Source organism: Ptychodera flava, chromosome 22, assembly GCF_041260155.1.
Source record: "Ptychodera flava strain L36383 chromosome 22, AS_Pfla_20210202, whole genome shotgun sequence".
Taxonomy (NCBI): Eukaryota; Metazoa; Hemichordata; class Enteropneusta; family Ptychoderidae; genus Ptychodera; species Ptychodera flava.
Genome location: NC_091949.1, coordinates 7,643,201 through 7,787,379, shown reverse-complemented (window position 1 = coordinate 7,787,379; position 144,179 = coordinate 7,643,201). Strand labels below are relative to the sequence as shown.

General features: G+C 37.5%; 6 protein-coding genes and 1 long non-coding RNA gene across 9 annotated transcripts in view; 2 read left to right on the top strand and 5 right to left on the bottom strand.

Moving 5' to 3' along the window:
- Positions 1-1,122: 1,122 nt before the first annotated feature.
- On the bottom strand, positions 1,123-15,975 carry LOC139123331 (cadherin-9-like). The gene is made up of 7 exons (XM_070689486.1): positions 15,894-15,975; positions 5,393-5,479; positions 4,332-4,445; positions 3,806-4,004; positions 2,631-2,764; positions 1,832-1,975; positions 1,123-1,203 (listed from the first exon to the last, which is right to left on the bottom strand). The coding sequence occupies exons 1-7, from the start codon at positions 15,969-15,971 to the stop codon at positions 1,123-1,125; spliced, it is 837 nt and encodes a 278-aa protein (XP_070545587.1). The 5' UTR covers positions 15,972-15,975.
- A 3,483-nt stretch (positions 15,976-19,458) lies between these two features.
- LOC139122587 (uncharacterized) lies at positions 19,459-21,965 on the bottom strand. Its single transcript, XR_011549502.1, has 4 exons — positions 21,900-21,965; positions 21,384-21,437; positions 20,299-20,352; positions 19,459-19,598 (listed from the first exon to the last, which is right to left on the bottom strand). It is a non-coding gene; the product is annotated as an uncharacterized lncRNA (long non-coding RNA).
- Positions 21,966-28,215: 6,250 nt separating this feature from the next.
- LOC139122586 (protocadherin-23-like) lies at positions 28,216-59,965 on the bottom strand. Of its 2 annotated transcripts, none has more exons than XM_070688137.1 (28): positions 59,902-59,965; positions 53,182-53,244; positions 52,649-52,698; positions 51,212-51,265; positions 50,545-50,690; positions 49,099-49,161; positions 48,320-48,406; positions 47,112-47,198; positions 44,403-44,516; positions 43,851-44,049; positions 42,691-42,824; positions 41,883-42,026; positions 40,851-40,959; positions 40,303-40,592; positions 39,544-39,705; positions 38,890-39,011; positions 38,504-38,625; positions 35,790-35,936; positions 35,234-35,376; positions 34,186-34,419; positions 33,765-33,853; positions 33,107-33,190; positions 32,274-32,342; positions 31,839-32,069; positions 31,153-31,209; positions 30,714-30,755; positions 29,865-29,982; positions 28,216-29,398 (listed from the first exon to the last, which is right to left on the bottom strand). In XM_070688137.1, exons 4-28 carry the CDS (start codon positions 51,228-51,230, stop codon positions 28,781-28,783), a joined length of 3,630 nt encoding a protein of 1,209 aa, XP_070544238.1. In that variant the 5' UTR covers positions 51,231-51,265; positions 52,649-52,698; positions 53,182-53,244; positions 59,902-59,965; the 3' UTR covers positions 28,216-28,780. The 2 variants fall into 2 exon arrangements, with proteins under 2 accessions (XP_070544238.1, XP_070544237.1); XM_070688136.1 differs by lacking the exon at positions 59,902-59,965 and adding an exon at positions 58,278-58,470.
- An 8,990-nt stretch (positions 59,966-68,955) lies between these two features.
- On the bottom strand, positions 68,956-80,148 carry LOC139122583 (solute carrier family 15 member 4-like). The gene is made up of 9 exons (XM_070688133.1): positions 80,012-80,148; positions 77,716-78,168; positions 75,093-75,303; positions 74,406-74,575; positions 73,360-73,577; positions 72,465-72,651; positions 71,345-71,545; positions 70,355-70,486; positions 68,956-69,639 (listed from the first exon to the last, which is right to left on the bottom strand). Exons 2-9 carry the CDS (start codon positions 78,155-78,157, stop codon positions 69,392-69,394), a joined length of 1,809 nt encoding a protein of 602 aa, XP_070544234.1. The 5' UTR covers positions 78,158-78,168; positions 80,012-80,148; the 3' UTR covers positions 68,956-69,391.
- Positions 80,149-80,204: 56 nt separating this feature from the next.
- Positions 80,205-123,595, top strand: LOC139122582 (2-oxoglutarate dehydrogenase complex component E1-like). 2 transcript variants are annotated; one of them, XM_070688131.1, is made up of 19 exons: positions 80,205-81,466; positions 96,905-97,096; positions 98,261-98,363; positions 104,006-104,038; positions 109,467-109,567; positions 110,737-110,891; positions 111,374-111,520; positions 111,961-112,231; positions 112,943-113,071; positions 113,607-113,939; positions 114,392-114,608; positions 116,211-116,361; positions 116,982-117,109; positions 117,941-118,119; positions 118,637-118,837; positions 119,698-119,770; positions 120,264-120,427; positions 121,054-121,208; positions 121,518-123,595. In XM_070688131.1, exons 1-19 carry the CDS (start codon positions 81,263-81,265, stop codon positions 121,615-121,617), a joined length of 3,036 nt encoding a protein of 1,011 aa, XP_070544232.1. In that variant the 5' UTR covers positions 80,205-81,262; the 3' UTR covers positions 121,618-123,595. The 2 variants fall into 2 exon arrangements, with proteins under 2 accessions (XP_070544232.1, XP_070544231.1); XM_070688130.1 differs by lacking the exon at positions 104,006-104,038 and having other exon boundaries at positions 80,759-81,466.
- A 567-nt stretch (positions 123,596-124,162) lies between these two features.
- LOC139122585 (UPF0728 protein C10orf53 homolog) lies at positions 124,163-126,734 on the bottom strand. Its single transcript, XM_070688135.1, has 3 exons — positions 126,178-126,734; positions 124,678-124,797; positions 124,163-124,437 (listed from the first exon to the last, which is right to left on the bottom strand). Exons 1-3 carry the CDS (start codon positions 126,269-126,271, stop codon positions 124,373-124,375), a joined length of 279 nt encoding a protein of 92 aa, XP_070544236.1. The 5' UTR covers positions 126,272-126,734; the 3' UTR covers positions 124,163-124,372.
- A 47-nt stretch (positions 126,735-126,781) lies between these two features.
- LOC139122584 (NFU1 iron-sulfur cluster scaffold homolog, mitochondrial-like) overlaps positions 126,782-144,179 on the top strand; it is an 18,120-nt gene continuing 722 nt past the window's right edge. Inside the window, exons 1-7 of the mRNA XM_070688134.1 lie at positions 126,782-126,888; positions 136,122-136,246; positions 139,709-139,844; positions 140,251-140,432; positions 140,823-140,926; positions 141,520-141,654; positions 142,507-144,179. The exon at positions 142,507-144,179 is cut by the window's right edge and continues 722 nt beyond it. Coding sequence (XP_070544235.1) covers positions 126,824-126,888; positions 136,122-136,246; positions 139,709-139,844; positions 140,251-140,432; positions 140,823-140,926; positions 141,520-141,654; positions 142,507-142,578 — 819 coding nt within the window. The 5' untranslated portion in view covers positions 126,782-126,823 and the 3' untranslated portion in view covers positions 142,579-144,179. The remainder of the gene's footprint in view (positions 126,889-136,121; positions 136,247-139,708; positions 139,845-140,250; positions 140,433-140,822; positions 140,927-141,519; positions 141,655-142,506) is intronic.

Sequence of the window (144,179 nt, the reverse complement as noted above, 5' to 3'; positions counted from 1 at the left end):
CTTTGAATAATATTGGTGCAAATCAGTCTGAGTTATGGCTCTGTACATGAAAAAAAGTATCAAAATGACCACCAGGCAGCCATTTTGCATTGGATTGTGAAACCAATAGACATGCATACTTAAAGTCAATGTCCTTATACCAACTTTGAATAAAATTGGTTGATAATGTCTGAGTTATGAGTAAATCATAGGGGACTTACAAGTCAGAAGTTATAGCAGACGGAGCTTTAGTGTTCTTACCTCGTCCTCGTCTGTTGTTTCAACCGTCAGAATTGAGAAACCAACATGCGACTGACTGGAGATTGTCTCTGTATAAGGTGCATTTGTGAACTGTGGGGCGTGGTTATTGACATCTGTGACCTTGACTGTGACGTCGATGAAAGTTTTGACGTCACTGTTGATGTCAGCATAGATGTTGGCAGCCGATATCGTCAAGGTGTGTTCTTTCTTCTCAGAGTAATCCAGAGTCGCATCGGTGAATATGCGGCCACTGGTGGCGTCAATTTTGAAAAGCCCATCCTCGTTGCCAGCTTGAGAGAGAGAGAGAGAGAGAGAGAGAGAGAGAGAGAGAGAGAGAGAGAGAGAGAGAGAGGAGTTTATCGTAATATGCACTAATCATGAAATAAATGCATAAACTTACTCTCCACAACTTTAGTGACATTTCTACTGTCAAAAACAAAAAAACGGAGCATATCGGTTTAGCAACACAAGTTCAATTTTCAGCTTTTCAAAATGACCAATCAAACAATATCAATTTATTGGATGACAGAATCAACAAGCACACAGGTTTGGGCGGATTTTATATTTACCTTTAATTGCATAGGTCACATTGGCATTGATTCCAATGTCTTCATCTGTAGTGAACACTCTCCCAACGAATGTCGAATTTTCACGCATCTCTTCCGCGTAAAATATCGGCTGTTGTCGGGGGAGAAGGACAGATAGACATGCAAATATGAATGGTCACACAGTAGTATAGTTATTGACGGGAATGCAACACTAGGCCAGAGCCAACGTGTATATTTCACATGGAATCCGACATATCAATTACCGGGTCGTCTGTCGACGCGCTAAAGTCAAATCTTTCATTGTGTGATTTGTATTACCCCGGTATGTAATAATTTACCCAACATTTAACACATCATTCACCCAGTAATCGTGTCTGACAAGCATTCCAGCATCAACTGGATTCTCTACTGCGCACTTCATATTATATTGGTGAAATATTATATTGGTGTACACGTGTAGGTGTGTTGATACGGCATGAGTGGAATATTATATAAATGTTCATTATGCATGCAACTTTCGTTCTCTATCATACTTTCATCACAAATTCATCACGCATGCGCACTATCTTTAAAGCATTCGAATTCGCCATCTATTCTTTTGTGTATTGTGGTATCGCCGCTCTGCGTGGTCTTATATCGTGGCAATTTGGGAGGGGGGGGGGGGGGTAATGCGTGCAGTATTCACAGGTCTACCAACTCCATGAGAAAAATGGAAAGTTTCTTTGTTTCATATCCGACATTTTCAATTTCGAAAACAATATCGTGCAAACATGTGGCTGTTACAAAGTATTCAAACTTGTTGCTCATCACCGAAACTACCGTTGAGGAAGGTCATTCAGGGTATTGAAATGATATGTTACTGATATGTATGCAATGATTTCCGTACCGTCATACGCGATTCTTGTATGCAATTTAATTCTTACAAAAATATTATGATTATTTAATATCAAAATTAAAAACAATAAGAATCTCAGCAATATATTTGGACTGATTTGGTGAACGATCTTGAGCGACCAAATTTCGATTTTGGATGGTATCCTTACCTCTCCATCCATAGTCGTCTCTTCGAACATGAATGTTTCAAACTTTGGCGGATGGTCGTTGACATCTAGAATGGTGACAGTCAGCAATGCCTGTGTGTCTCGATATGCGTACAATTCGTATCCTTTGGTGTTGTTCTGCGCAGCCTGGAATAGGTTGAAGTTCAGAAATCTGTAAAGACAACCCCCTCAGAAGTACAACCTAACGCATGTTCTCAAATTGATCATCTTGATGGTGTAATAATTTCGTCTATGATGTAGCTTTCTCTTACGAGGGAAATTATATAATAATATAAAAAAACTTGCTTACCTATGTTTTCTAATTTCCTCACTGCTAACTTGCCCTTAGATTGTTACATCAATTACAAATACTGTAGGCACAAGACATTTGAACAACTTCAGCCTGCTAACATCCTAATCTCCGATTCTAAATTCGAATATTCGATTCATATATTGGACAACACTTATAAAATTATTTGTTCAGAGGCCACTAACATTTTTTAACAGGTAGGCGGTACGGAAAATTCTACACAATATGCAAGTTTTACATGTATAATTTCTTGGTTGTTATCACTACAAAAATCAAAGCAGACGCTTGTCTGTCACGTCAATAATTCACATAAGGCAACAATGTGACATTCTGCAAACACAGAGACATTTTCTCGAGTTTACATATAAAATATTATATTGCAGAAAAACGTAACAAAAACCCACCAAATGCTTGTTACTTTGCACAAATAATTGTGTAGCAGCAGAGACAGTAGTTTTGCTCCTCTCCTAATAATATTTCATTTCGTCTTACCCTCAGTGTGAAGGACATCTGGCCACCCGGCGAAGCTTCCCTGTCGAATGCCTCGATGACTGTGATGGTCGCATTGCTACTTTCAATGGCAAGATGTCCATTTTCTAACATGAAATCATTGGTCCTATTTTGGTCTGTAAACAAATTGTGTGATTTGAATAAATACGAGTAGAGCGGAAAACCAATGAACCTGTGTTTGCGTTGCAGTTCTGAAATTTACCAATTCAATGTTCTTTCATAGATAAGCTTATATTGATTTTCACAAACAAATGCTGTCCGTCGAATTCTGCGCACACGATGTGGAGCACTATATTGTCTCGAAGGTTGAATGTTTTGAAGCTGGCTTCCAAGTTGTATTAAATGAATATGATACGGACGAAGCCATTGATCAAGACCCTGGTTGGACCAACATTAATGCAACTAACTAAAGCCACAAGCAGCGTTACTGGGGCCCAAGCGCGATGGTAGTTTGCAACCAAAAGAATTTATACACTTTGTATGCACTGAGAATGTTTGATCCTTACCCCTCCATATGATATGCTATAATCGAAAGTAAGTTCAAAAAATTCACACAATGCTCGTTTCTGGAGAATGAAAACTTCATCAATTTTTTTTATTCTGTTTCATTACCCCATACTCTACAGCAATAGTCAAGAGCCCTCTGGAACAGTCCAAAATATAATACCATACATACTCATTCGGAGGAAACATTTTGTCTCATAATGGTTATTATCCAACAAAACCAGCTCTCTAGCCCTTATAGTTGCTGAGATATATGAAGCAAGTCAAAGGTCATCTGAGATCATCCCATTGGGAATTATTCCAGAGCAAAGGATTATGGGCATGAAAGTACACATTCAAACAGCCGACTGGCAACGAGAATGCGGAAAATTGCCTTAGTGAATTTTCGCCAAGATTTGGCGTATATTAGTCAAATGCAGTTACCAGTACAATCGACATTTTAAGGCATTTTTGATCGGCTGATGTTAATTTTTTTTAGGGTGGAGGTTTTATTATGTTAGTTTTGGACTTCTCGCCGATTTGCAGTGTCAATCATTCCATTCTTATAAAGCCAGACTGCATGGCTGATACCGAGGGCCGAGGGAAAAACATATACGTACACGTTCTAAAACGAGTTTGATGACACTGTTTGATGATACAACGATATTCCTTACCGTCGAAGCTATAATACACGTTCTCGTTTATAGCAAGATCTTGATCATAGGCCAATAGGTTATTGATATCTATAGTCACCCCAACCTCGTTCTCGTATACTTCGGTGACGTATGTCACTTGGTTGAATATCGGCGTCATGTCATCTTCATCTAAAAGAGTTACGTCTAGTATGGTTGTTGAATTACGGCCTCTTTTATCCTGAAACAACACGAAGATATTCTTTACTCAACATATGGGATCTTGTCGATCAAGTGCAAATTAAGGAGAGTGTGTGCAGCACAAATCACCCAATATCAACCGAAACTTGAAATTCAAAATGGCCGTAAACCCTGTTAACTCGATGAGGGGAAAATTAAATTTTCGATTTTCACAAAAATAAGCCAGTAAAATCTTCAGTTACTCCGAGAGCTTCAAAATGAACCCCCACATGCGGTAGAACCGGAAATTGTTGTAAAATTTTGAGTGTCCATAAATTATTCTGCCTTAATTGAAATGCAATATCACCTGAAACTTTGCGATACTCACATCGGTATACAACGTCACGTTGATCTGTGGTTCTGTTTCGTAGTCAAGTGGTGCTGTTGTAATAATTTCAGGTGTATTCACTGTCCTGAAAGAAAAACTGCTAGGACCGTCATCCTGGAAAAAATTAGCATCAGTATTAAGGTATTATGATTGTATCTTAATAACAATTACTTAAAACGTATAATGACGATGGTGGTGGTGGTGGTGGTGTACAGGGGCAGCCAATCAACAAATTTTGAGACACTGTAACAATAGGTATTTTCATTTACTACATAGTTACACTCTTCTAACGTATTTGGAACAAAATCAAAACTGTGGAAGGGAAAATACTAGGCTTTAATGAGTGCCCTCCCGCCACGATTTGAAGCTTTCCCTATCTCCCCCTGATGATGATGATGATGATGATGATGATGATGATGATGATGATGGGGACTTATACTATTCTGATGAGTACCCAGACTCCCACACACATCCTCGTTCTCTACGAACTTCTGCTCTCTCTGTTACGCCTTGACTAATTATCTTCAACAGTCGTACCGGGCGAAGCCTACACTGCTATTGCGAATAAACAACGCCAGCTCGCTCAGCTTGTTTTTGCTATAAAAGTTTGTAGTTATCGAGAACAAGGGTGGGTCGCATTCCGTTGCCAACGACGGCCTGTTTGACAATCAAACGATGATCACGATAACAATTAAACCACAAACAGGAACAAATTCTTCGTGTGAATACGGTAACGGTTTATCACTACTGAAATTTGATGAAAATCATAAACAGCTGTACATTCGCATTGTTACCGCATACAAAAGATGTTTATAGGTACCTTATGAATATCAAATTGGAGACAATTCTTTGTGCCCCGAATATCAAAATAAATTCTGAACAAATTCATTCAAGAATTACTAAGAATGTCGATAAGACAACGTAAAACGTCCATAAAAACAATCGACACTCATGCATCGCATTCTAAGATTGCAATAAGGGTCGATTGTTTTGGGATGTTTTATAAGTTGACATCATTCACGTATTAAATATGCCTGCTGCCTTGCTTGGTAAATACTTACATCGATCACTATGTAATCGAACGTTGAGTCGGTACAGTCTTCGTCATCGACGGAGACACGGTATACTGATTGGCCGGTATGTGTCAACTGGAAGATAAAACATGATTTTTTATGAAGCCAGTCAGACGTGTATGAAGCGTGTACAACCCCGCGATCGCGCTCTCCTGGAATTTGGAAGACGGGTACATGTACCATCCGTTACATTCACACAAGAGGGATTTTTCAAATTAAGCCTCAATAGTTCGTGAATCAAGACAAGCGGCAGCCGATATAGCTCCGCTGTGAATTTTGATGATTTTTTGCTAAATGTACTCATTGACCCAGTCACCCTACAGGGTCTAGAATATACCTTACATTACATTCCAGCTTTGGGAGCCTTCAGTAATTACAGGGGGGTGGGCCGGGGGAATTGGGGGGAGGGTCACTTTTTAGAAAACAGTTCAAGGGGGAGGGTCACTTTTTATAAACCTATCTTGGGGGGAGGGTCACTTTTGACAGAAGCTGATATTATGGCCAAAACTTTGATTGTCCGTGTGATATTTCCTGAATAGGAAATCACCAACAAAATACGCACACACTTATAGACCGCCATGCATAGTGAATTGACATTTTGGTAAGATTCCAAAATCAAATTTCTTACACAACCATAGACTTGTAACCACTCTAGTCTAATCAAGAACAATAATCTTAATAATCAAGCATACATAAATGCACAGATTTATCTAATTTTGTATTGAAAAAAAATTATTCATAGTTTCATCATAGACCCCAATGCATAGTGAATCGACATTTTGGTGAAATTCCAAAATCAAATTTCTTGCACAACCATGGACTTGTAACCACTCTAGTCTTATCAAGAACAATAATGTGAATAATCAAGCATACATAAATGCACAGATTTATCTAATTTTGTACTGAAAAAAAAAATATTCATAGTTTCATCATAGACCCCAATGCATAGTGAATCGACATTTTGGTGAAATTCCAAAATCAAATTTCTTGAACAACCATGGACTTGTAACCACTCTAGTCTTATCAAGAACAATAATGTGAATAATCAAGCATACATAAATGCACAGATTTATCTAATTTTGTATTGAAAAAAAATTATTCATAGTTTCATCATAGACCCCAATGCATAGTGAATCGACATTTTGGTGAAATTCCAAAATCAAATTTCTTGAACAACCATGGACTTGTAACCACTCTAGTCTTATCAAGAACAATAATGTGAATAATCAAGCATACATAAATGCACAGATTTATCTAATTTTGTACTGAAAAAAAATATTCATAGTTTCATCATAGACCCCAATGCATAGTGTATGGACATTTTGGTGAAATTCCGAAATCATATTTCTTGCACAACCATAGACTTGTAACCACTGTAGTCTAATCAAGAACAATAATCTAAATAATCAAGCATACATAAATGCACAGATTTATCTAATTTTGTACTGAAAAAAAATTATTCATAGTTTCATCATAGACCCCAATGCATAGTGTATTGAATGACATTTTGGTGAAATTCCAAAATCAAATTTCTTACGCAACCATAGACTTGTAACCACTCTAGTCTAATTAAGAAAATTAATATCAATAATCAAGAGTACACAAATGTGAAGATTTACCTATTTTTGAATTAGGAAAAAAACTATTCATAATTTCATCATAAACACCATGGATAGTGAACCAACTTTTTAGATGAAATTCAGAAATCAATTTCTTGTACACAAATACACATTTTACTTCCCTATTCAAGCAAAGTACATTTAAATACATTATCAAACATACATAAAATACAGATATAGCATTTTTGTGGGGGTAAATTGTCAATAATTTGCCTGATAGACTCCATGTATTATGATTTGATATTTTTGGATGAAGCACTAAATCAGCTACATCTTGCCTTCTTATATTTGCACAAAATATGGTGACCCTTCCTAAACTGTATGAAATATCATATCTCTTCAAAAATTCTTGCGTGATAAATTGTGACTGTCCCTCCAAAAACACCAGCCCTCCCCTCTGTAATTTGTCCCTAACATAACAATTGAACCAATTGTTATGTAAATTAGCTGATACTGTTTTAGTTATTCCCGGGGAGAATACCGCAGTGGTTGGGGGGGGGAGGGTCAAGTTTTAGAATGTCGGACAAGGGGAGGGTCACATTTTAGACAGGAGGATAGGGGGAGGGTCACATTTTACGGTACAGGTGTTCGCGAAATTCCCCCGGCCCACCCCCCTGTAATTACTGAAGGCTCCCTTATCAATACCAGTGAATTTGTGACGTCATCGCCCAGATTATCACTGATAATGTATCCGATTATCCAGCATTGTGGCCCTTGATGTTTTCTACATCTACAAATTCACTGCCATAGCCAAAACTATAAAATAATAGCAATTATGTACCTCCGCCCAGCCAATAATGGACTCAGGCAAACTTAACACTCCACAATCTACTCGGCTTCGCCTCGTAAATTATGTTGTGCAAAGTTTGCTTTCATCCATCATTGGCCTGGAGAAGTTCATTATTGCTGAAATATTGGAATCACTGACAGGCTGAGAGGAATTGTCTATAGATATGCATTCGATTATGTAATAAATATACTTCAAACCGGGTGTGAATATAACAAGTTGCATAAACTTTGTACCGAGAAAATGCATAAATTTATATTTTCTTTCATGCAAAATACTAAAGTAGTAATAATCAATGACGGTATCCCTAACAAGTTACATATTCAACTTTATCAGGGAAAACAATGTTTTGACAAAAAAATAAAAAAATTAGTCTAAAAATTTCCATATGCAAATTAAACCGTCATTTGAACGAAACTGAATAACGTCATCGCTTTGACCTTACAAACCAAATTTAATTGCTATAAGACGGACTGTTTAAGAGAAAAATACTGATTGTAATTATGAGAAAAGTGCGAAAAAATCATCAAAATTTGAAATATGCAAATTTTATTCGTTTTTGGCCCACGCGGTGGGCGTAGCCCACCTAAGTGGGCCTCTGTCATAGGGTGGCGTGTGTTAGTCTGTATGTGTGTCTGTAATATGTCTGTGTGTGTGTGTGTTATGGATTTGTGTCGTCGATATCTCTCAAACTTCTGCATCAAATGCCACGTAATTAGGTACACAGAATCTTTAGGATAGAAACTAGATCTGATTAGGTTTTGGAGGATGTGGGTTGCATAGTTAAGCTAAAATTAATTTTTGAAGTAATATTTTGACTTATTTTTGCTCATTTTTGCTCATTTACATAGCAAGGGAGGATGCACTAAATTATGAGGAGTGGGGCACACAGGACTTTGATAGATAGAATTAACATGACTAGGATTTTTAGCTTGTGTTTTCATTCGAATTAGCTATTGTGGTACTGATGTTTTTAATTCTCTGTGTATGTCTGTATATGTGTTTGTCTTTTTGTTTGTCTGTTTAAGAATTATGACAATGATACTGTTTGTTTGTATATGTAATTAACTTTCTTCATTACAAATACAGGACGGGTGCCACATGTGGGGCAGGATACGCTTAGTATTTTCGAAACACCTGACATCACTTCTTGGTCTTCTGGCCAGAGGTCCATATATCTTTCTTTCATGAATTTGACTTTGTTTGTGTACCGTCTATTTACTGTCTGTTCTGTGCTGTTTTGTGTTACAACTACTGTCCTACGAATTCTGACCTAGTGTTATTGGATTATGGATTGGTATGATTGCGATTATTATACATCTGGATTGACCGGACCAAAGTTGACAAAACTTGCTATTGAAAATACTCTGCTATAACATAAGTGAAAGTCATTTAGCATTTTTACAAAACTAATACTAATAAGTAACTAACGTATTTAAGAGACTTTCCTAATTAGGAATATATATCTGTATAGACGACCAAAGTCGACAAAATGCCATGTACATTGACGATTCTATGATACGACACTAATATGGTCATGTAGCAGTTTTAAATCTGCATTTTGGTAGTTTGCACATTAAATGCTTTTACCAATTAGGGACAAGAAGGAATGAAGGAAGAATATGACAACAGTTTAAGAATTTTGCTATTTTGATGATATGATTACGTACCGCAGTGAAAGACATTTAGCATTTTGATGTCACCTATATATGCTGATTTGCACATTTAACTACCTTACCTGGAAGGACCGTTATGGTAGAAATGAAGGAAATTTTGCAATTTCACATCTAATTTGTACTTCGCATATTTTCCGACCTTTCACAATTTAGATATTAAATTGAAGCTATACACAATGGATATTGCTAGTGATGTTAAATATAAGCATTTCAATCAAGTTAAGATGTAATGGCATAACCTTGGAGAAAAGTGTCAAATTACAGACAACAGCAACATATACAATAACACAGGAGCACTTTCATTTCATATCTAGTGTAAATACCATAAATACAATACTGTGAATATGTCAGGCAAAATTACCCATGGTCAAAACCTTCACAAAATTTAGCAATCTTTCTAATGTACGTGTCTTATATTGCTCATAATAGCGTGTTCATGTCTATTTTGTGACAGCAAACCTAAATCATAAAAAGGGTAATCGCCTAAAAGAGGCCGTGGATAATTAAAGCTTGTGCACGGTAAACAAAACTAATTGTGTTGCCCTCAACCCCTCCTAAACGAAAGTTAGGAAGTGTGAAAATCTAAACTCTGTATCAGCATACCTACAATCAGTAATAATTTATTACGTCGCTATGAAATCAAACATACACTCCCATCACCCTGGCGTATCCCGATTAAATTCAATCTTTGTTCAGCGCAAACTTGAGATGACGCAACCAATAGAATGAAATGAATTGAAACAGTGTTTCCAAATGATTGGTACGTTATTTTAAACGTGCACTGAACCACAAGTATGTCAAAGAATGGTGTAGTGCCAGTGCATGTCATGCCTGGTACATGCAAAATAATAAAGCGATATTTTGTAATACATAAAAAGGTGTAGCAAGATGTTGCGATAAAAAAAACATGTAGTGCAATTTTTGCACACGATAATCGAAATATAGCCAAACCCTCTCCGCTAAATGTGGAAGTTGCGTTTGCCATGCCATTGTTTTAATTATCCATAGCCCCCAATTAAACAGCCAATAATGGCGTAGAACACTTTTATTTATTATTGAATTCAGGTTGAAGACTTCCCAATTCCAAAAATATCGTCATTTTTTCTTGAAATCACATATGTTTTAGCTGGGAGGGTGAGAATTATATTATGACCAGAAAAATTGGTGTTGTCATTCTGCTTTTTGAAATAATTTACATTAAATCACAAATTACCCCATGATTTTGAGTACCAAACACTATACACGACTATATTGCAAATTTGACCCTTATAAAGAAAACACGATCGAAGTAATTTGAGATAATTGAATGATGAAGTAATGTCGATTCAATCTTCAAATGTAATCTCATCTACTTTTCTTTTTTAGTTACACACTTGTTTTTTATGAGTATTTTGTAATATCGCAACATTCAGCTATAGGGCACCTAACACTTTTGAGAAATTTGAAAATATGAAAATCCAATTATCCCAAATTAGTTCCAATCGTGTTAGAAAACAATAGCCATGGTGGATAAAATATTGTTATTTAATCAGTACATGTATAGTCTTTCCGATGTAAACATCAGATATGAAGTTACTGATCCAATAACAAAGATGCCACCTATTTAATATATTGAAACTTGTGGAAAAAAGTGCTAAGTCAGGATTTTTGCATCAGCGGCTTTTCATAGCAAAACCTAAATCATCACATTCTCTAAAAATAAAGCATGATATGGGATGGTATTTGTTTCAATGAAGCATCTTTCAATGAATCATTTGTGGACGTTTCAGGAAATTGACTGTATTCCAAGTTAAGTATGTTTTCTGACATTTCTACATGTAATCCTATGCCATGGCTACTTTTGAATAGTCCCTTTGTTGTCTACTACCTCGGTGACAATGTCCTATAGACAAAAATGTTATACACCACCTTAAAGTACAAAACGGTCGAGCTCTAGATCGAGTGCAACATCAAGTGCGCAAGCGCATGCAGTCAGCGTCGTCGTGACAAAACAGGTGAAGAGAGTTGATCCAACGGCTGACAACGTGCTAGCCGTGATCGGTATGACTATGACAGTGTATTACGTAGCTTTCTTTGAGGGCAATACAGTGATATGTTTTGAACATACAGCAGGTAAGTAATTTTATGGCTCTTTCAGAGTGTGAGGTGTCGCATCTGATCACAGGACTGCAAATAAAGTAACCATAGATAGCGCCGATAACTTCAAATGCGATATTTATTCCGTTGCCGTTTCCAAGTTGATGTTTTCGCTAGAACGAAAATAGCTCTACACCCCTTTCCTCAATACAGATTTTGCTTTATACAGCTTTATAGATTGCCCCAGGCTCCAAAAATAAAATTGAGTTTGTGTTATTTCGTTTGAATGTTTGCGTTTCAGTGTTCAGTGGAAAAGGTCGATCGGCTTTTTATGGTATCTTTGTAGTAGGTATATCAACGTGAGAAAGATACGATAGAGTTACCAGTTCATCTCTCTCTCTCTCTCTCTCTCTCTCTCTCTCTCTCTCTCTCTCTCTCTCTCTCTCCAGCTTACCACTTTAAATGTTATTTTATGTTATTTTACAAGGAGCTGTGTGCTCGGTTCGCGTTCACAGCTCGATCTTTGACTGTTATCGTTTTTGTAATTCGATGTTTTTATTCTTGCCATGTTTTATATCAGACCCGCAGAATTTGAGTCGCTAAATCTCCGCGGACATTTAAAACAGTGAATTGAATGAATAAAACGTTATATGGTTGCATTGGTGAAGTGATTGTAAAATTGATGCAATATACTTCGGCAGTTTGTCCTGTACAGGGCGTGTAATGAACGTGAAACAAACATTTTGGCAAACCAGCTACATGTAGCAGCAACCGCGTACGCCAAAACAAATTCCTTTAAAAGCTGTGTAGTCGAAATCAAAACGCAGACAACGGTGAAAATATTGCACCTTATATGAAACCGCTAGCAGCAAAAACATTGATACTGGCATTTAAGTGAAAGTAGAGGCTTAGAGAAACTCTTGTATTAACCGTGATCGCGTTTTCAGACGAAACTTACAAGCAAGCTAAAAACCTCTTGCGTAAAATAAAATAAACAGCAGCTAAACCATCCATTGAGCCTTAATCATAAACGTAGAAAAGACGTCCATGCTGCAAATGAAATCACGATTGCAACGTTAGACACGACGACAGTAAAACACGATCGAGCGATGGTGTCGAATGCGGAAAATCAACACACACGGTGATTTTTGTTATTGCTTGCGTAGGGAGACAAAGTTCAATTCATAATCTCTGTCTCTCCGAAGACCGCGGATTGGAATACTGAGCACGTCAAGGCCGAAATTTGCATTGTAACTATAGAGACTAGTGGTCTTTTTCTGAGTAAAGCAGACTGAATTCCGAGAACCCGGCCAAACTTTTCGCTCTGCAAATATCTTACCTGTTATCGTTATTATCTAAAATCTGCCGATCACAGCAATATGTCAGCTTCATGCATTTGACTTTTGATACACTTATTTGACATCTGTCAAACATCACAGTCATGGATAGCGGCCCGGGGTCATGAACATTCACGAATATACCGCGTCTCTCTAGCGGATCGATATTTTTTGGACACCATGCAGGCCATGGGCTGGTCACCGGAGGCCTGAACGATGTCGGATATCGCCACTGTGTTCAGATATATGTCTTGTTCGTGCAAGATTGTGAAATTGTCGATAGTTGTTCGTAACAATTTTTATTTCGTATTTTGCATGTAATAGGTTGTATGACGTCACCGTGTGAACATCATCGAAAACAGACTTTGTTAATAACGCATGGCTTTGGAAGACTTTGTAGCCAGTAGGCTTTATCATTATTCTCACTTTGAACGTAGACTCTCGAGAAAAACGAGGGTCTATGCTTTGAATAAATAATTCTGTTCCCGCAGTTACGGGAATGAAAGCGAGGTTTTACCGCGTTTTGTTATTCCTTGTGATGCACTTATCAATGTTTTCCACCTGGAGGGGAATGCGAGGTAACAGTGAAAATTGATCCAACGTCGTCGTATCCGTTTGGCTACACTTTACATTAAGCTTATGCTTCCAATTTTTGTTCAGTTCAGCTTCGGCATCTGAATGGATCCGATTTTGGCGCAACAATTTGATATAATATTACAATGATACTCCTCTAGTGAGTGTTCTCCTGGTAATTTAGCGTAACGGTGTCGGGCCAGACAATAAAAACACGCCATGGCAATGACTTCACTAGTTCTAAACTTAACCCGATTCGGATTTTACATGTACACAAATGTAAATTGTGTAGCCCTTCATTCTCCCTTTTCCTGGGCTTTCATTTTCATTTGTAGCATTCAACACATAAATGGTTCACGGACAGTGAGATTCTTGATTCAAGGTCATTTTCATGTTAATTAATTTTTGTAATGAGGCTATTTATCAATATTCAGTGCAACAATTTAAATGGGTCCCTTGCTATTTGTTGATCATATGTATAGTGTTGGTTGCAGTAATCTATGACATTTTAATCAATAGATTATTTGCATATGTAATGAAACTTTTTAACAAGGAAGTGTATCAAAAGGCATTTGATTAAACTTCTAGTTATACTTAGATTTATTCATAGTAAAAATGTGATGACCAAGTACTACTGATTACAAACATATAATAAATTCTGTGCTTCGTGAATATGACGAAAGTGAATCTGATATTATTTGTAACTTAAGATGTGATAGGACTTCTAACCTTCAGCAGCTGTAATTTTATTCATGCTTGAATTTTATGAGTGTCTCATATTATCATTAGCTCATTTACACATTTCATGCCTTTTAGTGATAAGGCCAAGAACAAAACTTAGCGGAGTGGATTTGATCCAAGTTGCATTTAACATACTTTTGCATAATGAACATGCTATGTTTACACCATACTCACATTTTGTAATATTTATTGAATACATTTTTTGAAGTTTGATGAGTTTCACATATCATAATTAGTTAATATTTTAATATATATCTCTTTTTCTATCCACAGATTTCTGAAGGGCCGACCATAATTAATAACCAATTATAGCTTGTGGCATTCAGCTCCAGGGAGCATAGAAACAACAGTGAAAGATGCTTTTTCAGACAAAACAACTGGAAAATTTGACACACAGGCATAGAATTGACAAACCTTTGCTGTCAATCATACCAAATTCACTTACTTTGACCTGATCATGTCATTACCCCTACACAATTCATGATGCATAACAGTCCAACAAAACAACCCATCTGGAACCATTCCTGTCACAACAACACAAAATTCCAAACTTACACTTCACAAGTTTAGATTTCTCTAACTTTATTTTTGTTGTTGTGTAACTTCCTGAATTTGTTCTTTCTATAGCATTGTATGGTGTTACTTGAATATGCATATTATTTGTCCATTCTAAGAATAATGTCTTGCTTTGTCTACTCTAATAAAAGACTGATTAATATTCATGTGTCATGTAATATTAAAGAAATATTTTGGTCTTCCTTTGAGCCCATGAAACTTCTGAGATCCCATGCCTGTTTTTATATCATACATGTAGGTACACAAATCCTTTTCGTTTGGTAAAATTTGTATGGTGACAAATTCTGTTCTACAATTAATCTTGCATTTTTCAACTATTACCGCGTGGGCAACTTAAGTTTTACTTTGATTATAATACTTAGCAAAGGCATACTTAGCACGCTACGTATTTCATTTCAAAGGTGCAAGACAAGTGGCATTATAGGATACAACTTGAATCTTTTGACCACAAATGAGGACATTATTTATGCTTTGTTTACAATTACTTGCATTTCCTTCACAAAAATGTGTCAAAATGTCGACGCAGCATGTAAGCTTGTGTGTGCAGTTTCAAATGTCATTGTCAATGACAAATTTGAAGCATAGACTAAGTTAAAGGGACAAAGTCAGCCATTTTTCATTAATTTTGTTTGATGCAAGATACTACTTATATTGTTTGACATGTTGAAAGATACTGAATGAATGGGTGACCATGCATATATTCGAACCTGGTTTTAAGCAAATTAAATGAAACCATGGCTATGAATTAATGGTCATGACCATTAATTCATTTTAGCCATGGTTTCATGTATCGTGTCTGGAACCGGGGTCGAATATATGCATGGTCACCCATTCATTCAGTATCTTTCAACATGTCAAACAATATAAGAAGTATCTTGCATCAAACAAAATTCATGAAAAATGGCCGACTTTGTCCCTTTAATGTATCATTAAGAACATTACAATTGAGCAAAGCATCTTGTTAATGTTAGGAAGCTTACACTCTGTAAAGAATACAACATTCTTTAGGGAGAAGAAAACGGTCTCTTTTTTGAAAGAAAAATAATGAAAAGATAATTAAACGTTACAGCTATTGTTGCTTTACGTTCGAGAAAACCAACTTACTTCTGGTACTTCAACTTTATATGGAGTTCCCTGAAATTCTGGATCGAATTCGTTCAGGTCTTGTACATACACGAACATTTCAAATGTCTAATACATGGGTGATAAAAGTTGATAATATTGTAAATGACAACGAGCCCCTCTTATGATCAGGTCAATTAATCACACTGATCTAATCGTTTATATTTGCAGAGATGGTCGGGCCATTGTTTGAAGCGGGTCATTCCGTGACCCCGCAATGACCCGCCTCAAATAGTAGCCCAACATCAGAACGCTGCATATTCAAAGCGTTTCAAATTATTGGTATAACACTGCTCGAGTTCCAACAGAATTCTGATCTCTGCTCACCAGCTTTTCAATTCTGAGTGCACATAACATTTGAGTAGAGTAACACAACCTTCCAAAACGCCATCAGTGAAAACGTAGTTTTTGAGATATCCCACAGAAATGATGCCAAAATATCCTACAACTATAGTGTGCCTGATTTCGTTATATTCGGCATTGTTGGACTTAGCGGGTGTTTAATCTTGGCCATCATGTAAACATGTTTTCCAGGATATATGCACAGGCGCTTGTTAGCCGGGTAGTCTGCTAAATCGATCGATTTTCGCCTCGATCTATTGATCCTGTAGTCGATATGCTCACCACTGCAACCTAAATACTCACAAGGTGTGCAACGGAATCACTCAAAAAATATACCATCCGAATTTTTCAAATGGCCGTGCGCTCAATCAAAACATTCAGAACTACACTCCCATATACCCACAGAGAAACATAGACAGAGTGGCAACTCTTGCATGCCTTTTGTTCCATGCTCGTCTCGGTAGACTATTGGCTTTTCATATTAAAATGAGCTTCAAAGGTGTTAAACTTTTGAAGGCTTTGTTTGTGGTTGATAATTACACGAGATTATGCAAAAAATACGACGAGATGGCATCGTACTGCCAGTCGCGTAGCAACCATAGTTACTTTGTGAGCTCTCAGGCCAGAAACACTGCTTCACGCCAATCAAAACATAACACGCCAGCAGTTTCATAAACATGTCCTTCCTTGACGCACGTGTAAAAGACGGTATGACTGACCGTAAACCATTGAGTAAAACCAGACAGTATCGATAAAAGACTTTCAAATTTGGTTCAAACACACTCATTATATATTCAAAAACTATGAGAGGAATTTTTAAAACGGTAAAACTCATTTCCTGAAGCTCTAAAAACTCCCGTTTTCGCCAGCACGTCAATTCTGCTCAGCACCACACGACAACAACAGCACAAACTTTGCCGAACATACTTTCGCTTAACAATTGGCGAAAATCCGAAAATTACTGAAGGATTCATGGTCGGCACTCTTCGGAAAAGAGAAGCGAGAGCAACCTGAGGCGAGGCGAACATGGATGGGTTACGTAACCGCTTCACGCCTTAAACAATACCCGTTGCCACTCTATCTATCTTTCTCTATGCATATACCTAATTGGATCACAAACTTAACCATCTCCTCGAAAATCACACTGAGTATTTAGGTTCCAGTGGCGGGCATATCGACAACAGGTCGATAGATCGAGCCGAAAATCGATCTATTTAGCAGACTACCCGCTAACAAGCGCCTGTGGGAATATGTTATCTGACTTAATGTTTTCAAAAATTCATGGTCCATATACAAGGAGCTAGTACGTGAATGGAATAATTAGGAACGGAAGTTACATCTTCAGAGACTCTTGCATATTTAAAAACAGATTTCCTTATTTAGAAGCACTTTACGTGTCTTTTTGTTGTTTTAAATTTTGTATTTATCCTTTTAACAGTGATTGTTGTAATTTGGATTTGTCACCGACAAACAGAAAGACTTCTTCTATTCTTTCGATTTGTCTGTGGATTTGTGTAATCTTGAGGGCCTCGAATGAGATAAACTGTATTTAGAGTTCTACAGGGTACCCTCGTAAAACAAGACCACATCAATAAATTAATTCATTCATTAATAAATAAATAACTAAATACAGACAGACAGACAGACAAACAAACAAACAAACAAACAGACATAATACTGATGGAATAATAGCAGTGACTGTATACGTACACCAAAACCACTGCCAGTGTGAGTGCAATCAATTATCATCCGAAAATTTGTTTCGTCACAATCATCCTATAAAGAGATACAAAATACATGCATTATAACTTTATCTACTTATGGTATGATCGGGGACAGATATTCAAACTCTAGAACTTTTACAATATTCATATGGCCTAGCATTTTTGGGGGCTTATTTTGAAACTTGCAGAGTAAATAAAGTTTTCAATGGCTTAGTTTTGTGAAAATCGGAAATTTTGCTTTCCCCATAGAGATATGATACAGGAATGGCGACCATTTTGAATTTCAAATATCGGTAAATATTGGGTAATTTGTTTCTCTGGTATAAAAATGTTCACCATGACCCCCTATTTTTATTCCGTATTTGAAAGAGAATGGTTGAAAGGTTACTTGGGAAAGTTAGAGCAAAAGTTTAAGGCGTTCATTTTCGAGGCACGAACTACCTTAAATGAAAGGAAATATTACTGTGTAGATTATCAGTCCGAGAATACAGAGAACCTAAAAGGAAGCATCATTGCGTCCAAGTGAGCTTTTATACAATTTATTATACGAATTTACTATAGCAGTGTTACTTATAGACGAGCGAAAACATTTGAAAAAGAGAAAATTGGAAGTCATTTTCCATGAAAATGAACATGATTGGAACTGTTTAGGGATAAATGTCGGGGAGCATTGGTTTAAAGGGCAGTCCTTAATCCCTGGTTCTCGCATCAGCTGTTGCTGACATTGAGTATAGTTGCATGTTGTTAGCCCATTGTTTTCCGTATAATTTTTACTCATATTGGCCAATGTGCATGTAGATAACGTTGACAAATGATCTGCCCCTTTAAAAATTGATAGATGAACTACTGCGGGTTGTATCATTTCCTTGGCAAAAAAGGTAGTTCCAAAGTTTTTTAGATGGATGCTTTTACATAATTACGCGTACGTCTGCTGCACGCAATGGGGTACACATATCATTGCTTACGTATGATTGGGGGGGGGGGGGGTTAGTTGTGCGTTCCCGATGATTTTGCTGTATTTTCCATAGAAATTTACATTAACTTTTTTACGTTACGGCCTCGTTCTACCCCCGAATAACATCGGTCTTTTCTCTGATACAGTTATTTATAAGGTGTAAAGAAATCTTGTCGAGGTGCCTGATAGTGTAATGAGATTTCAACATTTCGTTCATGTCGGGAAATCATAACAAGTATATCTTACTTGTGCTGACTCTAGGAAATATTCTCATAGCACGGGTGTTTGCTAATTTACAATATTTTCCGATGGTGCTTACCTAAATTTACAGAAACACCCAGAAAATCTAAAAATTACTATACGCAGTTATGATTCCGTACGTGTAAAAGTATTGTATGCCGTTCCTTGCCTCTGTTCTACATACAGGTACGTCCAGTTATCACGTGAAAAAGACGCTACGCGTATGAAACGTAATTATGTAACTAAACATCTCTATAATTCTGGCACTCACCTCTAAGTCATACTTAATCTTCCAGGTGAGATTTTTACCCTCAAAATCGAACAATTGGTCACATTTGTCATCATCGACAGCATCAATACAGTCTTCGATGGACAGCGTGATGTCATTCTCATCCCCTGTCACATCAAATGTGTGTATCCATGTCCCTTAGAAGAGAAAGCGATGCGATTACATCAAAAATATTTTAAAAACAAAAATGAAACAAACAAACGAGGGATAATTTACTTAGAAAATTACTTTCGGAAAACTTCTTTGGCGATAAAACTACATCGAGTCACCATTATGATAATCGATTAAAATTCAAAGAGTAATGAACAACTCGATTTTCCAATTGTTTGACCAGCTTTTGTGTGTATATGATCTCAAGGATTCAGTTTTAATTTATGACTTTGTTCGGTGAGGAGGATAGTGGACACCCTTTGAGTGCTGTATTTTTTGCCACCAAAATGTTAGTGTAACATTTTACAAACTTTTATGAACTTTTCTGTAATTTTGGACGAAATGAACATAACATTTCATTAGCCACAGTTTTTTTTATCAAAATTTTGGCAAAAAGCTGACAAAAATTGACTGAAGTATATTTTATAAGGGCAACAAAAATTGACTTTGGCGCTCAAAGGGTAAGAGTCAAGACCACATATCTTAGATATTTAATCCGCAACGACAATTCTTTTCCACTTGGGGTATTAATGTGTCTCGTCACTACATCGTAATGTGCTTCGTCTTCAAGGTTGTCCTTGCCGCAATCATCCGAACAGCAAAGATTTGTCAGAATGCTGTGTGTTAAAGTGGTTTATATACGATCAGAAAATTTGGGCTTAGCTTGCAAATATGGTCGGTACTCACCTGGAGGGGATTCCTCATCAGGATAAGCTTCGCTGGCGCCATTAAAGACACAGTCTGCTTAACATGATTGTCAAAAAAGCAACCAAATAAAGAAAACATGTATCAGTGTTTTGCTCTAAAATGGTCACTACATTGAAGAATGTTGCTATGTACGTCAACCAACGCACTTTTTCGAGACATCTATAGAGAATTCTAACTTCTAGGGGCCTATACTTTTTTTTCTTGGGCGCGGTAGCGAGTTTTCTCCAACTGACTAAATGAAACCCTGGAACCGTACACATGACTCTTTCGTCAACCAAATACCGTTACTTGTAGACCGTCGACCGTTTGGATAACTCGGTCCCTCTATCATAGGAGGCACTGGTATAGAGATTACCAATAGAAGAGGTGGTGTGTGGCATTACGCCGAACGTTTTCATTGTTTCATCTTCCTGTCAAACGCGAACTTCCCTATTATGGTGCACACTGATAGCGTGATGTGAGTTGCGGACCTGCATGTATTTCTTGAAAGTACGTTCACGGCTCATTTGAAATTGTGCAAACTAAAAGGAATTCGTATCCTGCAATCTATCGTATTCATTACATAAAATACTGCAACTCGACACACACCACACACACACACACACACACACACACACACACACACACACACACATGAAGCAATAAATCGTGCAGGATTTCATTCCCCCAGTCTTTTCATTTGATATAAAACTACTCGTTTAGAATTTGGTCGCTGCCTCTCAATCTGACACATGGGAAAGGTCATGGATGGTTGCCATTTTTGACAATTTTAACCCTACCTAACTATGATCAGAAATAATTGTGAAAATAACGTTATTCTGTCACGGCAATGTGGAAAAGTGTAAATGGTCGAGTGCTGTTATTAGCCAACCATAGAAGAAACACAGTTGATGGACTGAATGACAGTTACGTGTGGTTGGATACATAGCGGTCGCCGCGTGGTATGAATACCTATTATTCTATGCATACCAAGCGACGGCCTCTATGTATCCAACCACACGTAACCGTGGACTGAATGACAAGGGAATGTCACGCAATAGATTTAAGGAAAATGTAGTACTTACTAGCCTTTGCTGGTGTCGCTCGCAGAAAAAGACAAGTACAGATAAGGACACTGACTAATGAGAGAGAGAGAGAGAGAGAGAGAGAGAGAGAGAGAGAGAGAGAGAGAGAGAGAGAGAGAATTTATTTTAACTGACGATGTGATAAATTTCTCGTCTAAATCGTCATCGTCGATCGTCACTCTATAGTGCAATATCCCGATGCTGTTTTACTAAACCTTTCGCTAGTGAACATCGACGGTGACAGACAACGCTAATCATCAACGGCTGGTAACTTAGGCAGTCGTTACAGCTAGGGATTGAGTATATAGACCCCAAAGAAAACCATTTCAATTTGTATCCAAGGGTACGTGTCTACAAATCTTCACCATGCCAAATAAGTTAAGCTTATTCATAATATTTACTGGGGGATCATTTATCATTGACAAGAAGACATCAACTTGCTCGGTCACTTGCCACGGTGATGTCGCCTGAAATAATATCATTATTCTCTATCCAGGATGCAATTAACCTACATACCGAAAGTCAGGTCTCTGCCGCTCTTAAGCCGTAGCATATCGTTGAAACATCTACCCATTACAGCTAGAATGAAAGCAAGTCAAAAAGGTTATCAAATCCGCAAAAAAAGTAAAAAAACATCATAATTGACCAACAATTACAATACCCAGACTGGCCCAACGGTCGCTCTTTCGTTTAGTTACTGAATGAGGGTTTCGCGTTCACTCCAACTTCAACGCGACAGCCTACAAAGTACTGTCATATTGCGTCAATTTCGCGATCACCTCACCATCAATCTAAACTATATCGAAGCTTATTCCTTCTCTTTAATTTGTTATGATATTTATAAACCTAGACGCTTTGGGTACGTATTACACATACCGTACAAAGTTTTAATATATATATATAGAGAGAGAGAGAGAGAGAGAGAGAGAGAGAGAGAGAGAGAGAGAGAGAGAGAGAGAGAGAGAGAGAGAGAGAGAGAGAGAGAGAGAGAGATATTAAAAGCTCTGAACTATTGGTGGCCACTTTTTTGCAACAATCAGTGGACGACCAACCTACCTAGCTACCTAGTCACCTTATTACAACCTACCCACCCACCTACCTACCTACATCATACATACATACATACATACATACATACATACACACATACACACATACACACACACACACACACACACACACACATACATACATACATACATACATACATACATACATACATACATACATACATACATACATACATACATACATACATACATACATACATACATACATACATACATACATACATACATACATACATACGCCACCGACTTCAGCTTATAAGATAACCTCACATTGGTATACCAAATATGAGCTAAAAATAGAATCGTTTTTGGATTCTTCCCCCCCCCCTTCCAGTAGTGTTTGTATGTGCAGTTTTACTCAGGCAAGGGGAGGGGTCATGAATTTTTTGTCATCTTAAAAGGGGGGTCATCAATTTTTGATGCAATGGATAGGGGGTTCACTTATTTTGAATGATGCGCAGGAAGAATTTGCCGGCCCACCCCGGCCATAAAAATTGAATGCTCCTTAAGCATGGCGTATTCGCTCCAAGATGCCTAAGAAAAGGCAATAAATTTTAAGTGTGGCCTTTCCCTAAAGCGTACAAAGTTCCGTGTGCTTTGCTCCCATTAAATCTTGTTGACCTTTTCTTTTGCAAACATTCTTAATTTTTGAGAGTCCGAATATCGCCCCCGAGGCTAATTCTGTGGTAAGAGATAACGTCCATTGTCTTAATATTCCGCAATATTTAAAAACCATATGTTCAGTCGGAATGTGTATTTTTTACAATCAATTTTGTATTCACAATTTTGAAAACCATGTGCTGGGTTTTCATTCATTTTTTAAAATTGACATTCCTTTAAATACATTTCCGAGGAATGCGTGTGTAGATGGTCTGCTAGTCGACAAAGGGAGTCAACAGATAAGAAGCTTCGCAATCCAACAAAATATTTCCACTTTGATCTTGACTGCTCGATTACATCACATGACATCTTTACGGGGTAATTTTGTGTCTATTGTTCTTTTTCTGCATTTCCGGTTCATTCCAACATGCTTTTGTTTCCATGAATTCCCGAAGAGTAAATGTTCCCAATTTTATTTCATTCCAGAATATATCAGTTTCGTGTTTCACATAGCGTGGAGCACATTTCGCGCCAATATTGTACAAAGAATTCTGAAGTAAAAACTCAATTTTCCTTCTATTAGACTCGATTTGCAATTTTCGAGTATTTTTTCGCTCAATATCACAAAGCAATAAAATCGCTGATACGGTATTTTAATTCTCTTGTGTGGAGCACACGATACTTGAGTTTCATGGATTTACATAATATATCAAACTCTAAGTACTGGGACATCAAACTGTTTCTAAATAGTTTTTCATAGTTACATGTAATCAAACCTTAGAGTCAATGCAGTAAAACGTTGACGAGAACGAAGTGGAAACTCCGATCTCTTTGACCGCACAAGTTATATGTGTAAAATTAGCCATTTTGAGTTTGTGTTGTTGCGATTGGTGTCTTGAAACTTGTTCACAGAGCTATGCAATCGCAAATTTAAGTCTTGAGTAAACACAGCCCGATTTTTTAAAATTAAATTCGAGCTATAGACTAATACCGATGTATCCGCACACATGTTATCACCAAATATAAAGATTGGATTTCTCTCAGGTGTGCGAGTCATTATAGTTGTGTCACCAAAATCTTAAAGAATACCTGAGGCCACTGTCCGTCCAGCGACTGCAAAGTGAACGAATTTGATTATCCGGCGACATGGAACTAATAAGTACAAAGGTCATTTCTCGGTGGTAATGACTCTACCTGTTCAAAGAAATGCCGTCGTGTGGAAATTTAAAAACAGCGGCGATTTGGATACTGTAGATGCATATCTTGCGAAATGTGTCTGGCCGTGTATAATATGCCCGTGTTCTAATCATTATAAATTGAATTTTATGATGACTATGCCCGGAGAAGTCTGCAAGTTTGATAAATGTTCGTGCTCTACTCACCGGCACTGTTACGCAATTCGGGTTAGCGAGCTTTAATACTGTTACCGCATCACAGTTTTCTAGCCACCGCTGAGCAGACAACTGTTGATTTTGCTCCTACTTGACAAATATTCCTCGTAAATCGTACACATTACTGTTATTAGCTGACGTGTCCTCAGAAATGTTTGTGAGGGAAGGAAATGGGGGCAGGTCTATAGATTTTCAGCGTTCACACGAAAACCATGGAGGAAAACATCGTTCATGTGTCCCTTACAGCAATGTTTTACCGCACCATAAGACAATATGCGAACTTCTGAGTTTTTGAAATTCATGTAAACGACACTGTCTCTGATATAGGAAAAAGACCTTATATCGTCATATCGTAACAAAATAGAGTACGATAAAACTTGAAAGATTTAAGCGTCCGACAGTGAACTTCGACTGTGGACATTACGCTATAACCATAATAAACACCTAATGCCTGGTCATGAGGGCTGTAGCGCCCGTCTATTACCCCGAGGGGCCGTGTGTTACCAGAAACACATCGATATTCCCCGAGGCCGTAGGCCGAGGGCTATAGCGATGTGTTTCTGGTAACACACGGCCATGAGGGGTAATAGACGGGCGCTATAGCCCGAATAAAGACCAGGCTATGGGTGTTTTATAACACACCACATGCTCATGTTGTATTGTTATATAGTTTTTAATGTGCTTTGATATTTTGCACCGCAACAATCTATTGTGACAAGTTTACTGGGCGATGTTTCCACAGCGGTTTCAGTTGTACGTGGTACCACTTTCTTTCAAAAAATATTCTAAGCATACCTAGCGACATCCTTAGTTGCACTTCAATCTTTTCCGTCGACGAGCTGTTCAAGTTCCTCCGCTGTTGGAATGTTGGAAAATGTTGGAAAATCTGTTTTAGAGAATGTGTCGTTACCTATCCCGAGCGCACATCACGTTCCAGTCACCTGCCATTGTTGCAAAGCTGCAGACGACACTACGGTCACGTGATTTTTCCAAATTTGGTCAGAACTATTTCCCTAGGGAAATAGCTTTTCAAAAATACCCTCTGACGTCACTTTTGTCGATCCGGTGGGGACTAGACGTATATATTTTCTCGGTATGTGATGTATTCTGGCGAATCGCGACACGGAATGAGCATGTGGCGTGTTATAAAATAAGTTACAGTCAGCAAACCGTGGACTAATTATAATTCAGAGAACAATATTTTTCGTTGTACTTGTTCGTGTCGATATTATCTGCCGATGTCACTTTTTTCGAGATCAGTGATAAAGGCAGTAAGCTAGATAATCGTATCTACTACCCGCACATGAATTGTAGCTTTTTTGGAAACGCTTTATGCAGGATCTATTTTAACTATTCGATATTTCTCGATCATTCTCCAAGAAATAAAAAATGATAAACCACGATACATCCTACTGCGAAGTTTCCGTGTCCTAACACAGTCATCTGTGGTCTTTTCCGCTCTGCGCCTATGCGCCGCATAGACGTGTGTGTGCCCGAGAAGAAGAAAGTCAAGAAATCAAATGGCTATAAGGACTACGCCATGTCCTCTTTGGCGTTCGATTTAACTGTGAAAATTAGCAAATGCATCTATCATGTAACCGTCGATGGTTCACCATCATTCTCAAAAATTCATACCAGATACTTAATCTGCTTCAAAAACCGCTTGTTTCGTGTGATTTTCGACAGAGTTCGACAGACACATCGCCAAAACATAAGTGTGAGCAATGTTCTTCTCAGACTTATGTACACATGTGTATGGGGCGCATAGCCATAGAGCGGAATTTTAGAACACAGGTGGCTGTGGTCCTAACGACGTGGAGGCAGACCGCCTCGAGACACCACACAATCAACATACCTTATGGGTGGCGCTGAATCCCGCGGCTATAGTGCGGGAAGGGGGCTTCCAAGGAGACCGATGGAAATTTCGTATGCAGCCTACTGTGCGACTCACACGGACACACCAACTCCTTGTAGAGACAAAATGACAATACGTTGGAACGTTCAGTGGTGTCCGATTGCGATCACTGAAACTTCGAAAATGTTGATATATGATATCGAGCAAACAAACATCATATGCGCATGCGTGTCTGTTGAGTGTTGGGCTTTCTAAATTTGTATAAAGATTATGGTTTTATGTCGGCTTCAAAAGTTCCTTTTCTCAAGCCGCTCTCATTTCAAAGTTAATAAAAATGTGTCGCCATACGAAAACTGAATAAAAGAGGTACGAAACGCAGTATAAAGGGTCCTGTTTTTCGAGATATGCCTACAGGATGTCGCGTTTTATGAAATTTCTCAATCTCGAAGATATGTTGCTTCATATACTGGTATGTCCACTTTCAGTGTTTTGGAATTTTTTTTCAGATAAAGTAATTTGTCAGTCAGTTTATCAGTATATGAAGGTGTAATCTTTCCCATTAAAACAACCAAATGGGATACGACTTGGCATTTTCATGACAAGGTCAGAATAAATATTTTATAACTTTGAACATGTACAGTGTGTTCCAACATTTGTCTGGCAATCGACCTGAACCTTAGGTTATTAGTATATAGAAATGCATAGTGCAGTGTGCACCTGGGTATTTCGAGCCCTGGTTACGAGTCCTGTGCGAGTGCAGTATGATTCGTTCATGTCACTGCCAGTGTCAGCGAATGATTATGTTAAGGTGGGCATTTCAGATAACATGACACTTGATGATAAAGTGTAGAGCATGGAAAGTTTTACACAATATTACGATAGGCAAAAGGTTTTGTAAATCTTGTTTTATTTTTACAACACGACTTTGCAGAATTTCTTGGAATATAACTATCCTTTTCGAATATTAATCGTTCGTAAATGAACCGAACAGTGCGTGCATTTCTGGTGATATTCGAAAGCAAAAAATACCAATGTTGTTCTTACAGAGGTTCGAACCTTGATCTAAACACCCGTTAGGAAATGAGTAAATAATGTTTATATATGCAATGACTAAGGCATCCCTGGATAGAAAATAAGCTGACCAAAATCACACTCACACCAAAATGACACTCACACAAAGCAGGTAACACGTCAAATTTCGACCCCCAGGTTGATCAACAGTTGAAAATGTCGCTTGGTTTCGTTCTATAGGTATGAATGCAGTGTGTGTAACAACATGTATGGACTGGACAAACATGTAAGTGTCACGGTCAAGTGTTTAACAGTGAAAGCATCTGGTCTAGTGACGGTCCGGAAGCCCTGCAACAAACTAACTCCGACCAACGAGTCTTATATCACTGTAATGGGTGATTGCAAAGGGCCGGTAGCTGTCCGTAACTTTTGATGATCCCCCCCCCCCCCCACTATTTTTGTTTTTCATATAGACTACAGTTTCTTCTTTTACTCCCCAAAGAATGTTTATATACATGGTATCAAGCTCGTCAACTCAGTCAGTCTGTACATGTATCGACCGCATTGCACTGTTATTGTTTACATTTGAACTCTAGTCCGGACCAAAATTCACTTGTCAAGAAAACAACGTACATTTTAAATGTGTAGACGCTACGTTGACATAGTGAATAGCGGGTGTTTCAACATTATTTGGAGGATTAAGAATTTAAAATATGCATACAAAATAAAAATAGTGAAACCATTACAAAAAGTTACAGCTACTGGCCCTATAGTGACAAAATAATCTCAGAGAAGTACAGTGGCCGACAATATTTGTGCAAAAAATGACAGATACACCAAGTCACGACCAGTGCTTTTACACGCTTGTTTTGATTTTGGATACTTGTCAAGAATAGCCATCATGTCCGTTAATTGTCATACCTTCTTTAATTTGTTTTCCGAAATTGCCGCACATTGATTCACCACATTATTGCCGTGGTGTAAGTTTCCTTAGATCGCAGCGTTTGCAGAGGGTGCGGCTTGAAGAGCCGAATAAAATCGGTGTAAAATAACTGTTTTGTAGTGCAAATTCAAACAGAGAAGGTTTAATTCGAGACATTACATTCCTTCTTATGCTCACCCCATTACCAGTAACATATTCCTTGAATAAAACATGAAAACTATGGTGATTTATGAGCCTATATGTAACTCAAACCGATTAAATGTAAATGAAAATTTCTGATGTTTCGACAGAGAGAGAAAGTAAATGGGAAAATTTATGACGTTTCATTGATAAAAAGGTAATATATTGCGTCGTATGATGATTGCGCTTGCTTGATATTCAAAGTTTGAAACTTTGATCTGACGTTCATCGCACTAGATGCCTTCATAATCATCACTTTATAGAGATTGAAGGGAATTTCAAATCGTCATTATTATGATTAAGGCTATTTTTGGGGTCAAGACTCTGACAAACTTCAAAGTTTGAATTTAAAAGGTGACGATTGTGACTTGGTTGTCTCCATCTTCATCATAGTGTTCAACAACCACTTCATCATTGAATGTCACGGTGCGCTCAACCTCAACCTCGCCGTCTACATCGTCTCCCTCAGGCTTAAAGGGGCCTTGGCCTGTGGTTTGTGTGACGTCATCTTGTAACGGTGGCGGCGGTGTCGGCCATGTTTCAGGAGCGTCGTCTTGCTGTTCGAGTTCGGGGGTTGGATACGTCTCGACCTTTATGAAGTGCGTTTCTTCCCCGGATGTATCGATTACATCTTGAACAACCTGAGCGGGCGCTGGAACCGGCTGTGTTGACGGTGCTATCGACTGTCCTTCATCACCTTCCTGGGATCCGACACTCTGCCAACCGTCCTGCTTGGAAGGGGTTTGGTATGGTGGGGTCTCTCGGGGTTCCAATTTGCGGTACCCGTCGTCATCCTGTTTGTCAATGTCTATGCTGTTGGCATTCACTAAGTTCCCTTCGTGATCAACGAATGCCGGATTGTCGATAGCGACCGGTTCTATCTTTTCGAGGGCATCGAGAGTTTCCTTGTAGGACCAGTCATCGCCATGGTCAGACGTCTCATGGAGAAGTTCCATCGACATTTCCTGTAAAAGTTTGCAAAATCAAAGATAAAATTTAGCACACTCTGAGAAAAACTTTTCACACAGATGCAAATAAATATACTGTTGAACGTAGATTATTTTAACTGAAGCAGTAATGCCATTCGTTTAACATCGATGTTTTGTCCGGAAATTCCGCTCCCCAGTATTTTATCAAACTTTCTGGCATAAGGTCAAACAAACGAAATATATGTGTTTCTGGTGAGCCGACCTACCCAAGAAAAAACCCGCCGACCCTTGACATTTTTGTGCATTTTCAAAAAATTCAACTAAATTCTTTAACTTTTACCCTACTTTTACCCTATTACATTGATATCAGCCAACGAAAAGCAAAAATTCCGACATACCTACCCTAACCATCGGAGGAATGTTACTACAGAAAAATTGCGAAAGAAATTCTCTTTTTGTGCGATCGTTGATTTAAAATCGTGTTTTACATTGTTACACGTACCTGTTCTTCGTGAATGACTGTGCGCGAGATGACGATCGGCTTCTCGGCGGTGGCGGGAGCTGACTCCGGCCAGTTTTCATCCATTTCCGTAGCTGCGTCAAGCAACACCCTTTCGTCGCTGAAAATGCAATACAAGGGTAAATTTACTTAGGTGCACACTCTTCGAATACTTATTAGCAGTCTGAAAACCATGGCATCAAACCAGAAAACTGGTCAATTGACACTGTAACGCACACATCGCAACTGCCAGAACAATAATTTCAAAACATCCTCTGACCGAAGGCTCAATAAATGATAATCACCCGTGATGAGAGAGAGAGAGAGAGAGAGAGAGAGAGAGAGAGAGAGAGAGAGAGAGAGAGAGAGAGAGAGAGAGAGAGAGAGAAGAGCGCCCTCCAGTGTTGCCGTCTGAGTGGCTTTCGCTTTGTGACATAGAATTAGAAAACAATAGTAAACAGCCCCCTTGGGCTTTTTCAAATCCTTTCAGACTTGGGTGACGCGTACGGTAGTCAAACTTATCCGAAACCTCAAGTGAAAATGTCGGAAACAAAGCCAAATCTGCCTTCACAGTATCGCTTAGTTTGAACCTTTGCACATGTCAGCTTGAGAGCTGAATATTTCTAAAGGTCTGAAAATGTCTGAAAATTGCAGAGCACGGAAAATTCAAAATGTATGAGGTGTGCAGCCCCTAGCTAGGTGAATGAAATAAAGGAAAACAGGACTAACACTAGATTAAACATACTCTACAGTGAGTACAGATCAAAAGCGATATTGACATGTGCATTAATTTCACCAGAGGGTGACGTACACGACCATATAAAATATTGGAAGGAGGATTTCGTCTACTACCTTGTCTCGCCCGTTCCGCCTCCAAATGTCCAAGGTTCTCGTCTGCAATGAAAAAGTATACAAATAAACAACATTTCTAGCCTTCAAATATCTGTACATATCGTAGCTTATATACTCTACTTGTATTCAAAATTTTAAAATAGCTATCCCACACCTGTGGACATGTTTAGTTCTGTTATCCCAGTTCGATATTCAGGCGTTGTAGATCAGCGCACGCGCGCGCACACACACACACAAACAAACACACACACACACGCATATATATATATATATATATATATATATATATATATATATATATATATATATATATATATATATATATGTCTGTGTGTGTGTATGTTTGTGTGAGTTTGCATCAATGTCCTTTGCAAAATATGATATGGCATACAAGAGCTGTGTATTCAGAGAATTGATGAAGAGTTAGAATGATACGTACAGTGCTGCCATTCTTTCCAAGAACTCCTTCTGTTGGAGAAGTTTATTCTGGCTGTACCTGGAATTTGACAGTGACGTCATGAGTAAATGCAATTTAAAAAGGGAGGGAAAAAGCTGAAAGTGTAAAACTGCGTCATTATCCAGGAATGGTGGTACAAAATCGCTCCTCTTATCTTCAGTTATCGACCTATCCGACTATACTTGTCCTATCAGGGACATACTCATACACATAATGGGTCTTCAATACGTAAACATACATACATACATACATACATACATACATACATACATACATACATACATACATACATACATACATACATACATACATACATACATACATCCATACGTACGTACGTACGTACGTACGTACATACATACATACATACATACATACATACATACATACATACATACATACATACATACATACATACATACATACATACATATGTACATACGTACATACGTACATACTTACATACATACATACATACATACATACATACATACATACATACATACATACGTACACATACATACATACATACATACATACATACATACATACATACATACATACATACATACATACATACATACATACATACATACATACATACATACATACATACATACATACATACATATGCACACACATGCACGCACGCAGACATACATGCATACCTTTCCTCAATTAATAGGTAGATAATCAGTATGGCTCCAAAGCAAAAAACAGTCACGGCAAGTATAATGAAGACAACGGGGCCCGCTGTGATCTGTCCCGTTGTCTTTGACATCTGCCCTCTAGATGAAAGCTCGTCGAATCCTTTGAAATCCCAATCACTCGTGAAGTTTCCAGGGGTTGTAGTGTATTCCTGAACTCCGACCTTTGATAGCGCCAGAATGTCTGATATCCTACAATATGAGCGACAGGAGAACCATGTAAAAACTGTCAAAATAATGTGCTTTGTAAGCTTAAATTTAACTCATTTCTGTCCCGTGGTATAGTTAGATTTGGATTCATAGTTCGATGAATTTACACTGATTTCGCTCGATGTTGACTCTGTACACTAATAGTGAATGAATAACATCAAATTTAGATTTCAAAACACTACTTACGCCATGAATTCTTGACATGTCAAAACTGTATGATCTTCCAACCGTACGACGTAAAACCACATGTCAGTCCTTTCAGTGAATGAGAAAATACAACAAATAGAGATGAAATGCTGCATTTTAGACAATCTAAAACTGATCAAGTTAGTCTACGTTTGAAAACCGAATTTTTTTCCCTGGCATTGTCCAAAATCCATGACCTCTTCGGATCGTTCTTTAAGTAGTTACCATATATGTTGCATAATGAACTGGTGCTCGTGAATTCTATGCCCATATATAACAAGCTCTGACGCTGTGTCCACATTAGGTTTGAAAATACAACAGCAAGACTTTGAGCAAATTAGGAATTAGGACAGAAACGAAAATCAATAATGCGCAGACAAATCCTCAAATCATATATATATATATTATATATATTATATATATATATATATATATATATATATATATATATATATATATATATATATATATATATATATATATATATCTGTACTCTCTGTGCCCAGTTCAGAGGTTGCCATAAAGCCATTATGGTGATAACCGGGAGGGCACATTGTATACATTTTGTGGTGTGTGTGTATATATATATATAATATATATATATATATATATATATATATATATATATATATATATATATATATATATATATATATATATATATTATATATATATATATATATAATATATATATATATTATGTATGTTCGTGTGTGCGTGTATTTATATATATTTATACTAGAGTCTTTAGATCCAAGAGCGAAGTTACGACTAGCCCAATTTAGCAGACTTTACGAAAACCATAAAACAAGGACAACATGTATATGACTCACTGAACATCAGCTTTTCCCGAATCACTTAGCGATACTCTCACAGAATCGAACATGTACGTGTATCCATACAGGTACTCCAATTCTCTGCGATGAGAAACATTAACAATCTTTAATTTTTAGAACAGACTTAATGTTCGTGTAATGCGTGATGTAGGCTGCGTTCCTTTGCAGCAGAATTGGTCGGAATTGGTCGGTTGTTTTAGGGGAGGGAGTCGTCCCGTCTGCGGCTGCGCATATGGTACCCATACGACGGGTCTGTTGCGGACATGCACAACACATCCCTTGTTCATGTCCGCAATTTTACAATGGTGGCTGTGCCGTGACTGCGGCCGAAACAGTTGTTAAAACGAAGGGACGAAACCAAAACTCAAAATTCATCACAAATTTCTGGTATAAAGAGGAAATGTTTATCAACAAGATGGTCGCGCAGCCCGGCGCAGACGGGACGATCATCTCCCTTAAAACTTTAAACCACAAAGTTTGGCTTTGCATCGGACATTGACGATTCTCAACTTGACAACTTATAAATGAGAAATGGAAAACGACGCGTGCTATAATAAATTAATTAGCTGGATGGCTATATTGTGTCTGGGGAAACTGACAAGGCAACTGACCTAATAAAGGAACTGTATTGGAAAGATGAACGATGAAAACCTACCCGATTATTTGCTGTACGTTGCTTGAGATATAGGTCGGATTTCGTCCGGATTCCATGATACAGTATTCAGTTAGTTGTAAAACGTGTATCTAATTACCGTTGAGAGAAAAAGAGGAAATTGATGATTTTCATGAGGGCGTTTCAAGTTGATTTCTTTATGTCGGTGGAAATGTTCCACAGGTATGAAAAACTGGCGACAATAAGATGACAGTCAGCAAGGACATATGAAAATGCTTGGAACATCTGCGACCATATTTGGTTTGTACTTGCTTGTCAATTTCTTTACTTTAAAATTTAATATTGCTTCAATATGTAAATGATTATGTAAATTATCCTGCATATAATTAATTATCGCCGATATTTTTCGAAAACTGCATATCAATTGTGATTTTTGCGTTTTCTTGAAATGGACAGGCTGTACCTTGACTTCAGCCGTGTTGTTTGAGTCAAGTCCATCATCGTCTCCATCGGGTCCTGCCCTGTCCGTGGCGTACACAAAGAAAGTCAACTGTCTACCGCCAGCGTAACTGATGAAGTTTGTCTCTGCCGCATAGACATCACCAGAGTTGCACACCACGTCAAATTTCTCATGGTCATTGCTTTCTTCTTGGTGATAGCAAAGCGTTCCGTTGATACCTTCGTCGTCGTCCACGGCCTGACAAGAGAAGTGAAAGAATGGTTATCCATCAACAGCATTTATTGACATGAATTACGTATCGATGGCTAGACACCTTGTGAAGGGGGTTGCTGTGGCAGTACGAGGGCGCTGTCCATCATACGGTGCATTGCTCACACCCAGCAGTGCAGAGGTAAATGGTGCAGCCACAGTCACCTGTGCTCTATTCCGCTCTCGCCTATCTGCCCATAGGCGTTCTGTTGTGTGGGTAGTTTGTAAAAGTGTAGTTTATGCTACGTTCCGACGTTCTGTTCCTTAGCCTTATCTTAAAGCTACGGAACAGAACGTCGGAACGTAGCATAAACTACACTTTTACAAACTACCCAGTCAACAGAACGCCTGTGTATCCGCCCCATAGGCGTGTGTACTTATGCCTTGGAAGAAGAAAGTTTCTTTTCCCCAGGCATATGTACACACGTCTATGGGGCGGATAGGCGCAGAGCGAAATTTTAGAATACACGTGACTGTGGTATAACCCCTCGCCCTTGGAGCGTGCCCTCGTGGCGTACCCTCTGCGATAGGATAATGGGTACACTGACCACAGATATGTCAGATACAGAATTCCTCTACTGTAAACTTTACGCAAAACGATCGGTCACTATGGCTTTCACTTCAACGTTTAGAAAGCAGCCGAAGGCAAGTCAGCCAACGACTGTTCAGTTCGAACACTTCATTTTCGACTTGGATGAAAACACAGGATGAGATAAAGCTTGCAAATACGGCACGTGACTGCAAATCCTAAGGTCTGTGACTCTACAAACGAACGTGAAACTGATGAACAATACCTGCTTACCTCAACTTGCAATAGCGAGGTACCATACGGCGTATTGTCGTGTATTCCTTTGAAAAACACAGTTTGTTCGAAGACGGGCGGTTCGTTGATATCCAGGACGTGTATGTAGAGTTTCAGCTGGTTTCGATCCAGGTGATTCAAGTCTGGAGCACAATATATACTTTATATTGCATCTAATGTACAGTTTGTCATTGTGTCTCGACTTTAAGACTATAGAGGGATATATTAGCTGTAGTTGTTTAATGTATGTTTCTGGATATATCAACAAGAGGACTCTGTACTTATTCCTCGTTCAGTTTGAGTGTTCATATAGCGTGTCTATACTGTTGAAGGTTCGCATATTTGCATGGTAATGGTGACAATGCACTTTTCGGAGGTTTAGCAGGAGGAAACAAGCCAAATCAGACCATTTATTAAATAACCGGCTCTGGAGGCGATGAGGCCTTTTGTTTGCTTTGGTGTATGATGCCAATGAGGCGTGTCTACATCAGTTCCGTTTAATCAGTATAACAAAACTTCTGTGGAAATTAAGTCGATTTCGACAAAAAAAACTTACTTAGATTTGGGTCGCAGGATGGGACGTCAGATACATTCACTGTTGCCGTGACCACGAAAGTGTAAGAGCTGACCGTCTCTCTGTCCAGCCTCATAGCGTTGCAGATTTCACAAGTTCTGCCATCAATTTTTCTCAGGACAAAATGATCTGGAGAAAATTGATCGAAAGAATGTTTAAACCGCAGTTGAGATTGGAGTCTGATCGGTGTTAGTCCAATCAAGTGACAATTTTCAAACATTACTCATAAATCCATTGAAACGTTTCACTTGAATAGTCGATTAAATTACTGAGCTCTGACTTTCTCTTTAGCTGAGGAAAAGTTAAAACTTTCCATCTTCGGAGCAGGGAGTCCCCACATGCAGTTTCAGTATGTAAGCTTATAGGACTTGCGTTTGGAACTCACACGAGTATACTGTTCGATGATCGACCATCTCTACCGTCGTTTAAACGAAATGCGCAGATTCAATACTGAGGAAGTAAAATTTCGCGTACTATAATGCTAAACTATTCTCTTTCGCAGTCGAGTGTGAAAATAGGAGCAAATGTGCAGATATGTTTTAATGTTAGAAGCAATCGCTTATAAAATATTCCGATATGTGAAACCCAATAGGCCATGATGATCATTTAATTTATTTGTGTCTACTGGATGAAATTACTTTATTAATTTGAAAAACAACAACAAAACAACAAACCAGATATGAACTGAATATGCTCACGTGTTTTACAACAGGTTCATCAATAGTAGTACGCTTCACAGAACAATGAGATATACGTTATCACTATATGTAGCAGGTTTTTTTCAACTTCGCACAGTACTCTCAGAGTGTAATCACTAATTATAAAACTTTATTTAATATGCAAATGAGCTGTTAATTAACTTGACACTGCTCAATGCTTTATGGGACAATTAGATATCCATCAGATCAACATTTGTAGCACGTTTTATTTAATTTAATGCTGTAATTTTAGAGTAATGTCACCAATTACAAAGTTCATTAAATATGCAAATAAACCTAAAATTAACTTGACACTGTTCAATGATTCATAACACAATTAAATATTTATCAAATCAATATCTGTAGCACGTTTCACAAAATTTTGATGCCGAAATTTCAGAGTTGGATTTCTAATTACAAAGTTTATTAAATATGCAAATGAACCCTTAATTAACTTTACACTACTAAATGCTTTACAACACAGTTAGATATCTGTCGTATCAGTATGTGCAGCAGTTTTCATCACATTTGATGCAGTTATTTCGGAGTTATATGACTAATTATAAGACTTCATGAAATATGCAAATGAGCTAATTATTAACTTGACACTGCTCAATGCTTCTCAGTACAATTGGATATTTATCAGATCAACATCTGTAGCAAGTTTCATGAAATTTAACTCTGTAATTTTGGAGTAATATCACTAATTACAAAGTTCATTGAATATGCAAATGAACCCTTAATTAACTTCACACAACTAAATGCTCTACACCACAATTAGCTATCTGTCGGATCAGTCTCTGCAGCAGATTTCATCACATTTGGTGCAGTTATTTTGGAGTTATATCACTAATTACAAAACTTCATAAAATATGCAAATTACCTATTTGTTAAATTGACACTGCCAAATGCTTCTCAGTACAATTAGATATTTATCAAATCAATATCTGTACCTAATTTCACTGACTTGGGTGCCGTAATTTCAAAGTAATATACATAATTACAAAGTTCATCAAATATGCAAATGAACCCTTAATTAATTTCACACTACTAAATGCTTTACACTACAGTTAGATATTAGACTGAAAGATTCAGTCGCGTGCGGGCGCTCCGGCGCACTGCGACCTACGCAGACCTAGGTCGCAGTGCGCCGGAGCGCCCGCACGCGACTGAATCTTTCAGTCTAAGTTAGATATCAGTCGGATCAGTATCTGCAGCAGATTTCATCACATTTGGTGAAGTTATAACGGAGTTATATGACTAATTACAGACCTTCATAAAATATGCAAATGAGCTATTTATTAACTTGACACTGCCTAATGCTTCTGGGTATAATTAGATATATATCAGATCAATATTTGTTGCAAGTATCATCAAGTTTAATGCAGGAAATTCAGAGTTATCTAACTAATAACAAAAGTTCATTAAATATGCAAATGAGAAGATAATTGACATGACACTCACAGTATCATCATAATGTTCTTAGATTGTCATCTGTGAAACGTTTCATGAAATTTTGTGCAGTATTTCTTGATATATGTCTACACTGTAATTACCGTCTCCATAGGGAAACCATTGTACGGAAAAAAACGATATTGCATAACTTCATTAATATGCAAGCCACACTAACCAAAATCTAATCAGTTCTTGCAAGTAGCATATGGTACCTGTGTACCAAATCTGACTTGAATCCGTTCAGGCATTTTTGAGTTATCGTGTAAACAGACAGACAGACAGACAGACACACACACACACACACACAGACAGACACACACACACACACACACACACACACACACTAACACACACACACACACACGGACAGACAGACAGACATCGCTATGACAATAGCCCACGTGTTTACACACGTGAGCTAAAAACCAAGACACTGACAATTTAATTTTCAGGTCAACTTATAAAATGACTAAATAAAAATTTGGACGATTTGGAATTTTGTATCCGAAGGGTATTCGGCCTTTCAGAATGGTTTTTACAGACCTTCGTATTCACAATCGCCTCCCGTTATTTCGTAGTCGATGTCATCGTCTTCTGACTCGGTTTCGGGCACTGGTAGAGATTCACACGTTGTAAATGGTGGCTCCTCTTCGGTTATATTGAATCTGAAATCAAGAATGGCTTAACTTCAATCTGAATCTGAATAAGCCTCTGACATGAAAATGCCCATTGGATGAAGCCATAAGGGTTTTGCAAGACAGGCCTAATAGAGATATGCAATAAGGTTATGTATTTTGCCCTTTACGTGAACAATATGAGATTGGCATTTTTGTGTACAAAGCAGAAAAATTGTTAAAAGGAAGAAAAACGTGGACAAGATTTCTCGGAGAAGGTTACAGGTCGTATGAGTTTAATATTAACTGGCTTACCTGTGATCGCTTACTAGGAATATAGGTTGACCGGATCCGGAAGTCGTGTTCTGTACTCGAATAGTTGCTATACTTCTACTTGACAGACTCGGAGAACCGTTGTCGATGGCAACGATATAAAACTGCAAGGACAGACATGGAGGTGAGGGCTGTTATTTTACACAGGAGATGCCTCATATACTCGGCAGTTACTGTGTGTTGTCTTCAGCCCAGTTACACCATTGTCATCTAAACATCGCGCAAGAACTGATGATATCAGCAATGAAATCGACGTTGGTCAAGCTAATATTTTGTTGCACTGATTGAAACTAATTTGGGATAACTGGATGGTGAGTAATGTCGATTTAATCTACAAATGTAAGCTCATCTGCTTTTCTTTTTACGTTACACACTTATTTATTATGAGTAATTTGCAATATTGCAATATCCAGCTATACCGCACCTAACACTTTTGAGAAATTTGAAAAATATGAAAATCCAATTATCCCAAATTAGTTCCGATCGTGTTTCACCAAGTTTATCAAAGTAAGTCATCATATGCTGTGAGCCCATCGAATCGATAGAACCCTATTATCTGCTTCGCGGGGCGCATTCTGACACGAACGTAAAAGTGGTAGAAATAAGGTAAAGTGAGGTAAAAAATCAAAAGTTTACCTCGAACTGGATGTGAGTATCTGCTATCGATGGAAGTGGTGCCGCAACAGTCAATATTCCATCGTCTTTGCCAATGGCGAAGTACATGAGAGCTTCTGTTTTACAGACTCCAGTGTCGTTGCAGTACGCCTCCAACGTGTAGAACACTTCACTGTTAAGTCCCTGGAAGAGACACAGGTTTTCATGGAAATCAAAGGCATTGGTGTTGTACGCTAAGGTCAACACCACCTAGGACACAATATAATGGTACGTCCCGACGTATGAATGAGAGTGTAAAGCTACGGATATTTTAGTTCTGTCTGTCTGTCTGTCTGAAGATTGCAGGATGCTTGATATTATTACTTCGCACTAGAAGTAATTTGTAGTATACATGTATATGTATAAAAGATTATACATAAATTGTTGGAATAATAATTTTAAATAGCTGATCCTATTTGCTAAATTGACAGAATCACGCTTTGTTTCATTTCTTATTACTTTACGACTATTATTTGTCGTGTACGCTTACACGTTATTTTTTATGTTTTCACTATTTTTGTACTAAAAGCACGTTTGTTTTATTCGTGTAATGTATGCATTGGTCTTGTTGACAAATGAACGTTACATCTGATATTCAATATGAAAACGTGGTGCTGATAAGTTGAAACTCGGCATTTGGACACGATTTACGGAGTATAGAAAAAGAAATGTATGCAAAACGCAATAAAAACATTTGTAAAAATTCAGACATTATGGCGGACGGAGCTGTGATGTTCTTACCTCGTCCTCGTCGCTTGTTTCAACCGTCAGAATTGAGAAACCAACATGCGACCGACTGGAGATTGTCTCTGTATAAGGTGTATTTGTAAACTCTGGGGCGTGGTTATTGACATCTATGACCTTGACTGTGACTTCGATGAAAGTTTTAACGTCACTGTTGATGTCAGCATAGATGTTGGCAGCCGATATCGTCAAGGTGTGTTCTTTCTTCTCAGAATAATCCAGAGTCGCATCGGTAAATATGCGGCCACTGGTGGCGTCAATTTTGAAAAGCCCATCCTCGTTGCCAGCTTGAGAGAGAGGGGAGGGAGAGAGAGAGAGAGAGAGAGGGGAGTTTATTGTATTAGGCACCAATCATGAAATAAATACATACAGCTTACTCACCACAACTTTAACGACATTTCTATTGCCAAACACAAAAACAGGACAGTCGGTTTTGCAATACAAGTTCAGTTTTCAGCTTTTCAACATGATAAATCAAACAATGTCAATTTCTCAGATTACAGAATCGACAAGCAGACAGATTTGAGGGCAGGTTTAGTATTTACCTTCAATTGCATAGGTCACATTGGCATTGATTCCAATGTCTTCATCTGTAGTGAACACTCTCCCAACGAATGTCGAATTTTCACGCATCTCTTCCGCGTAAAATATCGGCTGTTGTCGGGGGAGAAGGACAGATAGACATGCAAGTGTGAATGGTCACATAGTAGTATAGTTATTGACGGGAATGTAACACCAGGCCCGTGCCAACATGTCTATTTCACATGGAAACCGACATATCAAGTACGCGCCAAAGTCGAATATTTCGTCGTATAATTTGTATTACCCCGGTATGTAATAATTGACCCAACATTTAACTCATCATTTACCCAGTATACGCTGATTATGTCTGACAAGCATTCCAGTATCAACTGGATTCTCTACTGCGCACTTCATATTATATTAGTGAACGATTATATTGGTGAACACGACGTTGATACCGATAGATAAGGCTAAATATGTTCAGGCTAATCAGTTGAATATTATATAAATGTTCATGATGCATGCAGGTTTCAATCTCACTCATGCTTATGCATCACAAATTTATCAAGCATGCGCACTATCTTTGAAGCGTTTGAATTCGCCATCTGTACTACGGTTGCTTATTGTGGTATCCCCGCTCTGCGTGGTCTTATATCGTGGCAATTTTTGGGGATAATGCGTGCAGTATTCACAGGTTTACCAACTCCATGAGAAAAATGGAAAGTTTCGGTGTTTGCATTTCGGAATTTTTCAATTTTGAAAACAATATCGTGCATACAATTGGCTGTCACTGAATATTCAAACTTGTGGCTCCTTATCGCAGAAACTACCAGTGAGAAAGGTCATGCAAGGGGTATTGAAATGATATGGTACTGATATATATGCAGTGATTTCCGTACCGTGATACGCGATCATTATATCACGGTCCCTCCACAAAACGTGATTATATACAACTTACATGTAGGCCTAATTCTAATAAAAATGTGACGATTCATTTGGACTGATTTGGGAACAATCGTAAGCGGCTAAATTTTGAATTTGGATGGTATCCTTACCTCTCCGTCCATTGTCGTTTCTTCGTACATGAATGTTTCAAACTTTGGCGGATGGTCGTTGACATCTAGAATGGTGACAGTGAGCAATGCCTGTGTGTCTCGATATGCGTACAACTCGTATCCTTTAGTGTTGACCTGCGCAGCCTAGAATAAGTTGAAGTTCAGAAATCTATAAAGACAACCCTCAAAAGTACAATATAAGGTAGGTTCTGAAATTGACCATCTTGACGATATAATAATTTCGTCAATGATATAGCTTTCCCTTACGAGCTTACGAGGGAAATTATTGAATAATAAAAAAAAACTTGCTGACCTATGTTTCCTATTCACATCTCTGCTAAATTTGCATCAATTTACAAATATTGTATGCACAAGACATTTGCACAACTAAAACCTGCTAACATCCTCATCTCCGAACTTGTTCAAAATTCGAATATTCGATTCATATATATGACAAAAGTTTTAAAATTATTTGTTTAGAGTCCACTCAAATTTTTTTTAAAAAGGTAGGCGGTACGGAAAATTCTACACAATATGCAAGTTTTACATGTATAATTTCTTGGTTGTTATCACTACAAGAATCAAAGCAGACGCTTCTTTGTCTCGTCAATAATTCACATAAGGCAACAATGTGACATTCTGCAAGCAGACAGACATTTTCTCGAGTTTACATATAGAATATTATATTGCAGAAAACGGAAAAACGTAACAAAACCAACCAAATGCTTGTTACTTTTGCACAAATAATTGTGTAGCAGCAGAGACAGTAGTTTTGCTCCTCTCCTAATAATATTTCATTTCGTCTTACCCTCAGTGTGAAGGACATCTGGCCACCCGGCGAAGCTTCCCTGTCGAATGCCTCGATGACTGTGATGGTCGCATTGCTACTTTCAATGGCAAGATGTTCATTTTCTAACATGAAATCATTGGTCCTATTTTGGTCTGTAAACGAATTGTGTGATTAGAATTAAATACGAGTAGAGCGGAAAACCAATGAACCTGTATTTGCGTGACAGTTCTGAAATTTACCAAGATTCTTTGATATTACAAACAAATGCTGTCCGTCGAAATTCTACGCACACGAAATGGAAAGCTATATTGTCACTAAGGTTGAATGTTTTGAAGCTGGCTTCCCAGTTGTATTAAATTAATAAGTTTGTGTTACGGAAGAAGCCATAAATATTGATCAAGACCAACGCCAATGCAACTAATTAAAGCCACAAGCAGCGTTACTGGGGCCCAAGCGTGATGGCAGTTTGCAACAAAATAATTGTACGCACTTTGTATGCACTGAGAATATTTGATCCTTACCGCTCAATATGATACGATAATCGAATGGAAGTTCAAAAAGTACACACAATGCTCGTTTCTGAAGAATGAAACTTTATGAATGTTTTTTTTCTGTTGCATTACCCCATACTCTACAGCAATAGTCAAGAGCCCTCTGGAACAGTCCAAAATATAATACCATACATACTCATTTGGAGGAAACATTTTGTCTCATAATGGTTATTATCCAACAAAAACCAGCTCTCTAGCCTTGCTTATAGTTGCTGAGATATATGAAGCAAGTCAAAGATCATCTGAGATCATCCCATTGGGAATTATTCCAGAGCAAAGGATTATGGGCATGAAAGTACACATTCAAACAGCCGACTGGCAACGAGAATGCGGAAAATTGCCTTCGTGAATTTTCGCCAAGATTTGGCGTATATTAGTCAAATGCAGTCAACATTACAATCGACATTTTAAGGCATTTTTGATCGGCTGATGTTAATTTTTTTTAGGGTGGAGGTTTTATTATGTTAGTTTTGGACTTCTCGCCGAATTTCCATGTCAATCATTCCATTCTTATGAGGCCAGACTGCATGGCTGATACCGCGGCTAATACCGAGAAAAAACATACACGTACACGTTCTAAAACGAGTTTGATGATACTGTTTGATGATATATAGCGATATTCCTTACCGTCGAAGCTGTAATACACGTTCTCGTTTATAGCAAGATCTTGATCATAGGCCAATAGGTTATTGATATCTATAGTCACCCCAACCTCGTTCTCGTATACTTCGGTGACGTATGTCACTTGGTTGAATATCGGCGTCATGTCATCTTCATCTAAAAGAGTTACGTCTAGTATGGTTGTTGAATTACGGCCTTTTTTATCCTGAAACAACACGAAGATATTCTTTACTCAACATATGGGATCTTGTCGATCAAGTCAAAATTAGGAACAGTGTGTGCAGCACAAATCACTCAATATCAACCGAAACTTGGAATTCAAAATGGCCGGTATCCCTGTGTATATACGTGTTACGTCTTTGAGGGATATATCAAATTTTCGATTTTCACAAAAATAAGCCTGTAAAATCTTTAGTTACTCCGAGAGCTTCAAATTAAACCCCCCAAAACTGTAGACCAGGAAAGTATTGTAAAATTTTTGGAGTCCGAATATCTGTACCCGAAGCGTATTCTACCTTAATTGAAATGTAATATCACTTGAAACTTTGCGATACTCACATCGGTATACAACGTCACGTTGATCTGTGGTTCTGTTTCGTAGTCAAGTGGTGCTGTTGTAATAATTTCAGGTGTATTCACTGTCCTAAAAGAAAAACTGCTAGGACCGTCATCCTGGAAAAAATTAGCATCAGTATTAAGGTAATATGTATCTTAATAACAATTACTTAAAACATACGTTAATGATATGATTCATAACCATAATGACGATGGTGATGATGTTGACGACGACGACGACGACGACGACAACGACGACGACGACGATGATGATGGTGATGATGATGATGATGATGATGATGATGATGATGGCGGTGGTGGTGGTGGTGGTGGTGGTGGTGGTGATGATGTTGGGACTTATACTGTGCTGATGAGTATAGACTGCCACACACACCCTCATTGGCTACAAACTTCTGATATCTCTCTTACGCCTTGTTCAGAACATGATTGGAACTATTTTGGATAATTGGATGGTGAAGTAATGTTGATTTAATCTACAATTGTTATCTCATCTGCGTTTCTTTTATATTACACACTTGTTTTTTTATGAGTAATATGCGATATTGCAACATTCACCTTCATGGCACCCAACACTTTTGAGAAATTTGCAAAATCTGAAAATCCAATTATCCAATCATGTTTTAGTTATTCTTCAACAGACTAACCAGGCGAAGCCTACACTACCATTGCGAAAAGACGACGCTCAGCGTGGTTTCACTATAAGAGTCTTAGTAGGCAAGGAAAGGTCACCCTCCGTTGCCAATGAAGGCCTTTTTGAGATTCAAACGATGATCACGATAGTAATTAAACCACAAACAGAAAACCCAGAAAACGGTTCAACGCTACTGAAATTGGTGAAAACAATTTATGCTCCAACCAGCTATGTTTTCACATTGTTACTGCATACAATATATTTTATAGGTAAATACCTTTGGATTTCAAATTTGAGATGATTCTTACCGTCTTGAACGTCACAATATAATTAAAATTCGAAACAAACTCATTCAAAAATTACTGAAGAATGCCAGTAAGATAACTTAGAATGTCCATGAAAACTATCGTCCCTCTAAAACTGCAATGAGGGTCGATTGTTGTCATGGACTTTTTACGTTGAAGTCATTCGTGTATTAAGGCTGCGTTCATATATAATGGTTTGAGGGCTGGAGGAATCTTGATCGAAATCTTATTTTGTTGAGACCCCCCTCAGTATCCTCAAAAGAATTTCTAAACCTCCCTCTATACGTTCAAAATATTTCAAAATGCCCCCTAATCTCGTACAGCCGCATATTCATGAGGGGATGTACGCACAGAAAAAATAAACATTTATTGCCCAATTCAGCTCGCAGATGTTCGACAATACCTATTTTGACGCAAACATAAATATTCTGTAGTGGTTATAGAAATGTTGTCAGCAGTACGTAGAGCCATATTTCACACACCCTTAAGCAAACAATATTACAAACATAAAATTTTGATACTTTTCAGTAATTTTGCTTAATGTATTAAACTCAAATCTCTTGGTTTACATCTTATTATGTTACGTATCTAGTATTCAGCCTATTATTACAATACATGTATTATCTACACTTATATTGCAATTAGTTGTATTTCATACAAATCGAAATTTCATATATTATAAGACAGCTGTATATCAATAATCAGGCTGTGTGAATGACTTTAAAGTATTTCAACATGATTAAAACATTAACCACAAAAATGAACTTTAACATACTTACTGGTCATTTACATCATTGTTGTACTCTATGGACAGTGTATGAATTGTCAAATGACAAATACAGGTAGCCATATTGGAATAGAAGTAAACCGTACCATTATATTCAAGGAGAGGCACTCTTTTTGTGTACCATAGTCAACTTTTTTTGTGAATAGTGATACACCTATTGTCCGATTGGCAATTGTCTATTGATAAATGTCAATTTTACTGGTCTCCCATGTGTTGCTCACCGGCCTGATTATGTGTACAAGTATGTTTCATTGTCGTGAGCGTCAAATAAACCAAACCCTTCTTCAACTACATCAGCGCCAGAGCTATCTCTGTCACTGTCGCTATACAGTGACAGTGATATTGCCCGTAGGCAGTATTAACTTTGATGATTTTGAGAATATTTTTGCTCAGTTTACAACTGCGTTCTTGTTCAACTCCCTACAGCATGTTGAACTGTCCATTATTCAGCTTGCCAACACAGCCTGTGTATGTATACTGTGCATTTGTATCATTGCCAAATGACACAGAGTCCATACTCTAATTCAATTATCACCAATGGTGTTTACATATACTGGCTTTGCGTGATTCAGCATTACAGCAAGAAACTGTATTTGATACTTTGCATAGAAATATTGAAAAATATTGTCAACAATGGCAGCTTCTGTCTCGTTACAAGGTCTAGTTGTTGTTTTTCTTATGAAAATACAATGGCAATCGTAGAATTTTAGAACATTAGAACCATCGGATGACACAAAATGTCACTCACTTTTCATTGAATTACCTACCAAACCATGGAATCTGAAAAAATAATAGGGAACGAAACTACTTTCAGGTTCCCCCTTATAAGCAGGGCAAAACTTTCAAATCCCTTCTACTACCAACGGAATTTTCAAAAACCCCTGATTTCCTCCACCCCTCTCACAAGTATTTTTGAATGCAGCCTAAATATGCCTGCTGCACATGCCTTGCTTCTTTTAAATACTCACATCGATCACTATATAATTGAACTTGTCGTCGGTACAGTCATCGTCTTCGACGGAGACACTGTAAATTGATTGGCCGGTGTATGTCAACTGCATGGAAGAGACAAAACAAAGCCGATATAAATGTAGCTCCGATGTGAATTTTCAGGAAAATTTACTAAATGAACCCGTAGACCCGGTCACTCTACAGGGTCTAAAAATTAACTTACAGCTTTGTCAATACCAGTGAATTTTGTGATGCCACTCCCCAGATTATTACTGATAATGTATCCGATTATCAAGCATTATGGCCCCAGATGTTTTCTACATCTCCAAAATTCACTGGCATCGCTAAAACTATAAACAATAGAAGGAAGGTACCCCCTCCCGGCCCATAATGGACTCAAGCAAACTTTCACTTCATGACTTCGTCTCCTACAGACTTTTGACAAGGTGTGAATAGAATAATGTGAATGAACTTTGCACTGAGAAAATGCACAAATTTATTATTTATCCCATGCAAAATACTAAAGTAGGAATTGCGAAAATGGATGAGGGTATCCCTAACAAGGTGCATATTAAATTTTAAAGGCATAACACAAATTTTATCAAAAGAGATAATGTCTTGACAAAAAATGAGAAAATTAGACTAAAAATTTCAATATGTAAATTTACCCGTCATTTCAACGCAACCAAATGAGGACATCATTTGGAGCTTACAAAGCAAATTTGATTGCTAAAGGACCCAATGTTTAACAGTAAGATCTCCTAATTACAATTATTAGCAAAAATGGGATAAACATTATGAAAAATTAAAATATGCAAATTCTATTTTCGTTTTAATAAAACTAAACATAGAGATACCCAGCAAACTACGTATTTCATTTTAAAGGTGCAAGACATGACAAGTGGCATCCTAGGACACAATTTTTGACTACAAATCAGAAAATCATTTTTCCATTGTTTACAGTTACCTGCGTTTCCTTCACAAAAATGTGTCAAAATGTCGACGCAGCAATGTCATTGTCAACGGCAAATTTGAAGCATGGACTAAGAATTAATGTATCATTAAGAACATTACAATTGAGCAAAAGTGTAGTGTTAGTGTTAACACGCAATTAAAACATCCTTCAGGCAGAAGATAAATGTACTTGCTGTAAGAAAGAAAAATACTGAAAATATTACCCAAAGTTGCAACTATTGTTGCTTTACGTTCGAGTAAACCAACTTACTTCTGGTATTACGACTTTATATGGAGTTCCCTGAAATTCTGGATCGAATTCGTTCAGGTCTTGTACAAACACGAACATTTGATATGTCTAATACATGGGTGATAGAAGTTGTGAAAAAATTGTCAACGAGCTCCTTTATGACCAGGACTAATGCATGCACGTGTGGCACAGATTCACATAGATTTTATACATGCAGCGATGGACGGGACACAGTTCGAAGCCCTGCGGTGACCAAACCTCAAGTAGTAGCCCACCATCATAGCGCTATATATTCAAAGCTATTCAAGGTATTTGGTCTAATACTGTTCGGGTTCCAACGGAACTGTGAGCTCTACTCACCAACTTTTCAATTCGACGTGCACATGACATAAAGTAGACTAAAGTGACCTTCCGAAACGTCATCAGAAAAAAACATGTTGTTTCTGAATTTTCCTACAGAAATGATACTAAAACATCTTAAAACTTATTATATAAGCTTATAGAGTTATTTCGTTATACTTTGCATTTATGGACTTACCGGATGTTTTGCCTTGGCCATTGTGTAACATTATCGACAAGTTTGGCAAATCTATAGCCCTAGGAATATGTTATCTGACGTACTTTTTATTAATTCATGGTAGATACAAGGGACTAGTGAGTTGAATAAGCCACATACAGAATTTATCTTTGGAGACACTTGCCTCTTTTTTAAACAGTTATTTAAAACCTTATGGGAAGAATTTAAACGTGTTAAACGTTTTGTTGGAGTAATAGATGCGTTCTTACGAATGTATACGTACCCCAGTTGGACCACTAGAGTGAGTGCAACCTATGTCCATCCGAAAATTTCCTTCACAATTACCCTATAAACAGATCAAAGATATCACGATTTTATCTACTTACGATAGAGGACAGATACTCAGACTCTCAAACTTTTACAACTTCTACAATATTTGTTTGGCCTACCACTTGTGACGGCTTATTTTGAAGCTCATAGATTAAATAAAACTTTCACCGGCTTAGTTTTGTAAAATCGGACATTTTATTTTACCTTTATTTAAGTCTCAAATATCGGAGAATATCAGGTCATTTGTTTCTCTTGTGCCAAATTTGCACTGTGACCCAAAATATTTATTCTTGATTTTAAAAAGCGAAAGAGTTTAAGGCTTTCATTTACGAGGCGCCAACTACCTTCATGAAAGGAAATATCATTGTGTAAATTATCAGTCATAGAATACAGAAAACCTAAAAAGAACCATTACAGCATCGAAGCGAGCTTCTCGAGCAACTTACTACAGCTGTGTTACCAGCAGTCGAGCGTATGTCTGACGGCGCGCAGTGGCGTAAGCGTAGTACGGTGGTCCAGAGACCTCTTCAAAATTCAAATTCAAAAAATCAATGATTAAAAACGAGGCTAAACAAGCGCCATCTTGTTTTGATAAGCTTATTTATGATGGCTGGTTTTTAGTGACTGTTTTGAGTTCTTCGTCAAAGATGGCTTTCTCATTACAGCGGCACGGTTGTTTTGATATTATGATAACCAAAAGCACAAGGGTTCCTTTGATTGCCTTGAATGGGTAAAATACTTCCTTTTAGTCAATATTTGGTCCTCTTGGAATAAAAGAGCTAGGGATATGAAAAGCCATCGTAACCCTAACGGAAAAACAGTGGCTACGTTTCCACTTGACCATTTTGACCTAATGTTGTATGTCTAGACTTTATATCCAGGAAATTAAGGTTTTGTAGAGCTTGTTATTAAACAATTAAATATTATAACAAGTAATTTGTACTGCCTGCATTCTTCTAATCTCTGCTAATAGGTGAGTGTTCGACAATTGAACGTTAATTCCAATTACGAATACGGTAAAATTCATTAAGACGACGGACGTCGCCACACATCCACCTATAGGTAAGGTTCACGTTGTTGACAGCAAAGTTAAAAAGTGGAATGAGACTTCAACATTCCGGTTGTACATGTTAGTGCTTCTTGTACCGGTGCAAACTCAACGAAATATTCTGATATCACAGATGTTTGTAAATTTACAATGGTAACCTCCCGATGGTGCGTAACCAAATCGAAAACACCAATAAAATCTAAACATTTCCACACGTAGAAGTGTCGTTTGCCTTTTCGAACGTCTGCTCTGCATGTACGCGACGTCCGGTTATCAAGTGACAAATATGCTACGCATTCTGATGGTACGTAATTACGTGTAACTAAACATCTCTATAATTTTCGAACTCACCTCTAAGTCATACTTCACCTTCCAGGTAAGATTTTTACCTTCAAAATCAAATAATTGCGTACAGTTTTCACCATCGATACATTTTTCGATGAACAGTGTGATGTCATCCTCATCCCCTGTGACATCAAATGTGTGTATCCATGTCCCTTAGGAGAGGAAGCAATTCCATCAAAAATATTTCAAAAACAAAAATGAAACAAACATACAAACGAGAGATAATAATTTACTTTGAAAATTACTTTCCATAGACTTCTTTGGCGGCAAAAATACACTGGGTCACCATAGTCGATTAAAATTCAAAGAGGAATGAACAATTCCTTTTTCCAATTGTTTGACCAGGCTTTTGTGTATACGATCTCGAGAATTTAGATTAAGTTGCGACTAAGTCTTTGTCCGATGCTGTCCTGACGATGTACCGGTATGTAACCGGAAGATAGTAGAGTGGTATTGTTTAATGAACTTGATCTTAAAGACTACAGATCTGTATATAATCTGCAACGACAATGCCTTCGTTCCATTTTTAGATTGAGGTGTTCGCTAATGTCTCTGTACTACATGATAATGTGCTTCTCATCACAATTATCCGAACAGCATAGATTTGTCAGTTTAAAGTAATTTATACGATCAGGAAATTTTGGCTCGGCTTGCAAAGATGGTTCGGACTCACCTGGAGGGGATTCCTCCATAGTATACGCATCGCTGTCAGGTGTAAAGTCACAGTCTGGTTAAGATGTCAAAAGCGAACAAAAATCAAGAAAACGCGTATCAGTGTTTTGCTCGAAATACATGATAACTACATCGAAGAATGTTGTTATATGTTCGTCAAACAACGCACTCTTGCGTGACATCTAGAGATTACGAATTCCTAGGGGTCTATACTTTTTTTTCTTGGGCGCGGTAGCGAGTTTTCTCCAACTGACTAAATGAAACCCTGGAACCGTACACAAGACTCTTTCGTCAACCAAATACCGTTACTTGTAGACCGTCGACCGTTTGGATAATACCACTAAAATATTTTTGTCAGTCCCAGATGGAAGCACCGCTATACAGGTTACCAATAGAAGCGGTGGTGTGTGGTATGCACAAACATCGTTTACCTTCCTGTCATGACCTGAACTTCCTAATTATATTATGGTGAACATTGATAGCTTGATGTATTGAGTTGTGGATTTGCATGTATTTCGTAAAAGTACACTCACGGCTAAATTGAAATTGTACATATTAAAGACAATTCATATGCTGCAAACTATCATATTTATTACGTAAATCACTTCAACTGGATACATCCATCCGTCCATCAATTCATCAATTCATCAATCCAACCATCCATCCATCCATCCATCCATCCATCCAACCATCCATCCATCCATCCATCCATCCATCCTTCCACCAATCCACCCATTCACCCATCCACCCGTCCACCACCACCCACACCATCCATCCATCCATCCATCCATCCATCCATCCATCCATCATCCATCCACTCCACACGTACATACGTACATACGTACATACGTACATACGTACATACGTACATACATACATACATACATACATACATACATACATACATACATACATACATACATACATACATACGTAGGCCTACATACGTACATACGTACATACATACATACATACATACATACATACATACATACATACATACATACATACATACATACATACATACATACATACATACATACATACATACATACATACATACATAGTACATACATACATACATACATACATACATTCATACATTCATACACATAAAGGCAATAACAGGATTTCATTTCCCCGAGTCTTTTCATTTGGTATAAAACAGTACAACTCGTTTAGAATTCGGTCTCTGTCTCTCCCATATAAATATCATTCTTTGATCTGGTACATTGAAAGGTGATTGATGGTTACCAGTTTTCACAATTTTAACCCTGCGTAATTATAATCAGAAGCTATCGTGAAAGTGACATCATTCTGCCAAGGCAATGTGAAAAAGTGTAAATGGTCATGAATATGATTAGCCTACCGTAGAAAAAAAAAACACACTTGACGGACTGAAGGACAGGTAATGACACTTGCAAAATGTAGTACTTACCAGCCTTTGTCGGTGTCGCTTGCAGAAAAAGACAAGCAAAAAGGACGACACTAGAGCGAGAGAGAGAGAGAGAGAGAGAGAGAGAGAGAGAGAGAGAGAGAGAGAGAGAGAGGAGAGAGAGAGAGAGTTATTTTAACCGGCGATGTGAAAGATTTCAGCAAGTTTGAATCGTACATCGTCACTCCCTAGTGCCATATATGCAGTTTTACTAAACCTTTCGCTAGTGAACATCGACGGTGACAGACAACGCTAATCATCAACGGCTGGTAACTTAGGCAGTCGTTACAGCTAGGGATTGAGTATAAGGACCCCAAAGAAAACCATTTCAATTTGTATCCAAGGGTACGTGTCTACAAATCTTCACCATGCCAAATAAGTTAAGCTTATTCATAATATTTACTGGGGGATCATTTATCATTGACAAGAAGACATCAACTTGCTCGGTCGCTTGCCTTCGACACGACGGTGATGTCGCCTGAAATGATATATTTTTTCTGTCTAACATCGGATTAGGATGCAATTAACCTACATACCGAAAGTCAGGTCTCTGCCGCTCTTAAGCCGTAGCATATCGTTGAAACATCTACCCATTACAGCTAGAATGAAAGCAAGTCAAAAAGGTTATCAAATCCACAAAGAAAAAGAAAACAAATCACAAATGACCAACACATACCCATACTGGCCCAGTAGTCGCTCTTTTGCTAAGTTACTGAACTTCAACTTCAACGCGACATACTACCAAAGTACTAGCATATTGCGTCAATTTTGCGATCACCTCACCATCAATGCAACGGTCTACTGAGATTTATTCCTTCACTTTAATTTGTTATGATATTTATAAACCCAGACGCTTTGGGTACGTATAACACATACCGTACAAAGTCTGATGGTTAATCAGTTATTTTATCTTCGACAGCCAGATGAGAATTGTGCTCCATTATTCGGTTGCTATGCTATCGTAACCTTATTAAAGTTATTCTTCATTACAAGTTTGCATGTAATATATATAACTTCAGAAACGCTCTGAACTATTGGTGGCGCACTTTTTGCTTGGCCTCTCAAGTGGAAAGCATCCTTTGTAAATCACAGCCAATTACAGCAATAAGACCATGCGTAATGCAACAGGAGACCCAACTCCCACCAATCATTCCTAGCTGGACGAAAGCTTTGTGCAGACTCCTTAGTGCAAAGTCATTTTAAAATTGGAAAAGAAAATTAATCTTTCACAGTTGAAAACTGCATTTCCCTTCATAGTTAACAAAGAGAATGGCGGCCATCTTTAACATCCCAAATATCGCAACGTTGAAATTTTGAAAAAAATAGCGTTATTGACTCGTTTTTTATGGCCGGTGTCTGCTTGATTTCCATGTTATTACATTGTGAAGGAAATTGTCAAATCAGTACAAGTGTTTCTAAAAATGCTCCAGATCACAATAAAAATTGCTTTCAGTTGTGAAATGACTCTTTAATATCAGTGGACGACCAACCTACCTAGCTACCTAGCTACCTTATTACCCGCCTGATTACCTATCAACATTCGCAAACACACATTCGTACATACATACATACATACATACATACATACATACATACATACATACATACATACATACATTCATACATACATACATACATACATACATACATACATACATACATACATACATACATACATACATACATACATACATACATACATACATACATACATACATACATACATACATACATACATACATACATACATACATACATACATACATACATACATACATACATACATACATACATACATACATACATACATACATACATACATACATACATACATACATACATACAATGAAGATCTGCATACATTGTTTCGCGTTTAATTATATAGTCATTAGGCAGTTGTTTCGACCCCTGACTGCCACAGGACACTTGATCGTACTCTGGAGATAAAAGTTAGGTTTTCTGCTGTGAACGAAAACTGATCTTTTGACTGTCTTATCGTTTTAATGACATATCCTGTCCGGACAAGTCTAAGATTATGCCGACTTACATGTATTTATGTGACAATAAATGATTAAATCAGTCATGTCTCCACAAAGTGTTATTTATGATCTTTTTACTTCGGTTGAAGTACGAATTCAATTTAAACAGTCACTTGTTGATCGTTGAATGCAAGGCTGAAATGTTATGCCCGCAAAAGAATGTGCAGTCACTCCAAAGGTCTTCGCATTTCACAGAAAAATTGGCAATCAGTACTTTGAACTGCAGTTCAAGTTGCGATAAGAATCTCAAATCGTCACTCCACTGTGGACTCTGTAACGCGAGTACCTGGTCAATTTTTTTACACAATTCAAAACTAGATACCAGATGGAAAGAAATAGCTAGCTAAGCCGCACGTTGCTGTAGGGTGACTTTTTTATGGAACGTTGAACAAGAAATGTTGAGAAGCATATCAAATCATGCAGAAAAATGACCAAATAGGCAACTTGGGGACATCGATCTGATTTCGAATTTGAAAGTACATCTTCGAAGGGCTAATCTTTGTACGCCCGTGGAAACGTCAAGAAGTAAATGTATTAGAGTATTTGAATAGCAGAAAATAAGCAAAGAATTTTTTCAGAGAATCATTGCATTGATATTTAAGCAATAGAACACACCCAGCGACGGTATCATACCACTCGATTTTGACCAGTTCACGACATATATGCACTCGCTACCGCTCGTGCATATATGAAGTGAACTGGTCAAATCGAGTGGTATACCGTTGCTGGGGGTGATCTATTGCTATTATATCATAACAGTGTATTGAAATTTTGGCATCGAACGTCAAAAACGGATTTTTTGCTCAAGCTGAGAGCTCACGCGTATGCCAGCCGTGGTATATCGCCATACACGATTCTTTTTGCGTCTCGACCAATCAGATCACTGTATTTGCGCCATCAATATACTGGTATGATATTTTACAACATCTGCGTTATAGCTCATGATTTGCAACTGATTTAATGACTAATTTAAATAGCATTTAAATGAGCACTGTTTAAGTATTCAAATTCGACGACGACAAAGACAATTATAGGTGGCGAATATTCATGTTCCTCGAGTCGTGCACTAAATAGATAAGGAATGAACTGAATGATCTTGTAGTACTCACAGTGAAAACGCCTGTTATGTAAATATCATATTTTTTCGGTCAGTCAGTCTGTGATTAGATAAGCATGGCGTATTCGCTCCAAGATGCCCAAGAAAAGGAAATAAAGTTTAGGTGTGGCCTTCCTCTAAAGTGTACAAAGTTCCGTGTGCTTTGCTCCCATTAAATTTTGTTGACCCTTTCTTTTGACCACATTCTTAATGTTTTAGAGTCCGAATATCTGTCCCCGAGGCGCATTCTGCCGTGAGAGATGACGTCCATTGTCTTCAGCAATATTTTAAACCATATGTTCGGCATGTTTTTAAAACCATGTGTTCGGTTTTCATTTGTTCTTTTAAATTGACATTGCTTTCTCTATATTTTCGAGGAATGCGTGTGTAGATGGCCTTCAATTCGAGAAAGGGATTAAGCAAATACGAAGCTTCGCAATCAAACAAAAAATATTTAAGCTTTGTTTTTGACTCCTCGATTACATCACAGGACATCTTTACGGGGTAATTTCTGTCTGTTGTACTTTCTGCGGATTTCCGGTTCATTCCAACGTGCTTTCGCTTCCATGCATTCCCGAAGAGTAAATGTTCCCAAGTTTCTTTCATTCCAAATTGCTGCCGGGATAAATCAGTTTTGAGTAAGACGTCGCGTGGGAACACATTTCGCGCCAAAATTCAGTGTACGAAGCAGTCTTCAGCGGCACCTCGATTCCCCCTCTCATCGATACATGATTTGCAAATTCACAGTAATTTTTCGGTCAATATCATCAAGAAATAAAAGCGCTGATACGGGATTTTAATTCTCGTCTGTAGACCATCACGATACTTGAGTTTCATGGATTTAAATAATATATCAAACACTTCCCGGTAACATATAAGTACTGGGACATCAAACTGTTTCTAAATAGTTTTTGATAGTTACATGACATCAAGCCCTATAGTCAATGCAGTAAAACGTTGACGAGAACGAAGTGGAAACTCCGATCTCTTAGACCGCACAAGTTATATGTGTAAAATTAGCCATTTTGAGTTTGTGTTGTTCGTTTGGTGTCTTGCAACTGGTTCACAGAGCTATGCAGTCACAAATTTAAGCCTTTAAGTATACGCAGCTGGCTGTAATTTTTTATTAAATTCGAGCTATAGTCTCATACCAATGTATCCGCACACATGTTATCACCAAATATAAAGATTGGATTTCTCTCAGGTGTGCGAGTCATTACAGTTGTGTCACCAATATCCTTAAGAAAACATGAGGCCACTGTCCGTCCAGCGACTGCAAAGTGAACGAACTTGATTATCCGGCGACATGGAACTAATAAGTACAAAGGTCATTTCTCGGTGGTAATGACTCTACCTGTTCAAAGAAATGCCGTCGTGTGGAAATTTAAATACAGCGGCGATTTGGATGATTAAGATGCATATCTTGCGAAATGCGTGTCTGGCCGTGTTAATATGTCCATGTTCTAATCATCATAAAGTGAATTTTATGATGACTTTGCCCGGCAGGAGAATTCGCAGCTGCTATACTTCACAAGTGGTCACGTTACTTTGCATATGACGTCATTAACCACCGATTCTGTTAATAATTACTGAAACTTGGTCGTTTCGTGTCTCCATTTTCCAGTCGGCTAGATCTGCCTGCATGCAGCTGCCGCAAATATGTGACACGCATGTTTTGCTAGTTGGTAAAATTTAACGGAGAAGTCTGCAAGTTTGATAAATGTTCGCGCTCTACTCACCGGCACTGTTACGCAATTCGGGTTAGCGAGCTTTAATACTGTTACCGCATCACAGTTTTCTAGCTACCGCTGAGCAGACAGCTGTTGATTTTGCTCCTACTTGACAAATATTCCTCGTAAATCGTACACATTATCAGCTGACGTGTCCTCAAAAACATTAGCTAGGAAAGGAAGTGAGGGCAGGTCTATACTATACATTTTCAGCGTTCACACGAAGATCATCGAGCAAAACATTGTTCATGTGGCCCTACTGCAATGTTTTACATAAGACAGTATGCCAAAACTTCTGAGTTTTTAAATGTAAACGACACTGTTACTGATAAAGGAATATACCTTACATCGTCACAGGATAGAGTGCCTCAAAACTTGTGTCCGACAATGAACTTAGACTGTGGATATTCACGCTATCATCATAATCCTGGTACAGTTAAGCAAACAGTGGACTAATTAAGCTTATAAATCATAGAACAAAATTTTCCCTGTATTTGTTCGTGTCGATGTTATCTGCCGAAGTCATTTTTTGTCGAGAAGTAAGTGATAAGGGCAGTAAGCTAGATAATCAATCTACGACCAGAACATGAATCATGATAGCTTTCTTTTTTGGAAACGTTTATGCAGGATCTATTTTACCTATTCGATTCTTTTCGATCATTCTCTGAGCAATGATATTCATCCTATATAGCCGGGGCAGGACGAAGTTCCCGTGTCCTAACAACGATGAGACAGGTCGGCCCCGAGACACCATACAATCAACTTACCTATGGGTGGAGCTGAATCCCGCGGCCGCGGTAGTTTGGTGGCTGCCACGGGAGCGATGGAAATTGGGTATACAGCCTACTGTGCCACTCACCCGGAACACTACACACTCGCTGTCGGGGTAGAATGACAATACGTCGGAGCGTTCAGTGGTGTCCGATTGCGCTCACCGAAACTTCCAAAATGTTGATATTTGATATCGAGCAAACAAACACCATATGCGCATGCGTGTCTGTTGGGTACAAAGCTAGGTAAATTTGTACAATGATTATGGTTTTATGCCGGCTTCAAAAGTCCTTTTTTTTAAAGCCGCCTTCATTTCAAAGTGAATAAAAATGTGTCACCATACATATTTCATAAGTAAAACTAAATAAAAGAGGTACGAAATTCGAAAAAAATGATAAGTGTGCAATTTCAGAAGCACAGAATAAACAGAAGTGTCGATTGTTCCGTCTAAGTTATTATATAATCTATCGCATATATGATTCTAACTGATAACGGTAACTTGGAGGCTCAAGGTTTTGTCTGACGAGCTTCGAGTACATATAGCCCGACTATTACGAGTGTGTGTACACACAGAATTCCCTGCCACAAGAAGTCACAAATATGATGAACCTGGAGTTCCAGCCAACACTGAATACCAGTGGGCAACCTCTGATGCAGTTGATTCCTGCACAAGCTGGGAAAGAATTTATTTCGTAGAGGAATGCTATGCTTGTATTCTACGCACTGGCGAAGGCTGCTGCGATTGTTAGCCTACACGTGAGTTGTCAGAGGTCTTGTTTTTTTACCGAGCACGGGATTATACAAAAGGGCATCAACTCTCTTAAAATGTTCCGTGTCAGCTGTCTAAACGATCATCAAAGGTTGAAGTTCAGATGAGAGAATTATGACATCGGCGGCAACATGCTTTCAGAAATACCAATAAGATCAGATCGAAATTAATTGTTGAAATAAAGAATAAGTAGAATGAATGATAAGTTTATACTTTCAACAGGTGGGTGACTTTACTATTGTTGAAACACTTTATGTAAGCTATCAACATTTATTGGACTCATACTAGTGTCTGCCGCCACGGATAAATAGTCTTTGGTATTTCTACAAACACCACAAACACAGTAAAAGGAGTCCATAGAGTGAATTAAAACCCACTAATAACTACCTTATTTAAATATTCGACATAGAGTGGTTGGGTGTCTGTTCGATACAAAGAACTGAGTATACAACTATTCGTGTCAGCTGTAGTGTACACCATATAAACGTGGAAGTCTTACATTTTGTCACGATCAAACGACAGAACGTGTCGTGTTGATCTCTCTAGTCTCTCTCCCTCCCTCTAACCCTCTCTCACCCTCTCTCTCACCTCTCTCTCACTCTCTCTCACCCTCCCCCTCTCTCTCTCACCCTAATTCTAAACACCAACGGGTTATACTAATGTCAATACGGTGAGGTCAACATGGTGGCAGGGTGTCGAATTCACATTCTTTCGAACTTTCTCCGCAGCGATAGGTTTTACAAGGACAAGGCGTTTGTAATTTTTACATATATAAAATATCCGACAATCTAAACGCACTGTAATAACGTCAAGAAGGTAAATAGTTTAAATAAACAAACTGGAATACTAACCAGAGCGCAGGAGTTCCCTCTGCATCGTGCCTGATGTCTAGCAGGTTCATTGAGTTCACTTCCTGGTGTGTGACACTTTCACAACTACAACTCACCTTAGATACCTTAGATAATTAAATTACGCACGTGGCAGGCCTGACTCATTGAGTTTTCAGACCTCACACCCTTTCATCGCCCGTAAACGAAAGTCTGAAAGTTGCGATTCGCTGATTCCAAAAAACCGACGAGGAACTTATTAGAAAATTCCCCAAATATTCATAGCTAATAAATAAGTTTTCTCTGCTGACAGATTTTTTGAAAAATACACATTGCAAAGCTAAATCTGAACGGTGATTTTGTATCGTGCATGTACAGTAGACGGTTTCTGTCGCATTAACGTGGCAGAATGTAAAATGTGCGAAATGCATTTCTGAAAGATGATGGAAATGGAAATGTAGAGAATGATCAACCCCCGCCTCCACCCAAAAGCAGTAACTCTCCTTTCAAGTTTTCATACATCCATTTAAGCAGTGGAGTGAACATGGTCAACAATGTTATCTCCGTATCCTCCTCTTTCTGCACGCCCTGCCCATGTCACACTCTATCAGTCTCCCCTCTGTCTGTCTGTCCATGGAGCTCCGTTTCTAGCTCCATGGTCTGTCTGTCTCTGTCTCTGTCTGACTGACTGTCTGTCTGTCTCTCTCTCTCTCTCTCTCTCTCTCTCTCTCTCTCTCTCTCTCTCTCTCTCTCTCTCTCTCTCTCTCTCTCTCTCACACACACTCACATACACGTTTACGTCAACATCATTCCAATCCCTGGCCTCCCTTTCGAAGACTTCTTGAAACATGAAATGCTGTACATTTTTAGATCTGCAAAATATTAAGTCAATTTGAAACGTTTTTATGAATTACTGTTTGTTCTATCGCAAATAGCACACATTATTTGAACAGTGACGAGCGTAACATTGGAATCTGAAGGCCTGCAGAACATATGTGGTCAAAGAGATCTACGTATACAAGCTCCATGCACACGCCGTGTCTTACTTCGTCATTTCTCTCTTCCAACAACCATAAGATGATCAACACGTGGAGAATTAATGTATTTGACAAATCGATACACTATAGCTTACGACAGAACACCTTATCATGGTAACGAGACATACTCAACATCGCCAGTTACTCTCCGTAATTGGAAAGGGGAACAGGAAATTTGTAAAGTGTTTTAGATGTTTTGTTACAGTACCACTTTCCACGGAATAACAGCTTCTGATGTCACCGCCAAATGAAGGTTTATTCATAATCATGTGTTGGTAAAGCAATATTTGCAAAAGGGTCATTCTATTCAAATTAAAGACAGAAATAGCTTGAAACAGTAGGTCGGACGAATTTCACATGATATGCCAACTATTTTGGTAAATACTTATTTAGAAAAAACTTCCCGTTTTAGTTTGATAGCGTTTGATGCAAATGACAGGACAACGTAGGTATTTTATTTAAGTTTAAATGGAAAGTAAACGTCTGACTCAGTTCCCTATTTAATTCAAAATCTGTGTTGGCAAGCTGTTTTAGTGAGAAAGTGGCAAGATAGATATATATTTCACCAGAAAATAAACAAAAACAAAAAACAAAAAAATCTAGCGATGAAAGAGTTTTAAAAATACATATTGTCAAACAGAGCATCTGGTGAGGACAAGGGATTTAGTTTTTTAGGAACTAAATATTTACTCCCTGCCCCAAACTAACTTATGAATAAGAAACTAAAGTAAAAGGCAAAGAAACCTAGAAATTTTATTGATATTAAATAGATGATTTAATCGAGAGACAAATTCATAAATAAATAGATATAGCCTACATATAGAGAGAGAGAATAGATAGAGAGATACAGAAATAGATATATAGATAGATAGCTAGGAATTGTACATGGATTGATAGATAGATAGATAGATAGATAGATAGATAGATAGATAGATAGATAGATAGATAAAGAGATATGTCGATATACAGATAGATAAACGATTGAGTGAGAAAATATGCTTGTATCGCCTTTCTTGTTTCTTTATTTTATGTACATCTTTATCGTAAGCATGATGCTGATGCTGACGATAATGATGATGACGATTGACGATGACGATGCGTAATGTTTCTAAGGCGTTCACAGGTTCGATCAGCCATGGAATACCTTCATCTGTAATATGTTACTCTGGTTTTGAACAGACCGTGGTACTTCAAAAAGAGAACCTGTTTCTCAGAACAGGATTGCTCCCCTAGAACAGGAGCCATCCAGGATTAAAAGCAAAGGTAGCGACTTTCCAAAAGCGAAACACAGATTACAGTTATTAATCACTTGAACTGTGCAGATTGAAATAAACTGATCTTATAGAATTACACTTCAATTTGCCAATGTATGAGATAAGTAACACCAGGGAAGTGAAACTAAATCGACCGTTGAATGGGTCACTGGACTGGGCTCGATGCAGATTGTACACTACAGCCTACGCGAATAAACGCCATTGAGTGTAAAAAGGACAGAGAACTTCATACTGACGCGTACGAGAGTCCGTGTATTTGGGAGTTGCATGAATGACACAACACAGGATACGAATGAAAAGTGGAAAATGCCGACTGTGTCAGTTTGATCTGTTATACCAGTAAAAAGGCAATTTCCACAGAGGCTAGACCGACAGACTGTACAATATACGAAGCGAACTGGGTGATTTTGGGAGCACAACCAAGGAACTAATTACTATTTATTAATGATAAAGGGGAAATAAGCCTCGGAAAGTGTAAACACTCGTGTCAAGGGTCGTTTATTGAAACAACGTTGCTGTCCCTGTTACACGGAATAGGATGCGGATGCAGTTGAGCCTAGATAGATTCACTGGCAATATGTACCAGTGTTGTTGAAATTTAAATGACGATGCCATATAAAGGAAATTTTGTGACCTGGTGACTCAATGCCCGTTACAAACGACAAGTTAAGAATGTCCTACACATGTCTCAATCAAACTTACAAATTACAATAGTATTTATGAGTATTTCCGACGCGTCGCGTTGGTTGAAATGAGAGGTTTTATTGAAGCGTAGCCACGTGATCAAACGCATTTTTATGCTTGAGTTGGACGGATTTTCCTTCTTCCATTTATTCGCCATTTCACATACAACCTTTGACAAGTACTTGATCCTGTCATGCTGATGATTAGCGTCGATGCCCCAGCTATGTCCACCCTTGCACCCATGTGTGCCCTACTTGTCACCCTTTATCTCTTCATCGATAGTTACAGGTACATGAAAGGCTCAACCCAGGACGTGCCAAAACTCTACTTTTCGAATTTGCAATGGGGGTTCGCCTTCTCGGTGACAAGCAGTTGCAGGGTTTCTCTGATCAAAGTTCAGAATGCATATTAGGCAAAAACCATATCGTGCTGATTTACATCAGTGTAATCTATGATACAGTGAAAGCTTCAAACAACTTGTATCGATTGATCAAAGGGCAGGTACAGTGTCACTTGTGGTCAGGCACACGGCAATTGACCCGTGCGACGACTAAGGGGCTTAATCTGTCTCGTACCTATTAGCAAGCGACTGGGGCCAGGTACGTATATTTTAAAACTTGAGTTTCATTTGTTTTCTCAGTTTTCCATTTCCATTTTCATGTTTTGGCATAGAAACGTTGGCAAAGTTCGAGATGAGTTTACCCTTGACTGATAGGACACAGCCCTCGGTGTTTAATATTTACAATTCCTTAGTTTCTGTATCAGTTGAAATCGAAGAGCTGTCAAAATTGGACTGCTACTATGGCCTGTGTACATCTGAGTAAGTTTGGCCCTCTCTCTCTGCAATTTTAAATTTAAAGTGGTGCTGCGCGTAACCAACACAGTTTTCTTTTAAAGGAATATTTCTCATCTAAGATGACAAGGAAGCCCCCTCATACTATTTTCAAAAAGCAGGGACTCTACAGTTTCGTATGGTAGCAATAGTTTACTCGAAGGATGAAGGGTGTATATTTTGGGGTAGAAAACCTCAATTTTGGGGTTGAAAGACTGACACTGAAAAAAGTGATTAAAATTTAATTTTTCAATTAAAATAAGAGTAAAATGTAGAAAAAGACGGTTATCTTAATTTGCATTACCTATCTTCATTCTAAAATGGCAGGGGTTGGAAGACTGACACTGAAAAAAGTGAGTAAAATCATGATAAGCAAAATTAAAATGCCTCTTATTCGAAATTTAAAAGAACTTCATCGACAAACAAATTAGTCCTTTTGTTGAATAGTATTAAAATGATATAATTTGAAAATTTTAGAAAATTTGACCCAGCCAGAATGGACTTAAATTCTTTGGAAATCTTGAAATTGGGAGAAAAGAGAAGCAAGGATTAAGGTGATTTGCATAAATTTGCATAAATTAATACTTCTTTCTCACCCAACTTACAACAACTTGACAGGCTAAAAGGTGAATCCAATCAATGTTTTATATATATTGGGTTTACAAATTAATTCAAATGGAATGAATATTTGCAAAAAAGTGATGTAGAGTAAAATACGCTGTGTTTCATGCAGTGCCCCCTTAAACTTCAGAGACTCCAAATCATTTGCCTATTATACACATTTATTAAACCATAGAAATTAGAAGTGTGACTGCCTATGGTTAAACCAACAGTACATCCTTGCTTAGATTTAATAGCTTGAATCTGCTTGCATATAAAAATATTCATTTAAGAAAAGTGTGATGCACAGCTTACATCTGAGGTTTCTATATCTTTACATCTACAGTTCAATAAAATCTTACAGTAGTATACGGTAAGTCTATTTTTATACCATAATTGATAAGACAAGTTGTGATAAACGACTTCACATGAATGCAGTTTGGTATCGTTATGTGTATATGCACAGGTGCTGCCAACTGGTAAATTTCATCAATTTTGTGCAACCATCAAAAAAAAACGTTTTGAAGGCTGATATACCGATTTTACTTATTTTTGACCTTGACCTAAAATTCTGAGGGGAAAGTAGAGCTGTTCATAACTGCCCTCCCACTGGCATATACGGAAAATATGCCCGCCCACTGAATTTTGATGCCCACCACTAAATTTTGATGCCCACTTCCCTCCAGTATCTATGGTCTGTCCGCCCCACACTACCCACACCAATTCAAGCTTCTGACTGCCCTTTCCCCACCACTGAAATTCCTCAATGCTCAACATGGCCACCAGGCAACCCAGATCAATGCAAAACCAAACGAGCAGTATACCTCGGAACATTGCTCCCTTATAAGTTAGGCGTTTAATCTCCCCTCAAGTTCCATCAACTACAGCATTCCCCTGTCTCTATGCATTTTCTGGTACCCACAGTGCTGGAAGGTCACTTTTGATAATTGTTTTACAATTTTCATTCCATATTCTTACTGAACTCCCCAAAACATGCTAAAACACCAACCAAAAGTGTAGAATGCACTATCATTGTTTAAATTTGAATTCTAGTCTGTTCTAGAATTCACTTGTCAATAATAACAATGCAGTTTGTAAATGTATTGGCTGAGCTGACAAGCCAAATACCCTGTATCTAAACATGGTTTGGGAAGCAGAGCAAGAATCTGTACTTGACATTAAAACACAAATCCCCCCAAATATCATCAATAGTTACGGCTTCAGGCCTTTAAAGCTAGAATGCGCCTCATGGACAGATATTCAGACTCAAATTTTAAAATACTTTTCTGGTCTACCGCTTGTTGGGGCTCATTGTAAAACTCTTGCAGTAAATGAAATTCCAGTAGCACATTTTGAAAATTAAAATTTCAATTTTCCCCATAGAGTTACACAGGGATGATGGCTGCAAATTTTGAATTTCAAATATCGGTAAATGTGAGGTTATTTGTTTCATTAGTACCAAAATTTGAACAGTGATCCCTGATTTTGATTCATACTGGACAGGAATGGTTTCAAGTTTCCCTGAGAACAGTTTGAGGGAAAGTTGAAGTCTTTCTGTTTCAAGGGGCGCACTGCCGTCTTAACATTGCCTCTTTCAAGGGGAACAAAAATCTTGCTGTAAAAAATTTGGTCAAAATTTTACTCTCTCTTTACTTTTCCAAATGACTCAGGATGCTGTGATTCAGTTGGAAAAGATTACATTGTGAGGGATTCATGTTCTGGAAAACCTGTTGTTCACACCAGATCTGACACGAAGAATGGAAAATAACTTTTCCAATGACTGAAAAATCTTTCAGGAACAGCAAAGTATGCTCTGAAAGGCCAATTCTGTCACACAGCAAACACTGGCTATCAATGCCATGGGGTTTCCATGGTATTGTCTGATAAACATGACAACTGCATCAAAAGCACAGTTCAAAGCATGACTTAACCTTATGGTGAACTTTGACCTCTGCATTATACATCATCCCACACAGGAATGCACCAAACTACAAGAAATAATCAGATTGTCTGTTTTCTGAATCTTTGCACAAGATTTATTTTTGCTCAGTTTGCCGTTTTTACTGAAAATTGGACACAGTTCTGTCCTCATGGTTTCAAATGTACATAACTACCTGGAATACCTGTCAAGTATCTTGGTTACATGTCTACTCATGTTTGTATGTCAGCGTGAATGAGTGGTTTTGGAAGTTTTGTCAAAAGGTTTTATAGAGGGATTATTTCTGACAAATTTGTACCCAAGCTCAAAGGTCGGGCAATAAAACCCCTCACCTCCAAAAGCATTTTGTCATAATACTTCACTCACGCTACCTTCATGATGACAAAATTTACATAGCAACACTGTTTAATATCATGACAATTTTGTGCTCACACATGAACTGGTACACGTGTATCAACAATAAGTGTCTCATAAATGATTACAAAAAACAGATTGGAACACGGCATTCCATGAAATTGTAAGTATGCGAAATCAGGTAAAATGTTGACCAACATACCCCCCTATTTCCTGTAGGAGAATGATAAAACCGTATAAATGAAAAAATGCAGACTGAGCTGGATCAAGTTGTATTTACAAAAAAGGTTGTAAAACATTAAAATAGTACACTGCTCTTGAATAAAAATTAAGAAATAAATTTTTCAATAAAGCCTTTTGAAGGTGACAAATACATTGAAATGATGTTAAAAACTGGTTATTACTCCCTGACTAATTCGCAAAACGAAGATTTACAGTACAAAATTGATAAAACTGTTGGATGCTGTTGAAGGCTTGGTTAAAATGATATGAAATTCAGCTTAAATACTTTGATACCACCTCCTGATTGCATAGCTAATCAATGGATTGCAAACTATAGTATCCCAATGATTGAACATTGTGTGATAGCTTTGTCAATACTAGTGAATTTTGCAACTTCATATGCTGGATTATTACTGAAATTGGATTATCCAGTTGGATTATCCAGTATTGAGGCCTTAGATGTTTTCCACATCTACAAATTCCCTAGCATTGTCAAAACTATCAAATAATAGCAGTTATGTACCCCCCTCCTGGCCCATAATGTACTCAAGTAAACTTTGCACTCCATAATGTACTCAGCTTCACCTCAGACATTATATCCATTACATCGTGCAAAGTTTGCTTTTATTCATTAGGTGCTTTAAATAAAATTCTTTGTTTTTGCCGTCCACGTGCTGGTAGGTTTTCAGAGAAAATTAAGAAAACAAACACCATGTTCACACTATTACAAATAAAAATATTATTTTTCCAAAGGAAACCCCCCAAAAAATTTAGCTTATGTTAATACACTTGTATTTTTGTCTGTGTTTGTTTTTTCCCTGGCTGGCTGATATGTTTTTCTAATATCCAAGGACAGCAAACAAAGAGTTTTCTTTGAATGGCCTTATGAGATGGGAAGGGGTTACATTATTGCTGAAATAAGTCAATGAGAATATCTCCATCTCATAAGCCATAATAAAAAGCATCATATGTCCAGTTCTAAAATCAATGAACACTGCCGTACATGGCAGTGTTTAACTGCTATAATAAAGCAAATCATTTTAAAAACGGCTACAATTATTTCATTGCAGCTTGTTTTAAAACACTGAGAAATTATGAGGCATTGCCACCCCTCAATCATTATATAAAATTCATACTGTATAAAATTCAAAATATTGCACATAAGTGGACTTTTCCACTGGACAACTTTCATATCATAGCTTGATGCATAAAAAATACCAGACTGACAGATCTGTTGCTTGAGGGCGCTCTCTAAGGGGGGGAGAGTAGAGAACGCCCTCAAGTGACAGATCTTTCAGTCTAATAAAATACTAAATTGCACTTTCCAATGTAATATTTAGAAGAACTGTTAATATGGCATTGTAGAGTTAATTGTTTGTGGTACATGACTAAAACAGAGATTTGCTGATACAACGTTTCATTGGGTATTTACTTCCGTCAATTTTTCATTCATCTTGTGGAAGATGTTTTGCTTACTCACTCCCAACCATTGATGGCGCTATATGACAGGGCAGATACACTGTGGCCACTGGATACTTTGGAATGACAAAATATGCATCCTGAACATTGCTCCCAAAAGATACCATATTTTACTGTAGCATAAAAAATTTGGACAAAGAGCTTTACCAAATCACAGTATATATAATCATAATATATATATATATATAATATATATATATATATATATATATATATATATATATATATATATATATATATATATATATATATATATAATTATTATATATATATATAATCATATATATATATATATATATATATATATATATATATATATATATATATATATATATATATATATATATATATATATATATATATATATATATATATATATATATATATATATATATATAAAGGTGGAAGTAAATTGCCACAGATGAGACGTGAACCTTATCTTTAAGTCAATCAGTGCTTGGAGTGTGTTGTACTGCATGCCTCCACTTTAAATTTCAGCAGCTAGTGGAACAGCCAATCAGGTTACCTATCTCATTGTAAAATCAGTTTTAAAATGTATGACAGCCAATGAGATGGCTTCTTTAAATACTGTACAATAAATCGGTGGGTGACACATTTCATTTTGCATCTCATGTCCCTGAAAACACTGCGTGTATATTTTTCTTTATAACATAGAAAATTATAACAATTAGAAAATATTAAAAAGCATAGGTTTCTGAATGAGAAGTGTGGAAATACTAATGTACAGCCTGGACTGCATTTATTTGATAAAGGAAAGCATAAATTCCCTGAATAACAAAATAAATCTGTATATTTGTGTTGAAAAAGTAAACTCTGTGAATAATGAAATGAACAAACAACTGAAAAAAATGATTCAAAAAGTGATTAAAATCCCTCAGCATTAAGAACAGATAAATATAACAATCCTAGATAGCCAACATTTGCTTGAAGATTTCTCTGAGACAATCCCTGAAATATGATTTTCAGAATTAATTGGTGTATCCGAGTATTTGATGGAGTTGAATAGTTCTTGCCTCACCATAAAAATACCGTGATATAATAATAATATTTGCACTGACTGTAACACTCCTCTTCAGACTGTACTGTCATCTGGTTCACTTGGCAGTCTCCCATCCTTGAGGTCTACTCCGAGGTTAAGAGTCCCCCTCTTGCCCTGGGGCGTTGTATCGAGAGGTAGGGGGTCGTTCGTCCTGATGTACGTATACCTCCATGCGATGACGATGAACACAAAGAAATCAGCTAACATAATGACAGCAAGGAGGAAGAAAAATCTCTCCAGGTAACCACTGTTTATATCTTCATCTGGCAGCCACTTATGAGCTGAAGGGGAAAAAAAGATGTTGATGTATTATTTTTGTTATAATAATGTGCCGTATTCATGCACTGCTGATTGAAGAGCTTTCACTCTGACCGAAGAACTGTTTGCATATTACATGTACTGTATTGTTACTGTATTGGTATGTTGCTGACTTGTATTAGATGATTCCAGCCTGGACATATACCAGCTGGAAATTTCCCACCCATCAGCTGGGGTTAGGTTTAGACATTGAGCTAGGGTGAGTGTCTAGTGAGTAAATGACCAGGTTTGAACTGTCCCAGATTCCTATCTCATGTAAATTTCAAGAAATCTCTACATTAAGCATTGAGAAATTTCAAAAGTCACACGACAGACTGGTTTTGACCCGTTCATCCCTATTTCCTGTACTGTGGTCCATTTTTTCCTTTGACAAACAATAGGGTTATTCCAAAATTTCATATCTAGATGTTGACGAGTATGGTTCATGACACTGATGAATATCCTTAATTGATAGCAAGGTATAAAATTTGATTTGCATACATTAAAACTACTTTGCATGAAAGAATACATTCATGTCTGAAATTCAGGTCAATCCAGAAGTATTCAGTATGCAGCTATTTCTTACACCTTTTCTACTCAAAATCTGCACATCATAAGTTTTGCACAGCATGCCTGTCTGTAATACAAGGCTGTTATGATTTTGACATTTTAAAACAGCAAGAAGAGATTGCATCTTACGTTCTGAAGCAGCGTTGACTATGATAACCAGGAGAGAGCCGAGGTAACTGCCAAGACCGGACGTGAGGAGAAACATTCCCATGACGACACCCTGCATTGAGGCTGGAGACTGTGAATATGCAAACTCCAATCCTGAATAAAATTACAATATATTTTATGGCATTACATTATGACAACTGCATTTGATATATTTAAATATCAAGGCGGTTGGATCAGAAGTTTGTGAGTTCTGAGTGTGACCATTTTCACATTTTGGAAATCATTTGCATATTTGTGAAACAAACATGATGGTTTGAACAGATCCCATTAACAACTGTAGGGCATCTTCATACATATTTGGGTGACACATGCACTGGTTTTTGTGGACGGATAGATAGACAGACTGACAGACAAATAGACAGATAGAGAGACAGACAGATCAACAGAATGACAGACTTTACAAACATGTATGTGTACATGCTGACATATACCGGTACATATTTACTTGCATGCAATCATACAAATAATGGACACGGACTGATTCAGCTCCAACTGAAATGTAAACACAAAATGGAAGCCAATAATCATTCTATTCAGCCATTCCAAAATTAAGATTACTGGTTTTATAACTCAACATTGACACCGTGTAAGTCAGAGGACCATGATGCACCATGGAATGCACTGCATATGTTATCATAATTCAGTTTGCACTGGGGAGAGATATACTGCACACAGTGAATGTGCCTGGTAAAAGTAAATTTCCAGCATGCAGAATTTTATAGACACCAGCACGTTACTGTATCTTTCTGAATCTGAGTGATCTAAATTGACATGAATATTCATGAGTAACATATTGTGCTGTGTAAGACATTCGTAAAGTAAACAGATTAAACCTGAAATCTAGGAAGGAAAGACAATGAATATATCCTATGATCTCCTGTACAAGTTCAAGTACATGTAATCTGTTGGATGGGATCTAAAATCCACTGTAACAGACGTGCCTGTACTTACCAGTAATTGAGGTGAATATTTCACTTGCTCCGATCAGCGTGAACTGAGGTATCTGAACAAAGATACTGATATTTGACGCGTTGTAGACGTCATCATTGATCACCTGTTGTAGAGGTATTCCCGAATTGATGTTCTTTTTGCGAAATATTTCCACAATGGCCGCTACAACTACCGACAGCGTGACCAGAATCATACCAAACCCTGTGCAAGCAAAGTTTCAACACAAACTTTATTTTTTTCACTCAGCAGAATGTGCAAATAAGTCAAGGTTATGGGATAAAATGTGAGCAAAGATGATAAAACATACAAAAGACTTTAAAAGTGAACATATTTGGTCCAAGAAAGTGAAAAGAGAAATTTGCAAAGAATGATGAGAATGAGCTATAATATATTATTGATCAAGAGAAGCAACATTGGTCGCTGTGTACACACTGGTAAGCTGGTGAATGTTGACACGCAGTGTGCACACTGGCAAAAGAAAAATATTAAGCTCAGGGTGTAAGCATTTCCTTTTCAGTGCGCATGCATGCATTGTATGTAATCTCTGATATACCTTGTGTACATCACGTATTGGCAGCAATGTGTCATTTACGTAAAATTGCACTCCTGAATTCTTTGAATTGATGACACACAAACTTTTAAACTAAAATGGGATTGTTTAACATAACAATGACAAAGATCATGTTGGCACTCAGTATTTCAGAAAGGTGTTCTCAAAAATAGTATTTTGGAATCTGATTACAGAGTCCATACACTCAAAGTCACTTATTATTCAAGGACTTTCAAGGGCTTTTTCTGCAATTTTCAACAACTTTTTGAGGTCTAAAATACCATTTTCCAGTATAATATATTATTTTTATATATCATTTTACACATCGTTTTCATGACATCATGACTAATAACAATGTCATTTTAAAAAAACTTGTGGGTGGATTATCAGTTATCCAGGACTTTCCAAGACTAAATGTCATTTTCAAGAACTTTTCCAAGACTTTCCAGGAAGCTTTAAAATTCCAAGTGACTTTCAAGGACTTTCCAGGACCATGCGGACCCTGTGATTACCAAGTAACACTGACAGCATTCATGAATTTTGAATGAAGTGATACTAATTATCCATTACCTATTCTTCTCAACTGGGTGAATTTAATTCCTCTGTTCTCAAGACACGGGTAGACAAGTCTGTCCATGACGGGTATCATGATTAATATTATAGCAATATTGAACAAGTTCAAGGCCGAGATAGGGACGGTGAAGTTGTCATGTTCCAGTCTTAACCCCATTCCTTGTAAGTAATACGTTGACTGCATCTGTGTAGGAGAAAACATACGTGGTGCAAAAAGAGCCATGATGGTAATTCTCAGCTTAGCATTGATTGGTCACTGCAAATTTGCATATATCTATATATGGTAAGAGGCGTGTCAGCCATGTTTACATATGAGACATAAGTGACACTAAATTGGTACAATATGGCTGCTCTTTTTCAAATGACCAAAAAGTGAAAATCAACAATTTGGCTACTGTCAACAAATTTGCATACGCCCATATATTGTAAAAGAGGCATGTCAGCCATGTTTACTCATAGATTGTAGATAGCACTACACAATTTTGGCAGTACTAAATTTTTGCACTTCCTCCAAAGTGAAATCAACAAGATGCAACAAACACAGCTAGTTGAAACCTAGCTATTATATAACCCTTTCACAACCATAGTTTGGCCAAAATGTATTGTTATCATTGGTGATTGTCAACCTGCTTACAGGAAATACAGGGTGCACAGATTACAAGAGGAAAACTATTCAGAAAACTGTAGGTTAAAAGTTTTAGATTTTTCAAAAAAAAGTTAAATACTGGAGTAATTTGCTAAATGCACAATAAAAGACTGGCAATGTCAAAATATTATGAGTAAGAATTTTCCTGACCGGGAAAAAACTGCCGGTGAAATCTCTGATAATTGCTTTTTGCTCTGCAAAAGAAATCATGTCAAATCTGGAAATGTATGAAAACAATAGTCTCACCTGAAAATACACAGTCCAGTATGGAATGATGGTCAAAAATACCGGAATAATCCTGCCCAGGGATTTGACTTCTTCAACATGGATGTCTTTATAACTTCCACCATAGTCCTCCTTGGCCCTATCCAGACAGCTGTCTACTTCCACTCCGTTCAAAGACTCGGAACGGATTCTCTTGACACTTTGACAAAGAATCTTGGTAACCCTGGAGTATGCACTTCCTGTACTTGCAGAAAAGAACATGTATATTGACAGGAGTCCGTGATTTCACTTTCAGTGTATATTGACAGGAGCATTGTGATTTCGCTTTCAGTGCCTAACCATGTTTTATATGCTAGAAGCATAAACAGGACAGCAGTTTGAGGGGAAACAGCAAAATATCAGGAACATTCAAAACAGTTTCGTTTTGTAAGTATTGGGGTTACTGTTGAAACTACTCATGATCAATTTTTGTACAACTTGGTCATTTTCTTCACCGGAGCTAAAATTGAGCAATACACAATTAAAAGCTACATATTATACTTGTGTTAGGTTAACTTGGGCATGCCAACGCCGGGGATATAAGGAATGACTTAATTCTTGGAAAATCCACAGTTCTCTTGAAAATATGCCCTCAATAATTCTGGTCTTTTATATTAATTTTACATCCTAAACACTGTCACATGTTTACACCTGATTTTGATCTAATAACATGTCTTTCTCGAATTTTTAACATTTTCATAAATCCTTACATATTTAGTACAAGAAAATTACAAACATATTTAATGTTGTCAAGGAAACTCTGAGGGTAGGACACCTGCCTGGCAAGCTGCAGCAATGAAACTATATTGTAATGTGTAAACTGTTCGAAACAAATGATGAACCTTGGTTTCTTTTATGTCACTTCAGGGTCATTAAATCACCTTTGACCTATGGTTGATAGGTCACAAAGTCCTGTTCTCACTTATTTATCACTTTATGTCAATGTAAAGATTGGATATTTTACAAATATCCTACCTTTGCAAATTGATGAATATATCTGACAGTGTTTTAACGAAAATCTGACCTACCTTCCGGCGGACGGTTGACGTAGCTGTTTCTTCCGATCAGGAGCAATATTGTAGCAATTAAAATGCTAACAGCAGGGATGAGGTAGCCGATAACAAAACTGACTTCTTGCTGGATGTACGCCACCACAGAAAATGCTACGGCTGAGCCAACGTTGATGAACCAGTAAAACCTGCAAGACATTAGGTTTCTTTTAATTAACTTTTTGAATTACTCAATACAAGTCTCCTTGTATTTGTACCTCTGATAACACATGTATACTTTGTAGGACTGAAGAATATATCTTATCTATCCCAACATCTATGGCAGCATCTAATCCTACACTATAACTGTCTACACTCTTCTCATTGTCTATTCCACTTGCTGATACTCTTGACTGATTTTATCAAACATTACCGTTTCTTTGTCAGTGTGCAAAAGTACGAAAGACATCTGCTTTATCAAAACTGTCGCGAAGTAAAATTTTCAAGCGTAGGCAACAACTTTTGAACAATGTGTGCACAGTTGTTTGAATGTAATATTTCAGAAATCTAAAACATATCCATATTTAAAGTGTTCATTTACATATAGGCAATTGGATCTAGTCTGGGTATCATTGGAAAATATAGATATTATTCATTTCCTGTTTAAAAACTTGATGAAAAGGTTTTGATCCTAATATTCGCAAAAACAGACGAAACTTTCCCTACCAGCTGAAGAATGTTTGCACCGCGCTTTGTCCGAGATCCTCTGTTTGCTGGGCTCCGAACGGTCCTACATTAGATTTGATACCACCAGTTCCTATAGCAACCAGCGTCAAACCAAGGAGGTAGTAGAAACGTTTTTGCGAAGTGTTGAGTTCATGCGTACCATCACTCAGATCAAGGAATGGAATTGCCACCACTGGAAGTAATATTGCACCTGTGAATTATGATAAACAGAAAAATAATAAAGATATTTCTGTGTGAAGTTTTACCATAAATGCATATACTTTACATCTGTACTTCATGGATAACGTAAGAAAAACATTAGTGGCTTCATCAGAAAGAGAATCAAGGACTCTTCAAGGCTCTGTACAATCTGTTAGCCTTTCTACTGAACTACAATGCATGATACATGTATAGGATGCCGATAAATATCAATTATGGCATGGTAATGAAAACAATTGAGCAAAACTACTTTCTCCACATCTGACAAGGACCTTCACCAACCAGTATGTGCAATTTTGTAACATATCTTACAAGTATATTGATGGCGCTAATGCAGTGATCTGATCGGTATAGACGCGAATATTGCTCATGCATATATGTCGTGAACTGGTCAAAATCTCATTGTATACTGTCACTGGATGTGCGTTATTGCTTAAATATACACTCTTATACTCTTTTTTTTTTGCCTCAGACAAATTTCTTGCATACTCAGTCACAACATGTACATACAGATAGTAGACTTGTTGATTTTTCTACATGTACTCATTTCAAATGAGATATTAAATTTCTTAAAGCAGTATCAAGTATTTGAATTAAATTGATTTTTCTCATTCATACCAAAATTGAGGTTTTCTACCCCAAATATGTACCCCTTTCATCCTTCGAGCAAACTTTTCCTGCCATAGTAAACTTAAGATTCTCTGCTTGTAGAAAATATATAATAGAGGGGGGTATGTCATCTTTGATAAGAAACATTGCTTTGAAAAATGTGTGTTGGTTACATGCAACGCTACCTCAGAATGACAGTTTGACCATAGACAGTAGAGGGGAAAATATGGTTTGACCAAAGAATAATGGACACTCTAAATGCAACAAAATTTAAAAGTACAAACATATATCATAAGGGCACATAATAGTAGAGGATGTTGAAAGTCTGTAGCCATCAATCTGATTAAAATCAGATGTACGGATGGTGACATTCCATTGCTTGTTCTTTGCTGTTCTCGTCTGCTGACGATAGTCACGTCACTTCATCAGACTCCACTGCCACAGGAGATCATGTTCAACCTTGTGCTTTTGCAGGAGCCAATCAGGTTGCATTTTTAAATAAAATGCTGCAATGCATAATAAGTGGTGGTTGTAAACCTTTGTCTGATTGGTTGGCTGTTCTGGCCAATGTGCTAGATTTGAACTTGATCTCCTATAGCAGTGGGTCAGATGAAGTAGGTCAGATGCAACCATCCGCTATTAATGACAACAGCGAGGAAAAGGCAAACGTTTAAATGTTGCCATCTCTACATCTGATTTTCACATGATTGGACAGCCATGTGACTCTGAGAAAAATAGTTCACTTTGAAGGGATGTATTGGATAATAATAATAATAATATTTTTATTGCTTGCTTGTAAATATAGGATTTACGTCACATTTGTGGCAATAAAAGTGTGATACAAAAATAAGTTCAAATTCTCTTCAAGAAAGATTGGATATGAAACTTATATGAGGAATGTCGTCTCTGAAACTATAAAGAACAGTTTATGGTGTGTTATCAAAATAGCTTAATGAGCATGTTTTGAAAGACAAGTCAAATGTGAAACTAAAATTGAGTCATGGGAAATTCTGGACTCTGCGTTCAACTGCTGAGGAGACTAAGTGACTAAAACTACCCAGTTATTGCGATTCAATAAAATCACAATAGGGGTGAGCCCATTAGCTTGCGCAGAGTAAGATTTGAAATTTAATTTCAATTGGAAGAAACAGTTCAGTGTTCAAAGTAGATGGGTTTTTGATTAAACATTTTTTACGATACTCTTCATTGTCACAGATGTTGGTGACCTCACTGGTAATGCTTTTGGTTACTAGCTCTCTGAGCCTGGTTACCCAGTGTACCTTGCACTAGGAAGGTGATCTTTGACACCAGTCATGATGGCTGCCGACAGCTGTTGAACAGTGTTTATCCCGTACAAAAATGCTTTTTTTCAAATTTTTAAGTTATCCTAATCACCTTAAACCTTTATCAATTATATTCATAAAGACAACTTTAATTTTACACCGCAGAGATAGACGAGTGCAACTGTACAGTTGGCAGTTTGAATTTCAACATCATAAATTTAGGTAATGTGTTTCTCTAATCCTGGCCTTTGCATTGTGACCTGTGGTTTGTATTCTTGATCATGAAAGAGAATGGTCGAAAATTCCCTTGAGGAAAATTTGTAACTTATGTTTTTTGGGAATGAAATTACCTTTATCAAACAGGATATTGGTTGTCAGGTTATGTTGCTTCAACGAAACATGAAGTGTTATAGTGCAATCAAATGGCTGTCAATACTGTGGCAGAACCTCATTGAAATCAGTTTCATAACAAAGAGTTGACAGAAACAGGAAACAATGCTCTGTAGACTTACCGAGAAAGTAAATGAGGCCTGATCCATAGATAGCGTTGAATTTTCCAGCGATGGAATCAGCTATGAATCCACCAATGATCGGAACGAAGTATGAAGTTCCGGTGAACACAAAACTGATCGTGAGGGCATTCTGGTTGCTAAGGTCCAGCTCGCTAGTACAGAACAAAACTAAATTGGCGGAGATACTGTAGTAGGTTAAACGTTCACAAAGTTCCGTGCACAGTATACAGATAATCACTAACAATCTCTCTTTTCTGCTCTTGAATGGTATTGTCCGTCTTGCTTTTGGGGTATTCCCCTCCTTGTCCTGGTCATCACTGCTGTCCTCTTTCAAAATCAGAGGGGTTTTCTCGTGTGAGGGGCTGTTGTTGGCAGATGGTGGAGATTCTGCATCCTGTTCGGTGAGACTAATGCCACTGCCGTAGTTGGAGCCAGTTGCCATGGTTACTCTCACTGTGATGAAATTGAAATTGTTTGGAACACTGTGCATTAGAAGTTTTACTTCCAAAATCCAACTTCGAAGTAAAAATGAGCCAAGGAAATTATACTACATTGCACAATACATTTTATATAAGTTTATATGTGGATATATTGTCCCAGAATAATGTATACATTACTTGAAATTGATATTGTCAGCACAAATTTGAAACTGCGATGATTCAATATACCGCATCACTATCAAAGGTAGAAAATGATGTGTAAAGTTGCTCTCATTTTCCTTTATATTCACCGTGATATTTGATCTTACTTCAAGAGCTTTGGTGGTAGATCAGAAACAAATTTCAAAAATTTAAGAGTCAGAATATCAGTCCTGAAGCTGACTATTTTTATATACTATGCATCAAGAGTTTTATTATATAATACAGGAAATACTGGTAAGGCTGTGACATTGTTAGGATTTAAAGTAAAGTGACATGTAGCTACTCATATTCATTGCATCAACCAATGTTTGTAGAGTGCCCATACGTCATGATCAACTGACCTGAACTCACATGTAAATTGTTCATTTAGACTTTGGACTCGTAAAGTATACACATTAAACTAGCTGGCATTACGAAGTGATTGAATAACTGCTAGCTTATGTCACACTGTACAATAAATCAGGCTAATAGTTTCTTTGAGGAGACTTTGACTTGTTCCCTTAAAAGTGTCTGGAGGCCATATGTTTATAGGGAGTCTAATCATATGATCACATTTACTGAAGTCACAGACTTCCTTCTGCTGTCCAAAAATGCTCAAAGTCTATTTCGTAAGTCTGGATTGAAGGAACAAGAGTATAGTGTAAATAACTTTGTTGTGAAATTTTTCTTCATATACTTACTTATCTCTTAATTATCTTACTATGTTGCTATGGGGATGCAATATCATGTTATATTTGTCTGCACTCAAAGATGAAATGAAAACAAATTAATTTCCTTGTTAAGGTGGAATATGTGCCAAGGGGAAAGATAACTCTCTCTAAATTTTTAAAAAATACTTATGAGATCTAAGTTCACTTCTGTGGGTTCATTTTTAAGCTCTTTGACTTAAATAGTCCTATTTTCATCATTATGTATTTGCTAAAATAAAAACAAAATTAAGAATCGGAATTCCAAATATAGGTTAATTTACCGGAATTTATTTCCCTGGTACCAAAATTTTTCACTGCGACCCTAGATTTTTAGTTCCTGATTTTGAAAGAAGATGGTTGAAAACTTTGCTTGAGGAAAGTTTGAGTAAAAGGATATCGTAAGACTTTCACTTTGAAATTTGGGATGTACCTTAAATATTGCTGTGAAGTGAAAAAACGATTATACCGGTATAATGCTGATGGCAAATTGATTTTTATGAATGCGACAGTTACTTTTATGTTTGGTGATGTTCATTGACGTGTCATAACTGTTATATATAAATTAAGTTGGTTCGATAGTACACAGATCATGCGTATTCAGTAGGTGATCTTGGCCAAGAGGCCTTCTAGCTACAATAAGTTTTGAGGCACAAACTTACCCGAAGTATGTGATTGATCATGATGATGGCATCTTTGATGATGGCATCTTTTATATTTTATGGCTGGTCATATTTAAATCATTATGTATTAAAACTGTCAGTCAATCAAAAATCAATTTTTATAAAGGATTCGCGTGTGAACGTACTCGGGACAGCAAAACACCTACGGTACAGACTTCCGGGTTGAATAACACAAGGGATTGTACTGGATACACACATCCCTTTGCTTACAGTGATGAGCTGAAAAGTACATGTTGACGACTGCTGGCACGATTCTGAGATTTTCAAAAGGAGTTGAAATGCTTACCTTTAGATGAAGCGGCGTTCCCATCAGTATCTCTTTCGGTGTACGCTCTGTTTTACTTTATTAGGCGAGTGGTATCATCGCTACCCTCTAATACGAGTCACGAGTTACGTTGTTGACAAGTCGACGGGCACGAGAACGGGTCACCTGATGAAAAATACTGCCCTCAACCATGGAAGAGAGTGAGCATTGCACCATGCACTGATCAGTGATCTGAACTGACAGGTCAATCGCTGCCGACAGCGACAGTCTCAGTGATTCTTTCGAATCTCATAAGTGGTGCACTATCGATAATGCACAACAACACCTGTGTTAACAGACGGGAAAAGGTGATTGATGCAAAAGCACAACAAATCGTATTTATAACATATCTAGACGCCGCGGTCAGTAGACCTCTTGCATTGTCTTGGGAAAGTCACCTCATTGGATTTACGCGGTATTTCTGTGACGAAGTCAACTGGGCGGTTTTGAAAGAGACTTTGTGATTGGTCTGGGACAGTTTACACATCAAATGGCTATGTAGTTTTCTAGATCACAGAAATGTGCTTCCTCGGTCCCTATTAAACAAATGTTAAAATGCACCTAATAGGAGACACACTTTATTGATAAGAGTGTCGCTGGCGGAGATCTTTACCACAGTCATATTACGCAGAAGGGGAGCCGAAAAGGGGCTCGTCTCCCGTTAGCCAATCAGACACGAGTTTGTTCACCATACGTACACTTGCGCAGATCGTCTTCGCAAAGGGTCAGAAGTCAATAGCGCACTTTGCATTTGAGTTGCGTAAATTGTCATCGTGTAATGCTCCGTGTTTCTGCCTTTCTATCTCCGTCAGATCTACTAATTATCGCAGCCTCTGTGTGAGAGGATATTATAGTTACAGCAGTTGACCATACATCAAGGTTTTGTGGAATTGTTTCCTGTTTTCTGCGCAACCGTCTGCTCGAGTTGACGGAACGACGTCAGTTCTCACACACTCACAGTGCGCCTGGTGGAAATTTAGAAAGCGTTCGTGAAGCTCGCGCTCAAAGGGATTTCCAACTGGAACGTAACTGTCCGAAGAGTAAACTACCTGTCAGCGCTACATTGGGTGGATACCGCTCTAAAGGTGTTCCAAGGAGTGACAGAAGTCCCACAAACGGAATACAACGATCTCTCAACGAGAAATTCTACTGTGGGGCACGTAGCACGTAACCTATCCAAAGGGTGTCGACGTTTCGATCCTCAATATTGATTGAGGCCTAAAGACAGCTAAAATGTACAGAGTTAAGACTTTTCTTCAGACGTTAAGGCCTATATTGGCCAATGGAAGGACTACAAGGACATGTGGTGCCCTTGGGGTACAAAATAGACAATATGTGGCACCTGTGGCCACGGAACCTTTTCTAAATGGGACAAGTTCAATGTATGTTGAACAAATGTACGAGCAATGGTTGGATGACCCGAGCAGTGTACATAAGGTGAGGACCGGGTTCACGCGGTGGATTGCACAATTCAAGGGCCCGTTTTTGATTTTATTTTATATCAAACCGATCAAGGGAAAAGAGTTATCACGTATACGGTATGATGGAAAATTTTACTCTCAATAAATGTTACGCGATGCCAATGCGCAGAGTAGAGTTTTGTTCTAAATTTGGACGATGCATACTTAGAAGTGAGGGCAGCAAACACCGCCCGAAGTGACGGCCAGATTTCAGTTTACGTCCACAGTAGTGGACTGAGAGTAAGACTACGTTTTTCCTGTCACTCGATCACTCGCAGCCTAAGGAATCACTTTGGTTAGTGTTGAGGATAGAGTAGGTGCGAGAGGCCCCAAACAACATGGAAACACTCCCTAATCTGCAGTCGTACTACCCGGTTACGTAATAAAACATGGACGTCGATGGCGAAATTTTGAGTCAGGGAGTGTACTGTGCACACACGGTGCAGGGACCGTGGCACACAACATGAGTGTGAAAATGTATGCCGCCAAGAGTGGAAAGACTCCATAGTGCAGAGGCGGTCCAGGCTCATCCGTTAGGCCTTCTCAATCGTAAATAGACGTTTGAATCCATAATTTAACAATAATAAAGCAGATTCTTCATGTTAACCTTTGGTCTGACATTCATCTCAGGATAATCAGTTAATGGAATAAAGGGGTAATTTTTAATTTTATAATTATAATTTTTGGTAGGAGCAATGTATGTATGTATGTATGTGATCAGGACAACACATTTTGTCCCTGTATAAAATGAATACATGAAGTGACATATGGTGCACTGCCACTGTGTGACAGTCATAATCTGCCCTATGGAGATAAGGGAAACTGTAATACCACAGATAATGTAATGACAAGATAGGTTGTCAGCTGTTGAAAGACCATTATGTTTTCCAGAATGACCCATTTACAGAGATTGCAACATCATTTTCCCAATTATGAACTCAGAATTTCTGGGGGTGCTCTGAAAGGTTGGAGGGAGGTTGTACCAATTGGTCAATGAACTCTTCAGGGTTTTTGTGTAAAACCACACCATCACTGCCTTTCAATTTACATTTGTCGGTAAAATTTGGGGGAAAAAGTCTCCATGCTGTGTTCCGTCTTAAAATTTTTCTTTCATTTAAGAAAATTTGTGTCAGATGACTTTTGAAGCAGAGTTGTGTGTTGGACTCTTGTTTATTTGTTGGACTGTTTCTGTTTTTTAAATGCAGCAAAAAATAGCATTTTCAAAGTTATGATGTTGTGTGCTGTAATTACTGATTAACACCAAGGGCAGCGGGGATTGCCAGGTAAAAGCTGCCAACTGTCTAATGAAATTAGCACAGCCAAATTGCATTTGTGTGTTTAAAAATGGCAGACATGCAGTACCTGACATTCTAATTGCAGTATTGTCATTGTTGTAATGCCAAAAATAGTAGAGTACTGTGGAAATGGTACGCAACTCATCTGAGGTATCAGTCGATCAAATATTGAACACAAAAATTTATGCAATTTAAACTCCATCCATCTACAGGAACTACTTTTTGGTTGGCTTGGTTTTCTTTTGATGATGATATAAAGTACATGAGACATTGAACACTTTGTTTGTACCCTTTTTCTCCTGTCACTGATTGGTCTGTGTCAAGTGTTTTAACAGATGGGTTTTATCTTAGATATTGGTATCTGCTCCTGTCCTTCATAAAATGAAAACAAAATTCAAAATTCAAATATGTCATACATATCTGTCATAGATCATGACCAGCATTAGTGTACATATTACAAGAAGTACAATGATGAATACAAGTAAGCTACATGTACACTAAACATTACTTTTGAAAAATCAGTAAAGATACAAGATTGGCTTGTGTTTGACTTTCATTCACACACCTCTGGGAAAGAAACTCTCTCAACAGAATTTTCGCATTGCTCGGTAACAATGTGCTACGCATACTGAAATCTGTTGACAAATGTTCCATTCATATCTTGTCATTGAAATGACCTTGGCATGCCCTAGGTCATTGCCAATTCATGCAGAGCCTCTTATTATTCTATCCAATTGTGGTGTTCAAACTCTTAAACAGTAATGCATGCGTCCCCTTGAGATAGGGCTATTTTTACATGTACATTTGTACACTCACAGCACAAGAATGAGGAGGCGTTGGTTTTGCAGATTCATCAAAAAATACTTCTGTCGACCTGTTTTGATTGGTTCAGTTTGGTTTACCTAAGAGTACAATTGTAAACTGTTACAACAAATACTTCATAACACTGCAGTAAGATGTTGTTACTGGGGGAAGTAGGCATGTATAAAGAAAATGAAAATAAATGTGAAGGTACTTAAAAATATGAACAAATAAGTAAGATATAGAACCATAAATAACAACAATAGAAGAACAACAGATATTAACAATACAAAAGACCCCCCTTTGACAAAGTATGCATGAAGTATACTTTTGCATAATATTGGGTTAAAATTATACATTTCTTTTTTGTATTGAAACAAGGAATTGATTACAGTAAATAAGCTATGTTACCAACATCTTGGTTCATACAGTACCAAAATCTTACGGGCAGATTCACAAGCATATATTCTGATCTAAACAGTGGTATTAATTCTCATAATTTTTAGAAAGACCTCTTAGGTTGACCAGAACTTTCTTTCACGTCATTTCTTCATGATCATTCTCTTCATTATGGCAAACACTTTTAGTTTTAAAAACTTTCATTGGACATCTACATGTATGTACTCTGAAAGAGTGAGCAGTAATTTTCTATGAATAATCAATAAATCACATAGGAATGCATTGAATACTTAGGTATTCAATTCTTCTCATGTGACTGGCTTGCCCCTTAAAGTAATAAAATTGAAGTGGTGTTTGTCCATTTGATTGCTGTCAAAACTTGTAAAGTCAGGCATTGTTAAAATCCCACCTTTGTACTCTACATGATGAGAAAGAACGTATAAAGTGATGAGTCAAATCCGAAAGAAACTCCTGTGTAAAAGGTTGGTCACTTCCTCCTTGGGAAATTACACTTGTCATGTAAAGGAGGGGTAGCTGCCCATGTATATTGTCCAAATCATACATGTATGATATTTATATGTACAATTCTGCCTTTCTAGTTTGTTGACACATCTTATATATTTCATTACTATTCACATATATAATGAAATGAATTATTTCAATGAGGATCGTGTACATTTGACTCATTGTGCACAATGCCAAAAATAAGAAAACTGCAGCTTTGATTGACATTGTCTATCAGCAAACTTATGATTTTATATCATAGATTTAAAAGTCATTTATATGTTCATGTATCAAGTGAAATTTACCATAAGAAAAGTGGCTGTTAAAATGTACATCATTTAGAGAGTTCAGAAACCTTTTAGAAACCACACCAATTGCTATCAGGTGACCAACAGATGTTGGCCAATCTGATAGGGAACATGGCAAATATATTGAATATGAAGATTTTCCAGGGGATTTACTTCTGGTAAATTTCAATACTTATAATTAAAGTATCTGATAATGCCATGCATAATCTTAAGGTTTGACTGTTATGATAGATTCTTAGTATACATTTTAAATCATAATTTAAAAAAAATGAACAGTCACAGAGAACCCAGTTGGCATTGATATTATTCAAAATACACGACAGTATCAAGCGTTTTAAATTTTCAAGTGTACCAGTAATGTTTGTATGAATTTATGATTTCAGAAGAAAAAGTTTTAAAGAGGGTCTTTTGGAATGTAATAATTTGAATAAAAACATCCAAACCCAGACGGACTGATGTCCTATCACAGACCACAAAGGACAAGAGTGAGAAGGCTTTAACTCTCGGAAAGACTAAATTAACTAAATTACCTGTCTACTGGTATGCTTTGTGTTGGCTTTGATAAATAGGGACATTCATTAAAATTGTATGGCTTCTTAGAAGCCAGTAACCCTCTAGAGATTTAAAATGTGTATGTTCAATCATAGATGTTATTAAATTTCACCTGGTTTGTCTCGTGCACCTTATTTTTATGTTAGGTTATTTTTATTAATATCTTGTTGTATATTTAGGAAAAGAGTTCCTTTTATAATGGTCTCTGGTATGATTATTTTCAGTTGTGGTACATGTATCTTATTAGTGGTACTGAAAATACCAACTCGGCATTCTTTTTTATTCCATAGTAAAAATCCTCTTTGTTTATGTCTGAACTTTACTTGTAGCCTAATAAAATCCACTATACCAGGCTTGTTGTGAAAATTCTCAAGCCATCTGATGCCATGGTCTTTTGCATGGACACTTGTGCAGAGCCAATGAAGTACCAAAATAAAACTTCCTGAATTGTGTGTAGATATAAATGTTCTTTGACAGCTACACAAACAGTTCAATTCAGCTGTCCCAGCTTGTTTGCTGTTACTGATTATAAGCACATATTACATCTATCTCCACACCCAGGGCTACTTTCATAAGTCCAGTGTTCTCCACAAATAAAAAAATTATGTGGGTGGCTAATTTGCATAATCATTTGCATAATATTAACATAATCATTTGCATAATATTTACATATAGTTTGTGTTCAGCGAAAATTGACAAAACAGGGTACTCATGAAGCAGAGCCCCTCCACTGATTTTTTCAAATTCAGTACATCCTCACTAAGTTGCATAAGCTCCTACCCTTGTTTAACTCAAATAAAGAAAGGTTAGGAGAGTAAAATATACCGTTAAAGTTGGTAAAACTGCTCAGATCAAAGAAACTATTAAAAGATGTAAAACGATGAGATATCGAAGTTCCCGTGACAGCATCGCTAGGAAATACTACGTTTTTCAGTACGTTTATCAGGGTTCTCTGACAATGCGCACCCCCGGTACCAAAATAGAAGAGTCCCACTCTGATGTCATATCCGCCATTGTTTACGGTATATTTTCATTCACGCACGCGATCTGGGATTCTCTTCACATGCATTTTCATTTGTCTAAAGCAAGTAACGCTCCATCTGTTAAGAGTTTTTACCGCTGACTATAACAATTTTCATTGCTATGTTGCTGTTTACACAAGATACTGACCGTTCGATCTTGGAAAGTTGAGTTGCTTTTACGTGCAGCCAACGCATGCCGGTGCAGTGACAGACAGTTCCGTAAGCTATGCTACGCTGTTGATCGGCAGCATACATGTCTTCGTTCCACGTTTACTTTTTATTTCAAGATGTGAGTCAAACAGAAATTTCACCAAATTGCCACTTCTGTATCTAGGGAATGTGTAATCAGTTTGATTTCAAATTTTTTGTCAATTAAGAGCAGAAATCGTCGCTGACTTTTGCTGTCTTTTGACTATGGTTTTATATCAATTTTTCTGTCCTTTACAATTTCTTTGGATGGGTCGGTGGAGTCAAGGGTTGAACAATAGCGTCGCGGGCCGCGACGCTGCAGGCTGGAGAACCCTGATGATGGTGTTAAAAGAATGTGTACTTTCTTGGGGAAATTCGGCAGAATCAATCGAGACAACACTTAGATCTTGATGCGACCGCACAGTTTATTGTGTCACCGTACGGGTGGCGGGACGGTGATTGTGTGAATGGGTTGACAAGTCGGTCGAGCTTCTCTCGCGGTCTTTCTTCCGCTATGGTCGTCGTGACATATCTTGACGAGGTATTAAAATGACAAATTCACACATACAACAACAGCAAAATGTGCCTTATTGATTTAAATTAACACCTTATTGAAATTCAATACAGAAACAAACAAAAGCACGGCATAAAAACATTGCCGTGAACCAAACCCGCCACCCCAGAACAAAGGCTGACGGTGGGTTTCAAAAGCATGGGCGGCCGAAAATTAAACTGGGCGGCGTAGATTTTATCTGGGCGGCCGTGAAATTAAAGTGGGCGCACCGCCCACTTAAAAGGCGCCGTGGAGAACACTGTAAGTAGATGTCAAAAACTTGTTTATGAATTCCCAGTCCCTGGTGAACATTATAACCTGCAATTAATGTATATCAGTTATTTGTAATACTTGTAAAGGTAACCATAAAGTTTGAAATGAAATACTCAAAGTTGTCGACTCACTTTGGGTGGTGTTGTCAAAATTTACGCAGAACTAATTGAGCTTATATACATGTACTTCTCCATAATGAAAGGTCAGGAGCAAAGATGCAATTTTGGTGATAAAGAAGTAAACCCACTTTGTATGCAAATGGTATCAAATATTGATATGGTATCTTACGTGATGGGAAACAGCAGTCTTCATTCTGTTAAATGGGCTATGATGTCTCCTGATAGAGCTGACAGTTGGTAGTAGAAGACTTGTCAGCCTTGGTTCATATGAAAACAGATACCGGTGAAATTTACAAAATCAACGGTATATTTTATAGGTCCTGTTTTGTTCCACATGTCGCTAATTAATGTACTGATTAATTTTTGTATAAAAGTGGAAATGTACCAGGAGATAATAATTGATTATTGCTGTTAATCAATTGTATTCAAAGCAGGAACACTTACCCACTTGCTTTCAATGTGACAATTCCTAGGTATCAACAACAGCAACTCCAACATCTATATTCTGTATCCGTCTACATGCAGCGAGAAAGACTGTTAATTAGGTTAATATTTCATAAAACAATGAACAATATATTCTAGTTGTTGTTTGTATATTGTTCATGGCAAAGAGAGATAGATGGCTTTGGTTTTAATGAGTTAGTCTTGTCGTAGTCGTATACATATATTATTACAAGTACTCATGGGGCAGAGAGATTTTGCTGGTAGCCCCAATTCATCCCATTGACCACTATGGTTTGGCCCAATTCCATTGTTTTCAGTGGTGAAATTGAGTCAATGCTAATGGAAAAGGGGGCAGGATGAAAAAAATGGTGTCTTAGTTACTGTGGATGTTTTCATATATACATTGATGGCAATATTACTGTAAAATCCTTCATGTTCTTGCTAATGTATTCATATAGTGACAGTTTGCCCCATCATTTTGATTGAATGATTCAGTTTCTTGCAGAATTATCACAGGTAAATTAAAAGGTGTGTAGCTGTAGGTGCGCAGCAACAAAGTTTCATAAAGTCTGTTTCAAATTTAAGCACTGTTTTAAGTAATACTGTAAATACAAATTGTGCTGACCAATCTGTTTACAAAGTTTTTTAAAAATGACAATTGCAGGTGTTCTCAGGAGAGAAATTTAATTGTTATTTTACTGTGTGCTTATTATTACTTGGTATTTATTGTACCTTACAATAGCCAATAATATGTGACGGTACCTGACCCCTTTTGCTGAAGCTCTGATGAACACATACAAGAGCACATGAGGGTCTGATGACCCTTGACCTCTTTACCTTTGTATCGCAAGTCTGTAATGTATATGTACATCATGTACATGTAGGATTTGGTTCTGTATGAGCGAAACGAAAATGCCCTTGGGAAACCGTGATCCGTGGTATTTTTTACTGGTCCATTCAAAACAGCTAAGAAGTGTGCTCATGTTTTGCAATCACAATAAACTGAACCCAACAGTCCCAAAGAAAGATACAGGGTAACAGTGCATGCAATAGAAATTAGGGAAATCAGACGTCAAACAGACAGACGAGAGCACGACAGCTACAATGACCCACTTCGACCTTCATTTGACCTTAAGTCATTCTTCATCTGGCAGATCATTATTCACCCTTTTCCTGTCAGTGTCATCTGTTGCTTTGAGGTCAAGTTTGTCAAACCTAAGTGTCTTCCTGCCAGGTTCACCTTTTCTCATCTTATGTGTCCTATACTTTGTAGATTGTACATACTTTGCCAAGGCTTGCCATAAAATATGTACATGAATATGGTGATTTTCACCAACATCATACTTTTTGTGAGGACCTGCATGTATCTTGATTGGTTTAAACTGATTCAAATGAATTGCCGCAAAGAGTATTTCATGTTGTGATAATAATATAATAATTCAAATTATTCTCTGACTTATGTATAATGCTGTTACAGTACCACTGTACATGTATGTGTCAGTAACCTTCTGGACACAGGCAGGGTCAGACAGGAGAATGAATTATGGCTCTCCGCAGTTTTCAATTCGTATCACTCAACAGCTTGAGAGCAACAGAAGTTACATTGTAGTTTCCGTGAAAAATCTATGTATCTAATCTTGTTTCTATAAAAGTACGGTTTTTTAGCTCCCATAGCCATATGTATATATGGCAATGGAAGCTATTCTTATAGGCTAGGAAAATGTCTGTATGTATGTATGTCTGTATGTCTGTATGTCTGTATGTCTGTATGTCTGTCCGTCAACATCAAAAACTCCAAAACCGCTGCACATTTCATCTTGATATTTGGTGTGTACATGGATGATGGGCTGTAGATGAGATTTTGTTCAAATGAAGTTGTCATTGCCAAAAATATGCAAATTAGTGCCAAAAAAGGCGTTTTTGGTAAAAAATCTCCTTCTTCATAACCGCTGGTCAGACAGCTTTGATATTTGGTATACAGGTCCCTAGGGATAACCCAACTTGGATTTGTTCAAATTGTGATGAAATATGCAAATCTGTATTTTTAAGGAATTTTTTTGTCATTTTTGGTCAAAAATTTATTTCATCAAAACCGCTTGTCTGACAGCTTTGATATTTGGTATACAGGTCCCTAGGGATAGCCCAACTTGGATTTGTTCAAATTGTGATGAAATAAGCAAATCTGTATTTTTAAGGATTTTTTTTGTCATTTTTGGTCAAAAATTTATTTCATCAAAACCGCTCGTCTGACAGCTTTGATATTTGGTATACAGGTCCCTAGGGATAGTCCAACTTGGATTTGTTCAAATTGTAATGAATAAGCCAATCTGTATTTTAAGGAATTTTTTTGTCATTTTTGGTCAAAAATTTATTTCATCAAAACGCTCGTCTGACAGCTTTGATATTTGGTATACAGGTCCCTAGGGATAGCCCAACTTGGATTTGTTCAAATTGTGATGAAATAAGCAAATCTGTATTTTAAGGAATTTTTTTGTCATTTTTGGTCAAAAATTTATTTCACCAAACCGCTCGTCTGACAGCTTTGATATTTGGTATACAGGTTCCTACAGATAAACTAAATATGATATACAGAATATATGATGAAATCTGCAATTTTGTATTTTTGGTGCAATTTTTGCCATTTTTGGTCAAAAAATGTGTTTCTCAAAAACTACTTGTCTGATGCCTTTGATATTTGGTATACAGGTTCCTGGGGGTTCTCTTAGTGTGATATAGTGAAATTTGATGAAATCTTCAATTTTTGTATTTTTGGGTCAGTTTTTGCCGTTTTTGGTCAAAATATTTGTTTCTCAAAAGTTACTTATGTGATAGCTTTGATATTTGGTATACATTTTTATACATAATTATGATGAAATCATCAATTTTGTATTTTTGCAGCTAATTTTGCCATTTTAGGTAAGGCCATCCTCAAATGAGCTGTCAAAGATCTCAACCTTCTTCATCAATACATATGTCACAAAACGTTGCTCTCTTCATAACACAGCAGAGCTCTGTCGACCATTGGGTCGTTTGTTAGCTCCCATAGCCATATGTATATATGTTTTGCAAGTTTACATTTTATTGAAAATCTCAATAGCCACTGAGCAGATTAGATGAAAAATTAGCATGTAAGTACTTTGGGCTGACCTGAAATGATTGTGCACATCTTGGGTCAGTATCTTGGACTTGCTATTTTTCATGAATTTTTTTGTTATTTTCTCCCATTTTTGGTCAAAAAATCTTCTTCTCTGAAACACAAGTCTGATTGATTTGAAACTTGGTATGGAAGTGCATAGGAGTGACCTTTCTCAAATCTGGGCAAATCGTGGTGAAATTTGCATATTTGCATTTTTTGGCTATTTTTTTCATTTTTGATCAAAATTTTTTTTAACTCTGAAACCACACGTCCGATTGAGTTGAAACTTAGTGTAGAGGTTTTTACGGGTGACGTCAGTAAGATTTGATCAAATTCTGGTGAAATTTGTATAATTTTATTTTATTGGGGGAATTGTTTCTATTTGTGATAAAAAATCTTTTAGCTTGATTTTAGCTTGTTTTGATAACTATATGGGAGCGACCAGTGACATTGTCACTATTTTTTTGTTTCTTATAAAAATTGAAAGCATAGCTTTTATGCACAAATATATGTATAAAGTACATAGAAGAAAATGTAGAGAAATTTAATAGTAATTGTATTCTTACAGTGCCCCCCCCCCCATTTCACCCAAGTTATATTCAAGTAATGACCTAATATAACAATAAGCTGTAATTTTGAAAGGTCAAAAGGTATTAGGTAGCCATGACAATGTCAACATTACTTCAGACATGTACTCCCATTTCCAAACTTTTTTTGCGTGCTTGGTACTAACTTCCCTGTGTCTTGTTGGGTCCCATTAAAAGTTTAGTCCAACCAGAAGATGGTCTGTACCTGTGTGTGCTTTTTGTTTTGCAAACACAATGACCATGCTGTGTCCACAATGACATTCTGAACATAAAGTACAATAATTTCATGGGTGTCTGTTCAAACACAATCAATAGCAGACCTGACGTAAATCATGATTGCGGCGACCGTATCAATCCTACGAATTAGAACACAATGTGTTGAAATGTCGGTTGCCCTTTCAAACACAAGGGGATTGGTTACAACCATTATTTGCGTCACGGCACTGTTATTTGAATAGATGACGCTAGGCACCGGTACGTGCATATCAACACACAGACCTTGGAGGTATGAATATATAATGAGGATAGGTTAACTCAGGTCATCTGAAATAGGATCGGCAACCCCAACTTTCGTTTGTGCATGTTTTGGATGTTACCTGCAGTATAACATGAAGTGAAATTCAAAGGGACAGTAATAAAGCAATATGAGTGAGAGAGAACAACACAAAAATAACAAAAGGTTGACGCTGGTTAGGCCATAAATGGCAACTATTAGACTGGTACTGGGAACATGCATATGTACCGGTATGTATCCCTGGGAGAACAATTACATTATTATACATGTATTAATGGGCCTTATTCACGTAACAGGGTATGTTGGTTTTCTCAAAGGCCTGTGAATCACCATCAAAACAGACTGTTTCATGAGACCAAAAGCTTAGGGAAACAGACTGGTTTAAGGGTGACAGGACTGATTTGAAACATACATGTACATGCTGTTACCCAAATATGGCTAGGCTACTCAGTATTTGTTTTGTAACATTCCTCAACCATTTTTAGCTCACATTTGGTGTACCAATGTGAGGTTATCGTATATGCTGAATCAGTTCATTTGCATCTGATTTGCATGTCTGTATGTCTGTATATTTGTGGGTATGTGCGGATGTATATCCGTCACACACAAAGGCTCCCATACCGCCAGAGCTACCATCTCAGTATTTGGTGTACAGGTAGATGTAGGGGTTGAGATGTGCATTTGTTCAAATGAACACATCAGTGTCAAAAATGTGCAAATGAGGTATAAAGAAAAAGTGAAATCCTGCAAATGTGCAGGAAGCATGCCAGTGAGAAACAGGCAAACTCCACTGATCTTGCCTCATTTCCTGTCATTGTTTATGAACTGTTACATATTAACAGACCAGCTGCAACCATAGACAGTAGATGGGGGAAGACCGTTTATATTAAACTAAGAGGGGCTTGTTTCTGCTATGCATGTTGCTAAAGTTGACCTCCAGTCCTAAAGTTAGACCTTAATTACTTTTGTCATTCTTGTTTTTCTGGTTTAAATATTTCTTGTTGTTTTTAGCTACTATAGACTATAGTCTATAGAAGCTATTGGGATGGGTATCCGTCCGGTGTCCGTCGTCAGTCTGTATGTATGTGTATGTATGTATGCAGTGTACATTCTAGGACGCAAAAACAAGGGGCCACTTTGGGCCCCTACTCCTGTCCCAAGGGGGCCATTTTATAAAATCGGGGGCCGTCATGATCACACATGTAAAACCCTTGAATTTTTTCTGCTGAAAATACCATAGTCTATCAAGTCAAGAAAAGGAGAATACTAGAGATCGGGCCACCTGTAACCAACGAAGCCTACAGCTAAGTTGTGCTCCGTATACGCAACAGGCCCAACAATGGCAGCAGCAAACTAACCGTTTGGTTTGATTCAATTGTTTACGTAACTTATGTGATGAATTATTGATGTCGGACTTTAACAACTGCACAAATTACTACGGACTGTGATTTTGACTGGAAACGATCATGATCAAAGCTTAGCGCACCGGTAGGATTTCTCCGAGTGGCCCCCGATTTGCACTGGTCGACAATTATCACACTGATACAACACGAGAGTGTAACCCGTACGACCTACATAAAGTGATCGATACATCAACTTTTATACATAACTTGTATGTATTAGCAAATTTACGATCATTGGTTCTGATCTGGCTACTCTGGATAACGAGATATGTCCGACCTAAACTGTGTTGCTCTTCAAAACGATCATATGGCCGGCCAAGCATGAATGCTTTCTTCCTTGCAGTGTTCAACGTTTCGCTGGTATGGACGATAGACGTTGCAAACGCTTCAATTTAAGGGACTGCCCGATCATCCTGGGTTCATCAACTATTATATAGTACTGGCGTTAAAAATCTGAGCGGCGACTAGCTTTTCACGATAACGCGGCGGCCAGAGCCGTTGTTTACATTCATCGATCGTACCACATGCGCGCACGGCTCCAATACACCATTGCCCCTACATCAGTCCTTTTTACCCAGCTTCCTATGCACCAGCATATATGCCGTAGTGGGCAAAGGTCGAAGGGTAACTGAATCGTTTAACATGGCACACTATGACTGAGGTAATGACCTTCGGGGAGCTACGTAAATGTATGAAGTAAGTGAACTCTGCGTGATCGACCGACCCATTCATAAAATGTTGCGCCCTTGGTGGCGCATCAAAGGTAGAAATGAGGGCCATTCGAGATTTTTTTGCGCAAATTGCGCAATGGCGCGTCCTAGAATTAACTCTGTATGTATGTATGTCCGTTTGTGAGGCGTCCGTCCACTCAAATATCTTGAGAACCGCAGTACTTACTGATTTGATATTTGTTGTGTAGATGAAAAATAGGATTTTGAGAAACTACTTTTTTTAATTTTTTGATATTGTTGAAAATAGGCAAATTAATGCCAAAAAAGGTGTTTTTGGTAAAAAATCTTCTTCTTCATAACCGCTGGTCAGACAGCTTTGTTATTTGGTATACAGGTCCCTAGGGATAACCCAACTTAGATTTGTTTAAATTGTGATGAAATATGCGAATGTGTATTTTTAAGGAATTTTTTTGTCATTTTTTGGTCAAAGTTTGACTTTTACATTGTATGTAATTCTTGTACTGTATAAACCCTATCAATTCACCCAGAAAAAATAATTAATATGATTTTAAATAATTGAATTAATTAGGAAATCATCAAAGCCAAAATAATTTTAGTGTGGAATTATCAGAAAGTTCAACTTTTTTTGACAGTTCATAGTGAATTGAGGATTAAAACATGTAAAGGCAACTTTCCTGAATCCCAACTTTGATATATTCTGAACCACCATTTATGTTATCTAAAAGAAATTGTTCATAATAGTTTGTCATGATAGGGTGGTCAAATAAATAGAGATAGAGAAAGTTCTAATTTCCATTTATGGTTGACTTGGTAAGGATAAAATAAGATTACTTTTTGAGGAAAAAAAATAGAGTGGTCAAAGTGATAGGGTTTTTATGGTAAAGCTGGGCTGTAAGATTCCTCATGTGCTATTTATAGCAATTATGCAATCTGTGTAAACAGTGCAATGAAAGTTTAACATGATTCCTTATAATGCTTTTGATGACCTTGAACTTATTCAACATTTGTCTCTTCAGTGTGCTTTCTCTGAGTACGTACAGTCTCAACTTATTCAACAGAACTTACTTACAATGTTAATTTGAAAGTTAAAATGTGCTTGGTTAATTGGATGAAAATACTGATATTACCAAAGATAACCAGCTCAAGATTCTTTATAACCTGACAGATATGCTGTTTTTTTATGACGTAAATCTTGATGTAAGCAAGTCTTGTTTACTTTGATTAGAATGTAATTAACTCTCGTTTATTTGCTATTATACACTAATATAGTCTGATGAAATATGCGAATCTGTATTTTTACAGAATTTTTTCCATTTTAGGTCAGACCATCCTGAAATGAGCTATCAAAGATATCAATCTTCTTCATCAATACATGTGTCACAAAAGGTTATTCTCTAAATAACACAGCAGAGCTCTGTCAACTGTTGAGTCGCTTGTTTTTTTCAAAACCGCTGGTCAGACAGCTTCAATATTTGGTTTACATGTCCCTAGGATGACCTTTAGTGAGATAATTTCATACAGTCAGGAAATACTTAATTTTGTATCCATGTCTATAGTAGCTTCAGGGACTTTGCCCTATGTTTCTGGTTGTACTGTGCAGAAATCATTGCCATAACATCAACGTAGAATTTTCCTCCACTGAACAGATAGAAACAACATTTATTGTTGGTCATTGGTACCCATACTGGTATATACCAATTTTGATCAAATTTGAGCGACACCGTATAATTGCGGTATTTTCTCTCCAATCAATTGACAAAATTCACATCTGTCACTCATTGCATCTGCAGGTGACACATCTTCATTTATGTTGGCTAGAATATGTGCATGTGTTAAATGACATTTTCAAATTAAAAAAGCCAACAGTTGTTTCAACTCAATAACCTGCGTGGTTAGGAGTTGGCCTCTTGCACATATTAGTTAAAAATGATGCATACTACATGACCATAAGTGATGTACAAAGACAAGAGACTTTGGATAAGGTACAGTCAAACCTGTCATAGTGGTCACCCTTACAGAGCAGTCACCTCTTTATAATGGTCAATTTGTGGCAGTCCCGTGGCATTTTACATGTTAAAGGCCCTCTACAGAACAGCCACCTCTCTTATGTGGTCAGTGGTCACATGGAATTGCTCCATTTTGGTACAAAAACTGTATATAATAGTCAGCGTATCTGACCCTCAATGACCTCTGTCAAAAAATGCTCAGACTGGAAAACACGAATAAGTCTACTTTTACTGATTTTACATTCTGCATTACAAGCTTTCAGAAACTAAATAGCTGTTCTATGTATTTTAACAGATTTATGTTATGGAATTTTATAATTGCTTTTATCTTTCCCTAAATTCACCACTTAGCGCACCACCTGCACAGAAAGTAATGCCACACCCACCCTCTATAGAAAGGCCACCTCCATATAGTGGTCACTTTTTCTTGGTCCATTGAGTGGCCACTATAAACAGGTTTGACTGTATGTTAATTAAAAAGATACATGTACCTGTTAAACAAACCAACAACACAAATACATGTGTCTCGCTAGTATTTGAAGTTACAATAATAGAAATTATTACTTTTTACTGTCACAAATTCAAATTGCTTTTCTCTCTCTCCTTATGTTTTTACAGTCATGGGACATATTTTTCCAAAATGCTCAGGAAGGCGCCACGCCAGGCTCTGCCTACGAAACGCAAACAGTAGCAATGCAAAGGACTACCCCAATGAGCACCACTGGACAAACAGCACCGGTATTTGCCACGGTGGACAAGCAGGTGATCGAAGACCATCTTGTGGTTCAGAACATCATAAGGGCCTACCAGGTGAGAACGATGATGTACTGTACTGAAAAAATTATTTGTTTTTAATTCTTTCATCTCTGATATGAGCAATGTAGTTTTACTAGTTATCAAAAGGATCCTGTATCCTCAAAGTTTAGTACACCTCAAAAATGGAAGACTTAAACTTTTGCTCAAACTTTCATCAAGCAAACTTTCAATCATTCTCTTTAAAAATCAAGGATAAAAATGGGGGTGCAAATTTTGTATCGAGAGAAAGAAATTATCGATATATTCCAATATTTGAAATTCAAAATGGCTGCCATCCCTGGGTTGTCCCTATGGCGGGTAAAATAAAATTCCAGATTTTCACAAAACTAGGCTGGTGAAAAGTTTATTTACTCTGTGAGCTTTAAAATGAGCCCCCAACAAATGGTAGACCAGAGGAGATTGTGAGAGTTTTGGAGACAAAATATTTGTCCCCGAGGTGCATTCTACCTTCATTGGACCTGTATATCAGGAAATAGAGCTGAAATTGTAAAGCATTTACTATGCTGACTTTGTAATGTATGAGTTCCACAATCATTGAAGATATGCTGTCTTTTTTTTTTGCCAAGTCTCTTGTCAATTCAAGTAACCTCATATGAAGGATAACTGCAGATTCCTCACAAGGTTATTCATGATTTGTCCTTTCCTTTATGTTTTCACTGTTAAAACAAGCTGTAAGAATTTTATTAGCAGGTATGCAATCACATATACAGTTAACAGTGTTATATCTTCTGACAAGCTTTCGGTCACTCCTTTCTTGCTCTAGCATGTATTTGTGACATTTGTGATATTTTGCATTCATAATATTTCCAGTTTGGTAAAGCATAGAGTTAAAATTTATATATGATTACTAAATGACGCTTATTAAAGACTGACGTATATCATGACTGTTTATGAATGAATTTATTTATGAATACATGCATTTTAGATCACATGGAAAAGTATGGTAGTCAAAACCAAAGTAAACAAGAGACACTTTTCAAATTAAAGAAGTGTATTGCAATCATGATTTATGTGGCTTCTTCTAGCCGACAAAAGGTCCATGACATTTATCATTGAAGTTAAAAGTCAAAATCAAAGCATTCCACATGTCAAGTTGGTAGGAAAAGTCACATTTAGTCAAAAGAACACTGACTTACAAGGTTTTTGTTTTTTTTTCAGATCCGTGGTCACAACATTGCCAAGCTGGATCCCCTTGGAATTAGCTCTGCGGATTTGGATGACAATGTGCCGACAGAGCTGACGCTAACCCATTATAGGTTGGGTAGGTAGAGAAACAACTCACCAAACAGACATTGTCACTCCTTTTCACCCCCCTGTATTAATGATCAGTCTCCACAGTCTTCTATGGAAGGACTGGGCATTGTGTATTACAAGACGGGGTTGAAAGGGTGTGAATCCCAAAACAACTATGAGGGAAATACTATTGTACCAAAGCATGTATTGGCTCAGTTATTCGGCTACCTCACTGAAATTGTGGCACATCTTAAAATTCAAATCATGACCTGTCACAGTTCTATAATTCAAATCATGACATATTGTAACTGCGTCTTTGTCAGACAAAGCATATTGCTTTCATTGGAAAGTGACTGGACAGTCGCTGTTTATCCAATAACTGTATGAGCCAAGATGAAAATTACTTCAACCATTAGTTGTCAAATTCCTTTCAGTTGGTCGACTGGTTGTAAAATTGTCAACACAGCATTTGGACAAAAATCCAATACTTGCAATGCGCCCCCCTCCCACTTCCTCACAGATGTTTTGGAGTGATAAGTCTGTCTGTGTAATCTAAATCAGCATGACCTTGATATGACCTTCATCTCATTCTCACTCACACTATGATGCTTTTCTTTAGTTTAACAACAAACTGTGTTGCTACTTGCCTCTGCCGTAATGAGCAATGATAAGCTTGCTACCTTTTTTCATGAAAAAGAAATTACTTTGCATCTCATCATTGTGAATGTGGGCGGTGTGTTATGGTCGCAAAGTGAACCATGCGTAAACGATGTGAAGCCAAGAGAGCATAGCAGTGAGGGATAGCCCTGTTGGGATGACAGAGATCACTGTTGAGAGAAACTGGTGACGGTTGCAGGGGATTTTGTTCCAGTCTTACATAGATATTAATCTTTGGGAATATACACATAGGATAAAGGTCATTTGGTTTCAGTGTTGCCGCTTCAAGGCTATTGCAAGAGAAAAGGTGTATAATCACATATGCCTTGTTCTGTGCAATGACATCTGTCCTGCTCTGTGTGTTGTACTTGCTTGCATATTTTACTTACCTGTGTGATAACGCTGTAATGTCTGTATGACACTTGTAATACACGCTAACTTGTATTTTTGTGTGCTCTTGACACTGACACGTATATGTTGAATGTACATGCATCGTCAACTGCTTTAGTTTTCATTGTCATGTTTACTTGTGTGTATATGGTGGGGTGTACATGTCTGCATGCAGTTTTTGATGCTCTGTTTAAACCACAAGCCACACACTAATGTTCCCATGTCGTGTACATGTAGCTATCTCTGTTTGCTTATCTGTAACACAGTTCTGTTGCCCTGCAGACTTTGCCTTGTGCTGCTTTTATTTGTTTACATTCATTCCTGTGCTCACATTTTCATAAAGATTGAATACCACTACACCATTCACATTCTTGCTGCATGTCGCCAACATCGTTGCCCCTTTCTCATTAACCTTTGACCTCGATGAAACTAATACAGTTTTTTTGGGATAGGCATTTGAGTGCAGACTCTTTTGTATCTTGGCAAAGTCAGCTTGATATAAATTACCACATTGTGCTCAGTTATTTCTTCAGCATTCTAGTCATGAAAATTTCATTACCGTAGTGAAATTCAGACTCGTCTGATGCATTAAAAGTGCAATATTTTTTGCTAGTTTGACAAATCATTGTCTCTCAGTTTAATAGATAAAAATAATATTTGACCTTAATTTGATCACTAGTCAAGTCAGGTTTCTACAATAGTTAACTTCTATGCATTTTCCAACCGCTATGAAGGAGAAAGAAAAGATGTTTAAAGGCTTTGATATTGGTTGACGGGCAGTGTTCATTTTACTGCCAAAGGACCTGATCTTTTGTTTTACTTTTCCTGTTTAGAGGTTTTTTTTCTTGACAAATGTGCATCATGCCTGATATGCCAAGGCAAGTTATGGCTTGCTGGTGCTACGTGAAAGATTGCATATCAATATTATCATTAATAAATTAAAAATAACAGGAGGTAGGTTTCCCTGCAAAATATGGAAGGTTAAGTCAATACGCAGGTATATTTTAAATTGCAAATAAAATTCAAGCAATGATTGCTTTGATTAATTTATCAATTTGCTTCCAAATAAAATTATAATCTGCTTTATTTTTGAATGGTCAAAAAATTAAACTGACTGTTGGTAATTATTCAATTCCCAAACTACTCTGTGAAAATAATCAAAAAGTTCATTATATTGTTTCAGTGGTTGCTAATTCTACATTCAGCTTGTGCTTCAAATTTGTCTTACCATATATTACGCATAAATTATACATGTATAATCATGAACAATGGATTATGCAAATAAAAAAATGTCATCGAAAGTTATGTAATGAATGCCTATTACTGGTAATGTTCGGTGATAAATTATTCATCTAAACTGCTTTCTTCTAAACTTCATGCAAATCTGGCAAGCTGTATTAATTTACATGTCGGTTGTGGCCTTGCTCCAGAAAGTTTTAAATATAGGTTCATCGTTAGTCAAACAATCTGGTTATCACCACACCATGAAAGGGAAATTTAAGCATTTTTAAAATCACAGGATATGAGGGCTATTTGTAGTACTAGTACATGTATATGACATGCCTCAGCATGAGTAACTTAATCTCGATTTTCATATTGAGTTCATTTGCCAGGCAAACCCAGGTTTTGCAAATTTCACAGTGTGAACATTGACTGTAGTATGATTCTATATCAAACCGTGCAGGGTGTACAGACATACTGTATCTATGAACAGCTCAGGTCAAGAGATCTCTATATCCATTGTCAGCACAGCTTGAAATGAAGTCATGTTTCAGGAAAAAAATATTTTCTCTTCAGCGTTTGCTGCAAGGAACAATAAATTTGCCACTGAGAAACATTTGAGGGTTAAAAAAAGCATTGTAAAGTGCATATGTCCAGAAAGATTTGTTTGTGACGTTGACCATAAACATACAGAAAGCACTTGATAGTTGCCCCGAAACATCTATCAATACCACATTTTAGTTCCTGTTGAAGGTGTTGTCAGCTGGTTGGTCTTCTGTTGAGCCAAGTAGCATTACCAGAAACCTTGTAGATGGAGAAGAAAAAATGATAAACATCAAATTTCCAAAAAATGTCTAAGCTGAATGAGAGTAGTGTCTACAGATAGATGTGAAAAATGAGATGTATGGTGCAGATGACAATTTATAAACAAATCAACTGTAAAAACTATTGTACCCTTTTCACTTTGTAGAAGCTCTCTCTGATGGGAATTGAATAACCAGCATAATTTTCAGCGCAGTCAGTGTGTGTGCGTTGATTTAAGACAGTATGCACTTCAAAAGTGAAAGACTTAAACTTGTGCTCAAACTTTCCTCAATGAAACTTTCAACCATTCTCTACCAAATCAACAATGAAATATGGAGTCACCATGCAAATTGTGGTACTACAGAAACAAATTACCTAACATTTACCCATATTTGAATGTAGATCTATGGCTGCTGTCCCTGTGTTAATTGTATGGGGAAAAATTAAATTTTAGATATTTAAAACCTAAACTGGCACCATAAAAAAATTTCGTACCCTGAGAGCTTTAAATAGAGCCCCAACAAGTGGTAGGTCAGAAAAGAATTGTAAAAAATTGAGAGATCAAAAATCTGTCCCTGAGGCGCATTTTACATTAAACCAGCAGACAGAAAATTATGAGGAGAAACGAGCCATTGCAGTATCCATTTTGATATGAATTGCTGCTGAGAAGGAATAAAAGGAAAAGTAATTTTGGTCATTAAGGCCCTGCTTTATTGGGATTCTCTTTTATGCAAGCAATATAAGTTACTATAGCAATTGCTAACCTCGCATCATTTATTGTACAAAAAGCTTAAATTGCCTTTATGTGTACCAGTGGATTCCATTGTACCAGACTGTCTTTGTAAGCAGATTCATGAGTGTATGCCGTCACAACTGTCACACAAACTCTGCCTTTCAACTTCTGTCCTCAATACATGGCAATGAAACATTTTCTACAATTCATACAGTCACGTACATGCTAGCCCAAACCTGTTAACATCAGAGCTCTGCTCACATGTACAGTAGTTGGTGTGTGTGTGTGTTGTGTGTATACGTGTGTGTTTGTGCATTTCTGTATGTATGTATGTATGTATGTATGTGTGTTTGTCATTTTCATGCTGGTGGTTAATCTCGCCAACACCACTTTTTCCATGTCATTTAACTCGTCACTTAGGACTGACAATCATATGTCTGCAAACTCTGGGAAATTTCCAAGCTGACTGTCTATTTAGTTTGTACTGTATGCTTCCTCCTAGCTACATGTACCTCTCTGCAACCAAGTTTTCAGACATATGATTGTCAGTCCTAACCACTTTCAATTAGGTTCACAAGTACCTAAATACAGACAAATCTTACCTTGACCAATACATATCATGGTGTTTGCAAAGCACATCCAGCATCATGTCATGGCTCTGTCCCATAGCCTAGTATGCATCATCACAGGAATATGTGTTGTAGCTCTGACTTCATAATGATATTTCAAGAAGAATTTTTGCGGCTTTAGTGCATAAAGTGCTGTAAATTTTATTATCTGTATTTTATCAAATGAATACCATATGCCATAGTACATTATTTTTAGGATGTGGGTCTTCCCTTGATCAAAATGAAGTGACATTTAATCGATGATAACTTGTCTGTGAAGAAGAACAAACCATAAATTCATGAATATTACTCTTTTTACTGGACATTGCAATTCAACAAGACTTTGTACTTCATACACTATGCAGTCTACCAGCTTAGTGGTCAAAGTTGCAGCGGCTTGACCTTCAACCTTGCAAGGTGGCCTAGTTTTGTTCCAAATGAAATTTTTTTAGGTCGGCCAGGCCAGTTTTCTTCCATACTGTATTTAGTTCCATGAAAATGTATCAATGATTACCACATCAATAGACTTTGTTATCATAAAATGTCACTTTTAGCATCTTATCATATTCTTTATCACAAGAGTACACACTTGTGGCTATCGTCTTCTATTTTCTCTATCCAAAAATAGCTGCATGACCTTTGAACTAGTGAACACCTCTCCACCTGGTCCTGAAAATACCGTATTCCTGTAGCATATACTGCAGCTGAATTGCACATTCACTGTAAAGCTGTAGTTAAACATTCCGTAGTTCTGTAGTTTATTAAACATTCTGGGATCCTCCAATTAAATTTCTGATAATAGCTATCTATTGTTCTTTGCTGTTTCTGTAATAATGCATATTTTCACTTCTTTACTTTAGAAAATGGATTAATACATTTGTTCTGCACATCTGATACACCTGTTTCAACTTCTTCTTTAAAGACTCCTTGTGTAAAGCGAAAAACAAATATTGTAAAGCTGTAAAGCATGTAAATGCAATAGACACACAATTGTGGTAATGTGTGCTTCATCATCTCATACTCATTTCATGACATCCTCTGTGCTTAAAGCTACTCATCTACTTTCATTCCAATTGGAAAAAAAGCATTGTGAATTTCATGTGTGTACTATACAGTTATTCCTATAATGCTAATTGTTTTAATAATGTTGTGGGTGTGTATAATTGTATTAATGACATCACAACTTCAGTTTTACCTTATCATTTGTGATATTTTTTCTCTTCTTTTCCCCCCACAACCTTTTCTCCTTGCATGCAGACAAAGTACTCCCAGCGGAGTTAAATTGGTTAGGTAAGGCTGACAACTTGGTACATATATAAATAAATCCATTAACTTCTTTCTCCCATAGTGTGTTTGGAGTGATGATTAATTTTTGCTCCCGTGCTGTAAATGAATGAGCTACCCCTCGATTCATATGCCAACATCTTCAGCAGTGTCACCATCATCACCACGACGATGGCATCATACATGTATCTCTCATGGAATTCAATGTTGTGTTATCCTAAAACAGAGCATTGTGGGTGTTTTACTGTGTGTCCATTTCAATGTGTTGTCTTTGTGTGACAGGGACAGAATCTCTATTTTTTGACATTTTTCTGTGTCATGACCTACCCTCTCAAAATCAACCATTTGACTCACATAAGTTTAATCATCCATGGTATGAATGTGTAGAAGACTTTACTATGTGCTAACATGCATGATATGATTAGTTTTGTAGTGTGCAAGTCCAGCATGTAATAATGGTATGATCTGGAAATTGTTAAATAAATTGTCATTTTGTCTCTTCAGTCTTGGTATGTCTCGATGACCACCCTTTCCATTTGTTTCAAGGCTCTAACAAAATATAAGTGCCCTAACTCTTATGCCACACAAACCGTATATCAAAAATCAGGACAAAAGACAGTGACTGTGTCCCTCTGTGGAACTATGTGTAAACCATTATTAATTTAAGTTTCATGTAATACATGTAGCTTGCATGAACTAACATGTACATACATATAAACTCTATAAGTGCTTTAATTCTCCTGCCAAAATTTCAGTGTAAATGTTGCCAATTCCTGTGAATTTTTCTGCAATTTTTTGATTTTTTTGGACCAAATGGACACAACTTTACATTGGCTACAGTTTTTGACCAAAAGTTTGGGGAAAATTGGGTGGGGATGAGTCTAGATCGTAAAAAAATTGTTGGCACAATATTCTATAAAGGCAACATAAATTTACGTTGGCACTCAAAGGGTAGGTAATTTTTCAGATTTCACCTTTACGATACTTTAATACTCTTACCATCAGAACAAACAAGCATATTGGATATACTGAACAACACAGACACCTTCCGTGTCAAGTATTTGTGTAAATTGCTCATAGCAATATTGGCAAAGTAAAAGACATGACATACATTGATACACCATATAAACATTCTCATAATGTTCACAAAGTTAGATTTTTGCCAGGTTGCCTGGTCCAATAAGCAAACACCCAGGTCATGTAGCATGTTTGAAACAGCAGTTTTTGATTCATTTGCTGGAAATAATACTGACTGACAGTGACAGAGAAAAGATGTCTCAATTACGAGCTGGCTATTCTTTATGTCACTCTTTCTTCTAAATATAGGTTACAGCATGTGAATGTCATTTACTGATGTGTCTGAACATCTCTGTTGAGGTGCTTGTATCTGTTTGAGCTGTCACTTTATGTTACAAAACTGCACAGTGTATGTCATTAGCCCTCTTGTTTCAGCATTAGTGAAGTCAATGTCAGCATTAGTGAACTCAATGTCTCTGTGTCACAAGTTCGTGTGTGAGAGTGTCGACATGAAAGATGGCCCTCTTTTGTCTGCATGCATTAGAGAAAACTGATCATATTTTGGTATTCATGAAACTTTCAGTTCTTGTCAGAGACTGCAGCTAGCTGCATCTGTTCTCTTCAGCTATTTTCCATCATGTATGGTGTGCTACACTCACTTTCTGTATGTAAACTGTGATGGAAAGCAAGTTTATACAGGGCATTTTGTATAAAGAACTGACTGAAGCATGGCAACTTTGAAAGCGCTGTGACCAAAGATGGTTTTAGTAAAGACGTGGCAAGTTTTTATATTCACCAAATGTGTCATTACCCTGAACCACTCAACACAAACAATCATTAATACACATGGCAAAAGTTGCAGGCTGCTCCTGTCCTAAGCTAACATACGATTTATATTTTACTCCTGACAATCCATACATAATGTGGGTGCAGGCTTCACTGGTAATGTACGGCCTTTGAATGTGTGAGCAAAGGATTAATAACGCCTTAATGCTTACACATCAACTGTTTGAGTGTGTAAATTGTCTCGAATGAATCAGCTGTCACTGTAAAACTTCTGATGATGCACTTCAGTACCAGTTAAAAAATACATTCTAAATGAGTTGTCTTGAGTGAATTTATTTACAAAATATGTTTAATATGGGTGTGTCTGTAACTGATATCGCAAAATCAGTGTTTTCTCTACAAAATTCAAATAACACTTTATTTCAGTTGGATTCATGGGATGTAAGTATGTAGTTTGCAGCATGTGATTTTCAACAATGCTGCCCAAATGATCCACTGCTATGTGTTTCTTTACAGACTACTTTCTATGGTACTTCAATTTCATTTCCTTGCATTGCACTTACATTTTTTTAAATATAATATGGGTATAAAAGTATGATCCCCACAGAACTATGATAGCTCAGAATGCATCATGTTTGCACACAGACATTCAATGTTCTGTGAATGCGGTTTGCATAAATATGCATATTATTATTGCAATTTTTGGCCAAGAAATATTCTGTTATAACTCAAACAATGCGTTGTGATTTTATTTTTACTGAAATCCCAATGCTTCAGGAATGTTTGAATCTGTCAGAGTTTAATTTGATGACAAATTTTTTTATTACTTTAGTCCAAATTCAACTGTGCTACCTCCTGAGATTTCTGCTTGATCTCTGAAAACAATATGATTAGTGTGAACCATGGTGGTGAAAAGGGTCAAATTGAATATGAAACCTGTGATTTTTGACAGAGTATACTGATTATAGCCATATGAAACGCCCTGAAATCTAATCCTAGCATATTTATATGACTAGCCAGTTCCCAGCAGTACATGTACCGAAATGTGTTATGCATCCGTCTTTTCAACCTGTATCTCATCTTCTGCAGAATTATTGATACCAAGAAATCGTCACAGCAATGTTTGCATACTGTCTCAATGCAAGATTTCATCTTTTTCCAAGGATATACTTGGGTACATGTATCATGGTAGCTCTGGTAGGTTTCATGTCCTCTCCCTGCCAAGTTTTCATGACCTTTGACCTGTCCAGAATGCACAACGGCACAGCTGTGTAATCCAGTACTCTGATGGAAAACATATCAAATTCTTGCCCTTTTTTGGTAGGGAAAACATAAGCACAGGGCTGTCAGGAATATTTAACCATTCATTTAGGCATTTAAGTTGAGTAAAGTTTTACCCCTTAGATGGTCGTTATTGATCATTTGATGAACACAATTACATAAAATACTTTTTGTTTCAAACTAAAAATCATCAAAAAAATAATAAAAACCACCAAGCTTGTGCCTTTGAAGGACGCCCTCAGTAAAAAGAGTACCGAAATTTGCGTAAGGCTTTTCCTAAAGTAGGGATCCCTTTGGATATTTAGAAAGTTTGCATACACTTGATACCCCAAATCAGTCGTAATTGCACAAGCATAACACAAGACAGGTAATCCCTCCCAATACTGCTGAATCAGCAACTTTTTTTCCTGTAACAACATAATGCTAAAGATTGTGTGTATCCCTATGACAGCATGACAGGGGTTTAGCGGTCTCCAGTTCCTCTAGCCATCTCAGCCAAGAGCTGCTCAGTTGCAATGCAACTGGTGCCAAGGATACTTATTGGCAGTGCACCAGAAAATCTAACCATTCGATACAACTTACCAGTAAAATAATTCTATGTACATGTCTCGCGTTACTAGGACCATACTTACATTCCTTCACAGGGCTTTCTACAGTGACTACATGTGCAAAAAGAGAATCTTGGCAGATCGGATCGTCTATGTAGCCGACACAAACTGTCTGATACCGGCTATTAAATACTATGAAAAATAGTAAAGAATGAGCTACAAAATCTATATCAGTTGCAAGTTGCAGGTAGAATAAGTCTGTGACTTTGTATAAAATACTATAAAAATAGTAGAAAGTGAGCAGCCAGCTGAAAGTTAGCCGAGGAAACCGAAAAACGTGTACACTATGCATATCATTAGCATCTCATTATCGGCTACATGGACTGTATGCCAGAATCTTTCCAAAAAGTGCTGTGTCAGCAGAAAATAAAGCTTTGTACTGTTACTACATGTAGATAAACACAATCTTTCCAAAAAGTGCTGTGTCAGCAGGAAGTATATAAAATCAGTACAAGATCTTAAGCCGCCATTTAGTTCCTTTACACCTGTGACCTGGATTGCAGTAAATTTCTGACCGTAAACTCTGTATAGAAATAGCACAATGAATTTAACCATTAACATGTAGGAGACTATCGAGTCAAAAAATAGGGAACTGCATCAATTTGATTACTGCAAATCTAATCCACTTTCATTCTATGGCTAGTGTATTGACAAAAAGGTTACTGTTATGAATTCTATATCTCACGTATTTGTATTATAAGAGTCTTGGAAAAGACAGAGGTTGACAAACCTAACCCCTTCACCACCATGCTTCTGCCCAGACCCATTGTTATCAATGACGAGTCTTGACCTTCACAGGGAATCGGGTTATAAACAGGTTAACTTTCCGTCAATACAGTCAATAGTCTATTTCACTGATTTGTATGTGTGTAATTTTTGCCTGTACTCTTTTAAGGATGTACGAGCGGTACGCGTGCGTGGAATTTGTCACTTCTCATAGGATTACATCGAAATTTGCTGGAAAATCAATTTCTACTATTGTCATTTTCATGAAAATTTGCAAAAAGCTCAGTCGAAAGAAATAAATGATAATGATCAAATAAAATTATATGGTCACCGTGCTAAATTTTGAGATAAACAGCATTGAATTATTTCGTCCATAGAAATGCATTGGTGAAAAAATGCATTTTGATAATACTTACAAAGGAGAATCCAAAAATCGACAATTTAGAGAAATGACATTACTTTTAATTTTACCGATCGTACATCCTTAATACCCCAAAACACTCTGATAACTGCATTCACTGGGTCGTTTAGCTGTGAATAGAAGTTTCTCATGAGGGATTTCTTTTTGAGTGTATTTACAAATAGACAAATGACAGTGTCCAATTCCACTGGATGTATGGTTCTGGTGGTGATGACGTCACTGTTGTGGGAGCAAACCATATTTGTTTTTCATTTTTCAGATGCTGACGTCAACACGGATGGTGTGCCACTTTTTTCAGGGCATCATCACGACCTGTGACGCATCATCATTGAAAGGAATTGATTTCACAAAGTTCCTTCATAAAAAATTGAAATGTGATTTATACAATACCTGTGAAATCAGGGCAGAATATTTGTATATGAATAACAGATCAAAGTATTTGACATTATCATGTTGGTCTACCATAGAACACTGTGACACTTATTTCAAATGTCATGGATAGATGCATGAACATCTGTGTTAATGATACATTTTTATTAATTTTACAGTCACCAAAACTGTTGTGAAATGACCGTTCAATTTTCTCTACTCGCAGGCAAAGCCGACTTAAGCAGAGTGTTCACTCTACCTCAGACAACGTACATCGGAGGAAACAAAACAGCTCTGCCTCTTAAAGATATCATTGAGAGACTTGAGGTACATGTAACACAGCATAGGAGACTGCGGAAAAGATCCTGCAAATAGACACATCGCACAACAAACATGCATTATTAGTTCACTTGTTGGTACTTGGGAGTGATATTTTTAACGTTTAAATTGGTGTTTGGGGAGGGAGTTGGTTAGAGGGAAGGGAATGGTAAAAGGGCCACAGTGAGTCATGTCGAACCATAGCTATGTTTCTGACCTATCCAGGAGAATATCGTCAAAATTTCTTTGCAGTCTCAGTGACTTTGACCACCACTGTCATAGGGACAGTTGATATAGTGTGTTTACTGTGTCAGTCTCTGCAAGGTTTTGATAGGAATCAATGTTGAATGTTCTTTTGGTGTTTTTCTTAGACTCCGGCAATTGCAAACTTTAGTAAAAGTAGTTTGTGCCTCTAACAGGAAAGACTTCGATTTTTGCTCACACTTTCCTCAAACAAACTTTCAACCTCTCTCTTTTCATAATCAAGAATAAAAATTTGGGGTTACCCTGCAAATTTTGTTACTATGGAAACAAATTACTCCATATATACCGATATTTGAAATTCAAAATGGCCGCCATCTCTGTGTTGTCTCACAGTCCCTCCACTGTGGTTATCTCTGTTTGGGAAAATAAAATTCCCGATTTTCACAAAACTGAGCTGGTAAAATGAGCCCCAGCTAGTGGTGGACCAAAATATTGTTAAAGGTTGAGTCTATTTGTCCTGAAGACGCATTCCACCTTAAGCACTTTTGTTAGCCTGTCAAACCCACTATCGTAATGTTTGGTGAAAACTTATACAAGTATCCTCTCTCTCTGAAAATTACTGAATTCTTTGCCCTATTCCAAGATAAAGATCGGGATTTTGGATTCAAAACATCTAAAGCCAGTGTTCTCATAGACGTATATGTTTGGTAAATGTATAAATTTAGTACAAGCGCTGCCTGTTTTGGAAATTAGTTAAGATCAAAGTTATATTCTTATTTAATAAAAACATTAAATTTTTGTCACAATCAGGAATGTTTAGGGTTATTTCAGAAATAGATTTTTACGACATTTGTTGGCAACATTTTGTAAAATTAATTTTGAAATGTGTTGTGTAAAGGTACAAGCCTGAAGGGGAAACCTCTAATGAGGCAGTGATTTTCACAATCTGATCTGTCTTGCTGTGGATTTTGTAGGAGACCTACTGTCGGCACATTGGTGTTGAGTTCATGTTCATCAACGACAAGCAGCAATGTGACTGGATCAGGAAGAAGTTTGAAACGCCCAACGCCATGAAGTTCACCAAGATGGACAAGAGATTGATCCTGGAGAGGCTGATCAGAGCCACCAGGTAATGGACAGAATATTGATAGCTATACTTGTATCTGTCATATCATTGATTGAGAATCAGTGAAGTTATGAAAGACATGTACTTGGCATACATGGTATCTATGCCTAGTAAGAACATCCCTTCAGGGTTTATTGTCGGCAAAAATCTGAGAAAACTAGTCATGTTATATTTTCAGAATACTGTACCGATGATACTCTGGGATGATGATCACAAATATCATATAAAGTCTTTGGAGATCTTATCATAAGACGGGTTTTATCCAGTTCTTATTTCACTGTAGCTGTATAGTTTGTATGCAAATATCTATTTGGAATGAAGCTATCAAATATTAGGGCAGAGACAGAAATGTGAAAATTTACTAAGTCGTCAGTCTCATGGATGAGCTTGCTATTTGCCCAATACCCTTGAACAATGCTTGAAGGAGCAACGTGAATATACCCAATGGCTTAATCAGGCTTTTGTTTTGTATCCATCAATGACAGATTTGAGGAATTCCTGGCCAGAAAGTGGTCTTCTGAGAAGAGATTTGGTCTTGAGGGCTGTGAAGTCTTGGTGCCTGCTCTGAAATGTATTATCGATCACTGCAGTGCCAAGGGAGTTGAAAGCTTCATCTTTGGCATGCCACACAGGTAAACTGTTCATTTATTTGACTATGACAGACCATCAGCAACATCGGTTGCTAGTTATGATACCAAAGTTTTGTGTTGAATTCTGGGTAGTAGCGCTATTGAATGCTTCTGTAAAATATACCATGAAGCATGTATTGTTTAACAGTCACCATGGTAATCAATGTGATTAGTGAGTGTCTTTATCAGAATTTACAAAGTTTGACGTCTTGGCAAATAGCCCTGTAGGGAAGATGTTACTTTGGAGTCTTTTAACTACCCTGAGACAGCTGCAAAAGAAAGTTTGAAACTTTGAATGTTGAAATTACTAAATAATATTAACTTTTGAATTCTACAAGTCGGTGACGGACTACAGCACCTTCATTCATAACACATGTCATAATGTCCTTCACATGTATATTACTGTGATACTGAAACTGAAACCCGTTTCTGTCACCATCCAGGGGCCGTCTGAATGTTCTGGCCAACGTGTGTCGCAAGCCCCTTGAACAGCTGTTCTGTCAGTTTGACCCCAAACTGGAAGCCGCCGATGAAGGGTCGGGTGACGTGAAGTACCATCTGGGCATGGCCCATGAAAGATTCAACCACATCACCAACAAGACTGTGCACCTGGCCGTGGTGGCCAACCCATCTCACTTGGAAGCTGTGGACCCTGTGGTACAGGGAAAGACCAGAGCTGAGCAGTTCTACAAGGGAGATGAGGAAGGGAAAAGAGTAAGTAATGCATATTTGGTACTCATACCGTTAAGCCTGAAGTGTAGCATACACATCGTCTATCTAGTTCTGTTTTCAAACTCTGAGTCGTAGATTTCACATTGATGGACATTCTGCCCTTGTAAATGATGACATGTTCATGATTGGGAAATAGAAGTGATCTGTTTGTTTTGATATTGAAGATATCATTTCTTGTCTGTCTGAAGAGGAATGACACAGCAAACTATCATACATTACATAGTGAACGTAGTGTGCATCACATTTTGGCATTCAGGTTTTTCATTCAAATGACACACAGAGTTATTGGTTCTCATTTACCACAATCCAGTCTTATCAGTGGTAAGCTGCACCGGTGATCAAGGATGGGAATGCTGGATGATGAGATAGTTTCTTTTGCAGAAATGTTTGTGTTCAGTACAAACAAATGCATCATTTTGTAGTCAATTTAGAATGAAAGTAAGAATACAAGCTGATATGTACATACAATGTAAGTCCTCTTTCTACCAGGCTAACAAACCATAGAAATAAATACAACTTGGGAGAAAGAGGATAAACCTGTTCGCCCTGATCGGTTGTGAATATGCCCATAAAGTACTTTTGCTTATGATAGGTTTGGGCCAAACCTTGAAGGCGAAAGGATAAGCTGTTCAAAATGCCTTTTTCAACGTCCCTGTCTAGCCTTTTTCTGGTAATGCATTTTGTTGTCTGCAGGTGATGAGTGTCCTAATCCACGGTGATGCTGCATTCTCTGGCCAGGGCATTGTCTATGAGACTTTCCATCTGTCTGACTTGCCTGAGTACACTGTACATGGAACCATCCATGTTGTTGTCAACAACCAGGTAAATAAAACCACGAAGCTCACACTAGTATATGCCAAGACAAAAAATATGATACTGATCTTGTGTGTAATGACATGGTGAAGCCAGATTAAAAGTTGTTCATTGTCTTTATAAAATATAAAAGGCCAATAGCTATATTTAAACTTTTGATGATATCGCTACAATTCTGTTTTGTATGTCAATTTCAAGTTTAATATCTAACCCGAAAAAATGTTTTTAATACAAACTATTTAGCATGTCAACATAGTCTATAAATGTAAAATGCACTGTTATTGTTTACATTTGAATTCTTGTCTGCACCAGAATTCACTTGTCAACAATAACGATGCATTAAACACATGTACAGGCTGAGTTGACAAGCTCAACACTGTGCATGTCAACATGGTTTTGTGAGAAGATCAAGAAACTGTAGTTTATATTTTAAAAATTAGTAAACAAAAAATCATTGAAAGTTACACCTACTTTCCCTTTTCATTTATGACTATACTCTGTCAGAAAATGAAATAACTCATGTTTGTCATCGTCTCTTGTGCAGATTGGATTCACCACTGATCCCCGTATGTCCAGATCATCCCCGTACTGTACTGACGTCGCCAGAGTCGTCAACGCTCCCATCTTCCACGTCAATGCCGACGACCCAGAGGCTGTCATGTATGTGTGTCAGGTCGCATCTGAGTGGAGAGCGGAGTTTGGCAAGGACGTCGTCATTGATCTGGTCTGCTACAGGCGGCACGGTCACAATGAACTGGATGAGCCTATGTTCACGCAGCCCATGATGTACAGAAAGGTCCGTGAGCACCCGCATACATTGAAGCTGTATTCGCGTGCTAAGATCAATGAGGGCGTGATGACCCAACAAGAATTTGAGGTATGGCAAGAATTTGCATGTATTACCCTCACCATTTCACAAACTAAATAAATGTTTTGCATTAGTATAATGCACCTAGGGGAGAAATATTCAGAGTCTGACATTGTTAACACATATGTACTGTACTATTGTTTAGACCCATTTTAAAGTTTGGAGTAAATGAAGTTTCTACCATCCTGTTTTTTGTGAAAATCAAACATTTTATTCTGTCCCATGGAGTTGACACAGGGATAGCAGCCAGTTTGAATTATTTGTAAATTTTAGGTAATTTGTACCTTTAGTAACAAATCTACATGTGTAAATTGTGAAAAAATGGAGAGAAAGTTTGAGTGAAATTTTCATCTTTCGGTTTTGAGTCACAGACTACCTTAAACTATTATAGTAGGCAGATGAACTGTTAAGGCAGACGGAATCCCTGTGTCACAGGCCTTTTTGCTTTTCAATTTTGACAGGAAGAAGAGGTCAACTATGACAGAATCTGTGAAGAGGCGTTTTTGAATGCCAAGAGGGAGTCGCAGATCCTGAATCGTGAATGGCTAGACTCTCCATGGAGAGGTTTCTTCACCGATGTTGAACTGAAGTACCCCACCACTGGTGTCGATATGGACACCCTGAAGCATATCGGCAAAGTCTTCAGTGCTTTGCCTCATGACTTTGTAGTACATGGAGGTTGGTATATACATGTAGAATAATGTCCCCCAAAATTCATGAGGACATTAAGGCAAGCAAAATGGTAAAATTTATAGTCATAAAACCAAACCCATGTGCTTATACTAGAACAAATGAGTTCCTTATGCTCACTCGTATAGAGGCATTAGCCTTCAGGTTGTTGCTTTTTGCATTTTGTCCATGAACACTGCTTCAGAAAGTTGCTATCATGCTATTAAGGAAACACCTCCCAATGTTTGTTTGCATAGAGTACAGAAAGAGGCTGTACCTGTGTCAACCTGCTCTATTCATGCCTGACTTTGTAGAAATGCACCAGGAGTGTTTAACCCTTTCACCCCCAGTTCCCTGTGTACAGGTCCAACTTTATCATAGAAAACAATGGCTTTGGGACATACCATGGTGGTGAAAGGGTTAATGAAGAGAGATGACTGTAAGACAAGTATCTGAGAAGATGTGCTTAGCTGACAAAACCCACATAATTTCACTGTAAAACCTACTCATTGGTAGGAAATAATCCCTAAATATTATAGCTCATGCAAGAATACTATGGCATGACATCAAAACTGAGCATCTTTAAATCAAAAATATTTCACAAAATTTAAAAATTATGGTGAAAATTCAGTAAATAGAAATGATTGTGGAAAATCACTGATCCCCTTGACTCGCTCACTGTTTGCAGGCAGTAGTCACTGACTGCCATCTCCAGGGGTTGCCTTTGAGTGCCACTTCTGACCTGCCCAGTTTCTTGCAACATTTGAATCTGTGAGGGTCAAATAACCAACATCTTCAGCTTCTTGATAGGGGTAGTTCTCGGCAACAGATAATGGAGAGCCTTCAGTGACATTTATAAATAATGGTTGTATTTATTCCTGAAAAACCCTGTGTACAAGGATGCAAAACAAAGTATTTACGTTGTTAACTTGTGATATTTCATCCTTATAATTCATGCACGTTTCTACATTTTTAAACAATATTTATGACAAAACATTCGACACCCAGTCATTGTTAATGCATGTATACCTAAAAAACATAATGTCCAAGATAAACTTGTAAATATTTTCCACTACAAAATGAAAAAGTAATCAACAGACCAGATTCAAAATTATGGACATACAAATTATTACAGTGTAATTGTAAAGTGCTGAGATGATCAAAATCGACAAGCTTAGATTTCTTAATTTTTATCAATCATTGGGAAATAGGCTGTAAAGAGAGAATGCTTTACCACATCAATATAATGTAATTAAGCTAAGAAAGACAGGATTGACTGCAATAGGGTAGTGTAATGACACATTTTCTTGAGTTACAGCAATTTTGCCAAGAGACTCTCTAGGCTACTGGTAGTATGGTTTTTGTCAGATAAGCAAGTTTTGTCATATACTCTCCCTACAGACAACTGCTTTCCTGCAAAGAGGACAGGCAGAACTGTCGCTTGAGGGCGCTCTTCCCTTTAGGGTGTTGGATCAGTCATACTAGCCCGAATGAGTGATTGATATGTCAGTGAATCATGAGAGATGGTTCTCTTGAAGAGTTTTATCTTCCAGTGTTTGTGCAATACATGTAAATCTTACCATTAAAATAATCTCTATTGTATTTCTGCAGGTCTGAAGCGTATCCTAAAAGCCCGAGGTGACCTTGTTAAGAATGATAGAGTCGACTGGGCCCTTGGAGAAGCCATGGCATTTGGCTCCCTGCTGAAGGAAGGCATCCACGTCAGGCTGAGTGGTCAGGATGTAGAGAGAGGAACCTTCAGGTTGGTTAAAAAAGGTTGTTAGGTGTATCATGGACCACATGTATGTAAATCCTTGAGTTTGAAAGTGGCACACAATTTCAGTGCAGTAAGATTTGGCAAAAATTTCAAAGACAGTTGTTTCTCACTCTAGTGAATGGTTGATGAAATTTACATCCAGATCTTGCTGTTCACAAACACATCAGCAGTAGACAAGGAGAAATTATGGTTCCCTGTAACAAATTACCCTTTTGATTTTCTTGTAATATTCCATCACAAATCCTGTGAGTCTGAGAAACAAAGAATGTCACACGTGTTAAAATTGGTTCCATTTATTGTGTATTGTATAATTATTATCATAATTGCAACAAGAAATTAACATCTCCCTGATGAAATCCTAATTAGGATTCGTAGTCTGTGTCAGTCCCACACACAACAGTGGCATTGCACTATGGTACAATATGCAAGACAGATAGCCTTCAAGACTGTATATGCAAGATTTCAGAAGTATTTTGAAAGACAAAGTTATGACAGTGGTGTAAAAAATAATATTATTCATGATGACCCTTCTCTAAAGTCACAGGTCAAAGGGCACCTATTTTGTTAACATTTTATGACACATGCTTGTATTTTCTGCTTATCAGTCATCGTCACCATGTACTGCATCACCAAACCAAGGACAGAATGACAACTGTACCATTGAATCAGCTGTGGAAGGACCAGGCCAGATACACTGTGTGCAACAGCTCACTTTCTGAGTTTGGTGTGCTAGGTAAGTGTAATTTGACAGCTCGTAGTGTGTGTGATATTGTGGTGCATTTTAGTTGTGCCACACTGCAAATAGCTCTTGCCAAAAGGTATGTCAAGTTGCCAGAAAAATTTGTAATTTCTTATGAAGTAATATTCTAAGTGTTCGAAATAATGGAAGGTGAATTTTCCAGGTACTTGTGAACAAGCCAAGTATACAGCTGGCAACTGTCTGTTAGCGTCAACCATTTGCACATGTATGCTGAGTGTTAAATATATCAGGAAATCTGATATTGTGGCAGTAATCATGATAACTGTTTTTAGACTGTGAGCATTTATGGATACTTTATTCTGGTCTGGCACCAACTTTTCTAGCTTTTACCATTAAAATTTATAGAAGCACCCCATCATTGTGTTCCCAGTATTGTATTTAAGAAATCAAGGCAAAGTGCAGTGAGACCAACTAAACCACCCATTTTTGAACAACACAAGCTAAATGGTGCAGGTTTCATATAATCTTGTGGTCTGACTTGGAAAATGTTGCTTTCAAAGCTGAATACCTAATGTGATGTTTCAGCGAGTTCCTTCCAAGTTAGACTACCTATGCAGGGACGAGTAAGTAAGTGTACAATTGGGGAGTACCTGGGACCACCGTAAAGCATGGTGTAATGCTGTCGTCATCCTAATTCAATGGCACTGTATTCACTAGTTGGTTTGACCAGTCAAATGGCAAATCCATTGCTCTGAGCAAAAGAGCATGGTATTTCATTACCTCAGACCGAGTGATTTGCTTTCATAATGTGTAATGTGTGGCGCTGAGTTGTTAACATTTCCGTCTGGTTTTCCATGTATACAGGATTTGAGCTTGGTTTCTCCATGACCAACCCCAATGCTCTGGTGTGCTGGGAGGCACAGTTTGGAGACTTTGCCAACACCGCTCAGTGCATCACTGATCAGTTTGTCAGCAGTGGTCAAGCCAAGTGGATCAGGCAGAGCGGCCTTGTAATGCTTCTACCCCACGGCTATGAAGGCATGGTAAGCTACAAACAGCCACCTGACCATGGAGTAACAGTCCGACAGTTTATTTTCAATTCATAAACATCTGTCACTTCTTATTGACAGCTGAAAACAGATCACTGTGTTTGGAATGATTTAGTGTCATAGGTCTTTCAAGATTGTTAATGAGCAGTTTATCAAAAGAGTTTTCACTTTGTCATTAAAGGTGTTATGAAGATATTTTACATCGTATCTTAATCTTTTATCTTACTGGTATGATCAGGTGTTTTTATTCTTCATACAATTCCATTTGTTTCACCTCTTGCATTAGTTTACCATGTTATCTTTTACATTCAGCTACATATTTTAAAATCTCTGAATGATACGCTGCACAAACAATCTTATGTCATGTACTTATAGATGAAAACTTATAGCAATTTAGTGATGACACAATCTTTCTTCTAGCTTTGAAAAATAGATTCTAAATCCCTGGCATTTAGATTCAACATTTACATATTATATTGATGCAAGAATTATCTTTATTAATCCCAAATAGGGTCCTGAACACTCCAGCGCCCGCCCAGAGCGATTTCTCCAGATGAGTAACGATGATGCTGATGTGATCCCGTACTTCGATATCGATAAATTTGATATCCAACAACTGAACGATTGCAACATGCAAATCCTGAACTGCAGTACCCCTGCCAACTACTTCCATGCCTTACGTAGGCAGATTGCCTTGCCTTTCAGAAAACCTGTAAGCAATAGTTGACTTGTATGAGGGTTCATCGATCGCAAAAGCTGACGCATGAGAAACTTAATGTATTTATTTTATTGCCTACCCCTCAAAATGCAACTCCTTACTGCGATAGTGGTTCCAGAACAACTGTGACAAATTTTGGCATATGCATAATGAATCGAAGTCTGACCCGTCTCCTCCGTAAATGAAGAAATCACATTTCTCAAGTGTCTGCTTTTATGATCGACAATCCCAAATTCTTCCTGAAAGATAATATGTCATTAAACTAAAGAGATTGCATAACTTGGTTTCTCACAGTCTTCAAATGCAATTTGTAGCCTTATTGTAAATGGACATGTGTGATGCCAGGGCTTAGTACTACCTATTTTACTTTGAGGTTAACTTGGGAGTCTCCTCAGATATACCTAAATGTGCAAATTTTGCTGGATTCCCATATTGACTGTGCACAATCATCAAACTCTCTGATTCCTTCACTCGTGAAGAACCAGATTGATCCTTTTTGGCAACTTTGTATAATCTAAGCAAAAGTACCTAATCGTATTTTAGCAAAGCTAAACACATTTCTCATTCTCTTAAAATTGGAAATTTGCTCTTTAATAGGTTAACCCTTCAGCCTGCAATAGAAGGCCCCACTTTTACCAAATCGCCACCAGAATTTAGTAAATCTCTACCATCTCAAACAGGATAGGCGAACCTATATATTTGAAAATGGGGCCTTTACGGTATTACATTAAATGGCTGTGTAGAAATGAGTTCAACACAGATACAGCCAATGTATCTTTTACAAGCGATGAATGTAAATAGTTAGCATTATGTTGTAACTTCTATTCCCATTTTTCTCATGTTCTCTTGCGCAGCTAATCATGATGACACCTAAAAGTCTCCTGCGTCTGCCAGAAGCTAGATCTTCCATGCATGAGATGACAGAGGGTAAGTTTGTCTTATGTTGTCCTTCAATCTTTCTGTATATACTGATATTAAAATGCTAAATTCTTTTCAGAAGAGGTTTTCCTCTCAGTCCTCTTCTGTTTGAAAGTATTTGTAAATTGTTGTCAGTATTTTTAGGCAGACAAGTAGGGATTAGTTTACAATTTTAACAAATGGAGACTATCAATTTTATGATGACAGTTTTATGAATTGTAATGCTTAAAAGGACACCAACTATTTTTGACAATTGACAAGCACTGTTAATACCTGTTTGGCTCTTACTGCACTGTTGTTAATATGTGTGATGGTATTTTTTTTATTTTACTCACAAATTGCAGAGAGTATGTACAGAATCGCTATGTTTGATCAGGATTTTTTGTGCCAGAAGTGTGAACACAACTAGTCCTGATGTTTGAGCTTCTTTCTCAATAACAGTTTCAAGAGATTTCTTGACAGCTGCTCAATAGGTGTTCCCTTTCCTGGTTGTGTCCTACAGGCACTTCATTCCAGCGAATGTACTTTGAGGATGGTCCTGCCTCCGAGGACCCTGAGAAGACCAAGAAACTGCTGCTGTGCACAGGGCGTGTTTACTACGATCTGGTTAAAGAACGCGACCTGCGTGGACTGACCAAGGAAATTGCTATCAGCAGAATTGAACAGGTAAACATTTGTCTGTAAACAAAGACAGTCGTGTGTGAGTTTAAAGTCGATTAGCAGTTACTGTTGAAACACATTCTGTGTCTTTCTCCAGACATATACAATTGATCATCACAATGCTGGCATGTGGCAAAATTGTTCAATATGAGATTATTGACCTGTACATATATGAACTGTCGTTCCAAGAATCTAACTCTTCCATTACTGATGATCACTAAGGTACCAGCTGTTGAAGGTCATATCATCCTCATTGAAAAATTACATAGTACACTTTATGTCAGTAATTCTTTGATCTCTAATTAGATAGTACACTGTATGTCGGCAATTCTTTGAACTCTGACCCCAAGTTGAACTATGACATTGTGCAGAGATTTTGGGTGACGTCAAAAGGTCAAATTTGGACTCTGACCCTAAGATGGCCCATGACATCGTACAGATACAGGGTTTAGTCAAGAGGTCAAATTCTTCACCTCATTACTCCAGTATCTTGTCCAACCACCCTATCAAAAACAAGGTAGTACCAATGAGTGGGTTAGTATAGGGTTCAAAGATATACTTCTGCCCAACTTCTCCCTTTTAATGTCTGAAAAAACTCCTGATGTTTTACCCTCTCACCCCAATCTGTCCAGTTGGCACCATTCCCATTCGACCTCGTGAAGGCTGAAACCAACAAGTACGTCAACGCCAAACTGATGTGGGTGCAGGAAGAACACAAGAACATGGGTGCCTGGAGCTACATCCAGCCACGATGGTCTACTGCCCTCAACCGAGAAAGGCGTTTCCGGTAGGTCTTTTCAATCCATAAAACTTCCACTGAGACTAGATTTTTAGCTCCCATTTGCTATATGTATATGCCATTGGCAGCTCATGGGAGAAGTTCATGGGTGTAGTCTGTATGCTTTATTTTCATTCATTCCTAGTAGAGAGGAACAACAGAAATGTTCACTGTAATGTAACCACTCTGAACTTTGTGATGTTAGATATGCTGACAGTACATTCATTATGTCTCCAATGGACAAAACCTCCATATTCAGTCTCAAAGAAATAGAAATCTCTCTTTAACCACTCAGTGCTCTTTCTGTTCTCATTGCAGTTACTGCGGCCGACAGCCATCTGCTGCCACGGCAACAGGAAACAAACAGACCCACGTCAAAGAACTGGAGTCCTTGTTGCATGATGCCATGTCTTTGTAAAACAGCATTAGCCTGTGAAGACGGCGTCTTTCCTAGAGAATAGAGAACTAATACGCTGAAGAGAAATTTGCACAGAAAGACTTCTCCAAATTATGTCGTTCATGTCAGATCTGTTCATTGAAAATGTACAAGCATTGGGGACTCATGCAAGGTTATACTGTGTGTGTATATCGCTATAACTCTCATCAATTTAACAACAAGTGTGGTTTAAAAGCATGCACTAATCATAAGTCCACGTTTTTTCCTGTGCGTTGAATGATATTGCTGTTGCATAACAATTATCCTTGGATGGTCTATTTTACCTACTTTATGATTCCTTATCAAGTGCCTTTGATGAATTTTTACAACTTCAGCTTGATTTCCCGATTCTTTTTAGTTTGTGTACTGTAATTTTTAGGTGAGGTAGGGAAGGGCCTTAAGATCCCCATAATGCCCCAGTTTGTAAATTTAAAAGTTCTTGGTTTTCCTTCAAGAACTATGAACTGATTAAAAGTCAGGAGCCATATAAAGAAAAAGGAAGTGGTATTTTGTAATTCTATTTGAAGGAGAGGACAGTTTTACTGTAATCTATTGCAGTTGCTGGTGCCATTCAACCTTTGTCTATGATTAGAATCAATTTTCATGGCTGGCAAAGAAACGAGGTAAAGTTGAGAAGTGTACAGTTTATGATCTCTATTTTTGTCCACAATCATCGTATCCTTGCCGTCTGTGAAATAAAAATTGAATTGTTTTAAAAATGTGTGTCTTGGAGCACAAGCTTTTGAGTGTATCATCATGTACTGAGAAAACGTCCCTGTTGATTTGTTTGTATTCCATGTGTTTTATTTTGAAGTGAAACAATGTACACTGGAATCCAATCAGATTTCAGTAATGGTTGATGCAATTGTGCATTGGAAATTATAAACAATGGTTGTATGTAGATAGAGAAAATCCTGTATTTCGTATTACAGGTACAAGCTCTGATACCATAATGTTGTGGACCTCCCCTATTGTGTTTTGTGAATTAAGCTAATCAAATTTCTGGTCATTCTCCAATACTGGTCTTATATGCCTTGTGTGGTCATTCAGAGGCTATACAATCCAATCATATAAATCTACCAAACCAACTAGTCTGTGCATTTAAGTTGTCACTCCCTTTAATAAACCATACTGCATGTTTTAAATTAAAATTTGATCATATTTGAAATGTTTTAAGGTTGCAGTTATCAGAGAGTTCACTGCAAATAATTCCCTTCGGTCTAGTCCAAGTAATAGTTTGACTCAGAGTCTGTGTTTGTTTTGGGGAACCGACTTTAACTGGTAAACATAAGCTTCTCAATATCTCTATACAGCAGATAGATAAGTCATGGTGAATCTACTAATCAGTACCATTTGCAGTTGTGAGCTTTCCAACAATAGCCAAAAATATATATTTTGCAGATTTGTTTGCAATCAAGAGTGTGTGTAATTGCAATATATTGTATTCTGTTTACACTGCAGACTAAGTTGTGTCTTGCATCGATACTATAATATCGGTAATCTGACACATAGCCAAGTTTTGCTTAAATATAATTGAAGATAGAAGTTTTATACTATCCATACAATACAAGTATACATATTACGATAAATGGTTCTCTAAAAAAATGGAAAATAAGACAGCTTGAAAAACAAAACAAAACAATTGACAGGGTCTGATTGCTGAGGTTTCATTTGCAGTGCATGGAATAGTGTACAGAAAAAAGCCAATGTATTTTTTGTAAATTATTTGATCTGAACAGTTTCAGAATTCAGCTGTTCTGTCTGGTATGTCATAAATAAATTTTAACATTTTCAGCTTTTGGGATGAAGAAGGGATTGCCAAAGTATTTTACCGTGTATTATAGTAATGATAATGTCTTGTGTAGTGCTTTGTACTTTTTGTTCAAAATACATATTGAAAATCATCTTTACAGTGGGCGCTCAGCAAAGTTTTATCAAATAAACAAATTTGTTCAACAAGCATGTTTTTCAGTGTTTTTTTTTGTGTGAATTGTGTGGTAGGTAGTATGTTCATTGAAAGAAAATTGGTTCTCTCTCTACTAGACTATAAACTACTTAAGATTTGACTTGTCTTGCATCAATGCACATTTGTAATTGCAAAGACGTTTGCTCAAAATTGCTCTTGAAAGTTTCCTACACATGTAAAAGGAGATGAATGTAATGGCATCATGAAGTAGGTTATCTTGTCCAACAGTAGATTGGCATGCAGTTCTTTTACAGTACCAGAATAGTCAGTCACGCATCCAAAGAATACATCAAATAGCTTGTTCTTGGGCCCCAGCGGAAACAAAATCAAATTTGAAGGCATGAATGCAAGTTGGCATATATTGTTGCCAATGTGTTGGCAAATTTGCAAACTTCTATTGTTGGACACAACCATTGAGTAAAGCTTGCACTTGGCCAGTGACTGGCACATCATTCCCGAGATGCGGCAATTTCTGTAACTGGTGAGTTGAACAGAGATAAGGTGAAAAATAATGAGAATAAAACAGAAATAATATGACAAAGAAGAAAATGATAAACTGCCTTGAATGTAAAAATTGTATTTATTATGTATACATGATGACAGAAAGTGACAAATATTTACAACAGACAATGCTTCAGCCGAGAAAACTGCAACAGAAATAAAAATGTTTCAATTCATAGTCCAATAGATTGTGATAGCCTTAGTCCATAGCATCACATTTTGTTATGGATCCTGTACATGTTTGATGTGGGGCTGATCCTGATGCAATTACTAGTAAGCTTTCCTGACAGCTTCCAGTGCCTGGTGACATTGTTCATCCAACTGGCCATCTCCACCTGCAAATAATATAAACATAAGGGTTGAATCTTTACTGAGAACAAAGTTTTCTTATACCATATTGTAGGAAAGCTAGTTTCACTTATGGGCTCATCCCATGTCAAAGCAACTTTCTGAAACTTAGACCGCGGTGTGCTGTGAGAATATTTGTCTCACCACTTGAAAAAAGCCTTAAACTTTGCAGTTAAGTATAAAAATTTGATGAAAATTTTAGACAGTTTGCAACACATGTTACTTACCATAGTCTAAATCTCTCTGATCACACTTAAAGATCAGTTCACCATTAACAATAAGTTCCACCGTATTCCAATCCTCGATCTGTTTGAAAACTACTTTGTGGCCATCTCCAGTTAGCAGAGCTAAAAGACCAAGGCAAAACAGTTAATTCCAGGAAACAATTACCAGCACCAAGAAAAATTGATGTTTGTATTTCCGTTGCATTTTCCATTATAACACACCTTTTCCACAGTCTGTGTTCTAATTCACCAATTGATAGTCTTGGGGATGTGTTCTTTTTGTGCTGATCCACGTAAACAACATCATCAGGCATCATTTGTTGGAACTGTGGCCTGCCAGTCATCAGTTTAAATATGATGCCTGCTGACGTCAAAAACAACATTGGCACATGTGCGAACCGGAATGTAAACAAAGACGTTATCTGCAGCCGATCAAAATGATAGTCTAGAATTAGAAATTTCTAGGTTTATCATACTTTCTGAAGAACTGAATGCTCTGGTTTCCAACAAGGACTCAAAATGGACAAAAATGATAATCAAAGGTGCATTGAACATTTTGCAGAAGTATTGCGATCCTGTCGGGAAAAACTTTTTCTTGCCGAACCACTCCAAAATTACCGGTTCCTAGTTTGTAGTTTGTAAAACTCACTTGGCTTTTCTTGAGCTTACACAGCAGTTACTGGCTGGCCAAGTGATGTCGGCCATTGTGTTCACCCCATGATCTGCACGACAGCCTGCCTAAGTATATTGTTTCAATATTGTAATCACCTCACCACTAAGTGTGACAGTCTGCTGAAGTTTATTCCTTCAATTTACTCTGTGTTGATATTTATAATTCCATAGACTTGGGGCAAGTTGAGTCTTGTCACAGTTATGTGACAATACTAGTAGGTAGCTTGGATACCTGGAACAGTGTGAGTTTGGTAAGACAAATTTTTGTATCAAGTCTTTTTCAACCAATGAAATGTGTCACTGAACTTTTGTAACTGGCCGAGTTCTCCAACTGGCCAAGCTCGCAACTGGCCGACTTCTCTTGTATTCCTTCTCTAAAAAGAGTGAGACTATTTTTTGCTAATTTGAAATCTGCGAAGGGTTATTCTTTACTCAGAAATATTTTGTTCCAAAAGTCATAAAGCAGTACCAGGAGTTTTTTTCCACGAGGTTGATGAAGTCCAAAAAGTTGATGAATGACAACAGACATCTCCACATAACAAGCATAACGAATACTGGTCATCTACAAAAAAGTTTCATGACATATTTCATTCATTGAAAAATGCTTGATACAATAATTTGCCAAGCCAATCTAGTGTTTTGAATTGAGGTCTGTGTGTGATACAATTTGAAGGAACACCGGATTGTTACCATTTCTGAGCAAAACAAACGAATTCTCCGAGTCGGCAAGAAGGATTTTACATTTCTTTATGAGTCCTTAGAGTCACTCCTTAGATTATTTTGAATTTCTGTAAGTGTAATATAATAATTTATAAAATTTTGATAACTTACCCTCGAGGCCCTCAAGTCGTGACGTCCTATGGTCAACTAACCCACAGGATTCGTAAGGTCCGTAGTTAATGGTAACTATTGCGTTTTGGGGCATTTTATTTTCCAATGCGACAATGCAAGCACAGTCTCACTTTGAAAGTTGACAAGACAAACGTTCAATGGCAGCTGGGTTTCACTTTCACCTGTTCAGCTCTTATCGCGGCAAATGAAAAAGGAATTCCAAAATTGGTGTTCCGGCGGAACAGAGTTACAGCAAATGTTGCCCGTGATCGGGTCTTATCCACAATTCGACGAATCCACGTAAATATATCCGAAAAAGAGCAGCGATGGTCGACAGCACAGACAGTTTGTTGGAGTCGTTTGTTGTCAGGGTTGCAGAATGATTGTTTGTTTGTAACTCTTTCCTCAATCTTATAGCCTGCCAGTGCGCAGATTTATGCTTTTGAACTTCGGTCGAACAATAATTAGTGATCCGGGAATGTAATTTCAAGAAATTATGCTGACAACTTCTTAACGTTTGCAAGAATGTGCCAGGATGAATAAATGGATAACTATTCCTCAGAAAAATCGTAATCATCCTGGAAATTGTTAACCTTTAATAAAGCACGCCACCAACGATGAAAATGAACAGTTTTACGCAACAAATATGGCGACGTCCAGACATTACTTTCCTCTTCTTCGACGAATTTCGGCTGCCAGCGTCACAACTCTGTGAGTAAACGTATTTTCGCATACTGGTTGAATATTTCAGAAATTATTTACGGTTTCGAATGTTTTTTCCACACGCACATCGCTGAAAACTTGGCCAACAGGACATGATCGATATCAACTTTCAAGTTGCGTATAACTTTTGCCTGCCAGTTCAATAACATACGTACCTGTGTGGTACCCTGAGGTTCCACGTCCCATTGTATTCGGGGTATATAAGTAGTTTACAGGAATTAGTACCATTGGCCGAAAACGACCCATAACAGTTCTTTATGTAGATGCCTATCACTTTGCGAGAGGCTTGTGCGACACACCGTTGCTCCGCGCGCCCGTCACACTCGCAGTAATATTGAACTGTTGCACTGCACTGTCCCACGTTTTGCGCTTCTGCTCTCGGATAGAGATATTTGTTTCGTTATTTTCGTTATTTTCGTTATTTTCAATTTTTCAATCAAGTAGCTAAATCACTGAGCAAGTGAGGGGAGCTGACTATGTCTGTTTTGTTTTTTTGTTTTTGTTTTTGTCGATACAAGGAGGTAGAAACGATAGTCTTTTTTGCCGATGTCCGTGTCCCGGATATTGAAGAATCCGGATGTAGAACTGCCATAGATGCGCAACAGAAACACTATAAACGTATCTTCTCTTTCGAAATGTAAGGTTGAAAAGAGAATTCTGTCCCCATTCGCTATTCATGCATGATTTGATCACTTTAAAAAAGATATTTCTAATGTTGAAAACAACAACACCCCCCCCCCCCCACCATTTGGTTGCTAAATACACTGTATGTGTATATATTTGTACGTATGTAAGTAAGTACATGCATATACCGTACTCGTCCGAGTATAAGCCCCTGCTCGTGTATAAGCCCCCCTACTGATTTCAGAGGATTTTAGAAAATGCATTACATCCGTGTATAAGCCCCTACCCTAGTGTAACTCAAATACAGAAAGGTTAGGAGAGTATATTTTGGTCATTTAACTTGGCAAAATTGCTTTTAGATAATAAAGAAACCATTAAAAGATGTTAAAACAATGGGAAACTGGAGTTTCCTTCACAGCATCGTAAGGAAAATGACACGTTTTCCCAGTACTATCTTGATTCTTTGACCCTGCTCACCCCGTCACCTAAATAGAATAGTCTCACTCACGTCGGCCATTGTTCACTTTCATTCACAGCCACGATGTTTTCATGCTTGAAACATGCAGTTTCTTTTGTTTGAAGCATGGAGGTAGTAGCTTTTACCAGGCGCCAAATGTAAAAAAATTAATTTACACAATCAAGCTTTTTTTAGAGATAGAAAAGATGGAAAATGTACATATAGAGAGGAATTATATATATATATATATATATATATATATATATATATATATATATATATATATATATATATATATATATACATATATATATATGTGTGCGTGTGTATACACATACGTACATACAGATACATTGCCCCACACGTTTGCGTATGCATACATATACATAGTAAAAAATACGCGCACGCATATAGCGTATTCATTCATACATGTAGAATACATACATACATACATACATATACATACATACATACATACATACATACATACATACATACATACATACATACATACATACATACATACATACATACATACATACATACATACATACATACATACATACATACATACATACATACATACATACATACATACACAGACTATAGAGCCTGGACAGGGGTCGAGCCTCGACGCGAAAACATTTATATACATAGAACCTCGTTCTGACTTACTGATACAGCTGGACCTCGTTCTGACTTACTGATACAGCTGCAAAATTTTACATACATAGAACCTCGTTCTGACTTACTGATAGAGCTGCAAAATTTTATATACATAGAACCTCGTTCTGACTTACTGATAAAGCTGCAAAATTTTATATACGTAGAACCTCGTTCTGACTTACTGATAGAGCTGCAAAATTTTACATACATAGAACCTCGTCCTGACTTACTGATAAAGCTGCAAAATTTTATATACATAGAACCTCGTCCTGACTTACTGATAGAGCTGCAAAATTTTATATACATAGAACCTCGTCCTGACTTACTGATAGAGCTGCAAAATTTTATATACATAGAACCTCGTCCTGACTTACTGATAGAGCTGCAAAATTTTATATACATAGAACCTCGTCCTGACTTACTGATAGAGCTGCAAAATTTTATACACATAGGACCTCGTCCTGACTTACTGATAGAGCTGCAAAATTTTATATACATAGAACCTCGTCCTGACTTACTGATGGAGCTGCAAAATTTTATATACATAGAACCTTGTCCTGACTTACTGATAGAGCTGCAAAATTTTATACACATAGGACCTCGTCCTGACTTACTGATAGAGCTGCAAAATTTTATACACATAGGACCTCGCTCTAACTTACTGATACAGCCGCAAAATTATATATATGAACTTGTTCTGGCTGACTAATACAACCGCAAAACGATGCTGTGCGTTCCCGGCGTTGAAGGTGCTGGACGGGAGGCGGTAGGCCTCTCGCGCCGCGCTGGGAAAACACAGTATCGTACGCAGGGCCATGGAGCTAAGAATGATCCAGGCTAGGTGCAATTATTGTAGCCCATATGCCGTGCGCGTGGGCTGGCTTTTCTGACCTGTTTCCTTTGCAGCGCTGGTCTGTAGCGGCTGCTGCTTCACAGCAACACGTTAGGAAAAGACCGCGCGCAGCCCGGCCGGCTGTGGGCTGCCTTTTTGCGGCTAGATCCTGGCAAGACTAAAGCTGATACATACATAGTGCTAGCTCTGCATGGCAGGGCTGTGTGTTACCGGCGTTATACGGCCTCCCACCACAAGAGCCACCATGGGAGGCCGTATATAACGCCGGTAACACACAGCCCTGCCATGAAGAGCTAGCATAGTGCTAGCGCTTATGCTATTCAAGTGCATTTGAACTTTCCGGTTTATTTTGTGCTAGCGACAACAATGACCGTGGTTTTGCTATCACGAGAGATCACCACTGATCTTGGCTGTTCGTAGAAGCACAGTCCCTCCACGGGACCGTGGTAGAAGAAAGGACATGCGCTAGACGTCGACCACACAGTGCTCGTTCACTGCAGGTCACTGCAGTCGGCTGTGCAACCTACTTTCGCGGTCTACAGAGTTAAGAGAATAAAGACAAAAATTTAATTCGGAAATTTTGGTGCAATAAACCCATGCACTATGACGGATGAAGGCAAATTTGTGCAACAAGACAGCAATTCTTGGACTTTCCTCGGGGCATTCGACGCAAGGAGAATGGCAGTACACAGAGCATGGTGCTTGGTTGTGTTTACGAGAATTAGAAACGATCAGACATTCCAATTCACCAGTCAATCAGCGACACTCAGCCGATAGAGTATATGAGATTCATTGAACATGGCATGAAGGTAGAAAGAGATCTCTTGCGACCTCCATGCCGTCTTCCAATGAATCTCATATACTCTGTCGGTTGAGCGTCGCTGATTTTATACTGGTGTTTTGAGTGTCTGATCATTTCTAATTCTCGTAAACACAACCGTTGTATTAGGGACTGGTCAGTGTCTTCGGCCTAGGGGGCGATGGATTATTTTTTGCCGACGTCAAAAAGTGGCTGAACCCCCCTTCCAACTTTCGAAAACAGGGTGACCCCCAAGTGTGAAACAAAGGTTAACAAAGGTGGAATATAAATTGAATAATTCAGTATATATATATATATATATATATATATATATATATATATATATATATATATATATATATATATATATATATATATATATATATATATATATATATATATATATATATATTAATATGTATAATTTTTCGGAGTATATTTTCAACAATCAGTCATTCTGTGTTTTAATGAAATTGGTGTCATGTCAGTTGTAAGATATGAACTTAAAAGTGTCAATTCTAAAGTTTGAGTACAGTATTTGAATGCGTTGTATGTATTCCAACTCTCTTTATGCATAAGCAGATGTCCAGAAACTATTGTAAGGAAAATGTGATTGAAATTATAGTGCATCTTGCTTCTTATAGAGAAAACAGAAAGTATCAGGAACTTGCCATGCTTTTCATATGAAGGGCATGCTGAAAAATATGTTTGATATTTTACAGAAATGCGCCCAAGGGTGCGCCGAAAAATTTTAAACATACAGATATCTCAAATATATATATGTCAAATATATAAAGTTTTGCACTAGGACAGGGGTCTAAAAATATGTCTTATTATTGTTAAAGTAACGTGCCCGAAGGGCGCCCTAAATGCAACTCAATGCTGAAATTTGAGGCTGGCACAATGCATTTTATGCAATTATGAGCCCTCGTTGAACTTGAAAACACACTGACCCCCCTATTGGGCATTTCAAAAACATAGTGCCCCCCATCACCAAAGTCAAAAACAGGGTGACCCAATGAATCCACCGCCCCTCTGGCTGAAGCAACTGACTAGTCCCTTAGCTCCATGCCCCATGCTCCTTCTGTCAGTGTCAAATGCCCCGAGCCCGAAGAAAGTCCAAGACCAAGCATTGCTGTCTTTTTACTCAATTTATCTTCATCCATCATTGTGCATGGGTTTATTGCACCAAGATTTCAGTGTTAAATTTTTGTCTTTATTCTCGTAACTGTGTAGACTGCGAAAGTTCGTTGCACAGCTGACGGACTTCAGCGGTCTCAGTGAACGATCTTTGTATGGTTGACGCCGTTGTATGGTTGACGAGTAGCCCTGCGTACAGGTCTCTGTGTGTTCCAGGCCGTATAACGCCGGGAACTCACAGACATGTACACAGGGCTAGGCTGCGAGCAGCCCAGATCAGTGGTGATCTCACCTGATAGCAATACCACGATCATTGTTGTGGCTACCTTACTAGATCAAAATAAACCGGAAAGTTCAAATGCACGTGAATAGCACAAGCGCCAGCACTATGCGTGTATCGGCTTTCGTCTTGCCAGGGTCTAGCCGCGTACGATACCGGGCAGAGTTCAATCACGCTTTATGATCACCAGGTATTACACTCAATCCAAGACGAGTCTGTATGTAAAAGTTTCCCACGGAGTCTGTGTATAAAACTTCCCAGCTAGCTGTATGTAAAATTTTCCCGCCGAGTCTGTGTATAAAACTTCCTAGCTGGCTGTATGTAAAATTTCCAACCGAGTCTGTGTATAAAACTTCCCAGCTAGCTGTATGTAAAATTTTCGCACCGAGTCTGTGTATAAAACTTCCCAGCTGGCTGTATGTAAAATTTTCCCACCGAGTCTGTGTATAAACTTCCCAGCTAGCTGTATGTAAAATTTTCGCACCGAGTCTGTGTATAAAACTTCCCAGCTAGCTGTATGTAAAAATTTTCCCACCGAGTCTATGTATAAAACTTCCCAGCGTGTAAATTTCCAAGTCCCATCTATGTGAAAATAAATTTCCGAGTCCCATCTATGTGAAAACGTTAACGAGACTGTATATAAAGTTTTGCAGTTGGTATTACGTGTATATAAAATTTTACAGCTGTATGTATGCAAAGTGAAAACGAGGTTGAATGTAAATATTTTCGAGACATACGCTTACAGTTGAAAAAATGTACATTCAACCTCGTTTTCAACTGTATGTCGAAAGCGAGGCTGAATGTAAATATTTTCGAGACAAGCTCACAGTTGAAAAAATGTACATTCAACCTCGTTTTCAACTGTATGTCGAAAGCGAGGCTGAATGTAAATATTTTCGAGACAAGCTCACAGTTGAAAAAAATTACATTCAACCTCGTTTTCAACTGTATGTCGAAAGCGAGGCTGATTGTAAATTTATCCAAGTCCAGGCTCTATGTATTTATGTAATGTATGTATGTATGTATGTATGTATGTATGTATGTATGTATGCATGTATGTATCTGTGTTTGTTTATATGTATGTATAGTGTGTGTGTTTATGCATGTTTTTGCGAATGTATGTGTGCACATACGTATGTATGTATGTATGTATGTATGTATGTATGTATGTACGTATTTATGCATGTATGTATGTATGTATTCTACATGTATAAATGCATACCCTATATGCGTATATATATATATATATATATATAATTTCTCTCTATATATACATTTTCCATCTTTTCTATCTCTAAAAAGCTTGATTGTGTAAATTAATTTTTTTACATTTGGCGCCTGGTAAGCTTTCATTTGTGAAGACTTTTCCTGGTGACTATTACAATTTTCACCGCTATGTTGTTTTCACAAGATGTAGACAGTTTGATACTGGAATATTGAGTTGCCTTTCCGTGTAGGCAATGCATGCCTGTTCACATTACTGTTGATCAGCAGCATACATGACGTCTTTGTTTCAAGTTGGGGGGGATTTTGTGACGCTGAATTTCACCAAAATGTCACTTCTGTATTTAGAGATTGTACAATCAATTTCTTTGGTTGTGTAAGTCGATTTTGAAAGCGATAGAAAGATTGAGTGGTGTTGAAAAAAATCGTGCATAAAATTAGCATAAATTATGCGTCCATGCCAGATGACATGGGGTTGCTCGAGTATAAGCCCCTCCCCTAGTTTTACAGCTGTTTAGTGTTGCCGAACCGGGGGCTTATACTCGGACGAGTACGGTATATATATAGCCATTGACACGCGCGTGTCGATAGCCAAGTTGTCTATTGCCACGCGCGTGGTAATAGACACTCCGATATATATATATTAAACTTGAAGATCCGTCGCTCGAGGGGTGCTCTCTGCACTCCCCCACTCTAACGCCCTCCAGTGATGTATCTTAGTCTAATACATGCGTACAAGTGCACATATGTATGTTTGTATGTATGTTTGTGTGTGTGTGTGTGTGCATATTCTTGTATGTATCATTCATATGGCATGTGTGCATGTACATGTATGCATGCATTTCTGACTGAGTGCATGTATGTATGAATACATGTATGTACATTTATGTATGTAATGTATGTATGTATGTATGTATGTATGTATGTATGTATGTATGTATGTATGTATGTATACCAGTTGATTTGTTTGCTTTATTCAGTGTTGGCACTAGGATTTTTTTCATTGTAGCCACAGTCTGTTAGTGTGGCTAAAATGATCAAAATGTTTTTAGCCACAAGCAATTTTTATTAGCCACACCCAACAAATCAATTTCACATACAAATTGCACAAACCCTATTTTCAATAATGTTTTGTACTTTATTATCCAAATGTTGGGCCAGGGCCGGGCCAGGGCTGTTGTACATACACTTTAATTCCTTGACAGATAAACTGCTGAGCACATTTTCTGCCAATTTTATAGCTGCAGATAATAATGACCAGGAGCACGGTAAAACTCCAGGTCCTTTGTGAAAGTTGTCTGTCCTTCAATTAAAAAATATTTATTAAACAAAAATTGGTCTTAACTCCGTTCAGATCTATATTTCATGAATGCTGGTGAATAAATTAGCCCCTCTCTTTATAGACAGGGACAAAAAAACTTCTGTTTATTTTTAACCTTTATTATGACACAAACAACAATTAGAACAATTGTTCTTGGAACAAAACTTGCACAACATGTTATGAAAAAATCATCAAAGTCTAATCATTGGCCATAATTGTTCCTCTTTTTTATTTTTTACATGATTTAAAAACTGCTTTATACTGTTACAGTGTATCTGGTGATCTGGATAAAATTACAGTGATTGCCTGACTATGCAAAGCATTGTCCATAAAGTATCAAAGAAAACTATTGGTATTAAAAAATTGCTTAGGTTTTGAAAATTAATTAAATTTGCAAACTCAGTGAAAATCAAAAGAGCAGTTCGTCAGTACGACAAATCTATGACGGACCGACTCATCTGTAGTCTCACATTTTATACTTCCATGCAAAGACAAAAACCTTGCTGAAATTTGTTCAACCATGGTCTAGAACGGGTGGTTCGTCTGTCTTTGTTCTCTTCTCGGTGGTTTCCTTATTTCCTTTTTTTCGTAAGCTATTTTAAACCTAGTTTCTTTCCCAGCTGAGAACAATCAATAAACTATTTGTAGTTTGCAATCGTATAGCTGCCCACAAGCCGCATCGCATCGCATTCGTAACACATTTGCATTGTTTGGGTGTCTCCAAACTACCCAAACCCTACACGGACCGGAGTATACAAACTGGGGATCTTGAAACTTTTTCACACACACTCATTTATTAAAGCTCTGGGCAAAGTCCAACGCGCCGCCATCACTTCAGTCTGTCAGTTGCATGTTCAGGAACTCTGCCGTCGATCATCGGTTGACGTACGACTAAGCAACAAATTATTTTGTTCAAAGGCTAGATATTTAAATGACTGAATATTTCGATATTTTGACCGATCTAAGGGTTATTTTGATACGTTAAAGTGACAGAACCGGCGTGATTAACGATGGTGCACGCTGTTTGGAATATGCTGGCCAGCGTGAACTCAAGTTACCCTTCATGCTTGCATCCTGACGCGATGTACGTAATCAAACGTTTCGTACGATGCTTGCAGCGTTTGTGCTGGAAAATTTGGATTGCGGAAAATAACGTAGACTTATTTGTAAAATACGACTAGTTGTTAGAATAGTAGGCTACATAAATAATCCAGTACATATTTTGGATCGATCACAATGAACACCTGCATGTCGAAATTCTTGGTCCTTCGGGAAAACCGTCGGTCTTGGATCGCAGGACTGATGTGACTTTCGAAGGTGTCTAGGGTCAATGATCCCAACACGGCACCACGAGCTTTCGCCACGCGTGGCGAAGGCGTAGCAATTTTTTTTCGCCACATCGGACATTTATTCGCAATTTGTGACTGTGGGGAACGTTAGCGCGAACCCTATTATTAGTTCAGTGTGATGCCACAATCTGATGTTATAGTGAATTTTCCCTTTTATTTGCTCACCTGGTCAGTGAATTGAGAAGCAAAGATATGAGGATATAAAGTTCTTAGCAGAATCTCCAACCTTTTGCTCTGATGCTAGTTCAGAGTTTCTTTTCACTGTTAATTCACAATTAAATGGGACTTTATTGTTGAGTCAGTAGAAAAAAAAACTGTTTGACATAATGGACAAACTCTTTCATTTTGTATACCTTCATGTTTAATACCCGTAATGTTATCAGATTACCAAACGTTCCTTTGTTTTTACCCTTGCTAGTGAGCAGTAAACTTGTAGTCTTATGGTACGTTTAGACTTATGGTGACAAATCCTTGACAAAAATTCTGTTATTGTCTTTTCACATAATAGAACAAAGACGTCCAGTGCATGTAGAACGGTTGGATGCAGGCAGTTTTCATCCCTGATAAGGTGTCATCCATCACTACCTTCTAAACAATGTCTGAGACTGTCACCAGTGTTAACAACACATCCAGGTAAGTGCAGCTAATTGTACCAACACAAAATATATTACAGGAAGACACTGGAGCTTGTACTTGTTGATGGAAATAGAATGTATGGGCCCTACCATTTTCAGAAAAAATAGTTTTAATCAGTACCGTACTATTCCCATACTGGCATAGCATTTAGCTGATGCTCTCTTGCATGTAAAAATGCATGTGTTAGTAAATAGGTGATGTATGGCTCTGGATTCAGTACAAGTATAGAACAATTCCTTAAATATAGTGAAACCATCTTCGTTTTTACCTCCCATTTGCCATACATATATGGCAATTGGGAGGTTATATGGTTGAAAAAAGTCTGTATGTGAGATGTCTGTCTGTATGTATGTATGTATGTTAGTATGTATGTATGTATGGATGTCTGTCCGTCCAACGCAAAAACTCACGAACCGCTGCACGTATTAAGCTGATTTTTGGTGTAGTGATGTCATACATGGTGTAGATGTGCCGTTGTTAAAATGAACTCTTTAGTCTCATAGATATGCAAATGAGGTAGAAAAATGGCGAAAATGGTCAAAAATCAATAACTCAGGAACTACTCATCTGATCATTGTCATATTTGGGTTTTAGGTACCATAGGCCCAACTCATTTAAACATGTAGATTTGATGTCAATATTTGATGCTTTCTATTTTTAATGAATTTTTTTCTTTCTTTTTTGCCATTTTAGTAAAAAATCTTTTTCTCTTAAACCAATGGTCGGATCGCTTTAAAATTTGGCGTGCAGGTGCCTTGTGATAACTCAAAATAGAATTCATCAAAATTATGGCAAAATTTGCATATTTGTATTTTTGGGCAATTTTTGCCATTTTTGGTTTAAAAAATCTTCTTTGAAACTGTGTATGCCATTACTTTCTAATTGGGTGTGCAAGTTCCTAGGAGCGACCTGAAGATGACTCTATGAACTCAAGCTGAAATTTGCAAATTTTGTGGTACTTTTTGCCATGCTTTCAAATTTGGTACATAGGTGAAATGTAGTAGGTCATTCATTCAAAGTCAAGTACTGCCTGTGTGAATGAGCAGATTATGATTGTGCTGTTCCAGGCTGAGGTGCTATTTATAGGAATGATGCAATGTTAGACAGTAATTGATGTTTTAACTGAATTTGACTTACATTGTATGTAACTCTTGTACTGTATAAACCCTATCAATTCACCCCCCAAAAATAATTAATATGATTTTAAATAATTGAATTAATTAGGACATCAACAAAGCCAAAATAATTTTAGTGTAGAATTATTAGAAAGTACAATTTTTTTGACAGTTCATAGTGAACTGCTTACCATCTTGGAGGATTAAAACATGTAAAGGCAACTTTCCTGAATCCCAACTTTGACATATTCTGAACCGTCATATATTGTGCTCTGTATGTTATCTAAAAGAAATTTCTCATAATAGTTTGTCATGATAGGTTGGTCAAATAAATAGAGATAGAGAAAGTTCCAATTTCCATTTATGGTTGACTTGGTAAGCATACAATAAAATTACTTTTTGAGGAAAAAAATAGAGTGGTCAACTAAAAGAGTTGTAAAGTGATAGGGTTTTTATGGTAAAGCTAGGCTGTAAGATTCCTCATGTGCTATTATAGCAATTATGCAATCTGTGTAAACAGTGCAATGAAAGTGTTACATGATTCCTTATAATGCTTTTGATGACCTTGAATTTCTTAAGTTGCAAATATTTGTCTCTTCTGTGTGCTTTCTCTGAGTACTTACAGGCTCAACTTATTCAACAGAACTTACTTGCAATGTTAATTTGAGAGTTAAAATGTGCTTGGTTAATTGGATGAAAATACTGATAAAGATATCCAGCTGAAGATTCTTTATAACCTGACAGATATGCTGTTATTTTAAATGACATAAATCTTGATAAGCAAGTCTTGTTTACTTTAATTGGAATGTAATTAACTCTCGTTTATATTATCATAAGCAGTATTGTAAAGTTGAACAAGCTGATATTGACAAGTTGGTCGGCTGTTGGAGGATAAAAGCTGTAAAAATAAATGTATGCATGTATGCATATCTATCTGTTTGTCTATCTGTCTGTCTGTCTGTATGTATGTTAGTTAGTTAGTATGTGCGGATGTATGTCCGTCCACATTAAAAACTCCTAAATCGCAGCACCTAATAGCTTAGTATTTGGTAGACAGGTGCACCCAGGGGTGGAGATGTGAATTTGTTGAAAGAAACATGTCAAAGTCAAAAATATGCAAATGAAGGGGAAAAAAGGAAAAATCCTGCAAATTGCTAAAACTTTGTAACCATTGGCCAGATTTACTTGAAACTTGGTATGCAGGCTCTTTATTGTGACTTAAGTTACATTTCTTCAAATTGTTGTGAAATTTTGAAAGTTGTATTTTTGGGCGATTTTCCCGGGGTTTTTTTGGTCAAAAAATATTTTCTGAAAGCGCTCATCCCATTGCCTTGAAAACATGTATGTATGATCCTAGGGTTGGCCTTTATCAGATTTGTTCTAATTGTGGTGAAATTTTCATATTTGTATTTTTGGGACAATTTTTCCAATTTTTTCTCAAAAAATCATTTTCTCCCAAAGTATTTGTTGGATTGCTGTAAAACATGATAGTCTTGATCCTAGGGTTGTTTTCTGGTTGAGTTTCTGTTTTCTGTGTCAAAGTCATTATGAGATGGAGCATTTCATATTGCTGGGGTATAAGATTAATTTGGACTTGCAATGGAATTTTCTTAGTAATCAACCTGTAAGAATGCAATGTCATGTGTGTACTAGTACTTAATATCTCTGTAAAATGGGAGGACAGTGTCATTGACACTATTTTTTGATTTTACGATTCCATCAGCTGGTACATGGAAGTTGAGTCATGATTGCTTACTGAATGACAGTACTTTGCCACAGTTGTATTCAGTGTAAAAACAGATATCTGCATTGCGATAGAAAGATCCAGTGGAGCAGGTTGTGTAAGTCTCTGGTATTTGACAAAGGCATCGTAACTATTACCTAATAGTGGTTGCGTCGAACCGTTGGCAATATGGGAACTACATGTAGGCATACAGTTGAGTTGCCAACTCTATCAGCCAGTCAGTAACAAAGAAATTAACTCAGCAAAAGTTAAAGCAACACCACACATCAACACATTGATATCTCACTAACTGTCCAGTATGCATCATTTGCCAATGATTTTATTTTTATGCGGATCTTGTGGCATCATTTTGACTGTCTCTGATCTCCTTCCAGACAATGTTTCAACTTTCACGGAATTGATTTCTGTGTGATTTACTGATATTTTGCCTTGACAATACCTAGACCTGACAGTGTTGGCAGCTCAATTTAAACAGTATGTGCAGATCCCGTATTGCCAATGGTTCAACACAAACCACTGTAATTACAAACTTATAGTAACTCAGAACAGTAGTTTACAAACTTCTGACAAATGCCATGTAATTTTCCACCCATGACTTAGTGAGGACAATGTTCATTCAAACGCAAGACACACCCAATCCAAATAGTTTAAAGTTCATACCTGGTGTGCCTGTGTTAGAGAGTGGGACCATGGACTTCCCCAATGCCAGATCAACTCATGGGTCTCCGCTTGCAAGGTGAGTATGGTGTGGGGAGAGGGGTGGGAGAAGAGGATGCAAGACTAGAGGCATGATGCGTAGAATTGCATGTATCATGTCGTTTAACACATGTATCATTGTAATACTACATGATTGATCAAATTATCAGAACAACTTTTATATATAGCCAAGTCCCCTTGATGTGTTTCACAATTGCTAAGTAGAAATACCAGTAACATTCCAACAATAAGACCAAATAATTTTTTTTTCAAGTAAATTGTTGACTCTGTTTCTTAATTATTCCTTCTGAATTAATTTTGCCTGCTTATTAGCAGTGTGTTGCATGATTTGGTTTCAAGATTGCAGTGCATTGCAAATAATACAATCATACTAAGTCATGCTCGAGAAAGTTCCTCTAATACACCTCTCTGTTTGGTCATGACAGGCAGCTTTTCAGAGTTGATGGTGTCAAGGGCGTGTTCCTGGGCCGGGATTTCATCACTGTATCCAAGGCCGATGACGATGTGGAGTGGCAGCTCATCAAGCCAGAGATCTTTGCAACCATCATGGATTTCTTTGCCAGCGGTGTGCCAGTGATAACAGATGAACAACCTTCAGCAGATACAGGTAAACATACATTCAAAACCAGTTACCACTTTGTCATTTGCCATCAGTCACTGATTACGGTGAATGCACCTCAGGGACAGATATTCAGACTCTCAAAATTTTACAATATTCTCTGGTCTACCAGTTGTAGGTGGCTTCTTTTGCAGCTATGGAGTAAATAGAGTTTCTCAACCATAGTTTTGTGAAAATGAGAGATTTTATTTCACCCATAGAGATAGACAGTTTAAATCACAAATTGAACAAGGGAATCTTGTGATAAAATGCTTTCTCTCAGCTACTATGTCTGTGAAATGAAATCAAAAGTTATCACCTTTTACCGGTGCTGATAAGTGTTTGCAAAGTATATGTAAATGTCACACAGGTATTTATTTTTGTGACCACACATAACAGAAATCCATCCAGATGATGATGAGACTGTTGCCATGATAAAAGAATTGTTAGATACCAGGATAAGGCCTACAGTACAAGAAGATGGAGGAGATATCATCTACATGGTCAGTAATCCCAACCCACATTCATAAAATTTGTCTGGAGATGTGGAAGATTTTGAACTGTGAAACTGAATCTCTGTATGTAAAGATTGGTACTAATCATATTTACCGTTTCTTTGAAAAAAGCAGGGTTTTGTAATTTGGAAGTACATATGTTTCATGAGCATCAATACAAATTTCAAACCTCTTGAAGCATTCTAGAATATCATTCTGTTCTCCCGTCTATCAATATGTGAAAACCTGGAACTTTCAAGTTGACCATAGTACAAACCAAACTGTATGCAGAAACATACATAAAATATAAGTATTTGTGAGCGTTTGTTTATCCACATTTATTTATTGATTCTGCCTTACCATGACTACTTAAGAGTCTATTTTCCATGGAATACTTCAACAGTCAGAGTTCAACATTGCATTCCTGAATAGGCCAATTATCTCTCCTTGGTATTTATGATTTCAACCACTTTCCGTGTCACATACTATGGGTTTATCAACCCTTTGTGAAAACTCTGATTTAATAAAGTCTCATTTTGAAAGGCTTAACCGAGACATGCAGGAGTGAACCTATATCAAACCCACATTATCTCTTCCCATAGGGGTTTGATGACGGCGTTGTCAAGTTGAAGATGCAAGGATCGTGCACAAGCTGTCCAAGTTCAGTGGTGACTTTGAAGAGTGGAGTTCAAAACATGTTACAGTTTTACATCCCTGAAGTTGAAGGTGTTGAACAGGTAAGCCAAAAACAAATTCTCAGTTTGTTCATCTCTTCCATCAGATGTCTTATCACGTTACTAATGGAGGTGTTTCTTTAAGAACACAAATGTGTTTTAAAACTGTAAAGTAATGCATTTATGTGTCAAAAATTCATTAGACGTAACAAACAATGGAATAATCATTGTAAAAAGTCCATATTTGATGCTGTCATCAGACTCATTATTTGCTTTGCTGATTCATCAAAAATTTTTTGGCCAGTCTAATATGAATATTTTGATATTTCAGTCACTTCAAACAGTTCGCCTGTCCACCCCAATTCCTTGTAAACTTTTCCACAATAAGCATCGATAACAATGGGTTTAGGCCAAACCATTGTACCAAAGGGGTTAAAATACAGACTGTCTTCACATATATCATTCTGGGTCCATATCGTGGTCAGAACTGTCACTGACTCCAGGTCTATTTTTTGCTGCACATGATCATTTAGCTAGGCTTTCAAGCATTCAAGTAAAATTTTCACAAAAACTATGAATTACGAGAGACTGTTTTAGAAAAGTTTGTTGAAACATATATTGCTAACATGTAACATGTTGTACTTATTGAATTTTACCATAAGACAAACAGGTACAATGTCAATATGTTACATCTTTTCGGAAAGTTTGCATAAATTATTAAAGTGCTGGAGATCTGGCAGTGTGAAGGAATGTTTCAGTTTACTGTTTCTGTGAGACTTTCTGCATGCTTCTTTCCTCACCGATCAGATGTACTTCCATACATGGATAAAGCAGTATGGTGTAAGAGTAGATGCCTTTTCCTAATACAATGAACTGTTTTTTCAAAATCATATTTTGTCTTCTCTATCACAACAGATTGAAGATGAAGCTGATGAAGTCTCAGAGATAGAATTCAAAAAACTGGAAGAAAAGCTTGGCGAATCATAGACAGCCATGTCATATTGATGTTTTGGTGTATAGGGAAACCTTATAAGTTATAGATACGCAGAGCATGTAACACCCTTTGAGACTTCTCATCAAAGGATTGGCTATATACGCAGTTTTTCTGTACAATAGAAAGAAAATTATTCATATTACACATTATTACAGAGCCGATAAAAAGAAATTCTTAGATAATCTCAAATCTGCTCCAAGTGTCCAAAAGTTTTGCATGTTGACGGGGCACCACAAATGATGGTAAGTGTTTTAAATAACCAGGCTCCCACACAGAGAACATACATTGTTGATTGTTCGGAGAGGACCTCAGCCCGGTGTCTGTATCTTCGATGAACTGGGAAACAGTTTGCTCAGATGGTGAGATAGGTTTGATGTTTTCCACACCTTGGAAAAACAAGTGGGGTTGACAATTTACATAATTATGCATAATTTGCATATTTTTGTTGTTGAAATGTATTTGTTCGCATTGTTATTAAGTTATATGAGTAGATTGCTCCAAAAAATAGAAGAGTTGCCCATCCCTCAATATCTCCTTGTGATAACCTTCTTTGCCATATACACGACCTAAAAATGACCTTCTGCACTGGTATTTTCATAGATATTTAGCCACAAGCCAGTTTTAACACTTGTGACAACCAACCACATTTACTGAAATCAAGACTTGGTTAGCTGTGTATCTCACTTTCAAGCAAAAATTCGTGTACTTATTGCAGTGGAATATTTGAATTTTGAGTATTGTATACTGCAAAAATAATAATATAGGTCATATAGGGGTCAAGAAAGTAGTCTTTAAGTACTTCAACATGCATCCATGATAATTTTGATCCTGTTTTATCTCACTTTATCTGAAACCACCGAAAACTGTTAAATCCTTTAAAAAATAAACAATCTCTGACTGCCATAAAAAGTTATGTATGAATCAATGACGTCACGGGTGATCTACCGTAAAAGTGCAATCATGATGCACCCAACGGGATAACCAAGAGAATGCTGTATATACTCTGTGAACTTACTGATTATCTGTAGATGTGGGGAAAAAAGGAAAGTGTTTGTTTGTTCATGAAAGTGAACAGGTTGAAAATCCTGGAAGTGCAGGGATAACTGTAGATCAAAATGCATGAATGACTTTTGTGTGATATCAATTATTAATGACACTGATTCATATTTGTTGGTACTATGTTTGATAGGTGATTTGATTTCGCTTGTTTTTTATGAGAAACAGAAAACACACCTCCAGGTGACAAGTTTTAACCAGTTTGGTTGGTATCAGATGGTTAAACCTGGTTGACTACAACGATATTTCACACCTACCAGTTAGGGCTAGCAATAGGGTTAGATCAATACAAGTGTCTGGTGGGTAGTTTCCAACCGGAACTGTCCTTGAACCATTTGGTTTAAAGTGTCCTCTCATACTGTAACAAGCAATTGAAGAATTTCACCTTCAGATTTAAAATATAAAGAGAGAAAGAATGTAGGAGTAAACTTAATGAGGAGATAATTTGGTAATTTTTACCTGAGGAAAATTTTGTTTTATTTGATAATATATTGATTATTACACCCTTCAGCATAAGTTAACAGTTCAATGGACGAAA

Coding starts and splice junctions, on each gene's coding strand:
- LOC139123331 (XM_070689486.1), bottom strand. CDS start 15,971: ATGTTCGTGTATGTACAAGACCTGAACGAATTCGATCCAGAATTTCAG. Junction 4,446..5,392: donor TCGATTACATAGTGATCGAT/GTAAGTATTTAC, acceptor AATTTTTTCCAG/GATGACGGTCCTAGCAGTTT. Junction 4,005..4,331: donor ACGTGACGTTGTATACCGAT/GTGAGTATCGCA, acceptor GTGTTGTTTCAG/GATAAAAGAGGCCGTAATTC.
- LOC139122586 (XM_070688137.1), bottom strand. Junction 35,377..35,789: donor ATCCTGCGACCCAAATCTAA/GTAAGTTTTTTT, acceptor ATTGTGCTCCAG/ACTTGAATCACCTGGATCGA. Junction 30,756..31,152: donor TTGGAAAGAATGGCAGCACT/GTACGTATCATT, acceptor TTTTCATTGCAG/ACGAGAACCTTGGACATTTG.
- LOC139122583 (XM_070688133.1), bottom strand. CDS start 78,157: ATGGCAACTGGCTCCAACTACGGCAGTGGCATTAGTCTCACCGAACAG. Junction 75,304..77,715: donor AGGCCTCATTTACTTTCTCG/GTAAGTCTACAG, acceptor CATAATTCACAG/GTGCAATATTACTTCCAGTG. Junction 73,578..74,405: donor CGTCAACCGTCCGCCGGAAG/GTAGGTCAGATT, acceptor CTGCAAGTACAG/GAAGTGCATACTCCAGGGTT.
- LOC139122582 (XM_070688131.1), top strand. CDS start 81,263: ATGTACAGAGTTAAGACTTTTCTTCAGACGTTAAGGCCTATATTGGCC. Junction 104,039..109,466: donor AGCGGAGTTAAATTGGTTAG/GTAAGGCTGACA, acceptor CTCTACTCGCAG/GCAAAGCCGACTTAAGCAGA. Junction 112,232..112,942: donor GAGATGAGGAAGGGAAAAGA/GTAAGTAATGCA, acceptor TGTTGTCTGCAG/GTGATGAGTGTCCTAATCCA.
- LOC139122585 (XM_070688135.1), bottom strand. CDS start 126,271: ATGCCCCAAAACGCAATAGTTACCATTAACTACGGACCTTACGAATCC. Junction 124,798..126,177: donor ACGACTTGAGGGCCTCGAGG/GTAAGTTATCAA, acceptor TTGGTCTTTTAG/CTCTGCTAACTGGAGATGGC. Junction 124,438..124,677: donor TCAGAGAGATTTAGACTATG/GTAAGTAACATG, acceptor TATTATTTGCAG/GTGGAGATGGCCAGTTGGAT.